Below are 144,179 nucleotides of genomic sequence, written 5' to 3' on the forward strand. Positions count from 1 at the left end.
CTGTGTGTGAGACTGAAAACTCCGTTACCATGCCACTGCACATTACAAAACGCTCCGGCCAACCTAAGACGTTCAGTAACCTCTAATGTAGCTCAGGTGCCTAGATCAATTCATGTCCCTAACTTTTCAATTATTTGGACCTGCCCCAGATTATGTGTAGCCCTTCGCTTAGCTCAGTGTGAGTGCTTAACTGATTCTGTAAGTAGAAATACATTTCATTTAAAAAATATTTTGGGATCCAGTAGATATGCAATAGCAAATGATTAGCAGGTCCCATTTGTTTCCCTGTTTTCCTGCTTGACTGCAACACCTTGTTTAGTTCCAAGCTCTGTCTTAACTGTCACACTATTATTGGTATTATGTGTCTGCCTGTAGCCTGTGAGTTTGTGGCAAAGGTTTGTCTCCTTGTGCATTTTTTGCCTTTTTCTTGACCCTATTGCTGCTGACTTATGGACTCTGTGCAATTTACCACTGTTCACGGTAATAAGTCCATGTGCTTCTCCTCAATTGCATGTGCTGTACAATGGCAGTCCCTATTTGGCCCATTTAACTTCCCTATCAGTCTAGTATAAATGATCCCTAAAGTGCACCAATATCATGGAAAGTTAAATGTAATATGTGGGCCGCAGGGTATATTTCAACCAACAGATGATTCAGTGCTTTTTCTCTTTTAAAAAAAAATCTTTTTATTGATATCATGAGGTCATTATAGCAAAACAGCAACATACAAATAAAAAAAAATAGTTTCATAACTCCATACTATCCAAAGTAGAAAAGTAGAGAAGTGAGGTTACGTGGTTTTTGACTCCGCTTCGTATCTAGTCGCCATTTTGTGTTTAACCACCATTTTGTGTTGCCAGGCAGCATGGCGGACGTGGTGAACGCGATGTTTTTGCCTTTTGCCTTTTCAGCTGCTACGTGTCTCTCCCGTTAAAGAGTAACTCTTGCCCATGTTTAAGAAACCGATGTCAGCGTTTGCTGAGTCTGTAAATCCATGTCTAGACTGATTAATCCATGTCTTACTCCACTGTTTGGGTCCCACCATTCTTCTTGACTTTATCTTGTTTAACTGACCTTCGCTATTCTCTTCGTGTGTTCTCTTGTTACATAAACTATCTTTTGAAGCATTCAAACATGTTCTACCACCTGCAAATTGAATTACGGGCACTAGTGTTGGTTAACTTGAGGGGAGGAGCGCACACAGGGTCTGAAAGAAGGGTGTGTTTTAGACATTCAATAGCTTGTTTTCAAACTATTCCTATTTGTCAGTTTTGTATGTTTTGAGAGTTGTCATTGTAAAACTGTGTACTATAATAGATTGTGCACCACGGAATGAAGTGGCAGTCTCCTGAGAACCTACTATTGGTGTACTTACAGGACAACTGTGCTTACCTGCAGCTAATAAATCTGCTTTTCTACGCCTAACAGAGTGTCCCGTGTCTCTGTCTGCCAAGGCAGGTGAACCCGGAGATCTTAGGCGTGCCCTCGCTGCCTGGCCCATAAGGTCAGGTTCCCCAATTGGCGGCCCAACGTGTGGGCGACTTCAGTGGTAGTAGTTTTTCCCAAGGGTCGTGAGGAGCTTCGCAAGAAAATCACGGAGGATTTTGCGAACCACGTGAGCGACCCCTGTATGTCGAAGTGGACGAAGTTCTTTTGAAGCGCGGCTACTCCTTCCCGACGGTTGCTGATGACTGCTGCCCTGACTGTCGCCCTGCCTTGGCCCCCTGGCGATGATTAGTATCGCGAGACGTTAGACGGACATCTGTTGGCGTGAGAAAACATTTAGTTAAGTATTCGTGGGTAGCGCCCACTTTTTGTTTTTGTTTTTTGTTATTCGATTAGTGCACTAACCGAAGCCGAGGGGTAAGTACGTTTGTGCTGTGACTATATTGTCTAAAATCCCTTGACGTTTGTAAGAAGTCCAGTTCGTTACAAAATGCCTGGATTTAGTAAGTTTAGGAAATTTTGTTGTTTTGGTTGTACTAAGGATTCCCGGCTAGAGGATTCTTGTCCGATTCCTCCAGTTGGAACTCCCACTTACGAGCTCTATTCAAAACATGGTCTTGGTCCTATTATTTTTAATGAAACATGGATTCGATATACTAGGAAAGATGGTGTCTTACGGTGGCCACAAAATGGCACCTTTGAGCCTGATATACTAGATAATTTGGAAGCGATTTTATTTAAGAGAAAAGCCCGGCCGGCAATGTTTGACTCTTTCCGCCTCTGGCGTAAAGAAGCCAAACAGAAAGAAATTAAGCAAATGAAGAAAGATAAGAAAGAGCAGAATATAACGATTTTGCAGGCTGCCCAACAGTTTAAAAATGATGAAGCTGATCAGATGGTTGAGGTTTCGGAAAGACAGCATCGTATGGCAATAGACAGATGTTATCCTGTGTTACCTACTGCCTCAAAGAGTAAGGGTTCTGATGAAGATCCTTTCATCTCCCATCTATTGATGTTACCTCCCCCTTATGTGTTAGGTGCTAATGCGCCTCCATTACAACCTGTTGCTAATCCAGCTGTTCTGGTTCCTGCACAATTGCCTCTTCCTGTGATTCCACCTCCGCCCCCTTTGCCACCGACTTCTGTACCCCAATCTTCAGTGCTTCAGTCTCCTTTACCTTTACCTACTTTTGCTACTGGTTCTTCTCCTGTTTTACAGAATACGTTGTCTCCTGTTCTAGTATCAGATTCCCCTACAGCTCGACAACGTTTAATTGAAACTGTTTCTGGTCTTCTGTCACCTTTTCTTGGACCTCTTTTCTTTTCTCCTGCTTCATCTCGAAGACAATCTCGTAGCCAGATTCCAGATTTGGAAGAACGGACTAAGTTAGATTCTCTTGCTCGTAATTTGATCATGAGTAGTCTACAGTATAGTGTGCGTGATATTTTAGACACCTTTCTGCAATGGAACGCGCCTACTCAGAGGTATGTCTTTGATACTATGTGCAACACTCTTATCAAAGGGTGGGAAGATATGGATTTGGATTCACCTCCTCAGGATTTATTCGAAGTACGAGATCAATTTGATAAGGGGCTTATTGTGGGTCCTGATGTAGAGTCTGCTGTTCAGAAGCTTGTTACTTTCCGATCTTCCTTTTTCTCTCAAAATCCTCTTGAGCCTGATCCTACGGTTTGTCGTAAAATGGCACAATATCCTATGCGAGAAGTTCCTCCGATATGGAGGGATGCGGTTCCACAGGCAGGTAATGTTCCAGGTGTTCCCGCTCATTTTCAGCGCATTGAGGTAATTGAAATTTTATGGTCAGGTATGTCCCCTAACGTGTACCCCATCGACTCCATGTACGAGTTTAAAGTGCATGTAACTTCCCTCCACAACCGAATCTGATGACGCAAATGCATTTGCGTTCAATGTTAACATGTCCTCTATCAGATCCACCATGAATGGATTGATAATTCAGTTCTTAAGTATGCCTTGCCAACGTCTTTACATGGTGCACTTTCACGTTTTTCCTGGCTCTGCCAAACTAGGCCCTGATTTCTGCCTTCGAGTCACTTTCTGTCCCTGCCTCTGAAAGCTGCAGCATGGAGATGCATCCCTGACCTCTGCCTTACTTCCTGCCAAGCGAAGCGGTGCCTGGCTCGGCCTGGCCTGCCTGCCAAAACAGTATTTTGCCTTCAAGTTATCAGCATAGCCAGTTCAGCCCCCTCGAAAACACATTCTTGTCTAGTGATATAGGTAAACATATCCCCGGCTGCAGAGCAAAGGGCCAAGCCTTTCTGTCTCCTTCATGTAATTCATTGCTCCCGTTACCATGGTAGGCCCATGGCCCTGTGCATTGCACGTAGACACATATGCATTCAGTATAGAATAGCCTCTGCCCGAGAGACCTTTTACTTCAGATTAAACATCCCCAAACACAAGATATCAGATAAGTTATAGGAACAGGTCGATCTGACATGCCAGACTTCTGTCTCCTCTACCAGTGCTAAAAGTCAAGCCCTCAGCTTTCTCCAGTTCCACGTCAATCACACGTCATACTGAATGCGCACGCACCCAAGTTATAGGTTTCAGCTGACTCTGCAGAATCCTCTACACACCCACCCACTTATGACACTTTTCTGTGACGTTTTCAGCACACGCCTCCGTGCACACCCCTGTACACGCCTTTTTGCTACACACATGTGTTCTTATCTTGCTCTTTTTCACTTGTCACGCCTACTGTATCCGTCGCCATTTGTACAGCTTTACTATATATGTCATGTACTGTTAATAAATCATTGACATCGTTTTGCCATCATTGCATATACCCCCGATCCCTTGTATTGATGGAATTGATTTCCATGGCTCGAGCCATCCTGAATTAAAGCCCGTATGACTCAGAAACCACGGACTCTGCCTCTCATTTGATTGAGCTATTTTCTTACTTGTAATAATTATACGGAAAAACGAACCGGTAAATTATATTTACCACATAATTTGGCGCCCGAACAGGGACCCCTCCCCCACCCCACGCGCCGGCGATGCGTCGCAGGCCTTGCCCCCTACCACAGCCGTGACGGACTTCTATGCGCATTTGCAGGTTTTCCTGTATCTCCCTCAGGCCTACGGTGGAGACGGAGACTGCGGCCGACATCCAGACGAGGCGGTGAGGAGTGCGGAGGATCCCGACCAGAGCCCAGCCGAGAGAGCAGTGTCCGAGGTATCGAGAGGCCCACCTGTCCGAAGCATCGAGGCGCATGCGTAGTGCGCAAGCAACAGTGACGTCGTAGCGGTCCAGTCCAGTCGAGTTTCCGAGGCCTTCCGTTCCGTGCTTCCCGGTGAGTACCGTTGCTGGGGACGCATCAAGATGGGTGCATTAATTTGTATCCGGTCAAGACGGGTTTGGGTACACAGATCCGGTCTGCACTGTTTTAGCAGTGTATCTGTACTGTTTAGCAGTACATCTAGTAATACAGTGATTCAGTATTCTCGTTATAAAACGTATTAGACAGTATATGTTCGACATGTTTTGATGTGTTTAATGTCGTGGTATGAGTGATTGTTTACATTTCTGTACTGTGTTTATCGTGTTTGCGTCTAGAGCAAGGCAAACATGCCGTTATTCTCAAAGTTACGACAAATAGGAACTAGGAAAGGGATACTCGAAGAAGCGGTTCCCGTCCCACCTAGGGACACTCCAGGTCAATTTATGTACCATAAGCATGGCTTAGATGCCATACTGTACTTAGACTTATGGGTGGATTATACAAAAAACTTGGAAGAGAACCAGAGATGGCCCATTACAGGGACATGGGATGCCGAGTGCATCATGAGAGTAGAGGAAGCGTTATGGAAAAAGAAAGCCAGACAATCACAGAAAGATGCCATAGAATTGTGGCGTAAAGAATCACATAGACGGACAGAGAAAGCACTCTGAAAAATAGAGAAAAGTAGAGAGGATTCCGAAAAAGCAAGAGAAAAAGAACTACTAGAAGAAGGACAGCGAGTCAGAATGGAACAACACGACAGACAGAGTAATACCCTTATAACAGGACTGTTTCCAGTTCTGGCCGAGGGCCCGCCCAAGGCGACCCCGGAAATACCGAACGATCTGCCACCTCCATTGATTCCGACTAAATTACGTCATAAAAAGACTGCAGCAGACATTTTTCTTTCTTCTATTTAGACAATGTAGCTCCCGCTTACACTAATGTACCCGTACCACCTGTTAACAATGCCCAGCAGCCTGTCCCGGTTACTCAAGTAACGACCCCTCCACGTCAGCATATTCCCGCACCCGTTGTCAGTTCCCCTACTGTCCCCCCTGCTAATCCTTTTTTGACAGATGCAACTCAGGGTACCGCCCCATTTCATATACCTGCCACACAGTCAGGTTATGCTCATGCTTTCGCCTCGGGAGGTGCGTCGTATCGCACTCCGCCACAAGTACATCGAGTGACAATGAGAGAATTAGCAATGCAGCGTACACCACAAGCGAGTACATCCGAGAAACTTAAGCAGTTACTTACAGATTGTAGATATGATCCAGTACCTGGCAAGACAGGACCCATGATGTTAGCCTCATTAAGTTTACGCCGTGTTACAGATTACTTGATGACATTACCAGAAATGCCAGAACATCTAGACAACATATACCATTTTATTAGAACAGGAGAGAGACCAGGTTGTGTTCGTGAAGCCATGGCACATCAGAAAGTCGAGACACAAGGTTTAATATTGCGATTTTTGATTAATTGTTTGATAAGGGAACAAGACCAGCCAGGCTTTTCGCAAGAAGAGATGGAGGGATTGTCAAAATGGAGTCAGAATATTGCGGATTGTAAGCATGACAAAGAGAAGTGTGTAGAGGCTATGATCAGAAAGATCCGTAAAGAAATAGTAGCAATACATGCCCGGCGGGAGGCCGAAAGGCCTCTCGAGTCAGACGACAAAGAATCCTCAGAGGAGGAAGAAACAGAAAATCCGACTGCGACACACGACATGATAGCGTATGTAGGTAGAGAAAAACTCCCTAGACAGTATCCTCTTAGCAGCCCCTTTGACAGACCAATTCGTTTAGGAAACAAGAAACGTTACCTTGCCCCGATACCAGAACAATGTTCCCTTGAACATATTTTCCAAGTCACTGATAAAATACTGAAAGAAAGAGTTGGTTATCATGAACTCAATACTTTACGTGATCAGGAACTAGCCCGGTCAGCAGTCCAATGGGCCGGGGATGACGGTATATATAAAGATGATTCAGTAGTGCAAACGTTTTTAAGTCTTACTCCAGAAGAGCAGCGACTAGCTGGTATATACATGACACAACATCTCATTATACAGTATGAAAACCAACAATCTGATCCAGGTCCGTTGTATAATCTATTGCAGGACTTACTCCTGAGAAGATGGAGAGGCCTAGGTACCGATTTAATTGACATCATTTTAGAACAACGACACAAACACAGAACGTTCCTGACTCCACATCATGTTTCCGTTCCACCCCCAGTCAGACAACCATATCACCTAGACCGACAGAACCCTTTACGAGAAGTACATCCAATCCGAAAACCAGATAATACACTTGAACGTGTATTTGTATACACGCCCATAACTAAAATGGAATTACTGGAAATGAAGAAAATAGTGCCAAGTCATGATAAAGATCCAGCAGGGTTTCACCGTGAAATAAAAGACATGTTACTTATGGGAGATTACACATACCCCGATATTATGAAAATATTGAAAGTATTATTGCCTGCCGGTATTTACGAGAAACTCAAGGAAAAAGAATGGGAGGTGGGAGACAAAAAGATCAATTGGACTGAATTAGAGAACGAAGAAACTGGTCGAACCCCAGGTTTAGGTCTTGGGGACAAAACAAAAGCATTACCAGGATTATTAGTACAGGTTTTGCCAAGATTATTGACAACTAAAAAGGAGGACTGGGATGCAATCTCAGCCTGCAAACAGAAACACGACGAAGACACTAGTGACTTTTATTCTAGATTCGAGAAATGTTTCATTATTAATAGCGGCCTGAAAACAAGTAGCGAGTCATACCCACATCTTTTTGTGACCAAGTTAGTCGAGAATTCCTTACCCCAGGTTAAGAACAGAGTATTGAAAGTCGAGAGCACATGGCAAGCAAATACGCCTTCCCAAATGTTACAAATGTTACAGTACCACCAGAACAGAATTAGGGAAGAACATGATCACGAACAAAGACGTATGAAAGATACCAAAATGAAAGTGCTAGTTGCTCTGTCAGTTCCAGCCAATGGTCAGAAAAGGGGTACGACACAGTCCAACAACACGACGGCTCCTGTTAAAGTGACATGCAACTATTGTAAACAGCCAGGTCACTATGTAAACGAGTGTGCAGTTTTGAAACACAATATAGCTACAGGTAAAACTAAAGAGAGACCGCGTCCACCTAGACAGGACCAGGTCCAACAACACACACCACAGAACGTGCAGCCTATGCAGATTCCACAACAGACCGTAGCGGTACCACAGCCTCAGCCCATTGCCGCCACACAACATGTCACACAGCAGATGTACCAGTATGCACAGTCCGATTACCCCGATTATCAACAGTACACATGAAACAGCCTAGAGAGGGAGGTTGGCTTGCCTCTTATTGAGGTTCCTGTAGATCAAGAGGGTCCTTATGTACATAGTCAGGTATTAGGGAAGGATAGAAAATTTTTGATTGACACAGGGGCAAGCAGAACTACCATCAGTCATGACGAGGTTCCAGGGGCACCCCTCTCAGGCTCACAGAATGTTTCCCTTGGATTTTCAGGAAAGCCTATTGTTAATGAAGTATCGAAACCAGTTCCCCTTGCAGTTGGTCCATTATCACGTACTACAGATTTATTGCTCATGAGATCATGTCCAGAAAACTTGCTTGGTATTAAAACTCTGAAAGCTCTAGGAGCTGTAATTTGTTGTTCTCCGGAAGGAGTAAGGTTGTTCCTTCGTGATTTCAAGGGACATTATGTGTTGAGAGATTTTGATCCCAGGTTACAGAACGTTCCTGCACATTTATGGGCACAAGGCCCCACTGATGTAGGTTGCATGCACATTACACCATACCGTGTTACACTCAAGCCAGGAGTTGTACTGCCACGAATCCGACAATACAAGTTACCACCTGATGCTGTAGTGGCTTTACTGAAAATCATTGACGAGCTGATTGCACAAGGAGTGGTTGTAGAAACCGACTCCAATGTTTGTAATTCCCCTATCATTCCGATTCTTAAACGCACTGATCCGAATGCACCTCCAGTCTATCGATTAGTGATCGATTTACGAGAGTTAAATAAATGCATTGTACCTCAGTATCCAGTGGTCCCAGACATTTCGTCACTATTGACAGCTATTGATTCAGAGGCGACGTTCTTTACTATAATCGATCTCAAGAACGCCTTCTTTAGTGTCCCCATTGATCCGGAAAGCCAATACCTTTTCGGATTCTGTCTAAATGGCCGTAGCTTCAAATTTGCACGCGCACCTCAAGGATTCACAGAAAGCCCCAGCATCTATAGCCAAGCATTAAAAAGACAACTTGACAGTATTCAAATGCCTGTCAACACTGCCCTACTCCAATACGTTGATGATCTCTTGATCACCGCCCGTAGTGAACTAGAATGTGAACAAGCTTCACTGACAGTCTTGTATTTCCTGGCAGACAAGGGACACAAGGTGTCTCCTTCGAAGCTACAATTCTGTGCCCAGCAAGTGGTGTACCTTGGGCACTTGCTGTCCAAGTGGGGTAGACAGCTGACACCTGATCGTATCCAGTTAATTGCACAATTACCGCAACCCAAGACACAGAAGGAAGTACGAGCCTTTATTGGACTCACTTCATACTGCAGACAATGGATTCCCCAATATGCAATTCTAGCTAAACCACTTATACAGTTGACAACACAGGAGGCAGCATCTTCGACTGTCCTCCCATGGACTCAGGAACGTACACAAGCTTTTGACGAATTAAAGAAAGCCTTATGTCAAGCACCAGTTTTAGCAACACCATGTTACAGCAAACCTTTTACACTTTTTGTCACAGAACGCGATGGCACAGCGTTGTCGGTTCTCACTCAGCTTCAAGCAGACAAACACAGACCGTGTGCTTATTTTTCGAGTACATTAGATCCAGTAGCACAGGCCTTGCCTGCGTGTTTGAAATCAGTTGCAGCAACAGCTCTAGCAATTAGACAAAGTGACTCCATTGTATTAGGACATCAATTGACAGTACAGGTTCCACACTCTGGGGAGGTTCTCCTAAACAGAACACAGACTCAGCACTTGACTATAGCACGACTGACAGGTTATGAATTGACATTGTTTCAACCACACATAGAAATCAGACGCTGCAATACACTAAATCCTGCTACACTTTTACCATCAAGCACAACAGATCCTACTCCACATGACTGCGTGGATGTCGTTAACACAATTACGAAGCCCAGACAAGACTTGACAGATGTTGCATTACTCAATCCAGACTTGACACTTTATGTGGATGGTTCATGTATGAGAACAAGTACAGGAGAATTAGTGGCCGCATATGCAGTGACCACTGAAACTGAAGTCATAGAAACACATCGCATTGACACCCTGTCAGCTCAAGCAGCAGAGCTCATTGCTCTGACTCAAGCCTGTATACGAGCCAAGAACCTTAAAGTAAACGTATACACAGATTCACGTTATGCATTTGGAGTCGTACACGACTTCGGTGTCCTCTGGCAAGAAAGAGGTTTCTTAACCTCTCACGGAGCCAAGATCCAGCATGGCCCCCTCATTCAAGCCCTGTTAGAAGCAATACATTTGCCTACAGCCATAGCCATCATGAAGTGCAAAGCACATACAAAGGTTACAGACACTATTTCCCAGGGTAACGACCTGGCAGATCGAACAGCGAAACATACAGCACTGACTCATACCCAGACGACTGACATGACAAAGGTTGACGTATCCTCACTGACACATTGTATGACAGTTAGGGATCCCACACAAGATGTCATTGACATACAGACACATGCTACTCCAGATGAAATAAAGAAGTGGACTGAACAAGGAGGGGTCCAGACAGACCAGGGATGGATGACGAAGGGAAAGACCACATGGTTTCTCCCCGACTCTATGGTTCAAGTTATTATCAATACAGCACATAGTCCAGCACATTTAGGAGAGAAAGCCATGTTAGACAGTTTACAGAACCTTTGGTTCAACAAGCATTTACGAGCAGCAGCAAAACAGAAAGTGCGTACCTGCATGATCTGTTGTCAGTTCAATCCAGGAAAAGGCATTCCCGTGGAACGAGGTGGATTTCATCCTCCCGACCATCCTTTTGAAGTCCTCCAGATGGATTATATCCAGATGGAACGATGCCGAGGATACAAGTATGTCCTCGTAGTTGTATGTGCCCTGTCCCGATGGACAGAAGCATATCCAGTCCCAGATTACACTGCCCCGACCACTGCCAAGCAGTTGGTACGTGAGTTCTTCCCACGGTACGGTTTGCCCCGTGTCGTGTATTCAGATAACGGTCAGCAATTCTCGTCTGAACTCATGAAGCAGGTTTCACTTCTATTAGGGTATCAGTGGAAGTTTCACTGTGTTCGACATCCCGAGGCAGCAGGTCTCGTGGAGAGACACAATCAGACTCTGAAAACTCGTCTTGCCAAAGTGTGTAAAGAGAAAGGAGTAGATTGGATAGTAGCTTTACCAGTTGCCCTTTTTTATATGCGAATGGTAGCCCATTCTAGGTCAGGGCTATCCCCGTATGAGGTGGTCTTCGGAAGACCTCCTAATATGTGGGGGACGCCTATGCCACGCAAAATAACCGATGTTGACTGTAATATGCTGACAGATTACCTTGCCTCCTTGATGTCTGCACTACTATCATGTCATTCACAGGTTGCGGCAGCCTTCCCAGACAACACCGAGGTGAAACCACATGAACTGGTCCCGGGGGATATCGTTGTGGTCCGGAATTTCGATCGGTCAAGCCCTCTGGAGCCCCGCTGGAAGGAGCCGAAGATCGTCTTGTTAACCACCAGGACTGCTGTGAAACTGGAGGGGAGGAAAGGCTGGGTCCACTCCAGCCACGTGAAACGTTTTCATGGACTTCCGCCAAAAACTGATTCCCAAGACTTTCGCATTCCAGAGACTGGGACTAAACTCCCCCTTTTAGAGAAAACTCCTCAACAGGAGTATTGAATGAAATTAAGGTCTAGTAAGTCAGACAGTTTAATTGTTTAAGTCCCCTCCTGGGTGAAGCGGTTAGGCAGTTTCTGACATGTTCAAGTTAGACCCAAATAGAGAGAGAGATAGACAGGAGACCAAGAAAAAGAAATATTGTAAAAATCTCCGAAGCAGATGCATCTGTACATTACTTATTATGTTTTTTCTGAGTCTTACGATTATTGTTATGAGTTGGATGTTATATATATACTTTCCTATTGCACATTCATTTTCTAATGACACTGCCGAGCACACGTTTAGTGCTCTACCCCCACACGAATTGTCTTATCGACTTGCGCTGCGCAACAATACATTCATTCGTATGTTACACCATTCTCACCAGATCAACAATGCTACTAATTGTTGGATATGTGGCCGACTCCCTCCCTATCAGAACTACAAGGGAGCTCTGCCCCTCTTTCCTTACCCGTTTACACATAATGGTTCCTGTGGTGCATGGTTTAGTTTAATATCCTCTCTAGACACTGAATCCAGAGTTTCCCAAGGCAATTGGATATGGGGAAATCTGAACACAGTCATGAACAAAGCATGTTTCCCAAACGAAGAGGGTCTACCACAAATGACAGGGACCGATCTAGAAAATGAAGTGTATGGATTAGGCAATTTTACACTTAACCTCATGATTCTAAATGTTCAGTCAGAGACCAGTCCAGACTTGCAATCTATATCAGTTTTACCAGCAAAGGGTGTATTGTGTGTCAGAAAGACTGGTTCAGTACATCTAGGTCACAGTGACTGCACTACTGTGGTCGAATTCAGTGATAAAGGCAAGTCTACATTCAAAGCTTCCCGACATTCCTATTTTATATGTGGTCAGACAGCTTATGTACGTTTACCTCTAGATTGGGATGGTACCTGTTTCATTGCATTTCTATTGCCACCAGTTTTTCTAGCCCCATCTGACTATCACAGGAATTCCCGCCTTGATCTTGTTAGACACAAGAGAGATCTCCCAATTGTTGATCAGACTGAAACTACATGGGAACAATACACAGATTTCAATAAAGGATTCTTTCCTTATTTAGGCACTGTCTCCAATAGTAAACTGATACGCAAATTAACCAGAATACTCGAAGCAGTAGTGAACGAGACTACTTCCGCTTTGGGCAACTTAACAGAGGAACAGTCTGCTATGAGACTTGTTGTTCTTCAGAACCGCCTTGTCCTTGACGTCATCCTGGCCGATAGGGGAGGAGCTTGTAGAGTCATCGGATCCAGTTGCTGCGTGTTTATTCCTAATAATGCGCCATCAGTCTATAAAGCTATCACCAGACTTCACGAAATTGCTCATCTGATACACCAGAATCCAGGCTCCTGGACTTGGTCCAGTTGGTTCTGGAGTGTAATATCAGCCTGGGGATGGAAGCTACTATCATTCCTAGGAATTATATTAGCTATAGTATTCAGTTGTTGTTTATGTCTACAATGTGGGCCAGCGATTTGCGGCTTGTGTGCCACAGCTTGTGTTCCCCATTCAAGTTCACGTTCCCATTCCCGAAGAAAGAAAGAAGAACAGATGATGTTATATGAACAGATAGATGGTCTCATGAAAATCGATATATCCTAATGGGTCCGTAGGGGACAAGGAGGGAATGAGGTAATTGAAATTTTATGGTCAGGTATGTCCCCTAACGTGTACCCCATCGACTCCATGTACGAGTTTAAAGTGCATGTAACTTCACTCCACAACCGAATCTGATGACGCAAATGCATTTGCGTTCAACGTTAACATGCCCTCTATCAGATCCACCATGAATGGATTGATAATTCAGTTTTTAAGTATGCCTTGCCAACGTCTTTACATGGTGCACTTTCACGTTTTTCCTGGCTCTGCCAAACTAGGCCCTGATTTCTGCCTTCGAGTCACTTTCTGTCCCTGCCTCTGAAAGCTGCAGCATGGAGATGCATCCCTGACCTCTGCCTTACTTCCTGCCAAGCGAAGCGGTGCCTGGCTCGGCCTGGCCTGCCTGCCAAAACAGTATTTTGCCTTCAAGTTATCAGCATAGCCAGTTCAGCCCCCTCGAAAACACATTCTTGTCTAGTGATATAGGTAAACATATCCCCGGCTGCAGAGCAAAGGGCCAAGCCTTTCTGTCTCCTTCATGTAATTCATTGCTCCCGTTACCATGGTAGGCCCATGGCCCTGTGCATTGCACGTAGACACATATGCATTCAGTATAGAATAGCCTCTGCCCGAGAGACCTTTTACTTCAGATTAAACATCCCCAAACACAAGATATCAGATAAGTTATAGGAACAGGTCGATCTGACATGCCAGACTTCTGTCTCCTCTACCAGTGCTAAAAGTCAAGCCCTCAGCTTTCTCCAGTTCCACGTCAATCACACGTCATACTGAATGCGCACGCACCCAAGTTATAGGTTTCAGCTGACTCTGCAGAATCCTCTACGCACCCACCCACTTATGACACTTTTCTGTGACGTTTTCAGCACACGCCTCCGTGCACACCCCTGTACACGCCTTTTTGCTACACACATGTGTTCTTATCTTGCTCTTTTTCACTTGTCACGCCTACTGTATCCGTCGCCATTTGTACAGCTTTACTATATATGTTTCCGTACTCTTCTAAAAACCCTGCTCTTTCAAGCTGCCTATGATTAATCCCTCACCCTGGATCATCGCTATATGTCATTGAGCGCCAAGAAACCGATGGTGATAGTGCGCGTAATAAATAATTTTAATAATAATAATAATAATAATAATATATATGTCATGTACTGTTAATAAATCATTGACATCGTTTTGCCATCATTGCATATACCCCCGATCCCTTGTATTGATGGAATTGATTTCCATGGCTCGAGCCATCCTGAATTAAAGCCCGTATGACTCAGAAACCACGGACTCTGCCTCTCATTTGATTGAGCTATTTTCTTACTTGTAATAATTATACGGAAAAACGAACCGGTAATTTATATTTACCACAGCATATGGGTATGATCCTTGGAAAAGATCAGAAGTGTTGGCACTTAAGCAGTCCTTACCGGACCCTCGTAAGAATGCTGCTGGGTATTATAAAGAATTGTCTCAGACTGTTAATGCATGTATTATGAATTTGGCAGATATTGATTTACTTATGGGAAATGTAGTCCCACAATCTTTATGGGCTAAAATTCGTAGACAAGACCATGATCAAGCTTTAGGTGGTAATTGGGCTGCTATCACTTCCGCAGATGCAGGACAAATAGGTGGTGCCAAACCTGATGATCTGATTACGGAGTTGCCCGGTAGAATAATAGATCTTATGAAAACAATGATGCCTGCTGTACGCGTTAACTGGGATAAGTTAGCAGCGTGCAAACAAAAGATTGATGAAAGCGTCTCCGATTTCTTTACTCGTTTCGAAGAGACTTTCATCGACCATAGTGGTCAAGATATGAGTACTGAAGGTGGACAGCGATTATTTGTAGATAAATTCGTTTTTAATTTACTTCCAGAATTATCGCATAAATTGAAGCAATCTGAGAGTTCATGGGCTGTTTCTTCAACTGCCCAGATATTAGCCACTGCTCAATATTATGAGAATAGGGATAAGGAAGATAAGGAAAAAGTGAAGAAGAAGACTAAAGAATTAAAAACGAAGGTTCTTCTGCAACAGGCTTATCCGCCTCGTTCTACTCAGCCCCAATTTCAACAGCCTCCACAGTTTCAGAAGCTGTTGCAAAAACCTGTATCTTCAGTTCCACGATTTCTGTTGGGTCCTAATCAATGTGCCTATTGTAAAGCGGAAGGTCATTTTAAGAATAGTTGTCCGGTTTTGTTGCAGCGTTATGGCGGATCATTAGCGCCACGGGGTCGTGGAGACTCTCGGTCAGTGTCCAGAGGTAGAGGGTGTGGTGCGTCGTCTCAGGAACGACGTCCCTCTCCCTCTCAGGACTCTACAAATTACTTTGACCAGCGGAATTCTCAGTCTGCACAATATTACAATGACGATTATTGCACAGATAGTGAGAATGCTGATTATCTCACTTGTAGGGAAAGCCATAGACAGAGTAAGGGAGTCGTATCAGTTCCAGTGAATCAGGATGGACCTTATGTTAATGTTGTAGCATTGGGTGTTACACAACCATTTCTTTTGGATACTGGTGCAATGAGAAGTTCTATTATGCATTCCAAACTCCCTGGGGCACCTTTGTCTGGCTTAACAAATTTGTTGTGAGATACTCTGGCGCCCCAGTTAGCAGCCCTGTTTCTTGTCCTTTGCCTATTTCCATTGGTCCGTACGATTTAGAAGCTCCACTTCTTTTGACGACGGGTTGCGGAGAGAACTTATTGGGTTTGGACTTATTGAAACGTCTGCATGCCACATTGAATTGCTCACCAAATGGTGTACATCTTACTTTGGGTGATAAATTGACTTCTCCGATGTACGTATCTAAAGACCAACTGCCACTCGAACTGCGTTCGCTTCCTGCTACACTTTGGGCTACGGGTCCGAATGATGTTGGTTTGCTTTAGATTCCACCTTATGTGATTACTGTGAAGCCTGATATTAAGTTACCACGTATTCCACAATACAAAATATCTAATGATGGTGAGAGAGCTTTGTTGGCTATTGTTCATGACTTGGTTAAGAAGGGTGTGGTCGAGGCGACCAGAGGAAATGTTTGTAATAGTCCTGTTCTGCCTGTTCTTAAGCGTACTGATCCTTCTCAGCCACCTGTGTATCGTTTTGTGATAGATCTCCGAGAAGTCACCAAAATTGTTGTCCCTCAGTTTCCCGTTGTTCCGGATATTACTGCTTTGCTTACTATGATTCCTGCTTCGGCAGCTTGGTTTTCGGTTATTGATCTCAAAAATGCTTTCTTTAGCATTCCCATTGCTGAGGAAAGTAGGGATCTCTTTGGTTTCTCTCTCGGAGGCCGAAGTTTCCGATTTAAACGTGCACCTCAAGGCTATTGTGAGAGTCCCTCTATCTATAGTCAAGCTCTGAAATCTCAGCTTGACACCTTTTCTTTGCCATCAGGTGCTACACTTATCCAATATGTGGATGATTTGTTAGTGGCTGCCGATTCAGAAGATGTCTGTAAGAATGCGACTGTGTCACTTTTGCGACATTTGTCTGATCTACACCACAAAGTGTCACTTTCTAAGTTGCAATATTGTCGCCAAGAAGTTACCTATTTAGGTCATCTCTTGTTGAAGGAGGGAAGGCGAATGACCCCAGAACGTATCCATGCAATTGCGCAAATGTCTGTACCATCCACACAAAGAGAGGTGCGTGCTTTCTTAGGCATTACCTCTTATTGTAGACAGTGGATTCCAAACTTTTCCTTACTAGCTAAACCTTTGTTGGCACTCACTCTGAAAGATACGCCCCAACCTCTTCCTTGAACTGATGAATGTCAAAAGAGTTTTTCTGACTTATGTACTGCTTTGTGTTCGGCTCCTGTGTTGGGTACTCCAGATTACAGTAAACCTTTTACACTCTATGTTCATGAAAGAGAAGGTTGTGCATTATCAGTTTTGACACAACAATTTGGAAACAAACAAAGGCCATGCGCCTATTTTTTGGCTACATTAGATCCAGTCACTAAGGCATTACCCAGTTGTCTTAGAGCAACAGCGGCAGCAGCGATTTCCATTCGTCAATCTGCTGGATTGTTGTTGGACCATACTCTTAATGTTATGGTGCCACACGCAGTAGATACTCTCTTGAACAGGACAAAAACCCAGCACTTAACGAATGCCCGTTTGTCTGGATATGAGTTGACACTTCTAGCTAGTCACATACATATCAGGAGATGTAATGTTCTGAATCCAGCAACATTGTTGCCTGTTTTGGATGAGAAAAATGTACAAGATCAGCATGATTGTTTTCTTCGTACGGAAGAAGAAACTAAAGGTTGAATTGATTTGAAAGATACACCACTTACGGATCCAGATGGGATCCTGTGGGTAGATGGGTCTTGTTTCAAGCTTCCTAATGGCGAGACGACAGCAGTTTATGCTGTTACAACTCTACATACAATAGTAGAAACTGCACGCATTTCACAGAATTCAGCGCAAGCTGCAGAGTTGATTGCGTTGACGAGAGCATGTGTGTTGGCGGAAGGGAAGAGAGTGACTGTTTATACAGATAGTCAATACGCTTTTGGCATCGCCCATAGCTTCTGCCGTTTGTGGAGAGAAAGAGGATTCTTTACCTCCCACGGCACTAAAATACAGCATGGCCAGTTGGTGACTGACCTTTTTGAATCACTTGCTTTACCTACTCAAATAGCGATTGTGAAGTGTAGTGCGCATCAAAAGATCACTGATGACGTGGGTCGAGGAAATGCATTTGCGAATGAAATAGCGAGGGAAACAGCACAAAATGTTGAAAGTCGCATGTATGTTGCAGGACCGGCAAGATGGGTCGCAGATGTTGGTATGTGTAAAGACACAGTAGAAAGCGTGAAAATGAATCAGAAGGAGGCTACTGAGAAAGAATTGAGTAAGTGGAGAGAGAGTACGGGAATGTTGGATACGATGGGATGTTGGACGGAATTCTCAGAGCATCAGCGATGGTTGTTACCAGATGCATATGTATTACCTGTAGTTACTATGGCTCATGGACCAGCCCATATTAATGCAAGGGGTATATGTAAACTCCTAGCGCCAGTATGGCAGAATGAAAGTATTCCTAAATGTGCAGAAAATGTAGTGAAACATTGCATTGTTTGCTTGATGCATAATCCAGGAAAGGGAACTCCAACTCCAGCAGGTCACTTTGCTCCCCCTACGTATCCTTTTGAGGTACTGCAAATAGATTACATCCATATGGAACGTTTCAACAATCTTAAGTATGTCCTGGCGGTGGTTTGTGCCTTTTCCAGATGGATAGAGGCTTACCCCTAAAGGACAATACTGCTTTGTCTACTGCCAAAGTCCTTCTGAAGGAATTCTTCCCGAGGTTTGGTTTGCCGCGCATCATCTTGAGTGACAATGGGAGTGAATTTGTAGGTCAAATTATGCAGAAGGTGTGTGTGGGTCTTGGTATTAGACAGAAATTTCATGCGGCAAACCACCCTCAGTCAGCGGGTTTGGTAGAGTGTTACAATGGCACTCTCAAACTTAAGTTAGCAAAGATTCAGACCAGCACAGGCCTTTCCTGGCCTGATGCCATGCCTTTGGCACTTCTCTCAACAAGAATGACTATCCATTCTCGTTTGGGGCTTAGCCCATACGAAATTGTTTTTGGATCCCAGCTAATGTCTGGGGAGTTCCTCGATCCAAGAAATATTCAGACATTCCGTATCCATTGTTGGTTGATTATTTGCATGACCTCACCACTAAATTGCGTATTATTCGTCAACAGGTCCAAAACGCTTTGCCGGAGGCCTCCTCAGATCCAGGACACTCCATCCATCCTGGGGACTGGGTTTGTCTGAAGAATTTCCAGAGGAAAAAGAATCTGGAACCTCGTTGGGGGCCGCCGAGACAAGTTCTACTAACCACCCGTACAGCAGTGAAGGTCGTCGGAAAGAAAAACTGGATCCATGGCGTGCACTGCAAAAGGGTACTATTACCTTTACCTTATGACCAGTGGGTCTGAAAAGGTGTTGGTGATAGTGACTGTGAGAAAGTACCCAGATTTGTACCATTCAGCAGTGCACGCCTGGATTGGACTAGTTCTGAGAAAGAGGACAACGACATTTTGCAGGAAGCTGTACCTTCGCACTTACGACTGAACACATCGGATCCAGAGACTTTGTTTAAGGACCAAACGATACCTGGCAAGACGCGGTACAACCTAAGAAAAAGGTTGCCTAAAGACAATTAAATTCTGTGTTTTATAATTTTGCCTGTATTAAAAAGAAAAAACATTCCTTTTCCATTATCCATCAAGTTGGAGGGTCACGGTAGGAGTCTTAGGCTGTGACCTGAATAGTGACTAGGTCAACAGGACTTGCAGTGTCATAGGACGGCTAACAATCACAGCCAAGTGATTAAGGAAGATTATCGTGAGCAACGCCTTTAGAGTAATGGATAGCGCAGGAAAAGAGGATGATATTAAGATAATGAAAAGAAATCATTATAAGAAATTATTATTCAGTCGTTGTGGCGTAGAATTATGTATTTTAGTATGTCTATGTAGTTTATTAGCATGTGTAGGATGGATCGTGCACAGTATACAGCTGGCACCTGTTCCTACTTCTACTTCTTTGATTTCCTCTACTACTGTTTCTCCGCACAAATTTTACTCACTCCCAGACCATGAGCAGATGAGAAGAATGAAATATCTCAACAATTCATTCATCCAATTGTTACATCAGCATCAATTGGTAGTAAATACTACTGGTTGTTGGGTTTGTGGGCACATACCACATAATACAGAGAGAGGGATGCCGTATTTAGTCCTTCCATTTTCGTATGAAGGTTCTGCTTGGGCTTATCTGGCTATGTTTTCTAATACATACCAGAACCAACTCCGATATCCTCCTGGTGGGTCCTATACTGGTGAAGTGGATTTCAGTCACAGTCCTTTGATAAAGGGAATAGTGACCATGGCAAAAATCGCTGATATTGGTAAAATTCCCAAGGATGAGAAGAGAGCATATGGATGGAACGTGACTCGTTATATCACTAGTCTTACTGACAAGGTTAAACAGAAGAGATTTGCACCAATTTGGGTTTTACCCCAAAGAGGTAATTTGTGTTTACAAATAAATGGCCAGAATACCAAAATTAAGCAAGAAAAGAGTAATTGTTCCCACACATACGTTTATACACCCTTGATTTCTTCATGTTAGTGCCATCTCAAAGTACATACTTTATCTGTCACGACAGAGCTTATACATGGCTTACCACATATTTCTCGGGAACATGTTATATAGCCTTTCTTCTTCCTCTGACATATACTGCTCCTGCAGATCACCATAGAAAAAGATTTGGTAGAGGGGTTAGTGATGCGGAAGACACAGCCGGGCAAGAGGGAGGAGATTTTCTGAAAGGGTTTCTTCCTTTTTGGGGTCCAATGGTTAATAGTAGAAACATCAGACGCCTAGTTCGTGTGGTCGATGCTACCATAAATATAACTTCTGGAGCATTGAGTAATTTGACAGCTGAACTTCAGGTGGATCGCCTTATGACCTTGCAGAACCGAATGGTTCTAGACATTGTCCTTGCAGATAGAGGAGGAGTCTTTAAATTGATTGGGTCTAGTTGCTGTGTTTACGTTCCTGATAATGCCCCTACAGTATACCAAGCCATTTCTAAGCTACATGTCATCTCCGAGTCCATTCATCAGGATACTGGAGATTGGTCTGTGATGGGATGGTTTTGGGGACTACTGTCTACATGGGGATGGAAAGTGTTAACTTTCCTTGGAGCGATTCTAGCGATCATCTTTTCTTGTTGTCTTTGTTTACAGTGTGGTCCAGCCATTTGCGGACTTTGTGCCACTGAGTGTGTTTCTAAGCCAGTAACACAGAAAACAGAGAATATTAGAATGATGTTGCAGCAACAACTCAATGACCTCATGACCATTGATATCGACTCAGACTAACATGAGTCTTTTTGTGCTTTGCCTGAGTATGGCAAAAGGAGGGTCTGAGGTTACGTGGTTTTCGACTCCGCTTCGTATCTAGCCACCATTTTGTGTTTAACCACCATTTTGTGTTGCCTCACTCAGGCAGCACGGCGGACGTGGTGAACGCGATGTTTTTGCCTTTTCAGCTGCTACGTGTCTCTCCCGTTAAAGAGTAACTCTTGCCCATGTTTACGAAACTGATGTCAGGGTTTGCCGAGTCTGTAAATCCATGTATAGACTGATTAATCCATGTCTTACTCCACTGTTTGGGTCCCACCATTCTTCTTGACTTTATCTTGTTTAACTGACCTTCGCTATTCTCGTTGTGTGTTCTCTTGTTACATAAACTATCTTTTGAAGCATTCAAACATGTTTTACCACCTGCACATTGAATTACAGGCACTAGTGTTGATTAACTTGAGGGGAGGAGAGCACACAGGGTCTGAAAGAAGGGTGTGTTTTAGACATTCGATAGCTTGTTTTCAAACTATTCCTATTTGTCAGTTTTGTATGTTTTGGGAGTTGTCATTGTAAAACTGTGTACTATAATAGATTGTGCGCCACGGAATGAAGTGGCAGTCTCCTGAGAACCTACCATTGGTGTACTTACAGGACAACTGTGCTTAGCTGCAGCTAATAAATCTGTGTTTCTACGCCTAACAGAGTGTCCGTGTCTCTGTCTGCCAAGGCAGGTGAACCTGGAGATCTTAAGCGTGCCCTGCGCTGCCTGGCCCATAAGGTCAGGTTCTCCAAAAGACAGGCAGGTATAAATACAATTTACCATCAAAGTAAGAAATGAAAAGAGTAGTCAGAAGGAATTAATAAAAGTATTTAAGAGAGTGAGATTTTATCTTTACATTTGCACAAATTCTCCCCAGATTTTTTCTAATTTATGCAACGACCTGGGCCCTCTGGTTTTAGCTAGTGTAAATTCCATGTTAACTGTATCTTTGACAATACCCCACCATTCTACCGTCACTGGTGGGGACCGTGCAATCCAAGCCCGAGCTATAGATAGCCTAGCACAAGCCAGTAGAATATTCATAAGGTCTCTCTGACTAGAGTCTCCTGTCTGTACACCCAGTAACACATCTGATACTGAAAATGGAAATAGATCTTCCAAGCTTATGAGACATAGTTGTTTCGACTCCTCGCCAGAACTTTGTTAATGACGGGCTTTGAAAAAAACATATGTAGCAGGTCAGCTGCAAATAGGTTGCATTTTGGACATTTAGTCCGATCACTAGTAAAGTTACCTAGTGACCATTTCGCTATCCGTTCAGGGGTGTAATACAGTAAGCAAATGGTTCTATATGACTGTAGCCTCAAGTTAGAGGAATGTACTGATTTACAGATACTACTGAGTGCAGATGAAATAGTGTTAGCATTAATAATAAACCCCATTTTCTGACTCCACCGTGCAGCTAATCTCCCACAGTCATCTTCTTTATGGGAGTTAAAAGAAAACCTTTGTATCCAACACTGATCAATGATCTATCCTTAGCTACATATACAGTCCCATATATGACAGTTTTACGAGCTTCATGCTGTTTATGAAATAGTCACGGTTTTGATAATATTTTAACCGCATGCTCTCTGTAACACTATAAAGGAGTTTCAGTCTATCAAATGTTGAAAACCCGGCACAATCATATATATCCCCTAAACTTTTAATTCCCAAATTAACCCACTGTCTCCCACCCCCCTCATGAAAAATACCTGGAAGAGCCGGATTATCCCATTAGGGAAATTTGGGATGATACATCAGTATTTTATATTTATTGATGATAGCCCTCCAGATAAATTCTATGTCCCGTGCAGTCTTAAATTTGACCCGCTTAAAGTAATTTGGGTCATTAATGTGATTCAAAAACATTCTAGAGTCTGCTCCCAGCATAAATACATAATAGAATAAAGGGTTATTGCTAGGGTTTATTAAACTGCGAATGGGTCCTAAAAAAGCTGACAAAAAATACCCTTAAAATCTTGGAAGTCAAGGCCCCCTTGGCTAAATGAAAGTTTCAATGTCTCAATTGCGCGGTACGCTTTTTTATAGCTCCAAACGAAGCTACTTAATACACCCTCTAAACGTTTAAAAAAGGTGTTATTAATACATAAGGGAATAGACCGGAATAAATAAAGAAATTTAGGGAGAATCTTCATTTAATAAAATGTATCCGCCCAATTATACTAAAAGGAACCTTGTGCCACTTTTTTAATGAAATAGCTGTCTCTTATAATAATAATTTGTAATTTAATGTAGCTATTTCTTCTAAATTAGCAGAAACTTTAATCCCCAGGTAGGTAGCGTCATTATATACTCCTTGTATCAGAGTTCGTGTTTTATAATTCATTACTACTTGAGTCTTATTTGTGTTTAGTCTGTAGCCAGAAACAGTCCCAAATCTCTCAGCCTCCTTTATAATCCCTTTCATTGCTTCTACTACATCAACTGAGTAAACTGCGATGTCGTCTGCATATACCGTTATTTTAAGAGTATTCAGACCTGAAGCAAATGGTATTATGCATGGCAGGGTTTGTAGTGCCACAAACCCAGCCATGGTATTTATTCATTTTAATGAGGCTTTTTTCCCTGAGTGTGTTCTTTAAAGCAGATTTAAGACCAACTAAAATATGGCCCAATTCTTCTATTTCAGTTGAGTGCTTCAGCCATCTGTCTTTCTGCTGAGAGTATTCTAGCAATAGTTTCATCTGTCCTTTTTTTACATTCATGATTTTGTCTGAATATATACTGTTGAGCGAAGCCACTAATGCTGGCTTTACAAGAATCCCAAGCCACAATATGTGAGGCTGAGCCAATATTAATTTCAAGAAATTATTTTAAGTGTACCTTAAGTTTTAATATAAAATCCTCATTTAACAAAAGATGCCTAGGGAATGAAAAAGGACGGGAGTTCTGCTTCCTTGTCTTCATTTAAAAATAAAAAAGAAGGATGGGGTTATGGTCAGAAGTGACCCATGGGCAGAGCTCCATATGGCTTGTCTCCAAAATTCTATCAGACACCCAGGCCATATCTATGCGAGAGCACAGTTTATGCACAGCTGAGTAATAGGTGTAACCAGCAATATCAGGGTGTAATACCCGCCAAGCATCTTTTATGTCATGTATTCTTCCTATTCCTCTAATTGCGGCCCGTGTTTTACGCATCCTCTTAAATGCCCCCGTCTAGTAGTGTCAATATCATAATTCATAATGCAATTAAAATCTCCCATTACCAACCGCTCACCCTCCCAACCAAGCAATTCCATATTAACCTTATCAATGACCATAGGATCATCTAAATTTGAACCATACACCACATAAAATGTATATTTACTGCCCTCAACAAAACACTGAGCTATAGCACATCTACCATTTTTATCTGAGTAGATCTTAATAATCTCTGCTTTGAATTATTATTTTTTTTTAATTTTCAAAAACCTTTATTAGTGGCATGCTTTTTTTAACACGGCATGATGCCTAAAACCTCTCACAGGCCAGCAGCGTAAGAATCAAACCAAAGAAAGCATTGTTGTCAGCGTAGAAATACTTAGCAAGCCGCCTACAACCACTCCGGCAGCTGGTAGTGTAAATTGAGTTGCACTGGTGGCATACACTAAACCAGCAAGTGATGCAAACATTGGCCGTCTCAATTACATGAACTGTGTAACTAAACCCCCTCCCACCCTCTCAGAACCCTCCCCCCTACCGGGCCCATCCAGTCAAAGGAACTCCTCACACTATCTCAAACAGTGGTGACCTCCCGTTCCTCCTCCCGCCAGGGGGATTCGGTCCTCTTGTGGCTAACTGAAGAGGACACTGTGGGCTGTCTAGCGACTTGAGTATGTGTTTATATGTGTTAATATTGTGTCAATATACATGTTATATGTGTATTTATATTATGTCCTTATGTGATTCCTCTAGCACAGCAGACCTGCCTGCTGGGATTTATCAGACTGCTGAGAGGGGGAAAAATGCCCCAGAACTTCCGTCAGCTAGCATTGGTACTGGCTAATAGGTGGGAGGCAACAGGTTGGTTGAGCACGAGAGCCACTTCATTTGCGTTGTGGCATAAGGATGCAACAGAGTGGGCACTTGCAGAGGAAGCACACATGAAAAATAATAAACAAGATGATAAATTACAAGATGACCTTGAGGCCTGGACCACATTGCTAACTGAGCTATAAGCCACGACTGTAGAAGGGTACTCACAGAACACATATATAACAAAAAACTGGGCACAGAGAGGTCACACAAGGGGGGCACAGGGGAGTGGTGGGGAGGAAGTCCAATAAACCTGCCCAACTCATAGTGGTGGCGGTGTGAATAGGGGACTCAGAGGTGAGCTAGTCTGCTTTGGACGGAGCACCTGATATATGCACAAAAATGGAACAATGTTGGAAAATGTGATGCACTGGGGGCACAACCTGTCATACTCATCATAGCTGATCTGACTGCAGTGGCGGCCCATGCAGGTAAGCACGGTGAGCTGTGGCTGGGGTGGGAAGTGGGAGATGAGAGTGACAAACAACAGGGCCGTGCCTCTCTCTCTTGATAGCGCTTAGAGACCTGTCGGTGATAATTGTGCTCTACAAATGTAAAATACAAATACAAATACAACTACAAATCCTGTCTTATCTGCCTTGTAACCTTGTAATAATGTGATTATCCCTTTTTTTTGTATTCTTACTCATTGTCGTCATTGCTTTTATGTCCTTCCTTCCATCATTTTTGTAAAGCGCTCTGATATCCTTCGGGATCTTGTTCGTGCTATATAAAACTTTATAAATAAATAAATAGGGAATGTAAAATAAATAAATAAAACCACTTACCTTTTGCTTTTAAGTTTAAAAAATCAACAGTATACCTATGGTAATATAAAGTTATGTAAATATTAAATGTTTTGGAAATTAGACATGATTTTTTATCTACAGTTTTTTATTTTTACTTTTTGATAGGGTGGGGGAGCTAAATTTGGTTGTTGAGAGGGGGGGTTGTTGTTGTTGTTCTTGCTAGTTCTAGATGGGGGAGTCGCTACAGTGTGTGAAAAGGAAGGCGAGTTGTTGACGCTTCTTTCAGCAGATCTAGGTTGCGTCAAGGGTTTTTTTTAAATAGTAGAATCGTTAATATATTTTTACATAATTAGAAAGATAAAAAAGTGATAATAAATTATGAGATCTTTTATGTCAAATGTGAAAATCAAGTAAATGTATATCAGACTACCTGGGCTAAAATCAAGAAATGCTTAAATATGTACAATATGTGTGAACGTACAACATTGATAAATTGCACTCCTATGTTACAGATCTGTCTATCCACTAGCTCAAGAATACATTCATGGAATGAAAGAGTGTACAAACCATGGGGTCGATTATGATGGCGGTGAATTCGCATCCTCCGGGCCGGTGGAAGCCACCGCCGGCCCGGAGGATGCGGATTCATCGCCGCGAACCTCGAAAACACCCCCGCCAGATCATGATGGCGGTGGGATCAGCGGCGGACAGCAGGTCCGTCCGCTGCTGATCCGCGGGGTGTTGACCGCAATTTGGTGGCGGTGTCTGTAAGACACCGCCAGCCAAATTACGATGTGTGTGCAAACATGCTTTTCCGCAGCGGCTTTTCCGCCGTGGAAAAGCATGTGGACATTTGCTTCTGGGGGGGCCATTGCAGGCCCCCAGTGTGTCGGGGGTGGGGGGTGCACATGGGGGGTACCTATGGTACCCCCCTGCTTTTGCATGCACAAAGCGGCAGGCACCGTGCGGTGCCTGCCGCTTTGTGCATGCAAATGCAAAGCATGCATATTTAACTTTGCGGCGGGTGCTGCTTAAAGCAGCACCCGCCGCAATGTTAAATATACGGGATGTGACTGCCAGGGTGGCGGTCACATCCTAATTCCGATGGAGGGAACGCCGCTGCCCCTGCAGACGGTCCCTCCACCTCGGTGTGGCGGACGGACGCAAGTCCGTCCGCCATCCTAATCGACGTCCTAGTCTCGATCTGGAAACCATGCAGGAATGGCACAGTGGTACCATTGATTCCTCACCACAATAACTTCAATCTGAAGTACTTCCAGACATAACAATTCAGACTGCCATCCCACATGTGAAGATTGTGACAGTACTACATTTCTGTGCTCCTGGCTCCTTCCAGAACATAGTTAGTTACTCCAATGGGATGTCTGGGTCAACTATTTCAGTTGTCCTCAGCCAGGTCTTGGATATAATGCTCAAAGGTATGTATGACTACATCTGATTTCCTATAGATAATGGTACCTCAAACAATAACAAGGCTGGGTTCTGTGGCTTGGGAGTCCATAACTTGTTGTTGGTGCCATAAATGGAACTCACAGTGCATTGGGGCACTTCTTGACCAGGAACAAGTGTACCGCAGTAGGAAGCATTCCCACTCCAATAATTTGCATATGGTTCACATAGAAGATCTCTACATCACCAGTGTATGTGTAAGCTTCCCAAACTCTACCAATGGCTCACTACTGCCTAAATTAGATATGAGCCCAACAACAGCTGTTTATTAATTTAATATACATTTACCAGGATTAGGTTCTGCATTAGCGCAGGTCGCGCTGCCAGTGCGCTGTGTTTTTAAAATTACCAGTCTTGTATTTTCGTTATTTTGCTTGGATTCTCCCTTGTTTTTACTACTATTCTGCCTGGGTACTCGTCCCCTTACCTGCACCTAATTTTTTGGAAAGCGCACCGCCGTTTGGAGGGTCCGGGTCCCGGGGTTGAGCTCTTGTGGGCGCCATCTTGGCTTGGGTTAGTGGAAATTTAGGCGGGCACCATCTTGGAGCGTCCCGACGCTCGAGCTCTTCATTGCGACGCCTACTTAAAGTCGTCCTCTCCCGCGCAGCGGGACCGCGCAGTGGGACGCCGTCGCTTAGCCGGAGTCGTGCCAGAGTCCTGCCCGTCTGCGCTCGTCCGCGTTGAGGAAGCGTGAGCGGGGCCTGGACTCTGGCATTTATTCATCATACCATCATGCAGAATACCTTGACGCTCAGGTACAATCGCGCCGCTCTGCTTTCTATTAGAGAGAGGCTCACGGTGTGTGTTCATGATCCTGTGCACCCGTTGTCGGGTCCTTATGACTGCGCCTGTGGCAGTTTGTCACTTGATACCCCGTCTTGGGTGCGCTCTGTGGAAAGGAATGCCCAAAATACACGTACTAATATCTCTGAGCGTGTACTTAGCATCTGGAGTCTGAACGTGAGATCGTTGGTCAAGCACCATCAGTCCTTACGTGACATGATCGAAAAGGACTCTCCTGACCTCATCTTCCTCACTGAGACTTGGCTTCAGGATGCGGACACTGCAATAATCAATCTGGCATTCCCTTCCAACTACACAGTGTTTACTCTTAACCGCAATTCTAGAGGGGGTGGCATAGCTATGGTGATAAAATCCTGCTTCCCGGCTGAATGGAAAGCTCTTGACTTACCAACGTGTGAGAGCGCTTCTTTTAAGGTAGCCTTCAGTCATCAGTTTACACTTAGCGGTATGCTTATCTACCGCCCGCCAGGGAACGACACTGTCTTCAAGGCCGCTCTTGCTGACGTGGTCAGCTCTTTAGCTCCGAGATGTGCTAATTTTAACATCGTAGGCGACCTCAATATCCATTTTGATCAGGGGTCATCAGCACCTATTAATACCTTGCTAGCGGACCTTGAAGCCATGCAAATGATCCAACTAGTTACCTCCCCTACCCACACAGCAGGTCATATCCTTGACCCCTTTTTTACCACACTGGAGCGGGCTAGGGTCTCTGACCCGATGGTGGTAGGCTGGACTGATCATCTGCTGGTTAAAGTTTCATGTCCTATAGATGACCCACAATTTAAACCTGTGGACAGACTGATCCTTAAAAGAAATTGGCATAAGCTCAAACTGGAGGAGTTTTATAAGATCTTGGAGGCGCAGCCCCTGGGCAATCTGCTGAATGTGGAACAAGGATACGAGCAGTTTCGTAACTGGGTCCTAGCCGCCCTTGACTTATACCGATGCGCTGGTCGAAATGTCATGCTAAAGTTCCCAGCCCATGGTATAATGATACTCTTGCCGAGCTTAAGAGAACATGCCGGCAAGCTGAGAGGGCGTGGAGGAAATCCGTTGATCCCACCTTGAAATCTTTGTATTTTGCCCAGCTTAAGATCTATCACAGGGCAATCTGTCAAACCCGGGCCGCAGACTATGCTTTCGAGTTTCAGAATAGCCCCAACCCGTCTAAATTAATCTTTAAGGTTCTCAAAGACCTTATGGGGAAACGGGCCACCTCGGTGGAAATCTGCACGGACTCTCACTGTGAAAGTCTGGCATCCTTTTTCGTGGAGAAAGTGCAGGCGATTTACCGAGGATTTACGTCATCTGTGCCCGATGCTGAGCAAACTGGTGTGATGGCTACGGTTCATGAAACTCTGTCCTCCCTGCCAGTAATGTCTGACGAGGTCTTTGATACTCTGAGCCTCAAAATTAAATCCGGTTCTCCATTAGATCCGCTGAAGCCAGAGTTATTCAGACTTCTTCCTCCCCTATGTCGTGAGCCTATACTGGATCTGATCAATCTATCGCTCACATCGGGTGTGGTCCCTTCTTCCTGGAAGCAGGCAGTGGTCAGCCCAATTTTAAAGAAGCCTAACCTTGACCGCCTACTACCAGAAAACTACCGTCCCATCTCCCTCCTGCCCTGGACCGCCAAGGTTACTGAGGCACACGTGAACTCCACCTTGTCCGCCCACCTTTCTCGAAATAACATTCTAGACCAGAGCCAGAATGGTTTTCGTGCACAACACAGCACCGAAACTGCACTGCTCTTTATGACCGAGCACTTGCGAACGGTGCTGGATGCTGGGCAGACAGCGGCGCTCCGCCTGTTAGATCTGAGCGCCGCGTTTGACACGGTGTCTCATGACATTCTGATCCGGCGCTTGGAGGGAGTGGGAATTGAGGGGACTGCTCTCCAATGGTTTCGTTCTTTCCTCTCGGACCGGTTTTTTAAAGTGGCTATTCCACCTTGTCAGTCCTCTTTCCATCCACCGGGGCTGGGGGTTCCGCAGGGCTCTGCGTTGAGCCCCACTTTGTTCAACCTATATGTGAAACCGCTGGCTGCAGTCGTCAGACAATGTGGCCTAACCATGACATCGTATGCCGACGACACGCAGCTGGCGGTGACACTCAGCGGTGATCCCGAGGTAAACGCTCCCAGATTCCGTGCAGGACTCATAGCCGTGGCAAATTGGATGCGAACTAACTGTCTGCAGTTAAATGCCAAAAAAAACGAGGTCCTGATCTTAGGAAAGCAGGCGGAGCTCTGGGGAGACCAGTGGTGGCCTCCAGAATTGGGGATGACTCCCATCCCAGCTGCCGAAGTTAAGAACTTGGGGGTCTGGCTGGATCCTACACTCTCCTTCACAAGCCACACGAAGAAGGTTGCAGCTACCTGTTATGGTATTCTGCGAGGGCTGAGACCGGTCCTCAAATTCTTCGACCCCCCTACTCGGCAACTGGTGGTCCAAGCCTCCATTCTTTCTCGACTGGACTATGGGAGTGCGCTGCTGCTCGGAGTGAATCAGGCGGAGGCCACTAGATTGCAAAGGGTGCAGAATGCCGCGGCGCGAGCCATCATTGGCCTTTCTAGACAGTGCTCTGTCTCTGCAGTTTTGACCTCTCTCCACTGGCTGCCAGTCAGACAGAGAATTTAATTTAAGGCTCTCTGCCTGACATTTAAAATCTTGAAGCTTTCCTCTCCTCCAGCCCTCGCTAAGCTTGTTTCCTCCTATGTTCCTACGCGGTCTCTTAGATCGGAATTTCTCCATCTGGCGGTCAATACACGGTTTAGACTGAGTAGGATGGGAGGTCGCTCCTTTCGAGTATTAGCGGCAGGATTATGGAATTCTCTCCCTGTCCATATTCGAGCCTTGAACAGCCTTACTTCCTTTAGGCGCGCCATAAAAACTTTTTTGTTCCCAATCGCTGACTGATTCCTTCCTCTCCTTCCCAGCATCGATTTGTTGTGTTGTGGTACCTGATCAGGCGCCGGGACGCCCCTTGGCTGGGGCAGCTGCGCGCCTTATAAAAACTACTAACATAACATAACATAACATAACATAACATAACATAACATAACATAACATAACATGACTGATACCTGTCACCCAAGAAATTCCTATAGCTTTGGGGACCTGGGATAATATGAATTATCACACATGTAAGAGTGTTATGGTTAATAATTGAGTTGGTACTGTCACTGGCAGAGCTAATGGATGCTGCAAGTTGCAGTGTCCTCAATTTAAGCACTGCTTATACAAGTATCTTAAAATATCTGACAGATTGGTTCTCTAAATATTTGCGCCAAATACTATACTATTAACGCATATACAATATGTTCAACCAGTCAAAATACTCGTACTTAAACTGACCCTGGGCAAAGTACTATGCTACGCGTAGTTTGCGAAGTTTGCGCTTCTTCGCACTACTCGAATTGCACGTAGCACAGTGCAAACACGCGTAGCGCAGCAGTAATTTTTTGCCTGCTCGTGGTCCTCAACATCAAGTTAGCGACCGCGAGCGAGCAAAATGATATCCCGGCGAGACTTTTTCCTTGTTCGCGATTAGCAACATCAAGTTGCCGATCGCGAGCGTGGAAAATAAACCTCCCAGCGAGATTAACAACGCGGGGAGGTCAGTTTTCTCATTGCGAGTGTTCGTGTATGCTCGCAATGAGAAACTACCAGTCCGCATTGAGAAAGCTGCCGCTCAAGTAGAAGTCTACTCAAGCAGCAGTAAATGACTGCTTGCACTGTGCAAGATGCGGTTTGCACTGATTGCACAGTGCAGACAAGCATCCGGCACTGTGCGATCAGTGCGGACATCATTTTGCACAGCGCACTACGCAGCTCGCGTAACTCACGTAGTGCAAAGTGCACTTCGCGTAGCTACTCTTAGCGCTACTACGCAAACTACACAGAGGGTCAACTTAAACCCCACATATTCTTGCAATACTTCGTATGGGACTCACATATGGAGCCAGTTACCCCACTATCAACTGAAGATGTATTTTCATCCAGGTAGAGTTTGGCCTTACGTATGTTGGGCCATATTTATGATGAGTACACAGCCACATCTAAATGCATATTTATGAGGCTGGTAATCATTTCTGAGAAACGGTGGCAGGGGCTCGTAAATTCCTAATTTGTTAACGCAACAGTTAAGAGGAAACCTTACCATGTTTCTACTTCTTTCGAAAAAAGACTGACTTGCATGTTACAAGAATGTAAGAGGAAGCAGGATTGGAAATGTGAGCTACAACTGTTGCAACAGGTGTGTTTTTAGGTCCAGCTTGATAGCATAGCTGTCTAGAAGACGAATTTCTGCCCATGCTTTAAAAATCTAAAGTGGGCTTTCGCTCCATCCAGAGGAGTATGACTCTGTTCCCCCATGTTATTGACTATGTGATGTATCATTCAGCCTTCTACAAAGCACTTCCAGTGGAATGTGTGATTGACGATTTAACATCAGGAAAGTACACTCAATCATCATACATTATGTCACATACAGCCTGGGGTGTAGCTTGGGGGGGGGGGGGGTAGGGGAGGGTGGCACCCCCCCCAATAAATGGATTCTCTAGTAAATAGTTGGGTTGGGGTGCTTTCAGTCTGGTAGGGTGAAGTGCCTGTCAGATTTCACTTAGGAGTTTTGCATGAACGCAGAAGCAAAAACATACACACAAGGGTCGCCTCTCTATTTTGAAGTCCTTAAAACTCTTGGTTATTTTACAACAATTTGTCTTTTAAGTAACCCTAATCCTCACTGCTCTCCCTTTCGACTGACCCTTAAGCCCCCTCATGCCATGCTTCTCAGATAATGTATTTTACCATTATATGCTAGCAGGATTGCTGGGAAATATGAAGCTCACCCTCACCCCCAAATTTACTGACAGCTGCGGTCCATGAAGGTAACAGCAGTGGGGCGGAGGGGTCTGGTGGGGGGTATTTCGAATGCAGATGCCTAGGGAAAAATGAAATAAATAATTAATTTTTCCTCTGCATTGGCCCTCGAAATACCCCACCCACGTGGCCCCACCGTTGTTACCTGCACACAACGCGGCTGCTTACTGACCGAGCTACACCCCTGCATATAATTATGTATCTCCTAAATGCATTGCATATGGAAAGCAATCCATTTTTGCAACTTGTTTGCCAGTACTGATGAAGCCAATTTTTCTAAGCCTTTATTGCATTAAGCTGAATTAGTGCATGCAATGTATGTAAACTTCCTGTGTGTATTACTGTGTTTTCATGCTTGTTAAACCAGTCCTATTGGCTTTGCTAATGCTTGTTATCCTCGCAGAGAAAATCTCAAGGAGATCTCGCACGGTGCATGGGGCCCATCCACTACTTTAAAATTATACTTTAGAGATGCGAATGAATCTACAAAAGGACGAAGTCCAGTAGCTGCACTGACAAAGACTGGTACTTTATTAGAGAGATCAGCGTCATGCACAGGTTAACAATGTTAGATATTGTGCAATTTTTATTCTTGAAGCACAGAGCTACCGCCTGATTTCCATTTACCTCGAAAGTATTATGGATTCCTTTGTCGTTTAGAACCTGTGCTAAGGGTGCAGCCAGGGCACGATCATTGCAATAGACAGATCTACCTTAGTAGCAGTGTTTAGTTCCAGTTTGTATTCAGTCTTTAAACACGTTTTAAGCATGGAGGCATGCTGTGATGCTCGGAGAATCAAAAGCGCCGCCTTCCTTTGTCAGTGCCATTTCCTGGATGGTGATGTTCTCTTCTGCTGGTGAGATGTTCTCTTCTGCTGGTGATGTTCGCATTTCTCTTTAGGCTGCTTTGGTTAAAGCTGTCACTCCCTGCCGCATACAGAGTTTTTTCTAAATGTAATATATTGTCCCTGTCAAATAGCAGCCCAAGGTTACTGCCAGCTGACTGGGAGCTCTTTGATTTCTGACAGTCGTGGCCAGGTCCTTTTAGTTACAGGCTAGCTTTCCAGCTTTGTTCAGTCGGAGCTCCATTCCACCACTAATTAGCTCTTTGGAGATTTCCCTTTTAAAACTCGCTATCACAGAGGACCGACGCCGTTCAAAAGTTCTCTCTTTTTTGCACTTCACAGAAATTCCATATTCATCCCCTTCCTATACAGCCATCTCTCAAAATTAATAGTGGCACGTCAGGCCAATTTAAGGTAAACAGGGACCGTAGCCTCGGCAAGATAACCCTTCAGGTTCACAGATGAGATATGCAGATGAGCGACAGAGGGAAATGCGTTCCCTTCAGAACAGCAACGCAGTACAAATTAAAATATCTATAATTCTGTAAACTGGCCTTGCTTTCACTTCGTCTTCTGGTTTGCAAATATTGTGCTAGCTGAATACAAAAGTAGCACAACTTTAGGGTACGGAAAAAAAACATACACCGTAAAAACATCAAGAGTGCACTCACATCAAGGCGGGCCCCGAGGATGTCTTTGTTGTCAACTTCAGAAGAAAAGAGAGTAACAGAAGAGGAAACTGGCAGAAGGAATTGATGCCAGAGAGAACTCAAAGCACTGGGTCCGGCTGAGGTGATCGGTATTCGAGAGCAGTCTGCCTTCTGGCTCTGATCTGAGGGAATAGGCTGGCAGCCAAGCCAGAGGGCATAACAGCGCCAGCACACCTTCCTGACACTGCTGGGGGCTTGCCCGAGTGCCTTAGATTCTGTGCTACCAATTAGGAATAAAGGGCAGACGAGAGCAGTAGTCAAAGAGGCTGTATTGATGAACAACTGCCGGCCTCTTTCAAAGTGCGCAATCTAGGTTTCTTGTGCGTCCGTCACCACGCACGCTCTGGGCTCGTGCGTGTCCACGTTGCTGTCATGGGGACCGCAACACTCACCTGCATGGTGACACGGCGTTAATGATCCGAAGATGAAAGTGGAAACCTGTGAATATATTAATAGGATAACACAGATGTCTTACTTTACATTCTATTTTAGCAGGGCTGTGTGGCTAATAATGATGCAGATTGGGTTTGGAGAGATGAATTGATGAGCCTGGGGAATACAGATTAAATGAAAATGTCTTGAAAGTTGGCGGCGGGCCCGAGATTCGCCTTCTGTACGTGTCGATGGGTAAACGGGACAGCAACTAAATTGAAAGAAAATATGTTTGGAGCGCAAGAAAGAAAACGCCCCTGTCTGTGCTAGTGAGTAAAAACAAGGCCAGAGGGACAGCCCCGTTGTGGCCCTTTCCATAAGATGTACATAAGTACATTCCTAACAGTAACATTATCCAAACTTAAACTTGTGAAATGTTATCATGTGAAAATAATTGGTATAATTTATGCTTTTGAAATTTGGCATTTTACTCGAAGGCATTATCCTGCAATGATGACAAGCTACTGTTGCAAATGTGACCATTTGAAATCTGATAAGATTTAAAGTTCCAAGTCAGAGGGCAACTCAAATAATTCTCAAACTCACCTCAATACCACTTTTTAGTGCTCTTGGGAGCATAAAGGGCTGCGCTCCCCCAACGAGAGTAAAACTTGTGACATGCAAGCTATAGCTTTGTTTTTAGTTACAACTATAACCATCACCTCTCTATCTTGCCAACCAGTCTAATCCTTCATAAATCACCAAATGACAACTTTCACACTTTCCTCTCTAACTGTATAAAAATCCAGATGACAGAATCAAATATGCATTGGCAAAGCAAATCAGACTCATCTCTTGGCTTTGCCAATAAAGATCTACTGCCTTTGCCAATGGTTTTTATCAATGCTGTTCAGGACTGGCAAAATAAAAAAAAAATGGTTATTGCTGATGCTGAACATCTTTGTTAAAAAAAAAAAGGCACAATGATGTTTATGCATGCTTCCATTGTGACACATTCTCCCATACGCATCATGGCAACCGTTTGATGATATATATCTGCACATTCATCACCACATGTATGTGCATGTGTCCTGTTGCAGCGTTATTTTGTTTTTTAAATTGTACAATTCTAAAATGGAGAGCGCCAATCCTGGAATGATGAATTACAAAAATATATACAAAAGCACTTGAAAAAGAAATTCGAGGTCCAATTGCAAATTGCAGGTTCTGGGTTCTCAAAAACAAGGTCAAAAAGATATATTTAAAAATTACATAGTAAAAGAACATGATGGGGAAAAGCAGGGGAGTAACAGACGAGCGAATGGGGTTTGAGAGGAGCAAGTCTGTCGCAGATCAGTGGGAACAGTGAGGAAGGGAATAGACGAGAAATGCAGGAGCCGGGGGTAGTAAAACATGTAAACGAAAACCAGCAGGTGAAGCAGTGGTATAGCTGTGGGCAGGCAATATGGAAAATGGTGGGAATTTCAGGGTGGAAGCAACAGACAAAGAAGAGAACAAGAAAACACATGCACTGCAATAGCATGCTAGAAGTAAAATACAAAGTAATTCCTTGAATGCAAAGAAGTAAATAAAAAATACTCCAGATTGATTGTAAGTAAGAAGAGAGAAGAGAGACTTCAAATAAACTGAAGGGAAATGAGATATACAAGCTATCCATCCAGTCAAGAGCAAGAGTCTGACTCAAAGCATATTATATATGTATATATTAATGTATTAAAGACATTAGGTCTTCAACAACACCATACCTAAACACATCATCAAAGCTCTGACATATAAATATGGAATACAATTTTTTCTGTGATTAGGTGTAATTTATTCTTGAATTTTCAGAAATAAGGCACAGTTACCAAAACATTCTTTGTTAATTTTGCTAGGAAGTACATTTTAACATTATCTATTTAGTCAAGAAGATGCAGGAGTTAGTAAGTTATTGTCTTATACTCGCTGGAGTTAAATCTAATCAGCATGGAGTAGGAAAGTGAGAAGTACAAGGGGTGGAAGTAAAAGCCACAGCGACCCTTCACCATGGATACTGTGTTATTTCCGTGCATACTATTCTATAATCGTCTTGAGGAATATTTGGACCTTTCCTGGCTATGTTCCTGAACGCACATTTCAAGTCCAATTTAAGCCTCACTTTGTCTCAGGTTCTTAATGGGGTAGCCCCTTTGCGCAGATTATAGCCTATCAAGATCCTGAGACAGGTAGCAAAAAGAGGGAGGGTTAAAACTAGGGATTCTCTATGTTTCACAAAACAAAGGTCCCTTGGAAGGAGAAAGGAAGGGGTAGATCAGGTGAGTTTCATCACATCTTTTAATTGTAAATCTACAAATGTAAATAGAATGACGAATGAGCATTGGAAAATCGTGAAGGGAGATCAGGTGATAGGTGAAAACGTGAGTTTTATTATTTCCATCACTTATAGGAAGTCAAGATCTCTTAGAGACATACTGGTGCACAGTGTTCTGAAACCTGTGGACAAGGAAAGTTGGATGGATTCCACCAAAGAATTAGCAAAATGTGGGAGAAAAAGGCGAATAGCAATGGATGAAAATACATTAATTTATTAGGTGGAGAATGAACCACGGTTAACAGCCTCACATGTACTTCTGATTTCTATATTTACACCCTGGTGTGCCCATGTTCCATGCAATATGTTGGGAGTACTACTTTCCAGCTCAAAAAGATGTTACACCACAACCACCTTAAACTGAACCCGGATAAAACCGAGCTGGTTCTCACTGGTGGTTCATCCAGCCCCTGGAACTCCTTATTTTGGCCCCCTTCTCTTGGTCCCGCACCTACCCCCTCCACCACGGTCAAAACACTCGGTGTTAAAATAAACAACCAGCTCACACTCCATTCACAAATTGGTTCTGTGGTATCCTCCTGTTTCCTCACTCTCCGCACTATCCGCACTGTTTCCCGTTTCTTTTCCCCCCAGGCACTTATGATCATCATGGCCGCACTTGTGATATCGCGACTGGACTACGCAAACGCTCTCTACCATGGTATCCCCGCGTACAGCCTGCGTAGACTCCAGATTATTCAGAACCAGGCAGCCCGGCTGGTGTTCGGCCTTCCTCGCTATCACCATTCCACCCCCCTTCTCAAGGAGCTTCACTGGCTCCCTGTAAAAGAACGTTCTCTTTTTAAGATCGGCTGCATGGCCTTCCAGGCCCGCCAGGGCACTGCCCCCGCTTTCATCTCTTCATTAATCAACCTTTATGTACCTGCAAGAGAACTCCGGTCTTCCTCTAAGTCCCTTCTCCAGATCCCCCGCTTCACACGCAAAAAGTGGGGTGGGGCCAACTTTTCTACCCTGGCTCCAACATTCTGGAACTCTCTCCCCGATCATCTCCGCTCTGCCACCCAGTACCTCCCCTTTCGTAGAGATCTGAAAACGTTCCTCTTCAGCCAGGCCTTCCCCTCTTAAAACTCTCTCAATGTCTCCTCTCATCCTTTCTTCCCGTCTCTCTTCCTCAGTTGCTGATCCCCCTAGCGCCAAGAAACCGCAAGGTGTACGCTGCGCTTTAGAAATATTTTAAATTAGAAATTAGAAATTATACAACATTGAGATCCTACGTATCCTACCGAAAGCCAGAAGGTCAGGGGGCAGGGCTTCTGGAGGGAGTTGGCTGCCTGCAGGAGATTACGCACAGGGCTTGACCAGAGGACTGGCTCTGGTCAACCTTCTGCTGTGCATGACCATAAGCTGTGGTTGGTAGGGTAGGTGCGAGAATGTGACCAAAAAGCCCCAGATTTTCAGTGAAAAAACAGTTTAAAGGGTAAACAGTCAAAATATCGAGTACAAAATATCGAATGGACATAATATCGAGTTTAAAATATAGAATGGACAAAATATCGAATGGACAGAATATAGACATCAAAAATATCGTTTATAAGGTAAGTAATGTAATATTGAGTGTTAAAAATATAAAAAGTTAAAATATCGAAGTATATAATATAGGTTATTAAAATTATCGACTTTTTAATAATATCGAATTTATTATAGTGTTTTTTATGTTATTATATGTGTGAAAAGTGTGTATTTATGTTATTAATTTTAATTAATGAATTTTGTTTTTTTAATTTTTGCGTAATTTAATTCTGTAGCGGGTTGTGGGTTTATCGGGGAATAGGGTGGAAAGTAATTTATTTATAAATAATTAAATATGTAAATGTATTTATTGGTATTAATTTTTGATTAATTGTTAATTAATTTATATTTTTAAATTATATTTTAAAAATATAAATTATTAATTATATTTTAATTGGCAATTAATTTTAAATAATTGATTAATTGCTAATTATGTTAATTTTACTAATTTATTTTCTGTAACGGGTTGTGGGTTTATAGGAGAATTGGGTGGGAAGTAATTTAATTATAAATATTTAAATATGTAAAATGATGTGTTGGTATTTATTTAGAATTATTAGTCAATTACGTTTTTATGGGTAATTAATTAAATTTTTATTGCCAATTAATTTAATTTAATTGATTAATTGCTAATTATGTTAATTTTACTAATTTATTTTCTGAGGCGGGTTGTGGGTTTATAGGGGAATAGGGTGAGAAGTAATTTATTCATAATTAATTAAATAATTAAATGTATTTAATTGTATTTAATTTGAATTAATTGTTAATTAATTTTTAATTGTTAAATAATTAATTGTTAATTTGTAATAATAGGTAACTAATTGTAATAATTAATGTTAATTAGAAGTTTTAATAGATTAAATATTATATTATATTAAATTAGTAATTACTTTAAAATAATTTTTTATAGATATTAATTTATATTTTTTAAATAATATATGAAGTATTTACTTTCCCTACTGTTGCACTCTCTGGAGTGGGAATAGTACTTTGCACCCCTACGCTATCCAATGCTTTCCCTACTGTTGCACTCTTTGGAGTGGGAATAGTAATTCTGACCTCTACGCTATCCAACGCTTTCCCTACTGTTGCACTATTTGGAGTGGGAATAGTAATTTCTACCCCTACGCTATCCAACGCTTTCCCTACTGTTGCACCCACTGGAGTGGGAATAGTAATTTTTACCTCTACGCTATCCAGCGCTTTCCCTACTGTTGCACTCACTGGAGTGGGAATAGTAATTTTTACCTCTACGCTATCCAACGCTTTCCCTACTGTTGCACTCACTGGAGTGGGAATAGTCATTTTTACTCCTACGCTATCCAACGCTTTCCCTACTGTTGCAGTCTTTGGAGTGGGAATAGTAATTTTAACCCCTACGCTATCCAACGTTTTCCCTACTGTTGCACTAGTTGGAGTGGGAATAGTAATTTCTACCCCTACGCTATCCAACGCTTTCCCTACTGTTGCACTCTTTGGAGTTGGAATAGTAATTTTTACCCCTACGCTATCCAACGCTTTCCCAACTGATGCACCCACTGGGGTGGGAATAGTAATTTTTACCCCTACTCTATCCAACGCTTTCCCTACTGTTGCACCCACTGGAGTGGGAATAGTAATTTTAACCCCTACGCTATCCAATGCTTTCCCTACTGTTGCACTCTTCGGAGTTGGAATAGTAATTTTTACCCCTACGCTATCCAACGCTTCCCTACTGTTGCACCCACTGGAGTGGGAATAGTAATTTTTACCCCTACGCTATCCAACGCTTTCCCTACTGTTGTACTCTCTGGAGTGGGAATAGTAATTTTTACACTACCGCTATTGTACGGTAATAATATTGGATATTATTTAATTATATTATGTTACTATATATATATATGTTTTAACAAATATGATTTAAATTTTTTTATAACTTTCATTAATTATTTAATTATTATAAGTTAATTTAAGTATTTTAAAGTATATTTTAGTAATTCATTTTTAATATTAATTTAATTTAACATTGGTTTTAATAAAGTCGATATTTTTATAAACTATATTTTTGTAAACGATATTTTTTACTCGATATTTTTGTGCTTACCTGTTTGTAGATACAAACTCGATATTCTGTCTGTCGATATTTTGTCAACGATATTTTTGATAGTCGATATTATGTCCCTCGATATTATGTCAGTGATCCAGTTTAAAGACATGTTATAGTTAGGTAAGGTAATAAAACTTTTGCTTATATTAGAAAAACCCTAAAAATTCACTGAAAAAAACAAAGGTAAAGTGACGTTTTAGTTAGACGTTGAAATAATGCAAAAACTAACATTTAAAATAAATGACATTCACCAATCATACTTTACCGAGCCAACTATAACTTGCTCCCCACTGTCAAGGGCACATGAACTCACATGTTACATCCCTCATGAAATGTTAGATAACATCAATAATGACATCATTGATGGCATCTCAAATGACATAATTGATGCCATTCCTGCTGACATCATCCAATCATAGAGATTCCAGTCTATAGGGTTTATGGACTTGAATTAATTGAACACACTACACATGTGGACCATTTTTTTATTCATCGTAATGAAATTGCCCTTTTATAGACTTTACATGACCCCAAAGTTTGAGGCAAACTGTTGACAGGTATATATTTGCCACTGTAAAGACACCTTCAGTAAGGCCTTAGGGACAAGGCTATGTATTTTAGTAAAATACCCTAGGCACATTCCTGAGATGGGCATAATGGCATACAACCTTACAGGCATGCTTACAATACCAATGTGAAATAAAGCACCTTTATGTGGGACACTCCTACATTCTACAATATTCAATAATCTGAAAAATCTTTAGTGAATTTCTGGAAATTCACAGCTTATAGAATTTGTGTTCAACATTGCATTACAAATTTTGAACACGGGCACATGCCTACAGAGCCACTGGCGGACAATGTGTTATCAACAACACCATTTCTCTTTCTCACAGATTTTTTAGAGAAGGCTTTGGCTTTATGCCCAACCTACTTTCGACCATACCTCTGCAACTCACATCAGGTACACTCAGCCTTTACCTTGTTCAACATGAAATGCTTCTTTCACCCCAAACTTCAGTGATTTGTAAACAGTGCACAATATAACTTTAAAATGTATAATTACACTTGTCTCCAGGGCTTACACTATTTCCATACCACCCATATGTGTAACCTCAGCAATGTTAAGATGAATATGACTATTGTATTATCAATGATGTCTTCAGTGATGTCATCAATGATGTAATTTGAGATGTCATCAGTAATGTCTTCAATAATATCATTTAACAAGCCATGAGTGATGTAATATGGGAGATCATAAGCACTTCACAGCTCACATTTTTTGGAACCAATTTTGAATTTAGTAGACAGTGTTTGCTCTCTCAGAATGTTGGAGTACATTACCTCCTCTTTTCTGGGAGACCTTCATACTCTAAATTTAGAGATGTCCTCTTACCATATGGATATGTCTCTATAGTGACAGGAACCATTGTCATGGCTATTTCTCTCACTGTAGGAAAAGTGTGATGCACACCATCAGGCAGGCCTTCAAACATCCGAAAAAAAATTGTTTTTCAAAAATAAACTCCTAAAGTCTGAGTTTTTTAAAAATACGTGTGAATAATAAACCATACACATTGGGAGTTTTCTGCCAGGGTTTGGGGGTCATTTTTCCCTGTTCCTGACCACCAAGTGTTTTTCTTGCTGGCATGTACAGAAAAGAAGGCATTACACTGTCCGCTCGAAATAGGGCAGATGATGTATTACTGTTCCTCTAACATCCCTTACTCTGTTGGGCCATTGGAAGAAGTATTCAATTGAAGGAGCAAATGGGCACTCCATCTACAGATTACTTAAGCTCTCTCCATCTCTGAAGAGACTTTGTGAACAGTGTTTCCAAGGGGTTCCATTTGGGTTGAGCTCCAGCTTATTTCTCATGATGTAGGAGAAATACAAGTAAAGATGTTTCAAATTTTGGAGCTGGATCACACCTGACTCAAAAGCATTCTGCATTCTATCATGGATTGTTTCCCACCTTAAAGCCTATGCTGGTGAGCTCTGTTTGATTTTCAATTTTCATATGCATATGTAAGGAAGCAAAGGCAAGATACTGTACTTTGAGTATCAGTTTTCCTTTGTCACCTAGTTCAGTCATCATGCAGACCACTCAAAGTTAAGGCTCAACAGATGTTCACAGTTTAAATAATTTTAAGTGCCTTTAGGCCTAATTTCAGCCTTCTATTTTCATGTTTTCATGAGTTACTAATATATTTCTCTGGATTAAAACGTTATTTATTTTTCTTGAGATGTACTACTTGTTTATTAGAGTCATGTTCAGTGGATGTGTAAATTCAGTGGTGTAACCAGCGTGTCATAGGTCCTGGTGCAAGAAAGGAACCTGCCCCCTGGCTATTGTTTGTATTGAAAAATGCATAATCACAGTTCAGAGGGCACCCCTAGCCTCTGCAACTGCTGCACAAATGGAAACTTTGTTTCTGTTTAAAGTGCGAAATGAGTTTTCAATCCACTTTCCAAAGACAAATCTCACAATTTCTGTAGGCCTAGCTGCAGTCTACTTTTCAGATTGTGAAGTTTGTGAGGGTTGTTTATTTAGAATTATTAGTTAATTAAGTTTTTATGGGTAATGAATTAAATTTTTATTGCCAATTAATTTAATTTAATTGATTAATTGCTAATTATGTTAATTTTACTAATTCATTTTCTGTAGTGGGTTGTGGGTTTTTAGGGGAATAGGGTGGGAAGTAATTTATTCATAATTAATTAAATAATTACATTTATTTAATTGTATTTAATTTGAATTAATTGTTAATTAATTTTTAATTGTTAAATAATTAATTGTTATTTTGTAATTAATTTTTATTAACAGGTAACTAATTGTAATAATTAATGGTAATTAGTAATTTTAATAGATTAAATATTATATTATATTAAATTAGTAATTACTTTTAAATAATTTTTTATAGATATTAATTTATATTTTTTAAATATTATATGAAGTATTTACTTTCCCTACTGTTGCACTCTCTGGAGTGGGAATAGTAATTTTAACCCCTACGCTATCCAATGCTTTCCCTACTGTTGCACTCTTTGGAGTGGGAATAGTAATTTTGACCCTTACGCTATCCAAGGCTTTCCCTACTGTTGCACTGTTTGGAGTGGGAATAGTAATTTTTACCCCTACGCTATCCAACACTTTCCCTACTGTTGCACTCTTTGGAGTGGGAATAGTAATTTTTACCCCTACGCTATCCAATGCTTTCCCTACTGTTGCACTCACTGGAGTGGGAATAGTAATTTTTACCCCTACGCTATCCAACGCTTTCCCTACTGTTGCACCCACTGGAGTGGGAATAGTAATTTTTACCTCTACGCTATCCAACGCTTTCCCTACTGTTGCACTCACTGGAGTGGGAATAGTAATTTTAACCTCTACGCTATCCAACGCTTTCCCTACTGTTGCACTCACTGAAGTGGGAATAGTAATTTTTACCCCTACGCTATCCAACGCTTTCCCTACTGTTGCAGTCTTTGGAGTGGGAATAGTAATTTTAACACCTACGCTGTCCAATGTTTTCCCTACTGTTGCACTATTTGGAGTGGGAATAGTAATTTCTACCCCTACGCTATTCAACGCTTTCCATACTGTTGCACTCTTTGGAGTTGGAATAGTAATGTTTACCCCTACGCTATCTAACGCTTTCCCTACTGTTGCACCCACTGGGGTGGGAATAGTAATTTTTACCCCTACTCTATCCAACACTTTCCCTACTGTTGCACCCACTGGAGTGGGAATAGTAATTTTAACCCCTACGCTATCCAACGCTTTCCCTACTGTTGCACTCTTTGGAGTGGGAATAGTAATTTTTACCCCTACGCTATCCAACGCTTTTCCTACTGTTTTACTCTGTGGAGTGGGAATAGTAATTTTTACACTTCCGCTATTGTACGGTAATAATATTGGATATTATTTAATTATATTATGTTACTATGTATATATATATTTTAACAAATATGATTTACATTTTTTTATAACTTGCATTAATTATTTAATTAATATAAGTTAATTTAAGTATTTTAAAGTATATTTTAGTAATTAATTTTTAATATTAATTTAATTTAACATTGTTTTTAATAAAGTCGATATTTTTACAAACTATATTTTTGTAAACAATATTTTTGACTCAATATTTTTGTACTTACCTGTTTGTAGATACAAACTCGATATTCTGTCTGTCGATATTTTGTCTACGATATTTTTGATAGTCGATATTATGTCCCTCAATATTATGTCAGTGATCCAGTATAAAGACATGTTATAGTTGGGTAAGGTAATAAAACTTTTGCTTATATTAGAAAAACTCTAGAAATTCACTGAATAAACAAAGGTAAAGTGACGTTTTAGTTAGATGTTGAAATAATGCAAAAAATAACATTTAAAATAAATGACATTCACCAATCATACTTTACCGAGCTAACTATAACTTGCTCCCCACTGTCAAGGGCACGTGAACTCACATGTTACATCCCTCATGAAATGTTAAATAACATCAATAATGACATCACTGATGGCATCTCAAATGACATAATTGATGCCATTCCTGCTGACATCATCCAATCATAGCGATTCCAGTCTATAGGGTTTATGGACTTGAATTAATTCAACACACTACACATGTGGACCATTTTTTTATTCATCGTAATAAAATTCCCCTTTTATAGACTTTACATGACCCCAAAGTTTGAGGCAAACGGTTGACAGGTATATATTTGCCACTGTAAAGACACCTTCCGTAATGCCCTAGGGACAAGGCAGTGTAGTTTAGTAAAATACCCTAGGCACATTCCTGAGATGGGCATAATGGCATACAACCTTACAGGCATGCTTACAATACCAATGTGAAATAAAGCACCTTTATGTGGGGCACTCCTACATTCTACAATATTCAATAATCTAAAAAATCTTTAGTGAATTTCTGGAAATTCACAGCTGATAGAATTTGTGTTCAACATTGCATTACAAATTTTGAACACGGGCACATGCCTACAGAGCCACTGGCGGACAATGTATTATCAACAACACCATTTCTCTTTCTCACAGATTTTTTAGAGAAGGCTTTGGCTTTATGCCACAACCTACTTTCGAACATACCTCTGCAACTCACATCAGGTACACTCAGCCTTTACCTTGTTCAACATGAAATGCTTCTTTCACCCCAAACTTCAGTGATTTGTAAACAGTGCACAATATAACTTTAAAATGTACAATTACACTTGTCTCCAGGGCTTACACTATTTCCATACCACCCATATGTGTAACCTCAGCAATGTTAAGATGCATATGACTATTGTATTATCAATGATGTCTTCAGTGATGTCATCAATGATGTAATTTGAGATGTCATCAGTAATGTCTTCAATAATATCATTTAACAAGTAATGAGTGATGTAATATGGGAGATCATAAGCACTTCACAGCTCACATATTTTGGATCCAATTTAGAATTTAGTAGACAGTGTTTACTCTCTCAGAATGTTGGAGTACATTACCTCCTCTTTCCTGAGAGACCTTCATACTCTAAATTTAGAGATGTCCTCTAACCTTATGGATATGTCTCTATAGTGACAGGAACCATTGTCATGGCTATTTCTCTCATTGTAGGAAAAGTGTGATGCACACGATCAGGCATGATGGCAGGCTTACAAACATCCGAAAAGTTTTTGTTTTTCAAAAACAAACTCCTAAAGTCTGAGTTTTTTAAAAATACGTGTGAATAATAAACCATACACATTGGGAGTTTTCTGCCAGGGTTTGGGGGTCATTTTTCCCTGTTCCTGACCACCAAGTGTTTTTCTTGCTGGCATGTACAGAAAAGAAGGCATTACACTGTCCGCTCGAAATAGGGCAGATGATGTATTACTGTTCCTCTAACATCCCTTACTCTGTTGGGCCATTGGAAGAAGTATTCAATTGAAGGAGCAAATGGGCACTCCATCTACAGATTACTTAAGCTCTCTCCATCTCTGAAGAGACTTTGTGAACAGTGTTTCCAAGGGGTTCCATTTGGGTTGAGCTCCAGCTTATTTCTCCTGATGTAGGAGAAATACAAGTAAAGATGTTTCAAATTTTGGAGCTGGATCACACCTGACTCAAAAGCATTCTGCATTCTATCATGGATTGTTTCCCACCTTAAAGCCTATGCTGGTGAGCTCTGTTTGATTTTCAATTTTCATATGCATATGTAAGGAAGCAAAGGCAAGATACTGTAGTTTGAGTATCAGTTTTCCTTTGTCACCTAGTTCATTTATCATGCAGACCACTCAAAGTTAAGGCTCAACAGATGTTCACAGTTTAAATAATTTTAAGTGCCTTTAGGCCTAATTTCAGCCTTCTATTTTCATGTTTTCATGAGTTACTAATATATTTCTCTGGATTAAAACGTTATTTATTTTTCTTGAGATGTACTACTTGTTTATTAGAGTCATGTTCAGTGGATGTGTAAATTCAGTGGTGTAACCAGTGTGTCATAGGTCCTGGTACAAGAAAGGAACCTGCCGCCTGGCTATTGTTTGTATTGAAAAATGCATCCATAATCACAGTTCAGAGGGCACCCCTAGCCTCTGCAACTGCTGCACAAATGGAAGCTTTGTTTCTGTTTACAGTGCGAAATGAGTTTTCAATCCACTTTCCAAAAACAAATCTCACAATTTCTGTAGGCCTAGCTGCAGTCTACTTTTCAGATTGTGAGGTTTGTGAGGGTTGTTTCTGAAGGGTTCACCATGGGTTGAGCTACAATTTCCCAGGATGTTAGACTGGAAAGTGACGTAAAGACTCTAAAGCCAGACTCAATTTTGAACAAGCCAAGACTTAATTTTCTGCCTGATCATCGGCATGCCTACTGTTGGCGTAGATATCATCTGTTCTTATCTTTCTAAGAACCTGTGAAGGTGTCAAGACATCCAGATAATGATTTAAAAAAGACACATATGGTGACCTGAATCTGACAAAAAGGGCCTAGTTGTCTGTTTTTCAAGGTCAGCTAATAACAACGAGAGCACTATAGTCTGAATTGACATATTTACCTTTTTTGTTTATACTAAGCTTCCACGATTAGTAAATTAATACATACAGGCTATTTCAGAAATCCTTCAAAAATTCCTCATTTAAGATAAGATTGGTGATCAACAATATAAAAGGATCATGAAATGGCCATTGGATTAGAGAGGTCCTTCACCCAGGTTAATGCACAAAATACTTCCAGAGATTCTGACAGATATTGCCAGATTGCTGTACTGCCACTGCATCCAGTCCTAAGATGAGAGCTGATACCAAGACAAGTCTGAGAAGAGAGGAGCTGAGCACAATTGATGTTTGTTTTCCTTTTCCTCTTGAGGGAACACTTTCTTCCAGCTACTGAGAACTACAGCTTCTTACTGTAAACAGATATACAGTGCACTGGATCCGAAGAAACTCAATATGCAAGTTAAACTACTCCATGCTTTCATTGTATAGTGAATAGAAGTAGTCTTTTGAGTGTTAGGTTGCCAAATGACTTTTCAACTATGAAGAAACATTCATAATATTCTTGTTAGTAACACGCATCAGTGGTGTTTTATTAATATTCTGTGGTGCTATTTTACATGTGTTATGCAACAGGAGGAGACTGCTGAAATCAAACACTTTTTAATATAACGTGTCTTTTCTCTTAGTGCATAACTTGTGTGTTATATTCTAAAGAACAACATTGTGTTTGAATTACCACTGCATCCCCGATCGCTTTCTTAGGGACTGTTATTAACGCAGGTAGCATGAACACCATATCAACAATATATTGACTGGGGTTGTGTGGGGCCACAACAATCTGTATTTTCAGATTCAAGCGTTGATATGCTGAACTAAATTCAGGCATCCATGGGTGGGAAATCAAGCCTTGCAAAGTCAAGCTAGAGTCTTAGTTTACGCAACATAGCACCCAACGTGGTGCGTTTGGATATTTTGGACTTTTGTGTAGTCTTTAAATATGCACACACAAGAAAACTATCATAACAGATACACAGAGACGCCTGTAGTAATCATGGTCAGTTCCTACATGGAATAAAGGAGCACCTATTGCTGTAGGTTTGTCAAGTTTGACTTCTCAAAAGGTTATTCCACATATGTGTTTTTTGTATTTTCACTGACTTTTGAATCCGTTGGGTTAAAATAGTGGCCCCTGTTGTGATATGAGCAAATTTCCAAGAGGCAGAAACACAACATCTCAATAATAGGGGTGTCCGGATGCAGTGTGGTGGGGGTGACTTACATTTGTAACAGTTGCACACTCAGTGTTTGCCTTTGAGACTTTTTACTCATGGGCAACGTTTGAGGCTATAGATTCTGCCTTAGGGTAGTTTCCAGCTTACAAACTGGCAGCACTGACTGCACACTATAGGGCATGAATTCCTCTGACTTTTCAAGAGCAACAAAATTGGTTTTCTCGTGAGCTACCCTACACACACAAGCATGTTAGATTGGGTCCCCTGAGTAAGGAAGATGCAAAATTATCTTTAAATGGCTTCAAATTAACACTAGAAATACTGTCACTCACGCCTTAGACACCAGCAAGTTGGACTATAAGAACACCCTCTACTGCAGGATCTTCAAGCAACTCACTAGATGACTACAAATCACCCAGAACTCGGCAGCCAGCCTCACAGAACACACATCACACCATGCCTTAGGATGCTCCACTGGCTCCAGATAGAGATTCAAGGCACTACACGACTTAGACCCTACCTAGCTGAACTGTTGCATCTCCTTCCGCAAGTCACTGAGATAACCTCTGCTCCACAAGACTCCTACACACATCCTATGCATACACAGCATTAGACCAGGAGGACAGGTGTTCTCTTAAATTGCACCTAAAGTGTACACCTGCCTTTCACTCCACATCATGGCCTCCTCCTCTCTTGTTGAATTCTGCAAGAAGATGAAGACTTGGCTTTTTAATTAACCAATGTACCATAGACAGGGAATATGTACGCACCTGCTGAGCACCAGGATACCCTCACAGGTGATAGTGTGCTTTAAAAATACACATGACATTACATAACATTAAAGATCACTACTAGCTGGGTATACACCCTTTCGACATCCTAAAAACCTATTCATCGCTGTTGTTGTAGGGTTTCTGAATTATATAACCTCCTTATACAGGAACTTATTCAGGATGTGCTCCAAACCATGAACACTAGACCAGTTGTAGCAGGACCAGAAGTACAGTGGCACATTGTCAAACAAGCAATCAGCCCACAGATGATAGATGCTATAATTTGGAAGATATCCATGAAATGTGGCTATTTTGCCTTCTGGATTGCTCGCAAAACCAACCAGTTGGAAGTGGTTTACCCTCACACAAAATGCCTAGAGAAATATAGAATACTGACTGTGTGTCTTCCCCTTGCTGCACTGGCTCTGAATGTAGGCATGAAGTTTAATGGGAGACTTTTTTACAGTCTCCACAATCCTCCTAAGAACGAAGAACTAAGGGAAAAGCATTGACTCTGGCCATATGACAGACGCTTGAAGCAGTTCTGGTTCAAGACTGTGAACGTGAACTACGGAGAATAATTTCTGAAGTTATTATCTCTGTAGGGTATGATTCAGTGGGTAAAGGATCTTAATCCACATTTAAAACCTAAAATTGGCATTGAATGGTCCATTAAGGAAAGTCTGTCACAACATATAAGGACAAGCAGTGGGAGAGAGATAAAAGACGTACCAGATCTCCTATCTCAAGAGTCTGGTCAAGGTGGTTATAATTTAAGGGACTGTGACAAAAATAAAAAAACATTATGGTATCAGTATTCTGTTAGTCACTCTTCACCATTCTTTTCAGGACTCCCGTGGTAAATGAGCAGATAGAGAGGGACAGACTCAGTGCCAAAGAAAAGAATATAGTAAACAAAAAGATGAAACAGAATGAGAGACTGAGATGAGCGTAAAGAGGGAAGAGGAACATTCAGACTCTAAAGCTCAATTTAAAAGGAATAAGGTTCCAGGACCTTTTAAGAAACATGCCATATCAGCTAGGGATACTTCTGCCGAACAGGACTTGGGTGAAGAGCACTCCTATTCAGCACAGCAGAAGTGAGAATTGTGCATCAGACTCTCCAAAGGTGTCTGGTGGCGAGTCCAAGTGATGAGTTGCTATAGAATGAGATTCCAGATAAATATTTCATACCCCAGTATGGTTTGAAATGTGGATTTAAAGATTGAAGGGGATATACCGTACACAATTAAAGCCGTTTTCTGGCTGCATTTATCTAAAGAATATGGCATTACACTAGCAGATGATGATTGGCCTCGTCATCATTAAGGAAGCACTCTAAGGGGAGGAAATAATACAAGTACCCTTTTTCCAATATTAACTGAAGATATTAGGGAAATTTACACCCGTAGGTGGGCTGTTAGACAGGCCCCAGCCTTATACAGAAATTAAGCTGGGTGGAATAAACACTCTATTCCATATGTCACTTCCTTGTGGAGTGAGCCCTTAGCACAGGCTCAATAGCCCTTGAAGCCGTGAGCAAAGCACACCATAAAATCAATACAATTGTAATCTTAGGGCATTAAAGTGCTTTTTCTTTATCCACTGAATTCTCCTCTTTTTCCCACCTCAAACCCAGATGGATCTTATAGAATAGTTTTAGACTACAGAAATCTAAACATTCACACATGAACATATGCAGTACAAAATACTCATAGCAAACCTAGTACTCAAAAAGTATAAAACGACCTTGGATATCCCCAATGGATTTTTCAGTATGAATATAGCTCCTGAAAGCGGGTATCTGTCAGCCTTTAGTTTCAATAGAGTGCAGTTCTCATTCAAACCATTGTGTATGGCATACAAGAACAGTCTGGCCTATTCTCAGCATGCATAATGGAGAGTTTATAACCAGCTCCTGAGGTTCGATAATGCATTGATGACATCTATCTCACCAATGATGATTTTCATGCACACCTACTAGGGTGGACAATATACTTACATTATTAACATCACACTAAACTCATATCTCAGGGCTCAACGTAAAAAGGACCCCCAACTATCACAACAAACTCTGAAAAAAATTGAATTCTTAAAAAAAGAGCTAAAACGTGAGACCAAATTGGCCAAGCAAGAGTATAAGGAAAAATTACAATGCATTATACTCCATGCTAGTAAACTACGAAATTCCAAAGATTTCTGGGCGAAAATTAATTTTATGCTCCACGGCAAACACTGACAGTTCAATTCGGAGTTGACCGATCAGCTTTGGGGCACTCACATTAATTTACTTTACAACTTCACGTATGATACATCTACAGACAACACATTCGCAACCGCCTGCGAGCCCTGCCCAACACCAAGCCTGAGATCAATGGTAGAAGCAAAAGTCTTCTCAATCCAAAGACACCTGCAGTCAACTGCCACAGGACTTAACTGGAGAAATTGATCAGATTACACCAACGCAGGTTTCAAAGACCATAAAACATTTGAGACCAGACGGGGCCCCCGGACCAAACGGCCTTCCCAACGCCCTATTCAGGCAAGACCCAATGTTTTGGGCAATTCAACTATCCCCTTTGTTCTGTCACAGCTTAAGGACCGGGAATATTCCTGATTCATGGAGGGGCAGCATTCTACACCCCATATTCAAATCAGGGTCCCGATCAGATCCCAACAATTATAGGCTAATAGCACTAATAGACGTGGAGGCCAAGATCTACGCATCAAACCTATTGGTAGAACTGGAGTCTTGGGTCAACAGCAAAGGGCTAATCCCACTGTCACAAACAGGCTTTAGGGCCGGAATGGGTACTCTAACAAATGTATCCGCGCTAACCCTTCTTGCTAAAAAGGCTATCAATAACTCCTCCACGCTATATACTTGTTTTTTGGACCTAAAAGCGGCCTTCGATAAAGTGCCTAGATCAAAAATTTGGGCCAAAATGAAAGCCTGGGGTGCGCCACCAAAGCTATTGGGAGCAATCATAGAACTATACTCACACACCTGGGTACAAATAAAAAAAGGAGATGGACGATGCCTAACAAAGAAATATCAAACTTCTAACGGACTAAAGCAAGGCTGCGTGTTGGCTCCCAGCCTTTTCAACATCTACACCGCAGACCTAGAAAGTGACCTACGCACAATTCAGTGGGACCCACCGAAATTGGGACAAACACCTATTGCGAGTCTACAATACGCAGACGACATTGTGCTCCTCTCACAAACGCCGCTTGGCTTACAACGCTTGAGTTACAAACTTGCGTTATACATCTCCAAAGCACAACTAACAATAAACCTCAAAAAATCAAACATCCTATGCTTCTCCAGTTCCCGAAAGAAACAACTTAAATATGTCTGGAGGTTAAATTCTTCTATATTAACACAGGTTGATAAATACAAATACTTGGGCATCATACTTGATTACCAACTAAAGTACAAACATCATTTAGAACAGGGGAAATCAAAAGCCAAACAACTGCATTTCGCTTTTAAAACCATACAAAAACATTTAAGTGGAAGTTCAACCGGCCATATGTTAAAGATCGTAGCTGCTAAATTCTTGCCATCGCTCACATATGGCTCGGAATTGATGGCATCTAGGGACTCTACAGCGCTGAATCTTGCTCAATCCAAACTGTTTAAACACCTTTTTTCGATCCCGCGACACATTTCACAGGCCCAAATACGTCTGGAATATGGATTAACAAACCAGACTCCGGCAAGACAAGGAGCATTGGCCAAATATTACTGACGTATGAGGGATGCCGAAGACAACTCACTTGCCCACCTCTGTTGGCTAGAGTTCGAAAAACAGGCTGGGTTCTCGAATTCAACATATAAGTCCCTTAGGCAAGCACTTCAGTCTTTAAAGCTGGAAGAAGCCTGGCTTTCACCCGTGTCTTATAACATTTTTAAACAGATCACTAACAAAGCTATCAAACAAGCATCGCTGATAATGGACAAAGGCGCAGTGGCTGGCAAAAGCCACGCCTGGATTGTGTTACCAGCATATAACCATCTGAAACATCAGCCATACTTGCAAGATTGTTTTAGGGATCACTACAAGAGGAAATTAAGTCTTCTGAGGCTGGGTTGGTTCTCGAGCAAAGACCTCACCCCCAAATGGCTGCGTACCTGGCCAACTTCAAACTGTCGCCTTTGTGGCAAGGGCGTAGAGTCATTATTGCATTTATTATGCATATGCCCGGCACTCCAAAATCTAAGGAAGACGCTCTTGTTACCACTCCTAAGAGAAGCACAAGTAAGAACCTGCAGGGCGGCTGTAATAAAATGCCTTAGCGGGTCTTGGATACAACTTTCCTGAAAAACTATAAAATTCTTGGCCCACGCTGCCCAAGAGCTGGAAAACAAGGAAACAATTAAAGACGACCCGTGCCAATTGCCCCCCCCCCAAGGCTGGGCCCAGACTCTCCCTCAATCTCTTAATGGATACCCTTCATTCCACTTTTCCGGCATAAAAAAAAAAAAAGAAAAACTTCATTCTGAGTTAACAACGTGTTACTTCCATCAAGTTACACTTAACCCCCAAGCACTGTACCCCCGTTTAGAACATCCATTTGCTGACTGGCAGCTGCAATGAGACAGTTATTCCCGTGCCCAGTTCCATCTGTGTTTCTCAACTTTACACAGTAACTGCACATTCGAGCAATTTGCTAATGCTTTGCGTTACTTTAATGTATTATCTTTTTATGTGATTTATGTTGTTTTTATGCTGTTTCAAAGATGTAAAGTTTTATCCCATGGTGGTAAGACCCACCCTTTTATGATTTTCACAAATCAAATAAAAGTATTACTTAATTACTTACTTACATGGTTGCAAGATTAACTTTAAGAAGTCGACAATTGACTACCGGACTGTGACTTTTCTTATGTAATAGTTAATCAATGCGGGCAAGGGTCTGCTGCCTGATTTCCTTCAGAAATTTACTACCCTGCAGCCTGTGAACACACTGAGGAAGTTACAGTCCTTGTTGGGATTCCTTAACTTCAGACAAACTTACTTGCCACACTATGTTGAGCGACCAAAGCCCTTGAATGACTTGATTTCTCCAACTTTTTCTGCAAAACAATGGACAAATAACCACATTGATATTTTGCATGCATTACAGTCATGCTAAAGACAAAATATTTATTAACCTGGGATAGCAAAACACACCTAGGATTAAGTTTTGGAGCAATCTACTCAGGTCACAAATATGTAATCTAGAATTAGGGACATACGCTTCCTAAAGCGTACAAGTCACATTTGCATTCACCAGCTAGCTCTGAATGTTTTGTGCACAAACCTAATATTGACAAGCCCACTTTGAAACTGAAGATCCTAACCGTCAGCTACATTTCTTGTTTCTTATAAATATTCTCCAGCTGAAGCATGTTTTGGTTCCATCACAAATATTCTAATAGCTCTGCAGACAACTATTTTAAAAGAATGTCTGTTGTTGCACGAAAAATGAATAATTGTGGCTTCTCCTTTATCAGCACTGGAGGCTGCCACTAAAGCAAGTATTCTTAATGCTCGAGCTCTATACTCGATATGGGTCCATTGGGCTTCTTCTTTAAGTCCAGTGAATGTGAAGTTTCAGTATGATCCAACTCTTCGGACACAAGCTTTCCTCCAATATAAATAGAATGTCACTTCAACTGTAAAAGCCCTACCCTTGAACTATATCACAGTGCGTTCTACATGGACAGATTTTTAATTTTTTTTAATTTAACAGAGTTTTATATAGCATGAACTTGACCCGAAGGTATCGGGTATCAGAGAGCTTTACACCAAGACCAGTTGCATTACAAGAGGACACACTATTTTTTTTTTGTTAGGCACGGGAAGTGTTGGACTTGGCCCTTTTTGGCAGGTTCACCCCTGAACTTTTTGCTTAAGCTCTGACATGGTAGTAGTGGTTTTAGGCCTCTGGGCACTTTAGCACTGTGGCCCAGTGTAAAGGGCGTGCGCACTCTGAGCATGTGTGGTGGGATTGGCCTGCCCTCCCATAGGAATGCATGGGGGATATGTGTGTCCATGGTTATTCCTGGTATGAGTGGAGCGCAGGGGTGAGTTTAGTATGTGTTGACTCATGAGAATAAATGCTGCGCAATGGTGTGTGCAGATTTATGGTGACTGGTGGAGAAATGCCACTTTAGAAGTTGGCATTTCTGTGTGCTGTGTGTCTGCCTGCCTGATGTGACTTGCATGTCTGGCTTGTGATTGACAGGAGCTGAGAGGTGTGAGTGGCTCCAGGAGACAGGGTGAGTCAGCCCAGCGGTGAATAGAGAGATCTGCATTTAGATGGGAGAGAGGAGTTTCACCTGGGACCTGAATAGGGCTGTGCCTTCCCTCCACAATGCTGGCTCTGCCCCCTGTGGTGCGTCTGATCACTGAGCCCCCACCTAACAATGAGGAAAGTGGAGCCTGGTAAACAGTGTGCACCAAAACCATTTGCATCTGGTTTCCCAAGCCCCGTGCTGTGACACAAAGAAAAAGGGTGTATAAAAGGGGCTGTGACCCCATGAAAATGTTCTTGTGCTGACTTTGAGGGGACACTCTGCCAGGAAGAACCTCAGCGGGACCCAGCTGCTGCTTCCTGGGGGTCCCTGCGTGCTGGCCTGTCTGGTTGCACCCTGCTGGGGTGTCCCCAGCCCCAAGGGCTTTTTCCTGCCCTTGCCCAGTTTTGCCTGGGTGATTTGGAGCCTGAGCCCCGGGCTGCGGAAGCTTTTCCCTTCTCCTGCATTTTACTGGGGCAGGAGAGCCCCTTTATGTACTTTATGAGAGTGCTTCACTTTTAATTCTTGGCAAACAGAGGAGCCTTCGTGATGGGCAGCGCGTTGCTGCAAGGTGCCTGCAGGGGGAATCCTGGTGTGGGGCCTCCCCGTGCCGCTGTGAAAGGGGCAGGAGCCCACCCCACTATAGTGCACCGGGTGCCATCCCCGCTTGTTGCACATCTAACCAGCGGGTGCACATCCCACATTGCTGTTCATCTGGCAGGAGCTGACCTGCCCTGGAATTTATGCTATTGGCGGGAGCCCACCCTGCATTGTAGTGCCCTCCTCAGCAGGTGAGTGGTATTGACTGCAGGTGCCCACCCCGCCTTTGCATGCTACCAAGGGCCGCTGCGCTGTGAGCAGTGACCCAGAAGGGAATCCAGCCAGCCAGGAAGTCAGGTGTCTGTTGCCTGACCAGGGAAGGACCGTCCAAGGAGCCAATTCATGCCCGGCGCCAGGAGGAGGAGCGGGACGCTGGAAACAGGTGCTCGCATCGAGTCGGGGATCCCAAGTGAGTGAGGGGAGCCCCTCACAGCCAAGACCACACGGAGCCTCGCAGCCTCCACAGAGAAGGCCTGTGCCCATGGAGAGGGACCGGGCGTAGCAAGAAGGAAGCAGAGTAGGGCTCTGACCTTCATTTCCACCGACGTGAAAGACCGGAGCCACCATGTCAAAGTCCCGGTAAGTAGGGCTACCAGTTGTGCAACATAGGTGCCGCCAGAGACCCCCTGAAGTTTCTCAACCTCTGTGAGTGGGGCTAAGATGTGAGTTGTCAGGGGGTGGTTTGAGGCACATTGTCAGTGCCTACCCCCTACATTGAGTCGTGTGGGGCTTGCCGAGAAGAAGTGGTGCTGGTGCTTGATCTCTGTACACAGCTGCACGCAGTTGCGGGCAGCTGCATCGTTGGGTCCATTTGTCTTGGAGTCTCAGTGGGGCTCCTGAGGCACAGTGAGGGCCAGTGCTGGTTTTGTGTCCTCAGCTGCGCCACAGTGGCGGGAAGCTGCAACCTGGGGGCAGATTTTGTTGAGAAGCCCCAGTGGGGGCCCAAGAGGCACCGGGAGTGCCAGACTTTATTTGAGCATTTTTGGCACAGCTGCCCTGCGAGACTGCAGGCAGCTGCAACCTTGGGGGATAGTTTCATTTAGAGTCCCAGAGAGGGGCTCAGGGGGCACTTTGGTGCCCGTGCTCCTTTTCACTGCTTCCCAGCAATTAGTGGGCAGCTGCCACGTTTGGGCTGTGCAACTGCACACTTTGCTCTTGCTGATTTTGCTGCCAGTCCTGACTTTGCTGGACAAAGGGCATTTAAGCCCCAGTGGAAGGTCAGTTGGCCTGGGGCCAGTCCAGTGTGGGGCACACTGTGTTTACCCTTAGGAGATTTATGTGCAATGTTCTGGCCTAATGGTGATACCTCATGTGTAATGTATTTATGCTTAGGAGGTTTGTGCACACTGTGGGTATGCTAATGATTGCCCTAATGTGATTTATGTGGTCTATGCTAATGTGATTAATGCTTGACATGATTTAGGTATCCTATGTTCTATGTAAAAGGATCTAGTTCTCAGTTCAATATTTCACCAGTAGTTACTGGTTGTGCTCTACATTTACTATTTGTGCTACATTTACAATTGGTGCTTTGTGATGGTTTTGACAGTTGCCCAATTGGCCCTGTCCTGTGTATATAGTACCCTGTAAATATTGCCTAGTGCCAGTTGGCACAGTGTATATTGTGTGATTACTACTATAATGTGTTTCTGCTAATACAAAGGCTATTTTTATATAACCTTGTGTGGAGCTCCTTCTTGTGGTGTGCCTAGTGGGTTGCTGCTGTGTGGGTGTTGAGCAAATGCTTTACACATTGCCTCCTAGATAAGCCTGACTGCTCGTGCCAAGCTACCAAGGGGGTGAGCAGGGGTTATCTTTGGCATCTAAATCCCTTGCCCTGACTAGAGTGGTGGTCTCTGCCTGGCTTTGGTGCAAGCCTTAGCCAACCAGAGATCCCATTTCTAACAGAAAGATTACGTGATTTGCCCAGAATCACAGGATGTTGTACGTTCTTGCCAAAACGTGAACCCGGTTCCCCAGATTTGAGGTCGTTCGCCGTAGTTGTTAGGCCACATCCTCTCCCAGGTCTGTATTACCTGTTGTAGAAACCAAATGTAAGTACTCCACAGCCTGCACAGCAGTGCAGGGTATAGTGAAAGATGGTGAGTTTCACCCACAGTGCACCCACACCAAAATCCTACATGACAGCACCGCACAACATGCAGAAATTCAAGCCTTGGTACTTGCACTGCAGAGGGCTGACCTGTTTGATCCCACGTTTACAGTGTCCAATTCATCCTTCTGCGTGTAGGGTTACAATGTAGATTTAAAACATTGGCGCCTAAACAGATTCACAGAGTCAAAAGCGGAACCTATTAAGAATAAACAGCTCTGGGGAAAGGTAGCTTTCTTATAAGATAAGCTTCCATTGGTCCATGTGACTCGCACTTTGTGCCATCAGCATGACAGGATTGAACCAAAGCGAACTGTGTGGCCAACCTAGCTGCAAAGGCTTCAATACAGACTGTCAAGGTAGAAGTCTTGACCAGATCTAAAACGAAGATCAAAGCAGATATACTAACAGTGATTCAGGCAACTACGAAGAGTGAAATGCCTCAAGATGGATTTTCTCTGAAATACTCCAACACACCTAATTCAAATAATACTTCAGCAGTTACTATACCTGGAGTAAGAGGCAGGATTAATCCAAATAAAAGCCCTTGCAAGGTTGGCTATTTCCCATGTTGGGATAAATGCAACTGTAGCAATGCCACAGCAACATTACAGAAAAGATTACAGAAAAGAAGGCATTACACTGTCCGCTCGAAATAGGGCAGATGATGTATTACTGTTCCTCTAACATCCCTTACTCTGTTGGGCCATTGGAAGAAGTATTCAATTGAAGGAGCAAATGGGCACTCCATCTACAGATTACTTAAGCTCTCTCCATCTCTGAAGAGACTTTGTGAACAGTGTTTCCAAGGGGTTCCATTTGGGTTGAGCTCCAGCTTATTTCTCCTGATGTAGGAGAAATACAAGTAAAGATGTTTCAAATTTTGGAGCTGGATCACACCTGACTCAAAAGCATTCTGCATTCTATCATGGATTGTTTCCCACCTTAAAGCCTATGCTGGTGAGCTCTGTTTGATTTTCAATTTTCATATGCATATGTAAGGAAGCAAAGGCAAGATACTGTAGTTTGAGTATCAGTTTTCCTTTGTCACCTAGTTCAGTCATCATGCAGACCACTCAAAGTTAAGGCTCAACAGATGTTCACAGTTTAAATAATTTTAAGTGCCTTTAGGCCTAATTTCAGCCTTCTATTTTCATGTTTTCATGAGTTACTAATATATTTCTCTGGATTAAAACGTTATTTATTTTTCTTGAGATGTACTACTTGTTTATTAGAGTCATGTTCAGTGGATGTGTAAATTCAGTGGTGTAACCAGCGTGTCATAGGTCCTGGTACAAGAAAGGAACCTGCCCCCTGGCTATTGTTTGTATTGAAAAATGCATCCATAATCACAGTTCAGAGGGCACCCCTAGCCTCTGCAACTGCTGCACAAATGGAAGCTTTGTTTCTGTTTACAGTGCGAAATGAGTTTTCAATCCACTTTCCAAAGACAAATCTCACAATTTCTGTAGGCCTAGCTGCAGTCTACTTTTCAGATTGTGAGGTTTGTGAGGGTTGTTTCTGAAGGGTTCACCATGGGTTGAGCTACAATTTCCCAGGATGTTAGACTGGAAAGTGACGTAAAGACTCTAAAGCCAGACTCAATTTTGAACAAGCCAAGACTTAATTTTCTGCCTGATCATCGGCATGCCTACTGTTGGCGTAGATATCATCTGTTCTTATCTTTCTAAGAACCTGTGAAGGTGTCAATACATCCAGATAATGATTTAAAAAAGACACATATGGTGACCTTAATCTGACAAAAAGGGCCTAGTTGTCTGTTTTTCAAGGTCAGCTAATAACAACGAGAGCACTATAGTCTGAATTGACATATTTACCTTTTTTGTTTATACTAAGCTTCCACGATTAGTAAATTAATACATACAGGCTATTTCAGAAATCCTTCAAAAATTCCTCATTTAAGATAAGATTGGTGATCAACAATATAAAAGGATCATGAAATGGCCATTGGATTAGAGAGGTCCTTCACCCAGGTTAATGCACAAAATACTTCCAGAGATTCTGACAGATATTGCCAGATTGCTGTACTGCCACTGCATCCAGTCCTAAAATAAGAGCTGATACCAAGACAAGTCTGAGAAGAGAGGAGCTGAGCACAATTGATGTTTGTTTTCCTTTTCCTCTTGAGGGAACACTTTCTTCCAGCTACTGAGAACTACAGCTTCTTACTGTAAACAGATATACAGTGCACTGGATCCGAAGAAACTCAATATGCAAGTTAAACTACTCCATGCTTTCATTGTATAGTGAATAGAAGTAGTCTTTAGAGTGTTAGGTTGCCAAATGACTTTTCAACTATGAAGAGACATTCATTTTATTCTTGTTAGTAACACGCATCAGTGGTGTTTTATTAATATTCTGTGGGGCTATTTTACATGTGTTATGCAACAGGAGGAGACTGCTGAAATCAAACACTTTTTAATATAACGTGTCTTTTCTCTTAGTGCATAACTTGTGTGTTATATTCTAAAGAACAACATTGTGTTTGAATTACCACTGCATCCCTGATCGCTTTCTTAGGGACTGTTATTAACGCAGGTAGCATGAACACCATATCAACCATATATTGACTGGGGTTGTGTGGGGCCACAACAATCTGTATTTTCAGATTCAAGCGTTGATATGCTGAACTAAATTCAGGCATCCATGGGTGGGAAATCAAGCCTTGCAAAGTCAAGCTAGAGTCTTAGTTTACGCAACAAAGCACCCAACGTGGTGCATTTGGATATTTTTGACTTTTGTGTAGTCTTTAAATATGCACACACAAGAAAACAATCATAACAGATACACAGAGACGCCTGTAGTAATCATGGTCAGTTCCTACATGGAATAAAGGAGCACCTATTGCTGTAGGTTTGTCAAGTTTGACTTCTCAAAAGGTTATTCCACATATGTGTTTTTTGTATTTTCACTGACTTTTGAATCAGTTGGGTTAAAATAGTGGCCCCTGTTGTGATATGAGCAAATTTCCAAGAGGCAGAAACACAACATCTCAATAATAGGGGTGTCCGGATGCAGTGTGGTGGGGGTGACTTACATTTGTAACAGTTGCACACTCAGTGTTTGCCTTTGAGACTTTTTACTCATGGGCAACGTTTGAGGCTATAGATTCTGCCTTAGGGTAGTTTCCAGCTTACAAACTGGCAGCACTGACTGCACACTATAGGGCATGAATTCCTCTGACTTTTCAAGAGCAACAAAATTGGTTTTCTCGTGAGCTACCCTACACACACAAGCATGTTAGATTGGGTCCCCTGAGTAAGGAAGATGCAAAATTATCTTAAAATGGCTTCAAATTAACACTAGAAATACTGTCACTCACGCCTTAGACACCAGCAAGTTGGACTATAAGAACACCCTCTACTGCAGGATCTTCAAGCAACTCACTAGATGACTACAAATCACCCAGAACTCGGCAGCCAGCCTCACAGAACACACATCACACCATGCCTTAGGATGCTCCACTGGCTCCAGATAGAGATTCAAGGCACTACACGACTTACAGCCACATGCATCAAACGTTTGCGAATTCGCAAAAATTGCGAATCGCAAAAATAAGGCCATTGCGATCGCAATTTGAAGAGTAGAAATGCATGAACCTTAATTTAGCGAAAATCGCTAAATTTTTGCTAAATTAAGGAATCGCTAATAAATTCTGCGAAACCCATTGCGATTTCCCATTTGCGATTCGCAATGAAAGATTCGCAAATAAGGAATCGCTATTCAAATGCATGAAAAATCGCAAATTGCGATTATGATGAAAATAGCAATTTTGCTATCGCAGTTTAAGAAGGAGCACAACCAGGTGTTAAAAATGAGTGCAAATCACAAACAGCTGAACACCAACAGAAACATATATAAACACACCCACAATGAGGCCCCAGTATCCAAAATGGCTGCCCTGCACCTGATGGCGAGGAGGATGAGGCTGCAAGCGGCTCAACAGAGAGGGAGGCAAATCAATGAGCGCATCTTCAGAATACGCGTCACTCTGCTTGGTCAGGAGGAGGATGAAATTTATGACAAGTATAGGCTGAATGGGCAAATGATACTTGATCTGATCCATGAACTGGACCCTATCCTGCAACGACAGACCCATCGGACCAATGCAATCCCAACGCATGTGCAGGTATTATGTTGCCTACATCTACTGGTGTCAGGCACTTTTCAGGGAGTCATAGCAGTAGCAGGAGGTGTGTCTCAAAGTGCAATGTCACGAATATTGGCTGATTTTCTTGATGCTATGATGGTACGGATACACAACCACATTACTTTTCCTACCACAGCCCTTGAAATAGCTAGGACCAAGCAGGAGTACTATCAAATAGCTGGATTTCCCCAAGTACTGGGTTGTATTGATTGCACCCATGTGGCGATATGTCCCCCAGCAGCTCAAGAATATATGTATCGCAATAGGAAAAGTTACCATTCCCTGAATATTCAGGTGGTGTGCAATGCAAAGACCATTATAACGGACATCGTGTCTCAATTTCCTGGCAGTGCACATGATTCTTATATCTTCAGGCAAAGTGGCATTCAGACCCGTCTAGAAAGGGGAGAGTTCGGAGAGGGACATTTGCTAGGTAATTATGTGCAACACATCTTTCCATACCTTGTAGACATGTAAAACTCAAATAACCACTGACAGCCTTTCTATTCCCTCATGTAGGTGACAGCGCATACGCCTTGCGAAACTACCTGCTGACACCATACCTAAATCCAGCCACAGCCGCACAAAGGAGATACAATGCAGCACATATATCTACCAGGAACGTGATTGAGCACATTTGGCCTACTCAAGAGCCGATTCAGACGCCTCCATAAGACCGGAGGTGCAATGAAATACAGTCCCGTCAAATGCTGCAAGATAGTGGCAGCATGTGCCATGCTGCACAACATAGCAACAAAGGGAGGTTTGGAAGTGGAGCTGTCTGACAGTGACTTGGAGGACGGAAACCAACAAGTACCACGCCACCCTGCCCAACAGGGCACTGGCGCAGCAGAAGGCCGCAGGCGCAGATTGGAGATTACACAGAATTACTTCTGAGGTCAGAAATGAAGACACAAACACAAGACACAAACAGATTCATTTAAATGCAAAGTATACTTTATATGAATGTATTGTGACCGGTGAACATTGGCAAACAGCCATAAGTGACTTATGTCACTGTACTCATTTGAATAGGAAAAGCAAGAGAAAAATTAAATGAAAAGTACTTGAAAGTCAGTGTTATGATCACAATGTGTCAATGGTTACCTCACCATTTCGCTATAAATGTCAGGTTTGGAGACTAGCGTTTTTTACCCCGTACACCCAGACGTCTGTCTTGCGTAGCATCTTCTTGCCTTTCGTTGGCAGTGGATGGGGTAGCGCTGCGAGTAGTGCGTCTCACAGCATTTGCTACAGGCACTGTCCTACTGCTCATGCTTGAGGCACACTCACTGCTGTCATCCTGTGCAGTCATGTGCACTTGCCTACCAGATGCATTCATCAGGTCTACTGCATTGGTCACTTGATGCAGTGCTTGGGCAACATCTCTACTACAGTGACACATTTCCCTCTGCCAAGTCACTGATCTACGCGCCAGCTGTGTGGTGGCTGCGACCATACTATTGCTGCTGCTCCCTTGTAGTTTGAGTTGCTGCATCAGTTGGCGGTGCTGTCTTTTGCGCGCTGCATCCCCCTCCTGTATGACCTTTATGAGTTCCTGTACACTACTGGCCAGTAGAGCAATGTTGCCTGACATCTGTGCAATTTCCTCCTTTACTAAACGAGTGTTCTTGCTTTGCAGGCGATGTGAGCGGAGCATCTGTCCCTCCAAGCCAGCCCAGACAGGATTTGTTGCCTCCACCTGCTGTGGTCTGCGTGCCCTGCGTCTTCTCCTTTGCAATCTACACGTGTGTCTCCGGATCTGTGTTGGTGTGGGTGTTGCGATGTCTGTTTGCCGTACACGGACTGCAAGTGCAGCATTGCCATCATCATCGCTAGCCATGGGACGCAGTGTTGGGACAGGTGCCCTACGGGAATGAGGCACAAATGATTGCGTAGTTACCAGTGCTTGTGTGTTCTCCTGTTCTGAAGCGCTGCTGTGTTGCATTTCCTGTGCATCAATGTCCTGGCCCTCATTGACTTCTGCATCTGTGAGGTAAAACAGTGCAAAACGGCATGAATGTATGCTTGTGAGGGCATGTCAAAGTTCTAATTTCATTAAAATGTACTTATTCTGAACCTCTGCTACAGCTTTTCTTGTAATTTTGGGCATTACTGTGTGTGTGTGTCATTGTCAGTACTTAGCCAGACTACAACTCCCATGATGCACTTCAGTAATCCAATAGCAAACAGGCTTTACAGTGTTTGCTCATGCTGTGCTCTCCAGACATCCTGACTTATGTACTTGGGGCTCTTGACACATGCATTTCTCTTACCTGCTGAGGTGTGTGCAGCACCGGAGGTGTCCAGCCGCGTGACTCCAACAACTGCTTCAGACTGGATGGTAGACTCCACCAAATCATCCATGGGAGTGTTCCCTGTGTGTGGCGGTGTACCCCCTCCTGTCTTATCTGCCGCCTTCAACCGGTCTGCAATGCTCGCCTTGGCACGACTGCGTAAGTCATACCATCTCTTTTTGAGTTCATCTGTAGAACGGTGAGTGACCCCAATGGCATTGACTTGGTTCTGAATCCGGATCCATATTTTGCGCTTTTCCTGCTCTGGAACCTTGAGTGAGGCTTTACCAAACAGCTTGTCATTGCTGTCCACTACTCCCTCTATTAGAGTCTCCAGTTCTTTTTCAGAGAATTTCATTTTTCTCTTCCTTGTACTTTGGCTGTCCTGTGGTTCTTTCTCAGCTTCCATTTTGAACTTCTTACAGGGTGTAACACAGTCTTTCTCTCTCTCTCTCTCAATCTCCTCTGCTCCCAGAGCCAGCTCCCTCCTCCTCCCTGTGCCTCAGCAGTGAAAATGAGGCTTGAACAGCAGTGAAAATGAGGCTTGGACAGCACATTTCCTGGTTGTGATGTCATCAACATGCATCAAAGCGCGACCTCGCTATTAGCGAACTCGCTAATTGCGAAATCGCAAGTTGCGATATCGCAAATTGCGATATCGCTAATTATTCGCAGATTTTTACCGATTCCTTAAAAAATCGCTATTTTTTTGATGCATTTCGTTTTGCGATTCCTTATTAGCGATTCCTTAAAAATCGCTAATAAGGATTCGCTATTTCTTTTAATGATGCATGTACCTGTTAGACCCTACCTAGCTGAACTGTTGCATCTCCTTCCGCAAGTCACTGAGATAACCTCTGCTCCACAAGACTCCTACACACATCCTATGCATACACAGCATTAGACCAGGAGGACAGGCGTTCTCTTAAATTGCACCTAAAGTGTACACCTGCCTTTCACTCCATATCATGGCCTCCTCCTCTCTTGTTGAATTCTGCAAGAAGATGAAGACTTGGCTTTTTAATTAACCAATGTACCATAGACAGGGAATATGTACGCACCTGCTGAGCACCAGGATACCCTCACAGGTGATAGTGTGCTTTAAAAATACACATGACATTACATAACATTAAAGATCACTACTAGCTGGGTATACACCCTTTCGACATCCTAAAAACCTATTCATCGCTGTTGTTGTAGGGTTTCTGAATTATATAACCTCCTTATACAGGAACTTATTCAGGATGTGCTACTAACCATGAACACTAGACCAGTTGTAGCAGGACCAGAAGTACAGTGGCACATTGTCAAACAAGCAATCAGCCCACAGATGATAGAAGCTATAATTTGGAAGATATCCATGAAATGTGGCTATTTTGCCTTCTGGATTGCTCGCAAAACCAACCAGTTGGAAGTGGTTTACCCTCACACAAAATGCCTAGAGAAATATAGAATACTGACTGTGTGTCTTCCCCTTGCTGCACTGGCTCTGAATGTAGTCATGAAGTTTAATGGGAGACTTTTTTACAGTCTCCACAATCCTCCTAAGAACGAAGAACTAAGGGAAAAGCATTGACTCTGGCCATATGACAGACGCTTGAAGCAGTTCTGGTTCAAGACTGTGAACGTGAACTACGGAGAATAATTTCTGAAGTTATTATCTCTGTAGGGTATGATTCAGTGGGTAAAGGATCTTAATCCACATTTAAAACCTAAAATTGGCATTGAATGGTCCATTAAGGAAAAGTCGGTCACAACATATAAGGACAAGCAGTGGGAGAGAGATAAAAGACGTACCAGATCTCCTATCTCAAGAGTCTGGTCAAGGTGGTTATAATTTAAGGGACTGTGACAAAAATAAAAAAACATTATGGTATCAGTATTCTGTTAGTCACTCTTCACCATTCTTTTCAGGACTCCCGTGGTAAATGAGCAGATAGAGAGGGACAGACTCAGTGCCAAAGAAAAGAATATAGTAAACAAAAAGATGAAACAGAATGAGAGACTGAGATGAGCGTAAAGAGGGAAGAGGAACATTCAGACTCTAAAGCTCAATTTAAAAGGAATAAGGTTCCAGGACCTTTTAAGAAACATGCCATATCAGCTAGGGATACTTCTGCCGAACAGGACTTGGGTGAAGAGCACTCCTATTCAGCACAGCAGAAGTGAGAATTGTGCATCAGACTCTCCAAAGGTGTCTGGTGGCGAGTCCAAGTGATGAGTTGCTATAGAATGAGATTCCAGATAAATATTTCATACCCCAGTATGGTTTGAAATGTGGATTTAAAGATTGAAGGGGATATACCGTACACAATTAAAGCCGTTTTCTGGCTGCATTTATCTAAAGAATATGGCATTACACTAGCAGATGATGATTGGCCTCGTCATCATTAAGGAAGCACTCTAAGGGGAGGAAATAATACAAGTACCCTTTTTCCAATATTAACTGAAGATATTAGGGAAATTTACACCCATAGGTGGGCTGTTAGACAGGCCCCAGCCTTATACAGAAATTAAGCTGGGTGGAATAAACACTCTATTCCATATGTCACTTCCTTGTGGAGTGAGCCCTTAGCACAGGCTCAATAGCCCTTGAAGCCGTGAGCAAAGCACACCATAAAATCAATACAATTGTAATCTTAGGGCATTAAAGTGCTTTTTCTTTATCCACTGAATTCTCCTCTTTTTCCCACCTCAAACCCAGATGGATCTTATAGAATAGTTTTAGACTACAGAAATCTAAACATTCACACATGAACATATGCAGTACAAAATACTCATAGCAAACCTAGTACTCAAAAAGTATAAAACGACCTTGGATATCCCCAATGGATTTTTCAGTATGAATATAGCTCCTGAAAGCGGGTATCTGTCAGCCTTTAGTTTCAATAGAGTGCAGTTCTCATTCAAACCATTGTGTATGGCATACAAGAACAGTCTGGCCTATTCTCAGCATGCATAATGGAGAGTTTATAACCAGCTCCTGAGGTTCGATAATGCATTGATGACATCTATCTCACCAATGATGATTTTCATGCACACCTACTAGGGTGGACAATATACTTACATTATTAACATCACACTAAACTCATATCTCAGGGCTCAACGTAAAAAGGACCCCCAACTATCACAACAAACTCTGAAAAAAATTGAACTCTTAAAAAAAGAGCTAAAACGTGAGACCAAATTGGCCAAGCAAGAGTATAAGGAAAAATTACAATGCATTATACTCCATGCTAGTAAACTACGAAATTCCAAAGATTTCTGGGCGAAAATTAATTTTATGCTCCACGGCAAACACCGACAGTTCAATTCGGAGTTGACCGATCAGCTTTGGGGCACTCACATTAATTTACTTTACAACTTCACGTATGATACATCTACAGACAACACATTCGCAACCGCCTGCGAGCCCTGCCCAACACCAAGCCTGAGATCAATGGTAGAAGCAAAAGTCTTCTCAATCCAAAGACACCTGCAGTCAACTGCCATAGGACTTAACTGGAGAAATTGATCAGATTACACCAACGCAGGTTTCAAAGACCATAAAACATTTGAGACCAGACGGGGCCCCGGACCAAACGGCCTTCCCAACGCCCTATTCAGGCAAGACCCAATGTTTTGGGCAATTCAACTATCCCCTTTGTTCTGTCACAGCTTAAGGACCGGGAATATTCCTGATTCATGGAGGGGCAGCATTCTACACTCCATATTCAAATCAGGGTCCCGATCAGATCCCAACAATTATAGGCTAATAGCACTAATAGACGTGGAGGTCAAGATCTACGCATCAAACCTATTGGTAGAACTGGAGTCTTGGGTCAACAGCAAAGGGCTAATCCCACTGACACAAACAGGCTTTAGGGCCGGAATGGGTACTCTAACAAATGTATCCGCGCTAACCCTTCTTGCTAAAAAGGCTATCAATAACTCCTCCACGCTATATACTTGTTTTTTGGACCTAAAAGCGGCCTTCGATAAAGTGCCTAGATCAAAAATTTGGGCCAAAATGAAAGCCTGGGGTGCGCCACCAAAGCTATTGGGAGCAATCATAGAACTATACTCACACACCTGGGTACAAATAAAAAAAGGAGATGGACGATGCCTAACAAAGAAATATCAAACTTCTAACGGACTAAAGCAAGGCTGCGTGTTGGCTCCCAGCCTTTTCAACATCTACACCGCAGACCTAGAAAGTGACCTACGCACAATTCAGTGGGACCCACCGAAATTGGGACAAACACCTATTGCGAGTCTACAATACGCAGACGACATTGTGCTCCTCTCACAAACGCCGCTTGGCTTACAACGCTTGATTTACAAACTTGCGTTATACATCTCCAAAGCACAACTAACAATAAACCTCACAAAATCAAACATCCTATGCTTCTCCAGTTCCCGAAAGAAACAACTTAAATATGTCTGGAGGTTAAATTCTTCTATATTAACACAGGTTGATAAATACAAATACTTGGGCATCATACTTGATTACCAACTAAAGTACAAACATCATTTAGAACAGGGGAAATCAAAAGCCAAACAACTGCATTTCGCTTTTAAAACCATACAAAAACATTTAAGTGGAAGTTCAACCGGCCATATGTTAAAGATCGTAGCTGCTAAATTCTTGTCATCGCTCACATATGGCTCGGAATTGATGGCATCTAGGGACTCTACAGCGCTGAATCTTGCTCAATCCAAACTGTTTAAACACCTTTTTTCGATCCCGCGACACATTTCACAGGCCCAAATACGTCTGGAATATGGATTAACAAACCAGACTCCGGCAAGACAAGGAGCATTGGCCAAATATTACTGACGTATGAGGGATGCCGAAGACAACTCACTTGCCCACCTCTGTTGGCTAGAGTTCGAAAAACAGGCTGGGTTCTCGAATTCAACATATAAGTCCCTTAGGCAAGCGCTTCAGTCTTTAAAGCTGGAAGAAGCCTGGCTTTCACCCGTGTCTCATAACATTTTTAAACAGATCACTAACAAAGCTATCAAACAAGCATCGCTGATAATGGACAAAGGCGCAGTGGCTGGCAAAAGCCACGCCTGGATTGTGTTACCAACATATAACCATCTGAAACATCAGCCATACTTGCAAGATTGTTTTAGGGATCACTACAAGAGGAAATTAAGTCTTCTGAGGCTGGGTTGGTTCTCGAGCAAAGACCTCACCCCCAAATGGCTGCGTACCTGGCCAACTTCAAACTGTCGCCTTTGTGGCAAGGGCGTAGAGTCATTATTGCATTTATTATGCATATGCCCGGCACTCCAAAATCTAAGGAAGACGCTCTTGTTACCACTCCTAAGAGAAGCACAAGTAAGAACCTGCAGGGCGGCTGTAATAAAATGCCTTAGCGGGTCTTGGATACAACTTTCCTGCAAAACTATAAAATTCTTGGCCCACGCTGCCCGAGAGCTGGAAAACAAGGAAACAATTAAAGACGACCCGTGCCAATTGGCCCCCCCAAGGCTGGGCCCAGACTCTCCCTCAATCTCCTAATGGATACCCTTCATTCCACTTTTCCGGCATAAAAAAAAAAAAAGAAAAACTTCATTCTGAGTTAACAACGTGTTACTTCCATCAAGTTACACTTAACCCCCAAGCACTGTACCCCCGTTTAGAACATCCATTTGCTGACTGGCAGCTGCAATGAGACAGTTATCCCCGTGCCCAGTTCCATCTGTGTTTCTCAACTTTACACAGTAACTGCACATTCGAGCAATTTGCTAATGCTTTGCGTTACTTTAATGTATTATCTTTTTATGTGATTTATGTTGTTTTTATGCTGTTTCAAAGATGTAAAGTTTTATCCCATGGTGGTAAGACCCACCCTTTTATGATTTTCACAAATCAAATAAAAGTATTACTTACTTACTTACTTACATGGTTGCAAGATTAACTTTAAGAAGTCGACAATTGACTACCGGACTGTGACTTTTCTTATGTAATAGTTAATCAATGCGGGCAAGGGTCTGCTGCCTGATTTCCTTCAGAAATGTACTACCCTGCAGCCTGTGAACACACTGAGGAAGTTACAGTCCTTGTTGGGATTCCTTAACTTCAGACAAACTTACTTGCCACACTATGTTGAGCGACCAAAGCCCTTGAATGACTTGATTTCTCCAACTTTTTCTGCAAAACAATGGACAAATAACCACATTGATATTTTGCATGCATTACAGTCATGCTAGAGACACAATATTTATTAACCTGGGATAGCAAAACACACCTAGGATTAAGATTTGGAGCAATCTACTCAGGTCACAAATATGTAATCTAGAATTAGGGACATACGCTTCCTAAAGCGTACAAGTCACATTTGCATTCACCAGCTAGCTCTGAATGTTTTGTGCACAAACCTAATATTGACAAGCCCACTTTGAAACTGAAGATCCTAACCGTCAGCCACATTTCTTGTTTCTTATAAATATTCTCCAGCTGAAGCATGTTTTGGTTCCATCACAAATATTCTAATAGCTCTGCAGACAACTATTTTAAAAGAATGTCTGTTGTTGCACGAAAAATGAATAATTGTGGCTTCTCCTTTATCAGCACTGGAGGCTGCCACTAAAGCAAGTATTCTTAATGCTCGAGCTCTATACTCGATATGGGTGCATTGGGCTTCTTCTTTAAGTCCAGTGAATGTGAAGTTTCAGTATGATCCAACTCTTCGGACACAAGCTTTCCTCCAATATAAATAGAATGTCACTTCAACTGTAAAAGCCCTACCCTTGAACTATATCACAGTGCGTTCTACATGGACAGATTTTTAATTTTTTTAAATTTAACAGAGTTTTATATAGCATGAACTTGACCCGAAGGTATCGGGTATCAGAGAGCTTTACACCAAGACCAGTTGCATTACAAGAGGACACACTATTTTATTTTTGTTAGGCACGGGAAGTGTTGGACTTGGCCCTTTTTGGCAGGTTCACCCCTGAACTTTTTGCTTAAGCTCTGACATGGTAGTAGTGGTTTTAGGCCTCTGGGCACTTTAGCACTGTGGCCCAGTGTAAAGGGCGTGCGCACTCTGAGCATGTGTGGTGGGATTGGCCTGCCCTCCCATAGGAATGCATGGGGGATATGTGTGTCCATGGTTATTCCTGGTATGAGTGGAGCGCAGGGGTGAGTTTAGTATGTGTTGACTCATGAGAATAAATGCTGCGCAATGGTGTGTGCAGATTTATGGTGACTGGTGGAGAAATGCCACTTTAGAAGTTGGCATTTCTGTGTGCTGTGTGTCTGCCTGCCTGATGTGACTTGCATGTCTGGCTTGTGATTGACAGGAGCTGAGAGGTGTGAGTGGCTCCAGGAGACAGGGTGAGTCAGCCCAGCGGTGAATAGAGAGATCTGCATTTAGATGGGAGAGAGGAGTTTCACCTGGGACCTGAATAGGGCTGTGCCTTCCCTCCACAATGCTGGCTCTGCCCCCTGTGGTGCGTCTGATCACTGAGCCCCCACCTAACAATGAGGAAAGTGGAGCCTGGTAAACAGTGTGCACCAAAACCATTTGCATCTGGTTTCCCAAACCCCGTGCTGTGACACAAAGAAAAAGGGTGTATAAAAGAAGGGGCTGTGACCCCATGAAAATGTTCTTGTGCTGACTTTGAGGGGACACTCTGCCAGGAAGAACCTCCGCGGGACCCAGCTGCTGCTTCCTGGGGGTCCCTGCGTGCTGGCCTGTCTGGCTGCGCCCTGCTGGGGTGTCCCCAGCCCCAAGGGCTTTTTCCTGCCCTTGCCCAGTTTTGCCTGGGTGATTTGGAGCCTGAGCCCTGGGCTGCGGAAGCTTTTCCCTTCTCCTGCATTTTACTGGGGCAGGAGAGCCCCTTTATGTACTTTATGAGAGTGCTTCACTTTTAATTCTTGGCAAACAGAGGAGCCTTCGTGATGGGCAGCGCGTTGCTGCAAGGTGCCTGCAGGGGGAATCCTGGTGTGGGGCCTCCCCGTGCCGCTGTGAAAGGGGCAGGAGCCCACCCCACTATAGTGCACCTCTGTGAGCGGGTGCCATCCCCGCTTGTTGCACATCTAACCAGCGGGTGCACATCCCACATTGCTGTTCATCTGGCGGGAGCTGACCTGCCCTGGAATTTATGCTATTGGCGGGAGCCCACCCTGCATTGTAGTGCCCTCCTCAGCAGGTGAGTGGTATTGACTGCAGGTGCCCACCCCGCCTTTGCATGCTACCAAGGGCCGCTGCGCTGTGAGCAGTGACCCAGAAGGGAATCCAGCCAGCCAGGAAGTCAGGTGTCTGTTGCCTGACCAGGGAAGGACCGTCCAAGGAGCCAATTCATGCCCGGCGCCAGGAGGAGGAGCGGGACGCTGGAAACTGCTCGCATCGAGTCGGGGATCCCAAGTGAGTGAGGGGAGCCCCTCACAGCCAAGACCGCACGGAGCCTCGCAGCCTCCACAGAGAAGGCCTGTGCCCATGGAGAGGGACCGGGCCTAGCAAGAAGGAAGCAGAGTAGGGCTCTGACCTTCATTTCCACCGACGTGAAAGACCGGAGCCACCATGTCAAAGTCCCGGTAAGTAGGGCTACCAGTTGTGCAACATAGGTGCCGCCAGAGACCCCCTGAAGTTTCTCAACCTCTGTGAGTGGGGCTAAGATGTGAGTTGTCAGGGGGTGGTTTGAGGCACATTGTCAGTGCCTACCCCCTACATTGAGTCGTGTGGGGCTTGCCGAGAAGAAGTGGTGCTGGTGCTTGATCTCTGTACACAGCTGCACCGCAGTTGCGGGCAGCTGCATCGTTGGGTCCATTTGTCTTGGAGTCTCAGTGGGGCTCCTGAGGCACAGTGAGGGCCAGTGCTGGTTTTGTGTCCTCAGCTGCGCCACAGTGGCGGGAAGCTGCAACCTGGGGGCAGATTTTGTTGAGAAGCCCCAGTGGGGGCCCAAGAGCCACCGGGAGTGCCAGACTTTATTTGAGCATTTTTGGCACAGCTGCCCTGCGAGACTGCAGGCAGCTGCAACCTTGGGGGATAGTTTCATTTAGAGTCCCAGAGAGGGGCTCAGGGGGCACTTTGGTGCCCGTGCTCATTTTCACTGCTTCCCAGCAATTAGTGGGCAGCTGCCACGTTTGGGCTGTGCAACTGCGCACTTTGCTCTTGCTGATTTTGCTGCCAGCCCTGACTTTGCTGGACAAAGGGCATTTAAGCCCCAGTGGAAGGTCAGTTGGCCTGGGGCCAGTCCAGTGTGGGGCACACTGTGTTTACCCTTAGGAGATTTATGTGCAATGTTCTGGCCTAATGGTGATACCTCATGTGTAATGTATTTATGCTTAGGAGGTTTGTGCACACTGTGGGTATGCTAATGATTGCCCTAATGTGATTCATGTGGTCTATGCTAATGTGATTAATGCTTGACATGATTTAGGTATCCTATGTTCTATGTAAAAGGATCTAGTTCTCAGTTCAATATTTCACCAGTAGTTACTGGTTGTGCTCTACATTTACTATTTGTGCTACATTTACAATTGGTGCTTTGTGATGTTTTTGACAGTTGCCCAATTGGCCCTGTCCTGTATATATAGTACCCTGTAAATATTGCCTAGTGCCAGTTGGCACAGTGTATATTGTGTGATTACTACTATAATGTGTTTCTGCTAATACAAAGGCTATTTTTATATAACCTTGTGTGGAGCTCCTTCTTGTGGTGTGCCTAGTGGGTTGCTGCTGTGTGGGTGTTGAGCAAATGCTTTACACATTGCCTCCTAGATAAGCCTGACTGCTCGTGCCAAGCTACCAAGGGGGTGAGCAGGGGTCATCTTTGGCGTCTAAATCCCTTGCCCTGACTAGAGTGGTGGTCTCTGCCTGGCTTTGGTGCAAGCCTTAGCCAACCAGAGATCCCATTTCTAACAGAAAGATTACGTGATTTGCCCAGAATCACAGGATGTTGTACGTTCTTGCCAAAACGTGAACCCGGTTCCCCAGATTTGAGGTCGTTCGCCGTAGTTGTTAGGCCACATCCTCTCCCAGATCTGTATTACCTGTTGTAGAAACCAAATGTAAGTACTCCACAGCCTGCACAGCAGTGCAGGGTATAGTGAAAGATGGTGAGTTTCACCCACAGTGCACCCACACCAAAATCCTACATGACAGCACCGCACAACATGCAGAAATTCAAGCCTTGGTACTTGCACTGCAGAGGGCTGACCTGTTTGATCCCACGTTTACAGTGTCCAATTCATCCTTCTGCGTGTAGGGTTACAATGTAGATTTAAAACATTGGCGCCTAAACAGATTCACAGAGTCAAAAGGGGAACCTATTAAGAATAAACAGCTCTGGGGAAAGGTAGCTTTCTTATAAGATAAGCTTCCATTGGTCCATGTGACTCGCACTTTGTGCCATCAGCATGACAGGATTGAACCAAAGCGAACTGTGTGGCCAACCTAGCTGCAAAGGCTTCAATACAGACTGTCAAGGTAGAAGTCTTGACCAGATCTAAAACGAAGATCAAAGCAGATATACTAACAGTGATTCAGGCAACTACGAAGAGTGAAATGCCTCAAGATGGATTTTCTCTGAAATACTCCAACACACCTAATTCAAATAATACTTCAGCAGTTACTATACCTGGAGTAAGAGGCAGGATTAATCCAAATAAAAGCCCTTGCAAGGTTGGCTATTTCCCATGTTGGGATAAATGCAACTGTAGCAATGCCACAGCAACATTACTGGTGGACCTGTTTATATAAACAGAAAAAGACTAGAGATTATGTTAGACAATGTGATGTTAGGTAACAAATCAAAGCTTCTACTGTTAGAAGACCCAAGCAGATTCCACTCACAGTCTCAAACATCCCTTTTAGGGTTATATATTTGGACCTAATAGGACCCATACATTCTGTTAACCAGTATAGGCATATATTAGTAGCAATAGATTCATGTGCCTGATTCCTATGGGTGTGCCTCAGAGAAATGCAGGTGCCTGAGCAATCGTAAAGCATTTGCAGTGTCTGATAGTCATGGAAGCATTTCAATCAGATAATGGTTGTATTTGCCTCCAAAGCTTAAAGGGATGCTATGTATGCTCTGGGAGTTTGTCTGCAATGCAGCAATCTATATCAAGCAGAAAAAATTGATTAGTTGAGCATGCCAATGGCAAGATTACACAAGCCTTGACTAGTAACTGTAACTGTAAAATGTTTATTGTATGTAGTTAATTAAAACCTTTACAATATAGTAACATAAAACACATATTTAAAAAAGTACAAATTCTCAAGTGATTAAAAGGAAAACTTTTTAAACGTCCGTATATTTGGTGTGATTGTGAGAGGTGTTTCAGTTGGTCTGTTCGTTGCACTTCATGCATCCGCTTTCAGTCCTTAAGTTTCCTGTTTCTCGATGTTTTGTATTAGATGCAGTGCCTTTTGACAGAATCTTGCGGCTCTACAAGCTGTCTGCAATTGTTGACTGTTCAGTGCTAGCATGACGGCCGGGTGGCATGATCTAATTTGGAAGCCTTGCCTAGTAGGGTACTGAGTTCAAGTACAAATTGGCACCATCATCTTTATGGCATTCTGAAAGCATTAAATAACTTGCCTAGACAAGTATTAGAAGGGCGTACTCCATACAATGTACTCTTCAGAGTACCCATGTATGAGACTGGCCTAGACAATCCTGGGAAAGTTGCGGGCAAAAAAAAAGTCTGACCTGGACCAATTCTTAAATGTCTTACAGAGTGTCTGAGAGGTCATAGACAAGCAGTCCAATGTGAATTTTCTGCAGCCATTACCAGCCAAAAGGTTTCTACAGCTGCTAACAAGTGGGTCCGTAAATTAGGTGATCTAATTTGAATCAAGATCCACAATAAGCAAGCTTTTGAACCTTCACACAGACCACCCATTCCAGGTCTTGAGGTAAAAGGTGAACTGTCATTCTGTCTCCTTTTTCTGGTTCAAAGAATAGCCAACAAGAGTCCATTGACTATCTCAAGAAGTACGATATGGCCAATTTTACAAAGCGGACCCTCCTGGACATCAAGAAGGATTGAGAGTAAAACCTTTCAACCTCTCCCTACTCTGAATGTGATGCCTTTAGAACAGAGTAATAACATCACTTGCTTGAGCCCCCAGCTGGGGATACTTCAGCATACTGCATGTCCAGCTTCGCAGCAATGGATTCCATGGATGATTCTGATGCTGCCATCTCTACAGTTGCAAATTTTCCAAGCAACACCATGGTTTATATGAACCTCCACAAGGCCCAACATCGATCAATATGATACCTTTTCAAGAAACAATTATTTATGAGAATGAATCTGAATTCAACACAGAAGACTTTTCATCATGTTTCAGAGTCTCTCTACGCCATCAATTGTTTCCTGCTTATTTTTGGTTTTGTGACAGGTACTTGATACAGCCATGGTTCTATGTGTGGAACACTACAGAAGTGCTTCTTTTCATCATGTGTCTGACAACGCTAACAGTCATTCTTCTGCTACTGATTGGACATTTCATCCCTAAAAGAACAGCTCCACAACCTGTGATTTGAGAACTTCAACCGCATTGCTCAACCCACAGAGCTCAATAGGCTCTCGACTCTGCAAACATCACTGTTTATACTGTACCCAAGGGCATAGTTTGGGTAAAGATTCCTTATCAGATTATGGGACCGACTGAGACATTACAATCACCTTATATGTTGAATGTTTCAATGAACAATGTTGTTATTTCTGTTTCTGTTTCAGATGACTGAGATACTTGAACTGTAAAATATGATGTCTGATTTACAGGCATATACCAATTTGAGTAATGAAGACCCTAATTTGAATGCATTGTACTATAAAGGATTTTTCTTTTCATCATTACGCACACTATTACATATATAGAACTGGTTATCCCAGAGAGATATATAATTATACACAATGGAAGCATTGTGCAACTCTGTCGCTTAATAGTCATCCACATTTCTTTAAAAAAAAATCTTTATTTCCAGGGTGAGGAGAGGTCGCATCCCTCAGTTTTCTATTTTTCACAATGCCTACAACTACGTCAGAAAAAAGTATCTACTACTAATAAACGATTTACTCAGAAGAAATTAATCCGAATTTAGCTAAACAGAGATATGAGTATTGGAAGTAAAATATAGATGAGAAAAGTAATGGGGAAACATAAATACGAGTATTGGAAGGAAAATATAGATTAGAAAAGTATTTGAGGAACCAAATATTGGCAGATTCAAGGTAAAGGAGCCCTGTTTGGAGCATGTATCATATTAAAAGAAATGCTTTTTCTGAATGAACCTATCCAACAGACTACCTATCTTGGATTAAGCACCATGAAAGATCGGAAAAAACCCTCAATACCAAATGTTAATTCTACACTATTCACCTATTGGTAATCAAAAATTAACATCTCTGACATAAATGATATGTTTCAAAATGGAACCTTTACTTGTTCCCAGTTCCCTTCTGAAGGGTTAGCCCAATGGCCTTATGATTCCAACACCTGCACATGTTGTTTCCTTTCCAATGCCCCTGGTTCTAAAGCCAATCTCCCTAATCTATAACATGACAGTTGCACACCAGTAGTCATTACTACATATAGTGTGGGCAAACTTTTCCAACATTTGTTAACATATTCCAATCGACCAGCTGTGAAGGAGCATTTGTCCCTAATTAAATAATGCTTGGATTTTTCTGATTTCCTCCTGGGGCTAGGGGTGGGTGGTAAACTCTGGTCTGCCGGTGAAGTTCACAGAGTTTTTCCCACACTGCACTCCACTTGTAGTGTGGCAAAAGGTCTGCCAATCACTGTGTCTCTGAGTTTTTCTCATGCTTGTCTTGTCAGCGTTAAGCTAGTGAGTGAGAAAAAACCAGCACTAGACAGCCTCCTGTGGAAATTTCTCAATGCTTGCAGTCATGCCAGGTCGCTTTCACTCGTGTTGAGAAAGTTGCCACTTGCATTGTTATTTTACAGCGTGGGATAAGCTCCCGGAGCTGAGCATCAGGGCAAGCACTGTAATGTTTTCATTTTGTGTAATCCTCTGAGGGGGAAGCCGGAGGACTTGCTTTTTAAAATTGATAAAACTTCTGTTGTGTGTTTTTTAACAACTCTCCACCCACTTCACGGGCACTCTGCACTTCGCCGAGCAGTCCCACGTAGACCCCCTGAAACAGCGGATATTATCGCTGAAACAGGGATTCCCCCCCTCGCAGTCAGTAGGCGGAGACACGCCCACACGGGAGGCCACGCCCACCCGACAGCCTACTTAAGCGCCGAGTGAACGCGCCATAGTAGATTCTGTAATCATCTTAGGCGGAAGCCGGAGGACTTGCTTTTTAAAATTGATAAAACTTCTGTTGTGTGTTTTTAAACAACTCTCCACTCACTTCACGGGCACTCTGCACTTCGCTGAGCAGTCCCACGCAGACCCCCTGAAACAGCGGATATTATCGCTGAAACAGGGATTCCCCCCTCGCAGTCAGTAGGCGGAGACACGCCCACACGGGAGGCCACGCCCACCCGACAGCCTACTTAAGCGCCGAGTGAACGCGCCATAGTAGATTGTGTAATCCTCTGAGGCGGAAGCCGGAGGACTTGCTTTTTAAAATTGATAAAACTTCTGTTGTGTGTTTTTTAACAACTCTCCACCCACTTCACGGGCACTCTGCACTTCGCCGAGCAGTCCCACGCAGACCCCCTGAAACAGCGGATATTATCGCTGAAACAGGGATTCCTCCCCTCGCAGTCAGTAGGCGGAGACACGCCCACACGGGAGGCCACGCCCACCCGACAGCCTACTTAAGCGCCGAGTGAACGCGCCATAGTAGATTGTGTAATCCTCTGAGGCGGAAGCCGGAGGACTTGCTTTTTAAAATTGATAAAATTTCTGTTGTGTGTTTTTTAACAACTCTCCACTCACTTCACGGGCACTCTGCACTTCGCCGAGCCGTCCCACGCAGACCCCCTGAAACAGCGGACATTATCGCTGAAACAGGGATTCCCCCCCTTTGCAGTCAGTAGGCGGAGACACGCCCACACGGGAAGCCACGCCCACCCGACAGCCTACTTAAGCACCGAGTGAACGCGCCATAGTAGATTGTGTAATCCTCTGAGGCGGAAGCCGGAGGACTTGCTTTTTAAAATTGATAAAACTTCTGTTGTGTGTTTTTTAACAACTCTCCACCCACTTCACGGGCACTCTACACTTCGCCGAGCAGTCCCACGCAGACCCCCTGAAACAGCGGATATTATCGCTGAAACAGGGATTCCCCCCGTCGCAGTCAGTAGGCGGAGACACGCCCACACGGGAGGCCACGCCCCAATCATCCCCTTAAAATGTGCCAGTTGAGCAAGCGCAGCGGACGAGCGCAGCGGGAGCGCCGTTTGCGCGCTGAAGGCAAGCCCGTCTGCGCCCGTCCGCGCCAGGCCGGGCACAGGGCCAGAACCCCTGCCGGACCAGGCTGACCCCATGGTAAGCTACTCACGCCGGGATCTTCTCAGCCTCAGACCCATCATCGACACTACATGCAACTATGTGCATGATCTTGAAGGTCCATATACTAGCTGCACTCGTTGCCGCCCGGCCCAGCTCAAACTCCCCAACCGACCTTCTTTGCCCACAGTTCTTAAACTAGCCACCTTGAACTGTCGCTCACTTCCTAGACACGCTCTACTAATCAACCACCTGATAGAAGATCATGAGCTTGACGTTCTGTTCCTCTCAGAAACATGGATTACGGACCACTCGGATTCAGACATTGCCCTAGCTACTCCCCCAGGCTTCCTCACTCAGTCCCAGCCCCGCCCTTCGGGTAGAGGAGGAGGCGTGGCGATCATTCACCGAGACAACCTCACCTGCAGAATCAACGATGATCATATCACTAATTCTGAAAGCCTTCAATTCACCCTCCATGTAGGACCGACCCACTCACTATCAGGACTCCAAATCTATCGGCCCCCTGGGCATCTGTGTACCTTCTCCAAAGCACTCCTGGATACTATTGCATCTCAGGCCCACTCCACTCCCAATTTCTCGATACTAGGGGACCTTAACATTCATTTCGACGACCCCCTAGATACAGGGGCGGCCGACCTGACTGGGGAACTGGCGGCATATGGTCTCCACCTCTCTAACTCTGGAGCAACGCACACCAAAGGTCACCTTCTTGACCCGGTGTTTACGAACATCCTCACCCTTCAAATTACAGACCCCCTTCCGCTTCCCTGAACTGACCACTTCATGGTCCCTTTCTGTCTTCCAGGAATCCTCAAAAAACTCCATAAACCCACCACCTATACTAAGGACAGAGCATGGGCCAGTTTAGCTATAGAAGAGTGGGCCAGAACCCTGAATTCGACTATCCCGACTCCCTCGGATGACACTACCACCGCAGACAGTAAATTCAGGGAGTGGATTTCCACGTCTCTGGACTCCATCCTCCCAAAAAAAACCCGCAAAAATAAGAACGGGAAACTAGGATCTGCCCCATGGTACACTCCGGAACTCCGGTCTCTCCGTAAAAACTGCAAGAAAGCAGAACGGATCTGGAGGAAGGACTGGCAGCACGCCAGCAAAGAAGCTTATCAGCGGTCGGTGAGAATATATAAATCTACCCTGAAACTGGCAAAAGCCTCTCATTATGATACAAGAATTAAAAACTCCAACAACTCGGCAAGGGAATCCTTTCTCATTTTAAAAGAGTTACTAAAAACTCCTGCTCCACCCGTATCCAACACGCCCCCAGCAGACAAAAGTAATGAGTTGGCCAACTATTTTAATGCCAAAATCGACCGCATCCTAACCTCTCTGCCCCCTCTCGACCTATCGAACTATATGGACAACGAGGCATCCACTGATCAAACAATAAGCAATGTGCGTCCCCAGCTCACCTCCTTTCAGGCAGTAACAAGGAACGAGGTAGACACTACCATGGCCAAAATGAAAAGCGGCTCCCCTTTAGATCCCGCCCCTATCAGATTTCTTAAAACGGTAGCCCCGGTTATCGCGCCCACAATCACGGAACTGATAAACCTTTCGCTCTCTCAAGGTTCGGTCCCCCCCAGCTGGAAAAGTGCAGTCGTTAAAGCACTCTTAAAGAAACCCCAGCTTGATCCAACCGACATGGCGAACTACCGGCCAATCTCACTCCTTCCCTGTGTCAGTAAAATGGCCGAGAAATTGGTTAATGGCCAACTGTCACAATACCTAGAAGCTAACAACATCTTACGACAATCCCAGACGGGGTTTCGCCCGGGCCATGGCACGGACTCCGCCCTCCTCGCTGTCATCGAGGAGGCAAATTGCATCCTGGATTCAGGAGGATCAGTGGCAGTGATCCTCCTGGATCTAAGCGCAGCCTTTGACACAGTCAACCATCGTGTCCTACTTCATCGACTGGCTGCCGCAGGGATTGCAGGTGCGGCGCTCAGATGGATTAAGTCCTTCCTATCAGGGCGCTCGTTCCAGGTGTGGGATGGCAACTTCCACTCTGCCACCCTCCCCCTTATGAGTGGGGTCCCCCAGGGGTCATCATTAAGCCCAACCCTATTTAACGCTTACATGGCCCCTCTCGAAGATGTGGTTACCCCATTCGGGATTAAAATAGTAAGCTAGGCAGACGATACCCAATTAGTCGTCTCACTTTCCCAACTGGACAAACACCCAGACATCCTGCAAAACTGCCTAAAAAATATCCACAAATGTATGTGTGAGTCATCCCTCAAATTAAATGGCTCAAAGACGGAAGTCATGCTTCTGGGTAAGCAATGGACCACCATCCCTCCATCGGTCTGGCCAGATGAATTCGGGGAAATCCCCTCCCCGAAACAAGAAATTAAAACTTTAGGAGTGTGGCTGGAACCCGAGTTGTCGATGAAAACTCAAGCTACCAAGACAGCAGGGACCTGCTTTGGCTTGATGCGCTCCATTCGGAAGATCCTTCCACTTCTTCCTCCCTTATCCAGGAAGCTCCTAGTCCAGGGACTGGTGCTTGCGCGGCTGGACTACAGCAACATGGTGTACCTCGGAGCTCCAGAAGCCACCATGGCTAAACTCCAACGCACGCAGAACGCAGCCGCCCGGTTACTCTGGAATCTCCCTTCCAGAGTATCAGCCAAACCTGCAATCCAGGCTCTCCACTGGCTCCCAATACGCCAAAGGGTCGAATTCAAGGCCCTGTGCACTGCACATAAACTGCTCAATGGCTCCGGCCCTGCCATTCTGAGAGACCTGGTTACTCCCTATAAAGCTCCCAGGGCCCTCCGATCGGAGACAGAGAACCTGGCCAACATCCCCAGACACCGGAAGACACGGACTGGCGGCCGCCGCTTCTCGGTTAAAGCTTCCACCAGATGGAATGCACTTCCCCGCTCCCTCCGGCTAGAACCTAATCATCTGATTTTTCGGAAAAAATTGAAAACGCTGTTGTTTCCTAAATAGAGTCCCTCCTTTTGCTGTCCTCAGGTCTTCCTAATCATTATAGCGCGGGGATGCCCTCGGGTCACCAGGCGCTTTATAAATCGCTAAAATAAAAAAAAATAAAAAAAAATTCCCGGAATTCCGCAGCTCATGGAACTCTGTGGAATCTTACAGAGTTTTTAGGTAAATCTGTGAAATTCCATGAAGTAAAACTGGGACCATGCCACTCTAAAAATAAACAATTTATAGCGACAGAGAAATATACCATCCATAATGAAGAAGTAAATACTTAGAAAAGAAGCTGCAGAAAGAATTTAACATATAGATAAAGAAAACCTGCAAGCAGTTTTTAATTGTTTACTATGGCATGCACACACTTTCCAAAAGAGTGTATTCCTTAAACAACATCATATCTTCAGCCTTAGATCTTATTAAAGGAGATGTAGGTATTTACAACTAGGCTAGGTTAAGCAAAGAACTATAATACAATTAAAATGGGATTTACAACCTCTTTGATCATATTAGGTGCCCTGGCAACTTCTGAGTGAAAAAGCCATTTTGAGGTCGAGCATCAGCGCACATGCGCTGTCTGCAAGACCTGTTGAGGTCACCAAATGGCGAGCAATTCCACCTGCTGCTTACCATAGGCCGACTCCAGTGTCACTCTTCTTTGCTGGCTCCTCATTGGTTGGTGCTCCCGATACATCACTTTCATTTTTCCCTCAGGAGCACTGGCCGACTACAGTTTCCTTACGCTATAGGTGTTAACATGTTCCTTTGTGGTCTACTTTTTTATTTTTATGCTCAGGACATCTGGCAAAAATTGAGTCAATATGTTTAGAGTGAGAAACTGCAGATTGCAGAATGAATGGGATTTATTAAAGCACTTCGACACTGCATCCGACCTGTCATTGCCCTACATCGGGAGAGACAGTAGCTCTGCTTTTTAACATAGACAACAGACAGATGCCTATTTACAGTATTTTTTCTGGTGAGCCCTTAGATTACTGCTTTAGAAATATCCTTCCTGGCTTATGCACCCTTCAAACACATTGCTTAAAATATTGGGGGTCAGGAAGAGTCGGTCTTTCATTTCCCTACATGAGTTTCAGGCAGCTTCATTTACGCTCTGTTTACACAGGTGGGGCTCCTCCTCTGCATAGGCTGTGACTCTCGCCTCCAGCACGTAATGTTTAAAGAGGTGTCCCCTGTTGGGCAATAAATCCATTAAGTTGGGTTATAAATCCTCCAATCCTTCTCAGAGCGATGCAAAGCAAACAGACCCCAGCTGCCACAAAACACAGGAAATGTTCTTGCACCTTTGTCCGTTTATTGGCATGCCAAGGCAGAAGGCAGACGCAGTGTCACGTCTTGGAACAAACTTCTTCTGCCCCTAATAGATATTCACGGGAGAATATATGGGGCAGAAAGTGCAGTCATCAGTAAAATCATAAGATGTGGACAAGGCCAAATACGGATGTACATTTACAAATAGAAGTGTCATGCAAGCCCAGGACATAGAGCAATATAAGGGCACAAGGGACCAGAACGCAAGTTTAAGCCAACCTGTAAGATTCAGAGGCTTTTCACAGCTGTTAACCCAGGACGTGTCAAGGAGGGTAATACAGGTCCTGGGGTCAAGCTTTAATAGATTTGTAAAGGGAGGGGTGTTTAGGAGCACAGAGTAAGCAGTTTGGTCAGAGCAGACCTAGTTAGCTCAGTGGGTCTGAGATAGTGTGGAGGAGAATATGGGATTGATTCACTTATTTGGCTGATGTAAACATATAGATGTATATGTTTCCTCTTTAAACTAGGCAGCCTTGATATTTGTAGGCCAGGCTTTAGGCAGCACCAGTGGCAGACTCCTAAGAAATACTTTTGGTCCCTTCGCTTGTTTTTCATCCAAACATTTTTTGTCCAGGCTTATATTTTACTTTTCATCGCTCCCTCTCCAGCTTTTCTTTACCTTACTCACTGTTAATGAAGGTTTCTATGGGGCAAACTCCACCTGAAGTGATTGGAGTGCTTTACGTGAGCACCAGTTACAATATGTATGGTCATACTAATTTGTTTGTAGTTTGTTAGGCATGAAGAGATGAAGTGATTTGCCCTCCCCTTCTTCCTCTATTTCTCACACTCTTTTTCTGCTGCACTGTCTGGAGTTCATTCACCACTCTTGTGCATAAACTACCTATCCCTCACTGTCTTCCTGTCTATCTATTCTCTGCACCTCTCACCCCTATCTATTCACAATGCCACATAATTCCACTCCGCAAATATACGACACACTACCAAAAACCACCCCACACAGTTCAACCCCTAACAATTTCATTCCAAACCACATAATTTCACTCTACACAACACACATCCACAACACTCCAAACAAAAGCACATGGGCTAAAAACATTATCATTTACAATGCCAATAGCTCTAACTCTCGTAAATGCAAGACTTATTGAATTGCAAATGCTTGTTAAGTTTTACAGTCTATCCCTGAGACAGTAAGCAATGGTTATAAAAGAAGAGTAGTTGGGGTAGTGAAGTTGGCCTAACGGCTAGGGCGGTTGACCTCTAATAATACTCGGTTCGAGTCTTGGCATTGACACTTAACATCCTGTGATTCTGGGCAAGTCACTTAATCTCCCCGTGCCTAACAAAAATTAATGTGTCCTCAAGTAACACAACTTGTGCTATGTAAAGTGCTTTGATACCCGATTTGGGTCAAGGTTGCGCTATATAAAACTCTATTAAAAAAAAAAATCCACATACACATTATTGAGTATTGAACAAATGGAAGCAACACCATTTTCACTTAGTGAAAATCCTCCTGTTATGAGGTTGATACAAGTAGTTATTTTCACACCTATTGCAAGTTTTTGTTTTCATGATTGTCAAAAGTACATTATTAGGCTAGTATGAACAAATGCACATAAACATCTATTTCATTTGTAGTATGACTCTGTATTTATCAGTATTTCCAGCTGCAAGAGCTCTCTAGGTCATTCACTACTGTGCGATCCAATTGGGTGATGCCACTGGGATGAGCTCCGGGTCAAGGGATCAATTTACTGTGTAAATCCTGACCGGAGCTACCCCACCGAACCCCCCCCCTACCATCGAAACGACGAGCAACGGACCCTGAACAACGGCGAAAGAACTTTAACCCGGTTGCCAGCCTGGAACTCGGGGTAAGCGCCATTGGGTTCGACATGCCCCACTAGGAGGTCTGGGTCCCAAATGCTCTGGAGACTACCACCCTCCCCCCTCGAGTCTACTAACGGAGTCTCTCCCCCCTCCCCTAACCGCACCAGCCACCATCCGGTAGGGAGCACTTACCTGGCTGTGATGAGAGGGCGAGTCATCCACGAGGCATCCACAAGCAGCTCCCCCAGGGCTCGCGGCTCTGAGAGAACAGGAGCAGCAGCGAGTCACTTTCCCGCCGCCCCTCGTATAAGGAGGGTTTGTCAGGACTGCAGCAGGGCGGCACTCAATCGGAGCAGAAGAGCAGAGGTGGAGACCAGTGCGGGAGCCCCACGACGGTCCCGATGAGACCCTCTTTACCGTAGGGTCTGCCTGCCCCCGCCCGCCATCCGAAACACAAGTCTGAAAAATGAGCCCTAAATCTCCAAAAGGGCCTCTACACCGCCAGCCCGGCGTAGCAGACTAAGGATCCAAATGCCGAGCCACAGGAGCGCATAACGCCATCCTACATGCAAGAACAATCCCATTCCTCGCGCAAAGGGCCGCTGTTTCTAGTATGGCCACCAGTTTGGACACCAAATGGTCATGGAAAGAGGACTGGTCTGTCCGATCTCAGGTAATAATGGCTTTAATCTCAGAGGAATAATTTCTCATAGCAAAGAGGCAGTGGAGATCTCATGATTATTAGTGATTTATACACAGAGTATGCAGCAGAGACCCCACCCCTGGAAATCGCTGGTCACTTCAGATCCTGTCTCAGTGCTCTCTCAAAGGGTCGCCTGTCCCAAAAATGGCCGCCACTTTGGACATGTTCTGCTCGATTTCTTGTTACAATGGGCTTTAATCTGAGGCAGATTCTCTCCCAGCACAGGTGCATTGGTGATCTCCGGCAAAGCTGCGTCCCCCTCTCTCACCTGATTTTGTAACAGAGCCCCCTTCAACTGTTATCTCTGGCAGGCTGACATTTTTAAATAAGAGTTCATACACAATTATAAGAGGTGCAGTACAGAAAATTGCAACTGCAATTGCACGAAGTTAATAAGCGTGAGCGCAAAATCCGTTCGCTCACGGATTTTGCGGATTTTCGGTAAATCCGCAATCCGCGAACTCCCGCGAATGTACCAAAAATCCGCAAGTCCGCGAGCGGCGGATCCGGGGGTCAAAAGTTCAAGCCTTCAAGCTTGAAGTTGTTGTAACTATTTTAGGATGGCGCCGGCAAGCTGCCAGCGCCATCCTAAAATAGTTACTAAGTTAGCTTCAACAGGAAGCACTAATAGATAAAATAAAGCAGGTGCTCGAGCACCTGCTTTATTTTATCTATTAGTGCTTCCTGATGAAGCTAATTTAGTAACTATTTTAGGATGGCGCTGGCAGCTTGCCGGCGCCATCCTAAAATAGTTACAGGATGATGGACAGCTCACTCAAGGGATCCCTGCGCAGATTAGCTGTGATGCTGGACAGAGGCACTTGCATCCTTGACTTTCACGAGCGATCGCCATGCAGTTCCTATGACCAGGAGCTTCTTTATCCTGATCTGCTGCTCTGATCGGCCTCTGACCATTTATACACACAAGAGGTACTTGAACTCGCACAGAAGACCCCCCTCATTTATAAAAGTCCGCAAAATCTGCAAATCCGCAAATTCACGGATTTTGCGAATACGCGAATACGCAAACCCACAAATTCGCAGATCACGAATCCTCAAAATCCGCCCATGCCTGGAACTTAATGATACAAAGGCTCGAGGAGACAGGAAAATACAGAATGACCGCCACGATGGACAATGAAGGTACAGTGGTGATCTCAGGCTGAGCTCCTCTCTCCTGATCTTGCAGCAAAGACCTCCCCCTACTAACATCGCCGGTCACTTCATTTACCTATTGGCCCCACTCTCCAAGGGCCACCGGTCCTTAAACCTAACTCACCGCCATACTTTTTACCGTCTTTAAGCTCCAGCCCGCCTCTAGGCAGGTAGGTCACCTGACTGATAAGAGTCGACCTGTTTAGACTCCAAGTGTCCGTCAAAGTGTCTGTCCAAGGAGCTCGAAGTCCCTTGCTATCCTCTTCTATCTCATGATCGTCATCCCTCACCTTCGACTTTCTTGAGAACTGGTCCACCCTCTGAGAGGCCCCCGGACCGCTCCGCCCACTCCCCCCACCTCCTAGTTATCCACCTTCCCTCCTCCCCTACCACCTCCAGACTAACCCTTCTGAGGTCCCACTCCTCCCCTATTCCAGCTAGGACGCCTCCAGCCACTCAAATGATCACACTTCCTTGACCGTCCCTTAACCTCTTGTCTCCACAAGGGCAGAACACCTTCGCCATAACATTACCTCATAAGATCTCTTTCAAAGCAAAAAAACGCTTCAAACAGAATTTAATCAGGCAACACCCCGAAACACTAGTTGTTGACACTTATCATTGCCCATCTAGAGGACAGAGAAAAATGGACTTCATTTTCCATACCCTCAGGCCTGACTTGTGGGTCACCATCTTTAACTCTCTCCTCCCCGTCTCCAAAACAACCTTTACAGAACACAACCGTAAACGAACAAACTCCCCCCTGAAACAACAGTCCCTATACGGAGACATCTCCATCACCATTTTTGTGAATGGCACCATTCTAATTCAAGCGAAAAACGAGAAACTAGAGTATTTTGACTCCCTCTTCCCCAGACTTAAGGCAGCGACAGCTCACTACCCACACAAGCCGGTCCCTTTCACCTATAATGACTCCTTACAAACTCCAAGTCCTCCAACCCTTTCACCCAACCTCCCAGAACCCTGCCCCCCCACCCCTAACTGACTCCCAATCCCCTCCCCACAGATCCCAAAGCACGCCTAGTTCTCAGTCCCATCAGACCCTTTTCACCCAACCTTCCAGGACTCCGCCCCCCTCCCCAACTGACACCCAACCCCCCTCCCCCCAGCTCCCAAAGCACTCCTAGCTCTCAGTCTCCCACCCTTAGAGACCCCAGACCAACTAGCAATTCCGAAGCACAGCCCCCCTGCCAACCCCCACTCCACTAGCTCACATCGTCCCCCTCAGTGAAGAAAACTATCACCTACAAAGGGACTGCAACCCCCCTCGTCTCTAGCCTTCGCACTCTCGAACTCTAAACCGGAACCAGATCCTCCCCCTCCTGTTATCCCCCCCATTAGTGACTCGCCTCACAGCCCCTCACACTCAGGGCTCAGTTCCACCCACCCTCCCCTACCCTCCCTGATGCAACGCCTTGACCTGCTAGAAGCGCAGATCGCCACCCTGATTTATGGCCTGAAGGAAACCTTATCCTCCCTTGAGAAACTCCAGCTGCCCTCCCCCCACTTCGCACCACCTCACATCCATACGCCTACCACTAGGAATGACTCTCTGCCCCCCAACGGTTCCCTGCCCCCCCCCCCCCCCAGGTGCCCGGCCTCCACTCACTAAACCCCGGACGGAGTCACGAGTAGACAGTCCCAGTAGAACTATTCCCACCCTTTCCCCCCAAGAAGTGAGCGTACTCGTCTCATCTTACGACCTCCCCTCCAATCAGCTAACCCAGGCCCAACCCCTTAACTCTACTCCCCTCTCCTCAACCCAAGTAATCACTGGAGTAAGTAGGGACCCGCCCCCCGAAAAAACCCCAGACCCCCTACATATCTATCCTCCATTCCCAGAGCCAAGCCTGATAATCCAAAATCAAAAGAAGACCCTCCCATTAACTGTTTGCTTATTAATAGCCGGTCCGCCGTCAAACATGCAACGGAAATAGCAGAAGCCATCCTCTCTCATGACCTGGATGTAGCTTTCATCACAGAAACGTGGCTTAATAACCTTTCCGTCCCCATTATAGACATGCTGGTGCCACCTGGTTTCTCAATTATCCGCAAAGATAGACCCTTACACAAAGGCGGCGGCATAGCAATTATTCACAAAAAGGAACTCTCCATCACTGAAACCAAGGCCTGCCTGTATATCTCCTTTGAATGCCTTTCGGTCAACTTCAAATCGCCCAATCATTGTTCACTTCACTGCCTTCTCCTATACCATCCTCCAAGCAACTCTATTGAATTTGGCGCTCAGCTCTCAGATCTGGTCACTCAAACCGCACTCAACAGCGACTACAGATTAATTCTGGGGGACCTCAACCTCAGATGGAACTAAACCAAAAACCCGATCATCCAATCTCTCAGCACCCTTCTGCAAGACACTGATATGATCCAGCACTGTTCAGAGGAAACTCACCATAGAGGAGCGATCCTGGATGCAATCATTGCGGACAAAAATGCAATCACGATTGACCATATCATCCCGGTGGACTGGTCAGACCATCACATCATTCTCTTTCATATCAACCATGCGGCCCTACCCCTCCCACCTACTCAAGCCTCCCCTAAGTGGGTCAGGAACACATTGAGAGTCCCCCCAGACAAGCTAGAAGAGGGACTGATCTCACTCCTCCCGAACTCGACGGAGCTCCTCTGAACCACGGAACTCACCTCGCTCTACCACTCCAATTTGGAGCTCATCCTGGATCAGCTGGCACCTCTGAAACTGAAAAAACCCAGAAGCATCCCCTCCAGATCCTGGTTCTCCACTGACATTAATGAGGAAAGGAGATACCTCAGATCCCTGGAAAGAACTTGGAGGAACAACCCCACCTCCCTCCACCGGGATCAACTTGAGACAGCACGCACAATCTACTATACTCATATCAAGAGCAAAAAGTCATCCTTCTTCTGTTCTGCTTTAGACAATGCCAAAAAACGCCCCAAAGAACTCTTCACCATCATCAGGAACCAAACCTCCAATCCAGCGATAGCCAGCAAGGCGGCGTCCAAAACCCACTGTGATGATTTTGCAAGATTTTTCAATGAAAAAATCGCTAAAATTGATCGATCATTCAGCGCTAAGCCCTCCGCCCGCACAGAGACCCGCCCTCCTGCAACAAACCACAACAGGACTTCAACCTCGCCTGGTCATCCTTCCGACCGGTTCAGGATGAAGTGATTAGCAATCTCATAGCCTCTGCTAATCCCTCGTCACACTCCCTAGATCTGCTACCCTTGAGACTGACCAAAGACCTGAAGCTTACTCTAGCCCCAATCTGGGACAAGATCATCAACAGTTCTCTGAGCGAGGGCTCCATTTCTGATTGCCTCAAACTAGGACCAGTCACGCCACTCCTAAAAAAACCCGGCCTAGATCCCAAGGACTTGAACAACTTCAGACCGGTTTCGATCCTCCCGCTCTTATCTAAAATTCTTGAAAGATGTGTGCTGTCACAGCTTACCCAACACCTAGAGAACACTAATCTACTCGACCCACACTAATCAGGGTTCAGAAAGGGCTGCAGCACGGAAACCGCAATCCTAAATGTCCTAGATGATTAGATGATCTGCACAGGTCACTCGACTCCAACCAATGTAGCCTCCTCATCCTCTTAGACCTCTCGGCTGCGTTCGACACAGTGGATCATACCCTGCTACTCAATGTCCTCCAGGAGAGAGCGGGTATTGAAAAGACGGTTCTAAAATGGTTCTCCTCCCTTCTCAACAACCGCACACAAAAAATTCAAATCAACAGCTCCGAATCGGACCCCCTTCCCCATTAATAGAGGAGTACCACAAGGGTCAGTACTCTCCCCGCAACTTTTCAACATCTACATGGAAACCCTCACCGCACTTCTAAGGAACTCCAACATCCCCTTCCACCTCTACGCAGACGACACACAACTCTACCTGGAAACCACATTAATCGCTGACATTAACAGACTAAATAGTACACTCACAGAGGTTCAACACTGGCTCTCAACCAATCACCTCAAACTCAACGAAGAAAAAACAGAAGTGCTCCTGATCTCGAATAAAGATGAAAACACCCAAATGACTGAAGGGCTCAAAGCCCTAAACGCCCTTAATGTTCCTCTTGTGCCGACAGACTCTGTAAAATCCCTCGGGATTACGCTCGACCCCAAACTGGACATGAAAAAACACATCTCAAAAACTGCCAAAAGTGTGTTCCTTAACCTGGAACTTCTCTACAAACTAAAACCCTTCCTCCCCCCCAAAAGATCTGAAACAGGCCACCCAGGCACTGGTGCTCTCCAGAATTTACTATGGCATTGCAGCTCTGACTGGTACAGCCAAATCTCACCTGGGACATCTGACCACTACCCTCAACGCCGCAGCAAGAATGGTCACAGGAACAAAGAAATACGAACGCATCTCACCGGCACTCAAAGACCTGAAGTGGCTCCCTATTGACCAAAGAGCTTGCTTTCGCACAGCTTGCCTCACGCACAAAGCCCTGCATACAGGCAAACCAGAATATCTTGCCGCCAAACTCAAAAGGGCCGGTCAGTCTAGGAACCTCAGAAGCTCCAACACGCTCCTTCTCATCTCTCTGAAAACACAGAAACATAAAACCGCAAATAAATCCTTTGCGGGCAATGCTCCTAGGATCTGGAACTCCATCCCCAAAATATCAGAATGACCGCCTCCTTCCTGAAATTCAAGATGCTACTCAAAGCCCTCTTCCTTGAGCACTCTGGAGCGCAACGAGAACCCCATGTCGGATTGTGAAAAACCTCTATCTCTATGATCCGTGCCTGATCTCCGTCCTGGAATGCGCCCCTGGTGTCATTGTTCAGACTTTTATTTCCCGCCTGGGCTCCTTACTCCTGCTTACCTCCCACTCTGTCTATCTGATGCATATCTGTATTTGTCTATTTGGTGCATATTTGTATTTGATGTGAAGCGCTCTGATACCCTTGGGTCCAGCTAGCGCTGTACAAAACTTCAATAAATAAATAAAATAAATATGATGCTTTGATTAAGTTGTGTCCTACTGGTTACTCCCACTTCATTCATCCCCATGCACCAAAATCTGTTAAATAATGTTGTTAACTAACATTAGTTGCTGCGGGTTGAAACCTGATCAAACTTATGTGATTATGATTTCTAAAATAATACAGTGTGTTGAAAAAACCTTGCACCCATTGTCTCAACATGTAATCAAGGGTATCCCTTGGCCTAGCATTGATATGGAGGACATGTGTTTTGAAAAACATAACAATTTAGTAACAGTGTTGATGCAAAAAGAGGTCACTTTGACTTCTGCAGCAGAAACCTATATCTTACAGGCAGCCAGAACTGCTGTGGAGATTCAGAGTCTGTTACAGACACAATACTCAAATCATTTTGCTGATATCGTTCATATGATTTTCAATACACTCTTCAACATTGTAATAAGTACTTTTTTAAGAACAGCGAATCTGGTTTGGTGACTATATTTAAAGCTGTGTTTGGACTGATACAATCGGGGAAACATCCATTACAACGCAGTCATTACATCGCACTGCTTTTACAACGCAACTGTTATAAAGCAACTGCCTTTACATCGAATGCCGTTGCAACGCATGCCATTACAATGCATGTCACTACAACACATGTCATTACAACTCATACCATTACAACGCATGTCATTACAGCGCATTATAAGGTAAGCAATCTAGATTTTTTTTATTTCAGTGTGGGTATGGGGTTTGGGGTAGATGGGAATAGTCATTTTTACCCCTACACTATCCAACACTTTCCCTACTTTTGCGCTCACTGGAGTGGGAATAGGTATTTTTACCCCTACTCTATCCAACACTTACCCTACTGTTGCCCTAAACCTATTATACGTTGTAATGCTATGCGTTGTAATGGTATGTGTTGTAATAGAATGTGTTGTGATGGTAGTTTTTTTAAATGTGGTGTAATGGCATGCGTTGTAAAATTATGCGTTGTAAAAGCATGCGTTCTAATTGTTTACGTTGTAACGTTATATAGGTGATACCATCATGCTTTAACTCTTTGTTCTCCAGTCTTTTTGGATGATTTCACACCATCTTTCTATGCATGGGCTGTAGTATTGTCATATCCATCCTTATTCAACAAGGAAGGCATCAACATGGAATAAATGTATCCAACCGCCCAAAAGTGACTAGAAACCTTAGCACTCTATCTGGAACATGAGTAGCTTTCTAAACTACGTGAAAATTGGATATTGTCTATTCCTAAAATAGATGCTCTGCATGTGAAACCCATCTTCTGGTGCATAAACTGAAATCATTTTGGATCATCATCTGGATTAGCCCATGGTGTTTCCTAGATGTGAATGTGCTCCTCCAACCATTGTAACCACACCAGAGGCAATGCCAAGCTATGAATATGCCACTACTGCAAGATGCTGGCTATGATGGATCAATATCACCATAGTTACTCTTTGAAGAGCTTTCTGAAGGTTGGCTCGAGTTACTGCAGTCATTCAAACCTCCAAACTAGGAACTTGAACTTTTACTAAGTGCTTTGAGCTACAAACAATTCCTGTACAACCGTGTCACGAGCCAACAACTACATGCAAGCCTTCACCATCTATTCCACGACCACACATATGCTGTGTGGGAACCTGTGGTCATCTAAATATCCCCAAATTATCACATGATTCGATAAAGAACATGCACAGGATCTTGTATCAACTACAAAGACTGTCATGAAGGAATATTGTGATGGAGAAATTATTTGTATGAACTATTTATCTTTAAGCCACAATATTCCTCCAATTTGGCTGCAGGGTGTTCCAACTTCTCCATCGTTGGGGATTTAAATCTGCACTTTGACAAATTAGCCAGCCCTACGGTGTCCAGTTTCATGGCAGATCTTGAGGCACTCCAGCTGATTCAGCTGGTGTCACAGCCTACCCATTCAGGGGACCATAACCTCGATCCGTTTTTCACCAATCTTACGGAAGCCTGCATCTCCAGCTACACACCTCTGGCATGGACTGATCATTATTTGATACAGATCCACTGCCCTACACCGGCTATACAACCTAAGCCAGTGGTGTGTTCTATTCCACGACGGCGCTGGAATAAACTAAAGCTGGACGAGTTTTTCCATCTCCTATCGACCGACTCATTTGACATAACTGGGTCGGCAGATCAGGTCTATGATAGGTTTTGTAACTGGGTAACCAGGGCTTTAGACACCCTCATCCCCATTGTATGCTGTAAAACGGGGACCGGTAAATCCAGCCCTTGGTACGATGACTCGCTGCGGGCACTAAAGGTTTCTTGTAGGCGTGCAGAGCGGGCTTGGCGCAAATCCTATAACAACGTGAAGAAAGGTTTGTACTTGTCCACGGTGAAACTGTATCACCGGGCAGTGTGCAGAACCCGCGCCGCCTTCTATGCCACACAATTTAGGACTAGCTCTAACCCATCTAAGGCTATTTTCAAGGTGTTGAAAGATCTCACTGCCAAAAAGGTAACTACGATCCACCAGAGCTCTGTTGAGCACTGTGAAAAATTGGCGGATTTCTTTTTGGAAAAGGTCAATGCCATTTATCGGGCTTTTCCGTTGGCCACTCCTTCGGCTAATCCAACTCTTAAGCCGTTAACATCAGAGGGGCTGCATTCTTTTCCTACTTTAATACCTGAAAGTCTCGACAAATTGGCTCATCAAGTGAAGTCGGGGTCCCCAGCGGATCCGCTTTGCCCAGCTGTGTTCAAAGACCTAGCGGTACATGACACCTCACCGCTATGTTCTTTGCTCAATACGTCGCTCACATCCGGCGTAGTCCCACTGAAGTGGAAACGAGCCATGGTTCGTCCTATCCTTAAGAAACCTAACTTGGATGGTAGCAAGCCCGAGAGTTATCGGCCAATCTCACTCCTACCGTGGCCTGCTAAGGTGACTGAGGCGCATGTCAACGCGGTCCTCTCGGAACATCTACTTCATGCTGACGTCCTCGATGTGACGCAGAATGGGTTCAGGGCTGGTCACAGCACGGAGACGGTTCTGCTGTATATGGTGGAGCATCTTCGCTCCGTGCTCGATGCGGGGCAAATGGCGGCGCTGGTGCTATTAGACCTGAGCGCCACCTTTGATACCGTATCGCACCCGATCCTTCTGCGTCGCATAGAGGAGGTTGGTGTCACCGGCATTGCTCTCCAATGGTTCCGGTCTTTTTTAGCCAATCGGGCCTATAGCGTGACCGTCCCGCCTTACCGGTCCAAATACCATCCGCTGGGCCTGGGGGTCCCCCAAGGCTGCTCGCTGAGTCCTACGTTGTTCAATCTATACGTAAGGCCGCTAGCTGAGGTTGTCAGGCAAAGGGGTATGACAATGGTGTCATACGCCGATGACACCCAGCTAGCGGTTACGATCAGCGGGGATGCCGATGTCGATGCCCCCAGGTTCCAACAAGGACTGCGGGCGGTCGCCGGCTGGATGACGTCCAACTGTCTCCAGCTGAACGCTAGTAAGACCGAGGTCATGATTTTTGGCAAACAACCGGAACTTTGGGGAGAGAGATGGTGGCCAGGGGATCTGGGTCCTACTCCCATCCCAGTTGCCGAGCTTAAAAACCTCGGGGTCTGGCTGGACCCTTCCCTTACGTTTGCTTGTCATACCAAACGTACGGCGGCTTGTTGCTTTGGCATCCTGCTCGGGCTCCGTCCAGTGCTCAAGTTTTTTGATGCCCCCACTAGGCAACTCATGATCCAAGCCACTGTCATCTCTAGGCTGGATTATGCGAGCTCCCTATTGGTAGGCCTGAACCAGGCAGAGATTGGGCGTCTACAACGGATCCAGAATGCCGCAGCAAGATCGGTGGTAGGATTACCTAGATTGTGCCCCACCTCTAGTACTCTGCGTTCATTGCACTGGCTCCCGGTGGCCCAGCGGATCCAGTTTAAGGTCCTCTGTGTCGCCTATAAGATTCTGAAGGGGTCCCCAGCTATGATTCTTGCTACTCTTCTGGCCCATTACATTCCAGCCCGAGCTTTAAGATCTGCTGATTTAGAACTGGCTGTTGTCCCGCGCTTCAAGCGGAGCAGGGCCGGCGGGCGCTCCTTTCAAGTGCGTGCGGCGGTTCTTTGGAACTCCCTTCCCCCAGCGATCCGTGCCCTTGGGGATCTGCTCTCCTTTCGCCGTGCGGTGAAAACTTTTTTATTCCCTTAGTTTAAATTTGTCTGATTTATTGTTTCGTTGTGTTGTGCAGCTGCCTTGTCGGGCGCCAGGACGCTCCTTGGCTGGAACATCTGTGCGCCTAATAAAAACGCATAACTTAACATAACATAACATTTTGAATATTTAGTATCATGCTTGGTCTGTTTAATTGCCAAATGAATTTCTTCTTGATATACATCAGGATATAATATGTGTTTTCACGATAATGTCTTTAGTGGACTGTTTTATATAATGTAACATTTCAAATATCTTTTCTTATCTCTTGAGACATGCAAGGCTTAGAAAAAGTATTCATGCAAAGCTTGTCGCATTATTTTATGCTGTTTATATTTTTTATGATATCTTACATGTATTTATTTTATGGTTTTGATGAATTTACCAATCTATTTTTAGATACAGAGATTCAGATCCTATTTCTGAGAGCATGGATTCCTGATTATATATATATATATATATATATATATATATATATATATATATATATATATATATATATATATATATATATATATATATATATATATATATATATATATATATATATATATATATATATATATATATATATATATATATATATATATATATATTTGACCCATCTATGCCAAGGGCCAAGACTCCTTTTTTGGGCTGATTGTTGACTTGTGTACCTTTGTTGTAGATGCCGTCTGTCCTTATCTTTCTAGGTCCCTGTGAAGGTGTCAAGTCATCCAGACAGTGACATTGATAAGACACCTAATACAACATCAGTCTGGGACAGGTGTCTTGTTATCTATATTTCAAGGCTATCTAATAACAACAACATGAGCAATGTTGTCTCAATTGAAATATTTTTACCATATATGTTTATACTAATGCGCATCAGACTAGTATATTGATGTGCACAGGTTATGTCAGAAATCCGTCAAAAATTCCCCATTGAAGATAAGATCGATAGTCAACAGTGTCAAAGGCTCATCAATGGCCATTGGATTAGAGAGGGGCTTTTGCTTATCAATACAGTCAGAAATTCTGACAGAGATCACCAGATTGTCATACTGCTGCAGCATCCAGTCGTACACTGAGAGCTGGTATGGAGCCAAGTCGGACAGAAGAAGAGAGGAGCTGATCCCAGCTGATGTTTGTTTTCCTCTCGAGTGAACACTCTATCCTGGCTACTGATAACTACAGTATGCAGTGTGATGAATCCCAACAAACTGTTGATGCAAGATAAGCTACTGCATGCTTTCACAGTATAGCGAATAGAAGTAGACTTTAGGGTGTTAGTTTGACAAATGACCTTTTGACTATAGTAGAAACATTCATGTTTTTCTAGTTCTTAGTAACATGCATCAGTGCTGTTTTGATAATGTTTTGTTTGGCTATTTTACATGTGCTAAGCAACAGGTTAAGACTGTTGAAATAAAACACGTTTTAATATAAAGTGACTTTTCTTTTAGTGCATAACTTGTGATATTCTATAGAACAAAATTGGTTTTGATTAACCTCTACATCCCAGACCCCTTTCTTAGGGGTTGTTAGTAACCATGACAGCACGAACACCACATCAACTATGAATTGAGTGGGGTTGTGTGGGGCTCCACCGACCTGTACTTTCACTTTCAAGGGTTGTGCACCGAACTAAGTTCAGTCATCCATGGGTGGAAAAGCAAACCTTTTAGAGCTAAGCCAGAGTCTTAGTATACGCAACAAAATTAAACATGTCTCTAGATGTGAAATTTTGGAGCTCCCTCACATCCAACTCCTAAACATGCTGCCTTTCCAGACTGCATAGTTTCCTAACTTAAAGCTTACATTCTTGTGTTCTGTTTGATTATGTATTTTCAGATGCATTTGTCAGGAAGCAGGGGTGAGCTACTTCAATTTCAGTTTGGATTTTACTTTTTCACATACTCCAATCATCACACACACTACAAAAGTTAGGATTTTGGAGCTGTGTACAGATTAAGGGCCTGATTCACAAAGGTACACTTACACTTTTATTCACATTTACTAGTTTATGGAATTCAAACAGTATTTGTAAAGCTCAACTCTCTCACCCCTAGGGGTATCTGGATACTGTGTATCCATCAAAGAGCCAGATAATGTCTTTTTCTGAAGTCTACCAGCGAGGGGGCTGTAGGTAGCTGGAGGGGAAGGTCGTTCCAGGTCTTGGTTGTGATGTAGGAGAAGGGGTGGCCCCTGTTGTGGCTGTGATGGATGTGGGGAGTATGTGCAAGGGCGAGTGAAGAGGAGTACAGGTATCTAGCGGGTTGGTGGAAGTTCAATCGATGTTCGAGGTAGGCAGGTCCTAGGTTGTGGAGGGCTTTGTAGGTGTGCATGAGGATCTTGAGCTGGCATCTTTTCTGGTTGGGAAGCCATTGGAGGTTTCTCAGGTGGGGGGTCAATATGGGTTCTTTGGGGGAGGTCCGGGATGAGTCTGTCTACACTGTTCTGTATGATATGGAGTCTGCTGAGGAGCTGGGTGGAGATTCCAGCATAGAGTGTGTTGCCGTAGTCGAGGTGACTGGTGATGAGGAACTGGTTGACAATCTTTCTGGTGTTGATTGGAATTCATCTGAAAATTCTGCGGAGTACGCAAAGTAGGTGGAAGCAGGAGGAGGCAACTGTGTTAACTTGTTATTTCATAGTCAGTTGGCAATCGAGGATGATGTTGAGGTTGCCTGCATGGTCAGTCGGTGTTAATGTGGGTCCAAGTTCTGCAGGCCACATGCTGTGTCCCATGCAGAGGTGTTCTTCCCAAACATCGGTACTTCAATTTTGTTGGAATTGAATTGGAGGCAGTTATCTCTCATCCATTTAGCTACTTTGGTCATGGCATTGCAGAAGTTGGTCTTGGCATTGGAGGGGTCCTCGGTGAGTGAGAGGATCAGTTGAAGGTCATCTGCGTAGGAGATTATGTTGAGTCTGTGGGATCTGACGACGTCTGAGAGGGGGGTCATGTAGATGTTGAGTTGTTGGGCTCATATTAGGCGGACCCCAGAGCTCCTACCTTATGAGGAAGCCCTATCTGAGGTTATCAGGTTAGACATAAGTATTAAAGTAGGTTGGATCTCCAAGCTTAGGAAAATATGTCAGCACTAGGGCTTCAAGCACACTGGGACAAGCAGAACCCACCTAGGAGAGAAGAGCTTAAACGTCTATACTGGGAATGGGTGAAACAACTAGAATCCAGCAAACCAAATTTGGGGAGCCTAACAGCAGAATTTTACCTTCATAAACAGACCAGACACTTAGCGCCCTTTTTAGACATAATTCAGGTCCCTTTGGACAGGATGTTATACATCCATTTTAGGTTTGGCACACTTCCTGTCTGTGAGACAACAGCTAATTGGGATCCATGCAACCCAACACCAAAGGACTGTCCATGTTGCAGGGCCCAGTAGAAAGTATTGCCCATGTCATGTTTGTCTGCCAGGCATACACCACTCCGAGGATGAAATGGTTAAAACCGATCTGCCAGCAGCTGGGCACACAGGACTATCGGGTCACCCTGCGCATCCTCAAATCAGATCCTAGACCACACTTGGCCTGCAGCATGGCCAAATTCCTAAGTCATGCATGGCTCATCAGACAAAAGATCCAGACAGGAACACAGCAGCACTTAGTAGTATGAGGATTGCGTCCAGATGCGATAGGGCATGTAGGCAGGCAATTATGTTTGATATAAATGCTATGCATGTGACCTTATTTTGCTTTTAGTCTGTCAATAATGTTGCCACGAGGAGGGCTGAAAAGTTTAATAAGGCTTGCTAGAGATTGAAAATTGGGTCCATTGGAAGAGGCACCACACTATGAAGTATTGTAACGCTTCCTTCTACTCATTTATAAGGTGGTTAATGTATGTTCTTATTGTAATATGTTGTATTAATTGCTTTATCGCTGATCTGTCGAACACCATATTGTACTCTAGTTGCAGTCACGTACTAGGTTGGATTGTGAATACATGTTTATCTGCAATATGCTGTTATATGAATTGTTAATTTTTATATCTTTTTTATATATTAAAGTGTGTGTTTTTTTAGCTTTTATGACATGAGCTGTCAAAATAAAGCTTATACAACAACAGATGTTGAATAGGGTGGGGCTGAATGATGATCCTTGTGGTACTACACTGACATGCATCTCATATGATGTATTAGGGTGCGGAGGTGAAGGGAGGCAGTCAGATGCTCTGCATGTGTCCTATAAGGAAGGAGGTGATCCACTTGAGGGGGTTTTGCTGTATGCTTATGTTGTGAAGTCTGTTGATGAGGGTGTAGTAAGAGAATGCGTCAAACACTGCGGAGCAGTCAAGGAAGATCAGGGCACAGTTTCTCCTCAGCTGAGGAGTGATCTGATGTCATCTGTGGTGGCGATCAGCACAGTCTTGATGCTGTTGTTGGCACAGGATCCTGATTGAGAGGCCTCCAATAGGTGGTTTAGTTCCTGGAATTTGCTGAGCTGCTGGTTGATGGCTTTCTCGAGAGGCGCAGGGAGATAGGACCATAATGTTTGAGATTGTGGAATCAGCGGAGGCTTTCTTTAGGAGGGGTCAGACGTCTGTGTGTTACCATCTGCCTGGGAAGGTTGCTGTGGAGATGGAGGTGTTAAGGATGCTGATGAGGTGCCTGCTGATTGGGGTTTAATGCGAGGTTGTAGAGGTGGTGGGAGCAGATGGCAGTGGGCACCCCAGAGTGAATGGAAGACATGATGGCTTAGATGGTGAGGACGGTGAGCAGTGACCAGGTGGTGATGGTTTGGCTGGTATTCACTGGTTGGTTGAGGTTGTCGGGGAGGAGGGTGGCAGGTTGGATGTTGAAATTGTTGTAGATGCTGATGATTTTGCTGTCTAAGTCATCTGGGAGGGCTGGATGGTGTTCTCCATGGCTGTGGGGTTGGAGAATTCTTTGACTATTTTGAAGAGTTCCTTTGTGTGGTTGGCTGCGTAGTCAATGGGGGTAGTGATGGCTGATTTCTTGGCTTCTTTGATGTGCCGGTGATAGTTGCTGAGGTACTCTATTGGCGGGGTTCATGCTGGTGCGCCATCCTTTCTCCAATTGGTGGCAGTTGTGCTTGGTGGTCTTGAGTTGTGAGATGTACCAACTGACATGTTTGTGGCTCTTGTTGGATTTTGTAGGTTTCAGTGGAGCAACTCTGTCAGCGATGTGGGTGATCCAGGCAGCAAAGTTCTGGACTGCCTGGTTGAGATCTGTTTGGGCCGCAGGTTGGGAGATGGCGAGGGCCACTTTCCATTGAGTTTTGGTGACCTTGCTCTAGCTGCGGTGGAAGGAGATTTGATGTTTGGTGATGGTGTGTTGGACATCTGTGATGGTGAAGTATACAATGGTGTGGTCAGTCCAGGTGAGTTCTGTGGAATGGCTGAATTTGATTCTGTTGCAGGAGGTGAAAATGGGGTTGAGTGTGTGTCTGGCATTGTGAGGGGGTTCGATGACCAGTTGGGTGAGGCCAATGTTGTTTAAGTTTTCCAGAGGTGCGGTGGAATTGGCGTTGTTCGGGTCATCAAAAAGGTAGTTGAGGTCACCGAGTACGACGTAGTGGTGGTAATTGATTGCCAGGGGGCAATGAGGTTGGGTGGGCCTCACATAATGTTGCTCAGGGTCCTGGGGGCTGTAGGGGAGGGTGCCCTTTAATGTGGTCTTTGCTTTAGTTTATAGTAGGAAGTTGAGGTGTGGGGTCGTTGATGGTAATGGTGCATCTGATAGTTTCCTTGAAGTTGATGGTGATGCCTCTGCCTCCTTTCTTGGCACGGTCATAGTGTATTATCCTGTAGCCTTCACAATGGCATTTACGAGTAGTAGTTTTATGACTATAGACACTTAGCACAGAAAAAGATGAACAGACGGAGGTGCAAGACTGCACATAGGCCTGAATCAGAAACCAGTTCATGTAGGAACCAGCAAAGTTTGGCAACATGTAACTATACATTGGAGTACTCAATGAGTGAGTGACACACATAACTCAGGTGACAAAAGCCAACAATTGTGGATGAAATGTGAGGGGAATAGGGAGGAGCAATGAGCTATGTTGGGAGTGTCTTGGAAGGGTTTAGAGATGGTTCTCAATCACCCACAAACGAGTGTTGAAAGATTCAGTAAAATAACTTTCCTGTAACATAATCGTGATAATGCACATGTGGCAACAATATTAATAATTGTTATTTTATAACACCATTTGAACTTTCAGTGAAAGTATCATTATGACTTATATGCTATAGGAAAGTGCCCCTTTTGAGGTGGAACTGGAAGTGAACTGGGCCCCTACCATCAAGGACCAGATCTCTTTCTTGAAACTGTGAAATTGTTTCTCCAATTGGCAATACCTTTAGTACCAACTGTAAATCCCTAGTAATGATACCCCTGGCATCCAGGGTCTAAAGGGAACTAAAGAGGTACCCCAAGGGCATCAGCAAAAATTGTGCCACCTTTAGTGGACCCCTCACAAAGCTCATGCAAACTGTCACCGCAGGGTGTGTTTCTTGATGCAAACAAAAATGAAAACATGACATGGCACGCAGCCTGTGTTTCATGCCTACCAACACTGCATGCAGTATGAGTTAATCACCCCTACAAGAGGCCTTTTAGCCATAAGGCAGGGTGCACTATACTATATGAGCAGAGATGCCCCAGTGCTGGTCCTTTCCATTACTGTCAGAGCTAGTGACCAGGAAGCTATTTTTAAAGCATGTTTTGGGCATAGGTGAAAAAGATTTCCCCTGTTACATGATGACTTCACTGAAAATAGGGATGTTTTGTATTAAATATCTTATATTAATAAACCCACACTAATGCCAGTGTTGGATTTATCAATACATGAACGCAGAGGGCACCTTAGAGGTGCCCCCAGAAATCCTACACAATACTGGTGTGCTGACTGGCTTTTTTTCACCAGCCTGCCAACAGAGACGAGTTTCTGTTTTGTCCCCCCCCCCCCCCACACCCCTTTTTGCCTCCATTACTTTTCAATTAAATGCATGGCTCCTACCAACTGCACTAACAATCATCCAGCATACTTTCTTACCCTTGCTCTGTGCAAGGTTCAGGCAGTTGCAGGAGACAGGCACATGCACTTACAGTGCATGCACCATATCGCAGGTTTTTCAGAGGTGGAGTGACTTCAGCCCTAGTGTGAATCCCCAGCCAGAATGTAGTGCCACTCCTCCTGCATCATATATCCCACCCTTGCTGACTGACAGCATCTTGGGGGCTTCAGACTGCGGAATGTGATTCCCAAGAGTGTGCATCGATCAGCGAAGGTTCACCTTTCCCATCCTGTCACAGCATTGGGTGGATCAGAAATTCTCCCTGACCCCACCCTACTGTGATGAGTTGGGAACGGCAGCCAGTAGTGGATGCAGAAGTTTGTAATGGTGCTGGAAACAAGGGTGAGCATTTAGGATGGGGAGCAAACGAGGTTTGCTGAACGAGACACACAGAGTCAACTAACTCTACTGCAAGTTCTGCTTGGGTCCATGCTGTAAGTTTGTCTCCAGTCCTCTGTGCAACGTGAGCAGTCTCCAAAAACAGAGGATTTTAGTCATTCTGGGTGTCGGGTTGGGTCCAGCGCAGCCTCTATTGTATTTATTTCGCCTGCAGCATTTGGGAGGTGGGAGGATAGAGGTGACCTATTTCTGTTTGGCGACTCGGTGAGAACAGAACAGAGTTGGAAGTGGGAAAATTCATCTGAAATGCTTTGAGTTATTCATGTTTTTAAAGCAGCAGCCCAAAGTGGAATGCAGAATTGCTTCTGTACTACCATTTAATTTTTCAAGTGCACCATGGCAGCTCAGCATTCAAGTGTCTTGAAAAGTGCATTGGTTTTCAGTACATGACCTTTGTATTCCACAGGTACGAATTAGGAATAGAGAGCTTGGGAGCGGTATTCTATTTTGCTGTGGATTCTGAACCATTCATATTCCAAACCAACAGACACTGACCACTGACTGACTTTCTTTGTTTAAGTGTTTGTCTTCAAAGGTGTAAAAGTCAGGCAGATCGGGAGGACCTTAGATGTATTGAATGTGCCGCCTGTGGCAGTTGCCTGGAAAAAATATTTAGACCCGGGTTAGTAATATAAAAGTCTACTAAATACCGCTTTTTTTTCTGTCCTCACAAGCGTTTATTTAAAAACGTTGGACATTACCCTCATGATTATTTTATTTAAGAGATATTGTTCCCCACATTTCTGTGTTTTAGTTCAAGGTAAATATTGTTTGCATTATTAGAACATTGGAATGTGGAGCACTCCATTGAATAAGCTCCGAGCTTTTGTGAGCCGGTAAAAGCCCGCAAAGCAACATTCCAATGTTGTTTTACAAAGGCCTCTTGGAGCCCGAGGGATTTAAAGCACCTCGCGCTCCAAGAGGACTTTGTTTTCTTTGTTAGAACATTCTGCCCTCTAGTGGCAGAATGTTCTAAAAGCCTTATAGCCCTTTGTAGCTGGGCTATACCGGCTATTAAAGTTCAACTCGCTTCTTAAACACTGGAACGGGCCTTTAATGGCTGGTATAGCCCGGCTATAAGGCTATATTAAACCTGATTTCTTTGGTGACCAGAAATATTCGCAAAACAGTACGAAATCCTAGGGTCTATTCAAAAAGATAATCAAAGTGTGTGGCAAGCCACTACTGGATCATTATAGAGATATCAGCACAGAACCAATGTCTATACACCACAGCCCTAACTGTGGGCACTTCCCTTTTTAGGACGAAATCCCTCACTCACCAGAGGTGACATGCTTCATCATATGGGATTCTCCTCTCAAAGGAAACCCCTAGTTCCTTTGAGGGCTACAACCCAACCCCCTCTCTGAGAGGGGGGAGCTCAGGGATGTTTTGAATGTAAATAGGATATTCTAAATCCACATATGAAGAGAAAGCAGTGTGAGTGAGGGCGCAGCGTAAAGAAAAAAACAATGAGAGGACGGTGTGACTAAAACTAGCTAGGGAGCGTTAAATAGTGTTATTTTATTCAGATACACCCACTGCCAGGATTAAAAAACTGTGCATCAACAGTATGAATTTAAACCGCATTTACAAATTGTAAAAGTGCTTTAATCTAAGTACGGCTGAGACTGCGCATGATAACTTTCGACAACTATGAATAAACAAATGTCTCTAAGAGTTCTGTTTTCGACTACTGACTGAGTTTAACACTGTGATGCTCTGGGTGTGTGGAGGGGGGTGTTGGGTGGGGTTTATCTTTGTGCATTTTTATGGATCAAACTGCACCAGATGCCTTGCTTTCACACTTATGTATTCATCACACTGCTAAACGCTGCATCCCATAACAAGATAACACCCCAACTCGATGGCACCCAAGCATGAAAAAAACAATTCCTAGACAGGATCAAAACAAACATAACACACTTTCAACCACATGCCTTACATGGTGTAGCATGCTACCCATGTAGGAAAGCAATTCAATGCCCCACATAGGGGTAGTAAGCATAATATAGATGTTGTAATAGAATACTATCCTTCTGCCTGTGGCAGGTGTCATTCTTAACGCAAGGTCAAATTCTGTACACAGATGCAGCGAGCATGTTTCATTTTCACAGAACCATGTACACTGTATCAGTGGCATCTACTTTTAATTCCATACCCCCTTACTGGTGTTTAGCCTGACGGGCTAGCCTGGAATGGCAGGTGGCGGGCAGAGGCTACACACAGAGTGTCTCCTTTAGAGCAGTGGGATTGTTCCCATTCACAAATTCAGCTAAAGAATTAGCAGCACACTGTCTGCTGCCCTTGACCTGCAGCTGGCATGCCCTTGAGGATGAATTAATGCCATCTTTTAAGCTCAGATTAGGCAGAGGTATGGGTGTTATTAAATAAAGTAGATCATTGTTGCCATTATTTCATGGATAACAGAATTTGAATTTGAATTTAAATTATTTTTAAAGCGCACATACACCAGCGGTTTCTTGGCGCTACAACTAACAAAGGACCGGAGCAGGAAAACAAGAACAAGCTGCAGGAGGGTTAATTGAAGGACTTCGTGAACAGATGGGTCTTGAGGGATAACAGCGCAACAAACATTTTATTTGCATGAATGATAATTCTGTTGTCAATCATATCAGGCATAACCGTTTTGGATTACATTACAAAAAGTACAATTTTAACTTTAAAATTAAGTGTAAACTGTATCTGATATGCGCAGCTTGTACATGAAATGTTTGCATAGATCCAAGTCACAGACCAGAGATAACTACAGTGAATGTCTGTTCTTTACATCATTGCTAAATTCAACTCATCCTGGTCCTATTAGGCCAGGCACATGTGTGATTTTTTCATTTAGTAGCCATTGCAAGGTAATGTTTTCAGCTGTAGTCCAGGTCTGAGAACTCATCATGGCGAAGGAGCATCATGGTAAGAGAAGTGCGAGGATTAAGGTAAGGAGTGGAAAGAGAGACTGATGGAGGCATAAGACATACCTTGACAAAAAAAAACAAGTGGACAGCGAAAGATGGGGAAGGAGAGAAAGAAGTGAAAATAAGGGTGAGAATCGAGCTAGGAAAAATAACTATAAGGAACTTTAGGACATCTGACGAAAACATAGGTGAATTTGTAGCTAGTCATTGCTTCAAGTCATTTTTTGGTTTTGCTTTGAATTTCGGTACTTGCGTTTTGCATTTATATTTCAATTATTAGAATGCAAAGAAAACAGCACTAGATGAGCGACCTACACCTTACATAGTGCAATTTTAAAATCTTCAGAGAGAAACGGTGGGAAGGAGAGTGAGAAGGTTAGAGAGAGAAAGGGAAGGAATTTGAAGGAAGAGGCAGCAAGGTGAAGATTGGGAGAGTGATGGAGATAATTAAAGCAGGACAAGGAGAGTAAAGGAGGAATAACGTGAGATGTAGAATAAGGAGAGATTAATACATTGAGGGACAAGAGACAAAAGGTGACTAGATAGAGGAAATGTACAGAAGAATAAAAGGATTACAGCTGACATGGAATAACGTGAAATCCCTTAGGAAAGATGAAGGAAGGGATGAGATAGGACATGTATATGGCAACCATGAGGAATGGATTGGAAATGATACAGATTGGGAAAACAAACTTGAGCTATTTCTTCATACAGTGTTCTGATACCCATGGGTCTGCTTTATGAAACTCTCCAAATAAAATAAAGGAAAAGAAGTGAAGTCAAGGCCAGAGTGAGGGTAAAGGATATGGAGGATGAGGAGATGGAATTAGCTAAATGGGTGTGGAGGGTTAGAGTCATGAAGGGAAGAAAGGAAGGGGGGGCGTGGCTTGGACGCCGGAGGGAATGGCGGCGTGAGCTCGGAGCTCCGCGCCCGATCCCCACAAATATCCTGAAAATCGGTGCAGAAAAACCCACGACGACCCCGAAAAAACGGGGGCTCTGACAGGTGAACTCAAGGGGCACACGGAGAACCGCCAACGGAGCCGATTGCCAGAGATTTGATGCCGGAGCGCCGATCCAACTCAAAACGGAGCGAAACAAAGACGCTCCCAAAATGGCGGCTGAGGTGGGATAAAAGTTGACCAGTAGCGGATCCACCTTTCCCCTTGAAGGAGCTAGAGCCCCGGATCCGGATAACATCGCCAAACATGATTCGGTGACCCAGGGACGGACTCGGGTGACAAATACCGAAAGAGTAGCCTGCCCACCGAGCCGTCTAGCCCGAGAACAGAGACTAGACCAGATGGCAGTGTGACCCGAGCTGCTGAGTTATGTAGAATGACGAAGGCCAACGACGCGCAGACCTACGGCCAGCGAAGAGTCGAGGAGTGGTGTGGATCAGTAAGGCCGAGACGCCCAGGATGGGGACTGATTTATCGGTCTTGGCCCGAGTGGCCTACGGAGATCTACAGAAGAACGCAAACCCGAAGCGGACATACGAGCTGGGTGATGATCCAGAGACGATCCGGAGAAGGGAGGGGCTGAGAACACGACGGTCCCATACTAGGCTCCAACGCCCGTAAAACGGTCCGGAGATCGGCAGAAGATCTGATTAATGATCGGGTGCTGAGGACGCACTTGGAGGAGGTGGCTGAGCAATATAGTGAAGCCGAAGGGGAAAACTGAGGGAGCGAAGGCCTCCGATATGGCGGAAGGTGACCCTGCAGGACCCTCTGAGCTGCAGCAGTTGCAGAACCGTATCCTGGAAGCAATAGCAGCCACACAAGACACTTTGCAGCAAGACATTGCACAAGTGGTCTCGGGACTGGGCCTCCTACGAGCGGACCATGACAAACTCAAAGATAGGGTCAAAGAGGTTGAAGATACCCTACAGGACCTGGCTCCTGCTCATAAGACTCTAGAAAGCAGAGTAACGGATGCCCTCGACCGGATCCAGGTCCTTGAAAGGCGAGCGGAGGATGCCAAAAATAGGAGTCGGCGAAGCAATGTCCGTATCGTAGGAGTGCCGGAAAAGGAGGAAGGGGAGGACATGGTGGAGTTCCTTGATACCTGGCTCAAGACTGTGGTGGCGCCAGAGGGCCTGTCACCCATCTTCACCCTAGAGCGTGCACACCGGGTCCCATCCGGACCGCCTAAACCAGGCCTACCCCCGAGACCGATCATCGCTAAATTACTGCATTATAAGGACAGGGACCTCCTACTTCAGAGGGCCCGGGACACTGGTCCGTTTCAAATGGCGAACAGCAGAGTACCCTTGTACCCTGACTTCACCTTCGAGACACAGTGATTGCGGGCCTCCTTTCTATCGCTTAAACAGGAGCTCCGGACAGAGGGCATCCCATACTCCTTGTTCTTCCGGGCGAAGCTCAGGGTGGTGGTTGACGAGAAGACACACTTCTTTGGCACGGCAGCAGACTCATGGGAGTGGTGGGACACATATAAGGTGGGCACTGACGGAGCCAAGGCCCGAGAGGAAAGAGAACGAGAACGAGAACGGGCACCAATGGGCTTACGGAAATCGCAACGATTGCGCAGGAGTCGACATGGAACAAGGAAACCATCGGCATCACAAACGGAAGCGGAGCGAAAGGCCGCGCTTCAAGCCGTGGAAACGTTGGCGAGATCCAGAGGCTCCCAATCCAAACAGGGCACGGACACTGAAACACACGCCTCAGCCTCAGGCTCGGAATCGGATTTATCGGGAATACACAGTACCAAGGGCCCGCTGGTGACGCCACAGACATCGGAGACGATCCTGAACATTTGACTCGGAGCTGGCAGGTAGTGGGCAGGATTGCCAATGAGAACTTCACGAACTAAAGAGTGGAATGACCGGGGATTGCGAACTGGGTTTCAAGCCTGCTGCTAATCATGGGGAACCTAAGGGAGGGTGCGGGGACAGAGCTTGCGTGGCTCCCTTCTGGCCTTGGCCGCGCTCCACTAGCCCTTAAGGCAACAACGGTTACGACCGTGTTGTAGCAACACTGTTTGAGGAAGTTGCATTAGTTTGGATGGGATCTGATAGTTCAATATTGGGGCCTGTTCTGAGGGGAGGAGGGGGCACACTGTTGGGGACTTTTTCCACTTTTGGCGATTGTTGTTCCAGGGAAATCTGGGATATGGAAAGTTCGGAATACCCAGTGGAGTTTGGGCGGAAGACACCATCCGTGAGGGGCTGAAATTTGATATGCGACAGCAATTTGACTTACGGGACAATGGCTAATGTTAATGTATTGAAGTGCATGACCTGGAATGTGCGGGGGCTTCACACGATGCAACAAAGGCATAAGGTACACGCCTACTTAATTCAAAGGGGGTCTATATCGCGCTGCTGCAAGAAACTCATCTCACGAAGCAGGAGGGGATGGCACTTCAGAGGAGATGGAGGGGTCAGGTCTTTCACACTTCTTACTCAGCGTATGCTAGGGGAGCACTGATATGCATTAGGGCGGGCACGCCTTTTCAACCAACACGACATTTAGCGGATCCAGAGGGGAGGTACGTGGTGGTGGAAGGCAGGCTGAGAGGTAGGGACATAGTCCTGTGTAGCGTATACGCCCCGAATACAGAGCAGCTGGCCTTCCTAACAGGATTGTCGGGGACACTGGCACACTTCCTGGCAGGCCCGATCCTAATGGGAGGGGACTTCAACTCCATAGTGGACACAACACTGGATAGGTCCCCCCCACCACTGAGGGACTCCCCTGTTCACCGACTCACAAAGGGTAGATTGGAATGGCAGGAGGGATGGGGGCTGACTGATGTATGGAGGGCGCACCACCCAACGACCCACGATTATTCTCACTTCTCCAGCCTACATGACCTACACGTCCGGCTTGATGCGATATTGTGCTCGCAAGGCGTGTTGCCAGCTGTAACTTGGTCGGAGTACCTAACAAGGACGATCTCGGACCACAACCCACTAATCATTAACTTGGCCTGGGGGACCAAGGTGCCTCGAGTGCTGACCTGGAAATTAAGACCAGAGACCCTTGAAGACCCGTTGTTCCATGCAGCACTGGAGGAGGGTATAACCCAATACTTTACCGATAATGAGGGGATGACGGCCACTAGGGCGATGGAATGGGATGCTTTTAAAGTGGTGGTGAGGGGCCAATGTATAACAAAATACGTGGGCGCACGGAAGGTGTTGCTATAAAATATCAGTAAGGCAGACTCCAAGTTGCGGGAAGTAGAGAAAATACGGCCTGGCCGCCCCGACCTCCAAGAGGAGGTTAGTTCGGCTAGAGAGGCGGTGGCGGTGGAGGTGGAGCGATTTCACGCCTTTGACCATCGAACGTACATGCTTAGAACCCACGTAGAGGGGGACAAGGCTGGCACACTGTTGGCGTGGCTGGCGAACCCCACAAAGCGATGCTCCCCTATACTAGCTATAGAAGATGAAGTGGGCCGCACCTGTTACTCCCAAACAGAGATATTAGATGGCTTCCAAAAGTATTATGAGGCCCTCTACAAAAGCGAACCGGGGGACCGAGAGAATGAGACCGAGGTTTTTCTAGATGGCCTCCAATTGCCCCAGCTAGACGAGGAACAGGCGAAAGATCTGGGGAGAGACATCAACCTGGGAGAGATCAGGGGAGCGGTCAAAAAAATGGCCCGCAACATAAACACCAGGGTTAGACGGGCTTCCCATTGAATTTTACAGCAAGTATCTAGACATTTTAGCGCCGCGACTCCAGACAATCTATAGGGCGGCCAGAGCAACGGACCGCCTGCCCCAATCAATGCGGGAGGCATTAGTGATACCGCTCCTGAAGCCGGGTAGGGAAAGTAGTAGCCCTGCGTCCTACAGGCCACTCTCCATGCTAACCGCTGACTATAAGATATTGAGCTCCATACTAGCATCTAGACTCCTACAGCATATGCCCGGCTTGGTCCACGCAGACCAAAATGGATTCATCCCCGCCCGGAACACGACGATTAACATCAGGAGGCTTACACGTCTGCTGGAGTGTTCACAGTGACTCAAGCGCCCCTTGTCCTATCCATAGATATCGAAAAGGCCTTCGATAGTCCAGAATGGGACTATTTGTACAAGGTCATGGACCGATTCGGACTAGGAGAAGGATATATTAAGTGGACGCGTGTCCTGTACTCGGCGGCAGTGGCGAGGGTGAGGATAAGGCCCCTAGTCTTGCAACAATACCCGGTGGAGAGGGTCACCCGCCAGGGTTGCTCCTTGTCCCCCCTATTGTTCGCACTAGCGATTGAACCATTAGCGGCCGAGGCCCGGACGGGAAGACATTTTGAGGGCATAGGTAGCAGAGACCGGCAACAGTTTATATCGCTATATGCTGACGACTTGCTGTTATTTCTCGAAAATGACACAACAGCGCTGGAAGGAGCAGAGGGATTGCTAGGGCGATTTGGCAAAATATCGGGCCTAAAGGTCAACTGGGCGAAAACATGTGTATTTCCGCTACGGAGGGACACCGGTCGTCCTGACCACTGGCCCACACTAAACTGGGAACCGACTTGTCTTAAATATTTAGGGGTATATATATATCACACGGCCGCGGACATGTTGGAGGGTAACGTTGGCCGATGCATGCGAGCCCTGAAGGGCAACATGGCCTTTTGGGCAACGCTCCCCCTCTCTGTAGCTGGCCGCATATCCTTGTTAAAAATGGTTGCTCTACCTGCAATTGTTATGTTACTTTCAGACACTCCCGGTCTGGATCCCCAGTTCCTTTTTCCGCCAACTTAAATCCCAGCTGACTTCGTTCCTGTGGGGGGCGGGCAGGTGCAGATTAGTGCTGGCGATGCTCACCCGCCCCAAGGATGAGGGTGGGTTAGCGGTACCAGACTTGAACTTTATTATCTTGCCGCCCAACTGCAGACATTCACGCAGGAGGTGGCGCGAGTGTACCGAGGCCCGGAAGGTGAGGAGATTAGAGGCACGCCAAGGCATGTCTTGGCATATATAGCCTTACAGCAGAAGATCGCTACCCGAGACCTGACACCTGAGCAGCAGACGTTACGGATTTGCTGGAACCGCTCTCAACGGCAGGCGGGGATAAGGCATCCGTATGCCCCGGAAATTCCCCTGGGCATGCTGACGGCGCTACCCCACGGGGGCAATGGGAAGAAGCGGGTGTACAGATTGTAGGAGACCTCTATGAGAACAGGGCACTCCTCCCATATCAGGACCTTCTAGAACGCTTTGACCTACCACGAGGAGGATTCCTCCTGCACTCGGCTGTGGTCAGAGCGATGCAGGCGCATTGGGGTGGGGGCCTAACGGAGCCCGAGACGTCCATGGTTTGCCAGTATGCTATGATGGCGGCTGGGACGGTTAAGGCGGTGACGTGCCTGTACTCAAGAATGCTCCGCGAAAACCTTTTGCCCCTCACGGAGCTGAAGACCAAATGGGAAACTGACCTGGGAAAAGATATTCCTGACACGACTTGGGCCCGACTTGTGCGCCGAGCCCGTTATAGTATGAGAAATGCGAGATTTCAGCTTATCCATTACTACAGGCTACACAGGGCCTACATGACCCCTGGCAGAATTAAGAAATATTTTGGGGTGGCTGAGTCGGCGTGCCCTCGCTGTACAACGGACGAGGCGGAGCTGGAACATATGCTATGGTCTTGCCCGGCCCTCCGCGAGTACTGGCAGGCCATAGGAGAGACTCTGAATGAAGTAACGAAAAGAGCCATTGACTTCGACTCGGCGGTATGCCTTCTGCATTGGTTCCCTCACACGCCCAAAAATAAAACCTCCAGTAAGTTCGTGGATATGGGACTGATGATAGCCAAAAGAGAAATAACGAGACAGTGGAAGGCGAGAACAGGCCCAACACACAGGAGATGGTACAACGAATTCCTCAAATGGGCAGCTTGCGACAGAACGCACAGGTATCAGCTAGCGCGTAGAAACCCTGACCCTAGAGCGTTGGAGATGGCGACAGCCTGGGAGGCGTTAGTACAGGCCCTTAGGGATAGCATGCTAACGGAAGAAGAGGAGACCCTCAGTTCAGACGGGAATAGCACCCAAGAGTTATACCGAGCATAGCACACACTTAGACATTGACAGATTTAAAATCACACCCTAGATTGTTCTAACACGAGACCCTATGAGCGAATGGTGGAGGGGGAGGGGAGGGTGGGGGCATGGCATTATTTAGGGACGGGGCAAGGGGGGGTTACATAGTTTAGTTAAGTTAGGAAAGAAAAGTGGACATGCACACTTTAATGCGAAAACAAATGATCCTAAACGTCGCAACCAGACAAAACTAAGATCGACCATTTGTTGCCGTCCGACCTCCGGGTTGTGGGTCTGCAGGCTGTGTACACCATGACAAAGAATGATTGTTGGTGATAAGTCAAAGCAACAATATAACTGTATGTATCCTGGTCTGTGTGCTGTATGCCTACAATAAAAATTACTTTAAAAAAAAATGAAGGGACAAAGGAAATAACAGGGCATAGAGTGCACAAAAGAAGGGTTTTTATTTCTCAAAACCATTCACAAAAATATTGTGCTACAGAAATATCATGTGTCAAAGGATCTGGGTTAAATCCATCGTTCTTTTACCCACTACGCCACCCCAGTTTTGACCCAGCCATATGCAAATCAGTCTTGACCCTGTGCCCCATGGGAACAGTCCAGACGGAACTGCCAGGCCAGGTCCTCCCTGGACCGGAAACAAGCATACTGGGATTGGTTTCAGGGTATGTCACCCTTCTTCAGCCAGACTAGCTTGAATATAGTGGCACAGTGAGCAAGGGACCCAGGTCTAGGCATACCCTTCCCACTTAGAGCGAAAAGTGTTACAGCAAACAAATTATGGACGGAATGCTAACAATGCAAACATTCTCCCCCAGTCAAAGGATCTGGATTAAATCCATCATTCTTTTGCCTACTACACCACCCCAGTTTGGACACAGCCATATGCAATTCAGTCTTGACCCAGGGCTCCATGGGAACACTCAAGACCGAACTGCCAGGCCTGGTCCTCCCTGGACCGGAAACAAGCATCCTGGAACCGGTTTCAGGGTATGTCACCCTTCTTCAGCCAAGCTAGCTTGAATCCAGTGGCAGAAATATCATAGCCAGGATATACAAGTATGTATAGTTAAGTATAAATTTATACTATCCTTCATTCTAAATCTACATGCGTTGAGACACCCACACGTAAAGTCCTATAGTGACGGTTGCACTTGCATGCTACACTTATGCACACAGTCTAATTTCAGACCTGCTGTTAGCCCCACCACTTTCAAAATTCACCTGCAACACTGCTCCCAAGGGCGAGGTCCTTTGCTGTAAGGAGGCCAGAAACCAAGCCTGCTTGTGATGAGGGTGTTTTCACCCCCTCCCACAGGAAGAATTTCAGAGTAGTATTCTAAAGCAGGGGAGCTTAAAAGATTTCACCGCCCTTGGAATGCGAATCTGGCTTCTCTCAAGGTAGAGGATGCCGACTCCTTTCTCCAGAGCCATTTGGTACCTGGACAGGTGGAAAAATTAGCTGGTCAGATAGACTAGTGCCACCCTTGAGCTGGACTACCTGATGTGGGGGGACTTTTCAAAGTTAGCCATCTTGGTGATTCTGGGACAGGAAAATGCCCACTTCTCCAAGGAAGTGGTTGTATAGGGGGCATAGTGACCCCAAGTGTCAGTAGCCCATTAGCTGCTACTCTACACTCCTCTAACATTTCTAAATCAAGTATTTAGGTGAGCCCCTTGCACAAAAGATCCGGATCCTGCCAATCAAAAGAGGAAGAAGGGCCAAAAGCAGCAAAAGTAAGAACTACAGAAGAAGCCACGGACTTGGCACCATCCCTGCTGGCCTGTTTGCCTGTTCTTGATAATTGCACCAATGTTGTCTCACCCTGCAAGCTGCTGATCCTTCAAAGCCTGGGAGGACTGGCACTTCATCTCCAAAGACACATGAACTCCAGTGGAGTAATGGAGCTGCTCTCCTGCAACCTGCAGGCACCCGAAGAAAAACTATGAGGACTCCCGACCCGCCAAAACCCAATGCCACTGTGCACTACTGCACTCAAGCCCGCCAGCCCTAGTCAAAGTAATCCAATGGTGTTGGCATGGTCCCCAAGCCCTCAACAGGCATAGCCCACTTTGGTCTCACACATTGTGAACTCTCTGAAGCCACGTGCAGCCTCTGGGCACAGGCCCTTTAACTGCAAGTGCTCCCAGATGAAGAAAGCCGACACCTCAAAGACCCTCTGCACCTGGACACCCAGGCCCAAGGACAAGATGACCATTTGTGTCCCCATGTTCCCTAGCATCCAAAGACTTAAACCCTCTTGTTGGTTCAACCTGATTGGCCTCCCAGTCCGACCTTGCAACCTCTGTTCAGGAAGACCGATCCCGGTTGACTTGCATTTGGCACCGACTCTGTTTTGCACCACAGCACCTAGCGCCACTGGATGTGACCTGCTGGTGCTGCCTTGGACCTTGCTCCATACTTCCCTCAAGTTCAGGAGGTTGGTTCTTTTAAGTCACTGCAAAGAACTTGTATGCCATATTTGTTTTTCTTCCCAAAAGATAGAATTGCAGCACTGATGAATGCACTGTCAAATTTTTAAATGTGTACTTACTTGATTGATTCTGCTGCCTAAACATATATAAAGATATGTGCGATTCTTTTCAATAAATTGGTGTGGATCTTCTTATTGAGTTGTGGTAATCATTTATTGACTACTGCGTGTATTTGCAGATGTCTCACACTCCTCTCTGATATGCCTAAGGCTGTTGATAGCTCTACTCCCTGGAAGAGCACCTTGGGATTGCTAGAGCAAGCCCTTGTCCACTCATAAGGGAATCTCTGGACTTGTCCGATTTTGATATACCATATAAAGAGCTGGCTTCCTACATTAGTGGCAGCGGTAGGATATAAGATTTGACATCCTCTGTACCACTTTGTTAATAAGTGATTCCACTAAGTAATCCATAATCGTCATTAGTTATAACCATTTTTTCCTGATTTTGTTTTTTTTCTAAATTGTTTAAAACCTAGTTGTTAAGGCCTCGTGTTAAATCCCACAGTAAAACTGTTTAGAAGTTAAAAAGTATTTGAGTAGATTAGGCCCTTTAGAAAATATTTAGAATTTTTTGTAAGTTTTTTTTAAAAGGTTCCAACTACTTCAATACCATGTCTGAGGTAGGTCCTTCCCATGAGCCCATCCTGGGACCCTACAGGAAACTTAATTTGGCCAAACTTAAATTCCCCTGCCAAGCATGGAACCTCACCATGGGACCTAAACCCACGAAGGCCCACCCCCAAAGACCGCTTGCAGAAATTACTATGTCCCTGGCAGAGGAAGAAACGCCTTCGGGAGAAGGGGAAGAGGACCCTGAAGTGGATGAAGTAGAGGATGATTCCAGCAGTAGTCCTACTCATAGCAACACCACTGGAGGAACTACGGGCAGTTCCCCAGAAGATATGAACAGTGAACATGCAGATCTACAAAAATTAGCCAAGAGGATAACCTTAGAGGCCAAACACTCTTAGCTATAGAAAAGGAAAGAGCTGAGATGGGCCTAGGACCCATCTCTGGTGGCAGCAAATTTTTAAATAGGGCAAAGGATCAATCAATCAATCATTTGTAAAGTGCACTACATACCCGCGAGGGTCTCAAGGCGCTGGGGGGGAGGGGCCGCTACTGATTCAACCACCAGGTCTTGAGAATCCTCCTAAAGGTCAGCAGGTCTTGGGTCTGTCGTAGGCTCAGTGGGAGGGTGTTCCATGTCTTATCGGCGAGGTGGGAGAAGGATCTCCCACCGGTGGTTGTTCTTCGGATGCGCAGGACGGTGGCGAGTGAGAGGTCAGAGGAGCGTAGCTGATGGTTGGGGATGTAGAAAGAGAACCGTCTGTTGAGGTAGGCTAGGCCTGTCTTGTGGAGTGCCTTGTGTGGGTGCATGAGGAGCTTTAAGGAAATCCTCTTGTTGACGGGGAACCAGTGCAGGTTTCTCAGGTGGGGGTGATGTGGCCGTGGTGTGGTACATCGCGGATCAGTCGTGCTGAGGCATTTTGGATGAGTTGTAGTCGTTTGATGAGCTTGGTCAGGGCTCCCACATAAAGGGCGTTTCCGTAGTTGAGTCTGCTGCTGAGGAGGGCCAGGGTGACTGTCTTTCTTGTGTCTGTCGGGATCCATCTGTAGATCTTGAGGAGCATGCAGAGGGTGTTGAAGCAGGAGGAGGAGACGGCGTTGACTTTTGACTTGTCGCAGATACGTTCCCAGGTTGCGTGCGTGGTCAATGGGTATCGGGGCTGCCCCCATTGCCATCGGCCACCAGGAGTCATCCCAGGCTGAAGGGTTGGAGCCGAGAATGAGGACCTCCGGCTTGTCCAAGTTTAGCTTCAGACAGCTGCTCTTCATCCAGTCGGCGAGTTGAAGGATGAAGCCTTCAACTCTGAAATCCCCAAAGGGATTGTCCCCAAATACACAGTGGGTGATGACATCACCAAATGTTTTGCACCCTTTGAGATGGCTTGTAAAATGAGGCAACTCAACCAGAGGTATTGTGGCTGTCTTCTCTGGGAGCTGTTCTTAGGAAAGTGTAGAGATAGGCTCCTGACACTAAATGAGGCATAAGCTGAGTCTTATGACCTCATGAAGGATACCCTAATTGAGGGCTTCAGACTCACCACTGAGTACAGGTTCAGGTTGACTCAAAAAACAGTGAAAACACTAGGTGACTGGTTGAAAGGTAACACTGTGTAAGACTATGATGGGCTTTATAATCCTATTATGAAAGAGCATCTGTTGATTGATTGTATTCCTGAGAAATTACATCAGTACCTGGTAGACCTAGGTTCACTTTCTCCTCAAGAGTTGAGGAAGAAGGCAGGCCACTGGGTAAAGACAAGAGTTACCAAGACAACTCATGGCAGGGTTGACCAAAAGAAAGGGGTGCTAAGCCCCCCAAGGCAAATATGGTGGCCAGTCCAAAGACCAAAACAAAGAATCTTCTCAAGGTCACCAAAAATCTGTTCAGGAGGCTGTGCTTTACTTGCAGGGGCAATGAGCACCACACTAAATACCCTAGCTGATCCAACAAAAAGAATACTCCGTGTGCACCATCAATAAATGCAGTGGTAAGTCTCTAGATGGATCCCAGGTGAGCCCTGTTCATGTCAGAGGGCTCACTGAAGCAACTTTAGTCTCTGAGGGTGGGTTGGATGTACCTGCTCTGGCTGTCTGGCCCAGTAACCTGGAGAAATACAGACAAAAGCCACATATCAATGGAGTTAGAGTTGAAGCACTGAGGGATACAGGTGCCAGTACCATAATGGTGACAAAAAAATTGATATTTCCAGGACAATACCAGACTGGCAAGATATTCACAGTCCTCAATGCTAATAATCAGGCTAAGGTCCATCCCCTGGCGATTGTGTTCTTAGAACGGGGAGGGGTTACTGGCCAAAAGAAGGGGTGTGGCATCCTCTGCAATCCATGTAGAATGACTGCTAGGTAATGATCTGGATTTCTCACCATGGACTGAGGTCAAAAGAATGACCCACACAGCTATGCATCCTTTTGGTCATACCAGAGCTTCTGGGGCTCGTGGCTTACTGCAAGGTTTTCAGATGCTTTTTCCATGTACTTGGCCGTTCTTGAAGGAAGTATGAGTACATAGTCCACAATGACTTGCTTAGGCTCTTTGAAAGGTCTATTCCAGCCTTCCTTCTCTAGACACAATGGTTCCCTTACAGGATGACCAAACAGAAATTCAAAGGGAGAAAACCCTATTCCCTTTTGTGGTACTTCTCTGTAGGCCAAAAGCAGGCATGGCAGTAAGACATCCCATCTCCTTCTGAGTTTTTCAGGGAGTCCACCAATCATGCATTTCATGAGTTTGTTGGACCTTTTAACCAAACATTTGTTTGTGGGTGTAATGGGGTGGTAAACCTGTATGTCACCCACATGTGTTTTAGGTATCCAGACATGAAATTTGCACTTCTGTCTGAACCCGCCTCCTTTGGGAAATCCTCTATGGTAAAGATTCCAACGAGGGCTCTAACCACTGTACGAGCATGAGCGGTAGTAGTCCTAAGGGGAATTGCTTCAGGTTACCCGGTGGTACATGCAAGATATCATAAAAGATATAAATAGCAGAAAATAATGTGACAAGCTTGGCATGAATACTTTTTTTCTAAGCCTTGCATGTTGCAAGCATAAAGAAAAAATATTTGAAATGTTACATTATATAAAAGCTACCATAAAAGACATTATTATAAAAACATATTATATAATGATGTCTATCAAGAAAAAGTGTGTTTGGTGATTAAACAGAAAAAGCATACTATACAATATTCCAAATTGGAAAGAAAATGTGGCTTAAAGATAAATAGTTTGTAAAAACTAAGCATCACCTCTACTGGATGGAGAACTCCAGCATATCGTCTTTGGAACCACCGCATTACCACTGTTGTGTGGAGAAAATTGACTCATCACCCCAACGGCGTGGGGAACAATGACGCATCGCTCAGCTGCATCCTGCATCTTTTCCGAAGCAACCCGGATTAAGGTACTTTTGTTCAGCGGACCTCAGTGGGTCCCTGTATCCGGCCTGTGCTCCATTTCGGTTGGCCTGAACTTTTGACTTTGCCCTGGTTCGGTGCAACCAGATATCCCAAATAGGCATTTATTGCTTCTAAGCTCTATTTTACACTTTATTCTTAAAAAAATTATTTCTCAAGCTCTGATTCTTGGATGTTTGTTATTTTGGTCTTGTTTTGTTCATTAAATTAAGCTGTATTTTTTCTAACTAGTTGTGTTATCTTTTTGTGTGGTGTTTTCACTTTTTTACTGTTTGAAGTGTTGCACAAATACTTTACACATTGCCTCTTAAGTTAAGCCTGACTGCTCTGTGCCAAGCTACATGAGGTTGAGCACAGGTTACTTTAGGGTTTGTTTGTGACCAAATCCTGATTAGGATTGTGGTTCCTTCTGGGACAGGGTGCATACCTCTGCCAACCATAAACCAAGTTTCTAACACACAGTCTGCTGTCAATGATGACTGGTGGACATTTAAAACTCTGTTTATATATTATATCCTGAGACAACTCTGTAAGCCTTTCATAATGTATGCAATTAAAAGCTGTGCTCAAGAGATAAAAAATAGGGCAAGATAAAAATTGGTTGAATGTGTTTGTACTCTGTCAGGTCATTCCCCTTGAGGAATTAATGTTCCTCTAATTGTGAGATGTCTAGCATTGTCTGCCACAGCCAGCACTATGGTTCATGGCTCTGCATTGAGTGAATGAGGATTGGCTTTGTGAACAAGATGGAACCTTAAAGGATTATACATTATGTTGTATTTTGTCATTCTAATGAAAACGTGTTATTGGATTTAGTGGGTTAAAGAAACAACAGACAGTTATGCATCTCCATGTGTTTATGGTGCCATGCTGTGTGGCTCATTTTATCATTTTCACTGGGCCTTACAAACAGAAATTGCATGGGGGTGACAGGCAGTGAGCACTTCATATTGGTCCACTCAATACATTGTAGGGCCTACACGTGGCAAAAAGTCACACCGGACTGGTTTATCCATTTGAGTGTTCGTTCAGCAGTGATGTTCTATTCGTTTGAGTAGTAGTAGGGACCAGTGAGGGCAAAGTTTCCTAATTCAATAGACAAAACGCAATAGAAGCCCTCTGGTCTAGAAGGAGAAACTGATGGAGGTGTCCCTTGAAAGAACAGTTTCCCTCACCCACTAGAGGTGGCATGCTTCATGATTGGGAAACCTCCTCGCACCATAAAGACTAGTCATGGTGCGGCTACAACCCCCTCACTGAGAGGGAAAAACTCAGGGATGTTTTGAATGTCAGAGGGGTTATTACTAGAACCGAACGTGAGCTCACAAGATGTGGTGAGGGACGCAGTGCAAGTGATTGAGTGAATTAAAACTAGCTACTGGGTTTATCATATGTCTTTAGTCAGGCTATCATGTGCTAGGATTAAAAAACAGAGAGCACAATGGGAACCATTAGCCCAGTCATACTACTTTAGGGTCAAAATGTTTCAGCCAGTGACCTAATGAGTGCCGTGGCTTTCTTCAGGCTCCAAAGTGAGCTACTGCTGTGAAAGTGATATATTCAAAAGCAAGTGCGAAAATACAGTATATTAACTAAATACAAAACCAGTGATCCAAGGTTTTTCAATGTGTTGGGTTCACTGGTGGTGCCTGCAATAGTCAAGTCAAGTGCTTCAGCCGTTCTTGGCATGGTTGCTCAAGGTGTAGGCGCATTTCCAACCTTTCTCAGTACATTAATTGGAAAAACTTCTGGCTAAGTTGAACAATGGTTCCTGTGCCTCAGCTTGGAATAATAGACATGTGGTAAACCTTGTACTAGTTTTAATTCACTCAATCACGTGCACTGCATCCCTCCCCACATCTTGTAAGCACACGCTGGGTTCTAGTAATAACCCTCTCTGAAATGCAAAACATCCCTGAGCTCCTCACTCTAAGTGAGTGGGTTGTAGCCCGCACCATGACTAGGCTTCATGGTGCAAGGAGGTTCCCCAATCATGAAGCCTGCCACCTCTGGTCGGTGAGAGAAACTGTCCTTTCAAGGGACACCTCCGCCAGCCGACATGTTTCTCCTTCTAGACCAGAGGGCTCCTACTGTGTTTTGTCTATTGAATTAGAAGAGTTTGCCCTCACTGGTCTTTGAACCTCCTCTGCCACCCCTTTTGTGTTTCCGAAAGAGATATCTTGTCATGTGTTGTTTCGTACCTTTAACTTAACCTAAGTCATGGCTGCAAAATATATAAGGTTCCTGCATCAGTAGTTCTGTCGAAGCTCAGTATTTAACTGCAAGAATAAAAAGATCAATGACAACAGTAAAATGAACAATTTGCTCTCAGCATGTTTGAGTATGCAAGGTTTATTGGGAACCCAATTAGAAAGTAATCACAATGCAATATACGTGCACACGGAGACCTCAGCAAAGCTCACTGAGTGCCCAATTGGTATGACAGTGCAGAGACATTTTATAGGTTTAAGCCCTCACAGGATGGGCATCATAGCATACGTAATCTGGATCAGGCTATGACCTGCTAGACCAATCAGTGAAGTGCACATATGGTGTGATACCTTTTAAGGCTCGAAGTGTGCCTACACCCTAATATTGTTACCCACGTGTCATCTACAAGAGCAGATTTGGGTTTTTCCCAAAAGGTGAAATCTGCGTTTCTAGTGTACGTGGATTTTGGCACGTTCTTGACCGGCTAGGGCAGGTCATGTCGACATCTTTTACTGGAGATATGAGGTTTAGCAATAGCAAGCTAAAAGCTGAAAGCTGACATGTCATTTCTCGGAAGCCTTGCGTTTGCTCTGCACTTTGCAGCTGACTGAGACTGGCTTGACACACAGAATGGAGCGTGCGACCATTCTGTGGATTTCTGCTGGTGTCTTTCTTTAGTAGTTCAAAGAAGACTATAGGCCTGAAAACATATGTATTTGGTATCATATAAATGTCTGCTTCGTCATCCCCAAATCTGATACTAAATCATATGTTAATCAGAAGTCATTCATCTTTATCATCTCCTGTTCCTCATCCTCATCCTTATGAGTGTGGTGTGGTGAACCACCTTTCCTGAATATGCAGTTGGCACAGGACCCGAAAATTGCTGCACAACAAGATGGGCATATTCTTATCAGGAGGCACAGTGTCAAAAGAGCTGCTACCGCTATTATAACTGCCTCAAGTATCCATGAGCCCCAGCCTGTGAACCATTTCATCACATCTTCCCATAGACTACCTGTGTGTATCCCGTGGGCCTCATCACTTATGAAATGAAATGAAATGAAATGAAAAGGGGTTTTATAGAGCGCAAATCTACCCGAAGGCCTCGTAGCGCTAAAGTTGCTTACTTCTGGGGAGACTTACTGAATTATGTGGAAAAAAGAAAAGTTTTAAGAGATTTACGGAATTTTAGCAGATTGGGCTCATTACGGAGGGCAGGAGGTAAGGAGTTCCAGGTAGTGGCAGCGTTAAGGGAGAAGGAGCGTCCGCCCCACCTGGCTCGTTTAATTTTCCGCGCTGTTGCCAGAAAAGCAGTGCTTGACCGCAAAGATCTATGGGGGTGGTAGGGAGTGGCCAAGGCACAGATCATGGCGGGAGCATTTTTCCTCATGGCCTTATGCATGATGCACATTGCTTTGAACTTAACTCTGGCTTGAATGGGCAGCCAGTGTAAGTTTCTCAGAGCCATGGTGCCTGAGTGGCTACAGGACAGGCCCAGCAGCAGACGCGCGGCAGCGTTCTGGGTGACCTGTAGTGTTTTTAGTGTGCTACTTGGTGCACCCAGATAAAGGGCGTTCCCGTAGTCCAGGCGAGACAGGATAATGGCCTGGACCAGTATCCTGCGAGCCTGGAAGGGGAGAAGAGGCAGGACTTTCCGCAGCATGCGCATCAGTCCGAAGCAGGTGGCGGAAAGTGTGGTGGCTTGATGAGTAAAGGTAAGGGTGTTATCTAGCCACATGCCCAAGCTTTTGATTTGCTTTTTTGGTTCAGGGGGAGAACCCATGCAAGGTGGCCAAGGTAGGATGGGGCTGGGGATGGCTGAGCTTCCCAGAAACATAAGTTCTGTTTTATCCCCATTTAATTTGAGATGGGAGGAAGCCATCCAGTTTGTGACCGCTATCAGACAGCTACTCAAGTTCGAAAAAGTGTGGTCTGGCTGATTCAAAGCTAGCACCAGCTGAGTGTCGTCAGCGTAGGTCACAATGTCAAAGCCAAATGGTCGGACGATTTCTGCCAAAGGTTGCATGTAAACATTAAAAAGCGTTGGGCTCAGGGAGGAGCCCTGAGGCACGCCTTGGTTGAGAGGCCAGGTTTTTGAGTGGACTTCACCCTCTACCACCTGGAATGTGCGATTTTCCAGGAAGGATTGAAGCCATAGAATGGCGTTGCCCGTTACTCCAAGGAGCTTTAAACGGGAGAGAAGGATGTTGCTATTCACGGTATCAAAGGCGGCACTTAAGTCTAGCAACATTATTGCTGTAGTGCCGCCTTGATCCATGTGCCTGCGTGCTAATTCAGTCACTTATATCTTTAATTTTTTTAATGGCTTTTATTATATTCCCACTGTTATCCGGAATGAATACACAGCATCGGCTCTGAGCCAGGGAAGATGCTGGGGAAGATGCCTCATGGAGGACGGAACAGACTCCTCCCTCCTTGGCCAGAATCATATCGAGAGCAATCCGGTTTTGAATTACGACAGCCCTCATCAAGGTGAGCTCTTCTGTTATATTTCCTAAGGCATCAGTAGTAGAGTCCGCTAGATCTTCAATCATCCTGGACAACTGGTGTATCCGTTCTGAAGTAAAGATATTGCCTAGTATTGAAACCATTGCCCCAACACCTGTTAGCACGTGGTCTACCCAAGCGGCCGTTCTCTTGGCCCTCACCAGTGTCATCTTTGTTTTTTCTGCTGGCACTAATTTTGTGAAGTGGGTCATCTGTGGGATGATGGATGCTAAGTAGAAACTTCCATACCATCCTGGGGGCAGGTAGAAGTATGCCCATGGACCACAAACAAAGAAAAGGCCTTTGTGACCTACCAGACCTGGTGACGGCTCGTCACGACTCCTAACTCGAGTTAGTCTGGTTGTGTGGTTACAGCTGCTCATTCCCATATAAATCTGGGGAACTGCCTTTATGGGTGGTATGCCTTTTATCTTGTTTATTCTGTCCTCGCAATCAAATAGGCCCTGCACTCCTTGAGCGACCTCCTCGAAGATGAGATGCACTCCTTCCAGTTGTCTTTGGACAGCAGTTCTGAAAGAGTGCATGTTCTGGTAGCTCCCTTTGGAAGAACCGGCACTCTTTTGGGTGTTACTACTTCTTCCTTGAGGATGCAGGAGGGGGCTGGAACTTCCCCTACCCTGAACCTTGGTATTTTCAAGTGGCCTGTTTCTATGTCATCCCAACCTGCCCTGCCCCTCCATTCCTTATTTCTAGAAGCCTTGTCAAATCCTTTCAGCATCTCTAAGTCTCCTTAGTTGGCTGCATATTCATACAAGGGATCCTCTTAGGTCTGGGAGGGGGGTCTGTTGTCCTTCTGCTGTAGCTATAGCCATTGCTACCGCTGGGATCAACAGTCAGTATTTCAGATGAGGGTGTACCTATCGATACCGACACAGACATGCCGTTTTGACTTTGTAACATGTCTTGCAAAAGGACACAGCCTACATATTTGGATAATGGCAGGATGTTGTACTTTAAACTATGTGTGGTGTCTCTGGGCAGGTGTGTGCATACATAGCAGTCAGATATATTCAAAATTGTCACATACAGTTTCAACATTTCCACATATTGGTTCCCTTTGTATGTATCCCACAATCCTTCTTGGTCCCCTTTATTCACATCCACCCCCACACCAGTAATGTTCATTGTTATATTTTTTCATAGTCTCTTGGTGTTTTTGTTGGCTCAGTTCCATCACTACCATCCCCCACCCTTCCATTGAGGTGTGGTATTTCAAGCTCAGCAGAATATGCTATTATAATTGCTGTTACTATAACCGCTGGAACTGGTAACAATATTGCAAGAATCACTGCTCTCCAATTACATGTGTGTCTCTCAGTGGACTGCATGACTCTGTACAAATCTTTCCCTTCCCTATGCTATGCAATCTTGTGAATAGGCCATAAATTTATTCTTGGTCCACTCGGGCTTGTGAATAGGCCCTAAATTTATTCTCGGTCCACTTGGCGCTATACTAGCTGACCCTTAGAGTCAAGCATTTAACCACTGCTCTTCTCTCAATTTTCAGTGTCTCGAACAGGTCTAGGACCAGTGACTTCTGTTGCAAAAGCGGCACAATGGATGGTGTTCAAGGTTTTGAATAATGCTAGAACCAGTACTCTGTATCGCAAAAATAGAACTATTGAGAATGTCAAAACGTAGATCTGTTAACTCTTGCTCAGGAATTTGCTCTTGGCCCGCCGGAAAGGAAATGCCATTGAAAATCAAACGTATTAGCTCACTGAGCAATAGCGGCCTCGGTACCAGCAGGGTCAGAGTTGCAGTTATGTCTTTTCCCAGGCATAAAATGGTTAATTGTATCCTGGACCGTTGTCCGCAGGCTTGTATTGACACAGATCGAAGTCTATTTGTCAGGAGCATTGCATTTAGCCAGCAGTCCGTTGATCATTAACTTCCTTGGTCATGTTTCTGTTTGCTGTGGGAGCGAAGGTGGTATCCTTTGCTGGGCTCCGCGGCAGATATCTGAATCAGTGGCGTCTTTTCTCCGTTCGTTACTTTTTTTGTGTGAGACGCGTGAATCCACGAAGCTACGCCTTCACACTTCACAGCTGTGGCCGTCGTGAGGAAGACCTGTCTTGGCCCCTTCCATCTCGGCTGCAAGCAATTCCTCCGTGTGTGGGTTTTGACCCAAATCCAGTCACCAGCTTTTAGGTCGTGGGCTGGTGGTGTTGTGGCCTCTGAAAGGGACGTCAGCACCTGGCAGTGAAGGTAACGTAAGACATGGGTTAACTCTTTACAGTAACACAACAATAAGTCGTTCGTTACTGACAGGGGGGCTGTTGACATATGGCCTGGTATTTGCATTGGTCGGCCAAATACTATTTCGTGGGGACTTAACTTTGTTACTCTGTCTGGGGTACATCTCATTGCTAGAAGCGCTAGAGGCAGCGCATCTACCCATGAGAGGTCAGTTGACGCACAGATCTTTGCGATTTTATTTTTCAGAATTCCATTTCTCCGTTCGACAGCCCCTGCTGCCGGCGGGTGATAGGCGCAATGTAGCCTTTGTTTTATGGCCAATCCCTTGCACAGTCCCTTTATGACATTGGAAATGAATGCAGGCCCTTTGTCGGATGCCAGGAGGGAAGGTACCCCAAATCTTGGCAATAGCTCTTTAAGTAGACACTTGGTCACGCTCTGTGCATCACAATGTTTGGTGGGGTAGGCCTCTATCCATTTGCTAACCATACAAACGATGACCAAAACAAATCTATATGACTTGGTGGGGGGCATGTCTATAAAATCAAGCTGAAGGCTTTCAAATGGTTCATGGGGGGGTGGGAAGTGGCCAGGCGAAGTTCGGATACCTTTTCCAGTGTTGTACTGCGCACAGACAGCACACTGCTTGCACAGCCTTTCTGCTGTCTGGCGGAATTTCATGTTGTACCAACACTGGGAGAATAACCTGACCATACCATCACGCCCCACGTGTGAGGGTCCATGGAACAACCTACTCATTGAAGGGAGCCTGGTTGAAGGCAAGCATATCCTGCCATTAGGTCCTACCCATAGACCCTCTTCAGTTTGTTTGCATCCCTGTTGCTTCCACTCCTCTCTTTCATTGTCAGCGGCCTCCCTCTGAATACGTATTGGATCAAAATGCAGTGAACCCTTACCCTCTTCTGTGTCTGTCTTGTTGCCTACTAGTTGTACCATAGCTCGCTCGCAGCCTGTAAGCGCTATTCTCTTTGCTTCTTGTTCAATGAAAGCATTGCTTCTGGAGATGGGGTCTTTTGATGAAGTGTGGGCAGCACATTTTATTATGGCCACCTTGAGAGGTAATAGCAGTGCTTGGAGGAGGTCACAAAGCAATTGTGCATGCTGTATTTGCTGGCCTGCTGATGTAAGGAACCCCCTCATTGACCATAACTGGCCAAAATCGTGGACCACCCCAAAGGCGTACTAACTGTCCGTGTATATATTTACTTTCTTCTCTTCAGCCCATGCACATGCTCTGGTAAGTGCCACAAGTTTGGCTGCTTGTGTACTTTTTGCTGCTGTCAGTCTCCCTCCTTCCAACAATTTAGTTGCTGTGCCCACCGCATAGGATGCTTGTAATACTCCTGTGCCATCCCTTAAACATGACCCATCTACAAATAGATCTCCTTGAGCATCTGGGAGCGGTGTGTCTTTAAGGTCTGGTAATATCTTAATATGCCTGTCTATGGCCAATGCGCAATCATGAAAGGAATCATCTGAATCAAAATCCTCCAGCTCATGCTCCGTGGGTAGCAAGCATGCAGGGTTCAAAGTGGTACACCTCTTGATGATAATGTGTGGTGTCAGGAGTACCAACTCATACCTGGTGAGGAGTGCATTGGTGAGGTGCTGTGTCTTAGTGGATGTCAGAAGTGTGTCCACGGCGTGGGGCACATGTAGCACTAGTGTGTGTCCTAACACTAAGTTGTCTGACTGTTCCACGGCGAGCGCTGCAGCAGCTACTGCTTTCAGACACGGCGGGAGCCCTGCAGTCACTGGGTCTAGCGTGGCAGAATAGTATGCCACGGGGCAGTAGAAAGCTCCATGTTTCTGAGCCAAGACCCCCATTGAGCACCCCCCCTTCTCGTGGCAGAACAAATGAAAATCTTTTCCATAGTCTGGTATGCCTAATGCTGGTGCTCCTTCTAATTCTCTTTTTAGCGCATTGAAGGATGCCTCGCATTCTTGTGACCAGGGTACAGTGTCAGGTATGCCTTTGTGTGTCAGTGCCTGCAGGGGTTTTGCAATGAGAGAGAAGTTTGGTATCCAGTGGCGACAATATCCTGCAATTCCTAAGAAAGCTCTAACTTCCTTCTGAGTGCGGGGTCTGGGAAAATGTGTTATTGTCGAGATTCTGTCTGGCAACAGTTTTCTTGTTCCTTCTGTTAACTCATGGCCTAAGTATTTCACAGAGGTGAGGCAAAACTGTAACTTCTTTGGGGAGACTTTGTATCCCTTTAATGCTAAGTGGCATAGGATAGCGATAGTGTCCTTTACACAAGCCTCCTTTGAAGGTGAGGCCAATAGCAAATCGTCAATGTACTGGATAAGTGTGGACCCCTCCTTTAGTACCAGGGAGTCTAAATCTGTTTTTAAGGCATGTGTGAAAATGGATGGTGACTCTGTATAGCCCTGTACCAGCCTTGTCCAACAAAATCTTTTTTGTCTAAAACTGAAGGAGAAGAAATGTTCGCTGTCAGGGTGCAAGGGGATGGTGAAGAAGGCGGAGCTAAGATCCATCACGGTGAAAGTGGTAGCCGACACAGGTATATTAGATAATATTGTTGCTGAGTTTGGGACCACTGGGAAAGATGGCAAGACTATTTTGTTCAATTCTCTGAGGTCCTGAGTGAATCTATAGACAGGAGCCCCGTTCGGGCCCTTGGATCCCTTTTTCACAGGAAGTATAGGGGTGTTGCATTGACTGTATTGAATCTATCTTAAAATTCCTTGCTTCAGAAGGTCTTTTATTACTGGTGCGATGCCCTCCTCCCCTTCTTTTGAGATCTTGTATTGTGGCACTCTTGGGAGAACTGCCCCTGGTTTAAGTTTTATCTGTACCAGTGGGTAATTCAATCCCCGCCCTACGTCATTGGCACTTGTTGCCCAGACCTCCGGCGGCACACAATTGCGTAATTCTAGTGGTATTTGGAGGTCGGTGCTGGAAGGAGTGCATTTCATAAAGGCTTGTATCATTAAACCGTTTGCCTTGCTCTCTAAAAGACCCCTGTTGGTGAGCAGTGTATGGTGCATTGTAATTTGCATAACAGATCTCTCCCCAGCAAATTCACGGGGCAAAACCTGCTAAGAATAAATTGGGGGTGCACTGTTATCGTGCCTACTACAAACTGTAGTGGCTCAGTAAGGTATTCTGTAATAGGTTGGCCAGTCATGCCTACTGCGGTTATCGTAGTCCTAGAAAGTGGAGCTTCAGGCGTTGTTAGTGCCTTCAGCATTGATCTTTGAGCCCCTGTGTCAATTAGAAATGGAACAACCCTGCCCAATACCTCTCCCTCTACATATGGTCCGGATTGATCCACTAATATTGCTGGTGCTATTATCACGCAGTTTCCCACTTTCAGGCATCCCTAGAATGATGCTTGGGGTGAGGGCCAGTCATTCATTACTGGAGTCCATCCCCCCCCCCTGCCCATTGTTGCTGGGACTCATTTTCATGTGGCGTGTTGTCTCTGTACTCTGTGTGCCGAGTGTAGTTGGCGTGCTGGTGTCTGCCCTCTTGCCCGCTGTTCTGTTTGTACCTACTGTCCTCATTTCTTTTCTTTAATATTGGACAATCTGCTTTCCAATGATTAGGATCCTTGCAATAGAAGCATGCTGTTACTTGGGGTGGCAGGGAGGTTGATCTGTGGGGTAAGGAAGGTGTCCTACCGGTCTGCTGTCTTCCTACGCCTCGCCCCCCCCCCTCTGCTCCTTTCCCTACCTCTGTTATTGCTATAAAAACGTTCTTGTGCTACCATTAACCTCACTTTTTCTTTCTTTAATTTTTCTGTCTCCATCGCCTGCGCGCTAGCCTGGAAATCTGCGCAGTATTTAGCCGCTGATACCACTTTTTCAATTTTCTCCTGCTGCCAACAGACAAAAGAAGTTTGCAGGTGTGTCCTGATGGGTGGTGCAAGGCCTTGTACAAATGTAGTTACCAGGGCGGACATTGCATCTCCCATGGGGTCTTTCAATCCACTGTTCTGCCTATATACTTGCAGGAGGCGGTCAAAGTATGCATTCCCACTTTCATCTTTCTCCTGTTTGGTACTTGTAATTTTGCTCCAATCAACCCTATCTTCAGGTACCTTCTCCTTCAAGTGTTCCACTACTTTTTTGTATAACTCCTCTACTTCTGGGCCTGGCGTCCCTCCTTTCCCCCGCTTTGGTTCAACATCTGGCCACTCAATCTTTCTTTTACAATCTTCCCACAGATCTTTTGGGATGATGATGTTAAATAGCGTGTCGAGGTCGCGCCACAGTAGACCTCCCAATGCTGTCATTCTGCTAAGCTCTTCGTACCATCTTCTGGGTTCTTCTCTTAAAAGGGGAAAGTCTCTGCTGAAGGTGCTAATGTCTTGCCTTGACCATGGGACATAAACGTATGCTAAATCATTTGGCACGCTGCCAAGTGGTGGCGGTATCTCCCGTAGGGGCATGATAAGTGATGGGACCTCTGTTGTCGTGGTGTTGCCTGTTGTGTTGGCTGTGGAGATGGAGTGGGCCAGAGAGTGAGCTACGTCAATTACTGCACATGTGTGTATTAACTGCTTCCATTCTTGTAATTTATCTATAGCATATTCAAGCGTGTCCTGCAACTTAGACTCCTCCCATGTTATTAAATCTGGGTCTGTGAATCCGAACTTCCCTACCTCCCAATCATATTTTTCTGGAAGTTGGGCACGACTACCTGCGGTCGTCTGGGCGTCAGCTTGCTTTGCATATGCTAAGTGGGCCTGGGGTGCTTTGTTCATTAACTCTGCTCGTGCCAAGGACAGTGTTTTCTCTAAATACCTCCTATGCTTATGCTATGTTTGTATATCGGAGTCCACAGTTAGTGAGCCCTCCACGAGCCGCTGTAGAAGCGCTTGACAATTTAAAGAATCACTTTTTAACATCAGTTTTGGTGAATTTGGATTTGACGCTGAAGCTCCTCCCACCATTCCCCCAAAACTGCCTCTTCTTTTGTTCTCTGGAGCTGACTCTGTTTCTGTTAAACACTGCTCTAGTGTGGAAATATCGTGTTCTGTGTGATGGACATATGTAAACGCATCCCATATTAGCGAGTGCTATTGTTGTTTGCTGAATGAGTCATCCTGTGATTCATCCTCAAATAATTGCTGCCACGGTCTGTCTATTAGCTTAGGTATTTTAACCTGTTTTTTAACACATTCTTTGAGAAAACTGCGTTTTTTCTCGTTGTAGTCTGAAGCGGCTTTAACCGCTATCCCTCTCATTAGCTTCAGCGTACCCAGGTCTTGGATAGACTCCAATTCCGGTCTCGCAACCTTATCTTTCAATGCTCTGTGTACAAAGGTTATGGCTGCCTTTCGTTCCCCGGGAGCTAGCTCAGTGTGTTCTGACTCGGGTGCCTGCAGCGGTGAATCACCACCCAGGCATCCCAAGAGAATATCTTCTAAGACTTGGTCTTCTGCTCCTTCCCCACCTTCCAGCTCCTCTTCTTCTTTAATTTGTACACATGGGAATGCGCCTATTGTATCTAATTGCTCTTTTCTCCATCTGGCCTCCAATTTTGCCTGTAATAATTGTTTTTTAATTTCCATAAGTTCGCTGTGGACCTTAGATTTGACTGCGCTTGTTGACCGCATATCGCTTAACACAGAGTCCCAATTATGGTACGCCTCCCATTCTAAACTTCTAATCTTCTTTCCCTTTATATTTAACATCTGGCGCAAGTATGATAGTTTGGCCATGTCATATGTGCCATTATATGGGAATTGGAGATCCTTGTTTTTAGCTGTCAGATCATGCCACTTATGTGTGTACATTATTGAGCTTAAGCCTCTCTTTATAGCTACATTATATGCAGGTGAGTTCTTGGGTGGGGCTGGCTGAGCCGTATTTAAATTCTTTTTACTATTGAGGTTTCCCATGGTTGAGTCGTGTGTAGCAGCTAGTCCTAAACGCTTTACAAATAACTGTTCAAGTATACCAGACAGATGGGTTGCAGGGTGGACTTCAATAGAGTAACATGTGACACAATAGGTTGACAGAAATACTTCACTTATATTTCAGCCGCCCAGTATTTGCAAGAGGGCAACAAGAAAGCCATACATCAATCACCCCAACAGGTCATGTATGCCAATTCACCAAAGCATTTTCACAAGGAAGAAAAGAAGCCAGATCCTAGTTTGTTTATTTGGGCCTTGACGGCCTGTGAAAACAGGTAAGGTAGGAAAACAGACCCTGTCTGAGGCTGTGCCACAGGGTGCTGGCATTTGAGACTAGAGCGATAGTGGTGAATTGTTTTGTTCAGTTCAGTCAATCACATAAAACATGTAGGACAAATACGGGGATCCTACGCAGCAGCGCTGCAGAGAAAACTTTCTGTGCAGAGAATGTGTGTGGGTCTGCTGTACTTAGTCCCAAAGAAGTGAGGGGAATATTAGAAATTCTATCAAATTTTTCAATTTTTAGAGAGGTGCACTTTAATCGGTCTTTCCAGCCAGTCCCTTCCAGAGGCCAGGGGGTATTGTGGGCGGGAGTACTTATTTGGCAACGTTGGTAACTGGGTGTGTGAGATGGAGGTTTTCTACCAGATCTCCTTCAGTAATGTTCTAGTATACAGCTTGAATGAATAAGCCGGCAAAGGTAACCTAGAACCTAGCCCTAGGCAAAAATACTCCACCTTCCTAGCAATATTTTGCCACTACATAGGCCAAGCACATCACAAGTACACAATAAAAAAATGCAATGAAACCTATAATTATTGAGAAAAGAAACACTGTTGTCCCAGGCGTCACACCCCACTCTTCGTGCCGAGGATATCCCCTAGGCACAACCCTAGAACCACTCTGGCCCCTAGGTGGACGTCTCCAGGGGGAGGGTGGAGGCGGAACCCAGGCAGGGCGACGGGCGTCAGCCAAAGAGCCAGGAGCGCCCGGGGCGTTCCTCATAAATGCCAAAATAATAGGCCAGCTGCGCGCGGGCGATGGTGCTGGACCCAGGCCAGAGCTCATGAGAACAAATAAAATCACGATCAACAAATACACAGTAGAAACTAAATCTAGTAGCCAACCTGGCCACTCGTATCGCGATACTTAACAGGCACAAACACTATGTGCCAATCTGGGGAGCGAAACTGCCACGCGTTAAAAAGGCGAGCTACCTGCTACCACCCACAGGGGAGCACAAACTGCCACAGCTCACAATGAGGGGCCAACTGCTACAACCCAATACCGGAGAGTTAAAATCCCCTCCCAAGTGTACTCACCAGGCTTCGTCCAGTCTGTTAGAGCATACTGACGTCCACTGCACCCGATGGGAATGGTCTGGCGATGGTATCCCGCATCCCAGCTGCCGGTGACTCTCTGCGGCGGGGTGGGGGTTGCAGACCTTCGCCCTCAATTGCTGGCCAAGGGCCCACTGACACGAAATCACCAAAGAGTTACTGCCGGCCAGGAATCCTGCAGAAGCTTGCCGTCACCAGCCAGCCAGGGAACGCAGGGGACCAAGGCCAGACCCTATAAGATAAAAAAATGTATGTGAGAAAAAGCAGTGGACTTCAGGCAGCAATGACAGATGTGAACACACGCCCGTGGCACAGAACGTAAGAAAGGTCAACAGCACCGAGGGCTGGAGAAAAGGAGAGAGAGCTAGACGGGAGCTACCTCCCGGGCCGTGTGGTGACAAAAACACACGTAAACCATCAGAGCCAGAAACAGCAGAATGAAGAAAGTAATCAGAAAAGGAACCACGAAAGACATGGAGTCTGAACAAGCCTTGTAAATATCCCCAGGACACAGGCACACCTTGTCAGACATAGAGAGCCAAGAATAAGAAGAGTCAGGAGCAGAAACACAACACAAGCGTGCCAAGAGCGAAAAGAGCAGGACAACACCAAAGACAGCAGAGAGGCCACACACAGATCATCCACCGGATCCGACCCCCTCCAGCAACCAACCAGGCCGGGGAGAGATAAACAAACAGAACGTTATCACCTCAAATCCCCGCCCTCAGATGGGTGCCAAAGGGTCCGATCACCAGTGCTCTGTCAGTGTAGCCAGTCAGCTGTAATGGGTCCGCATTCTCTCCACCAAATGTCGAAGCTCAGTATTTAACTGCAAGAATAAAAAGATCAATGACAACAGTAACATGAACAATTCGCTCTCAGCATGTTTGAGTATGCAAGATTTATTGGGAACCCAATTAGAAAGTAATCACAATGCAATATACGTGCACACGGAGACCTCAGCAAAGCTCACTGAGTGCCCAATTGGTATGACAGTGCAGAGACATTTTATAGGTATAAGCCCTCACAGGATGGGCATCATAGCGTACGTAATCTGGATCAGGCTATGACCTGCTAGACCAATCAGTGAAGTGCACATATGGTGTGATACCCTTTTAAGGCTCGAAGTGTGCCTACACCCTAATATTGTTACCCACGTGTCATCTACAAGAGCAGATTTGGGTTTTTCCCTAAAGGTGAAATCTGCGTTTCTAGTCTACGTGGATTTTGGCACGTACTTGACCGGCTAGGGTAGGTCATGTCGACATCTTTTACTGGAGATATGAGGTTTAGCAATAGCAAGCTAAAAGCTGAAAGCTGGCATGTCATTTTTCTGAAGCCTTGCGTTTGCTCTGCACGTTGCAGCTGACTGAGACTGGCTTGACACACAGAATGGAGCGTGTGACCATTCTGTGGATTTCTGCTGGTGTCTTTCTTTAGTAGTTCAAAGAAGACTATAGGCCTGAAAACATATGTATTTGGTATCATGTAAATGTCTGCTTCGTCAGTTCATTAGGCTTGACTTACTTACAAGGAATTCGGGACTTGAAGTTTTTATTTCACAAATGGATAGAGTTGCATCACAAACGCATTTCTGTGTAAAAAAAACTGGGAATGGCATAACTAGTGAACCAAGGACCTTATAAAAGTTTAATGCAATGGTGAGTTTATGCTCTTTCCACTGTTTATTGCTAGAAATGACATGCTTGCGTTTGTGTTGTTTTTCATAACTACAATTTGTTGTTTGAAATAACGTCAAGGCTGGCATTGTATACATTTTCTAATTTCATATCACACATGCATATTCAATGTGTTCTAAATGCACACATTTTCTTAACAAGGGCATATAAATGAATGGTCTAAATAAATGTAACAGAACTAAGTAAGCACATAGAATTTGCAATATGCTGCAAAAATCAAAGCAATATTGGGATGGAAAAGTTGCTTTCATTCATGTAGAGATTCTGATGTTCCCTTACGTACAATCATCATGACAAAAAATCCTATTTTTGGATTAGCGCCTGATTCACAAATGTGAAATTACACTTTAGTGTACAGTGAGTCTTTTTTTTAGTATTCAACAAGTATGAGTTAAATGTACATTTATGACTGTGGAGACTCTGCATTCAGGTCTCCTGAGGAGCTCTCCGCCTGGGCTGAAAGTGTAAGTTCACATTTGTGAATCAGGTACAAGCTACTGAACATACGTGACAAATGATTTTTTGGGTGAGTTAGGGATTTACAATAAAGCCAAATCACAGCTAATATTGTTTTTCCAGAAAATACTATCCATTAGTTAGATCAAGGTCAATATATATACATATATATATGTGGTTCCTGAAGTGTCAGGAACCAAGAGGACTGAGAGACCAACATTGTGGTGTGATCAAAAAAGCAGCAAAACCATTGACTTTCCTCCTTAAGTAACCCACTTGGGCTCAACAATTGACGGATTTTAATGTAATGTTTCCTCGCCAACACCCACTGGGGTAAAACTTTAAGGGACTTCAAGGACCAGGAAGCATTGCGATTCCACGCTCACTGGGGGGGGGGTCTTCAAGTGTAAAAGGGAGCCCTCATTGTTGTCGGGAATGCAGTTTAAGCCAGTGAACAACGGCAGAATGCTGCCCGAAACGCATTTGATTCAGAAAAGGGGGTGGTGATGAACAGAGTGTCTGAATTAAGCAGACCACTCTTACCCAGTCCAAAGATCAGGGCTTGATCCATCACCGTTTTTTAGCTCACTGCACCATCCCAGCTCAGAACCTGGCTACATGCAAATTAGTCTGACCCTGGCCCAGTGCATCATAGGAACAGGGCAGACCAAACTACCAAGCCAATTCTTATACTGGGAAGGAAACAAGCTTCCGGGGACCGGTTTCTGGCATTTCAGCCGTCTTCGGCCCGGCTTGCTTGAATCCTGATGATGCAATGAGCAAGGGACTCACATCTGAGTATACCCTTCCACGCTTATGGTGGACAAAAACGAGTCAGAAAAGGGGGTGGTGATGTTTGTGGATTATGTTAGCGGCATCCCAGTCGCGGAAACGTTCCTCCGCATGAAAGTGGACCTGTGGTTCCTGAAGCGTTTGGAACCAAAAGGACTGAGAGACCTATGTTGTTTGGTGATAAAATAAGCAGTAAAACCATCGAATTTCCTCCCCAAGTAGCCCACTTGGACTCAACAATTGACTGATTTTAATGTACTGATTCCTCGCCAATACCCACTGGGGTAATACTTTGAGGTACTTTAAGGACCAGGAAGCATTACGATACCACGCCCACTGGGCGGGTCTTCAAGTTTAAAAGGGAGCCCTCATTGTTATCATGAATGCAGTTTAAGCCAGTGAACGAGGGTAGAATGCTGCCTGAAACGCGTTTGCCCACTGATACACACGGAAGAAGTGAACGTGTGTTTGTTGTCTGCCCCCAATAAAGAAAGGTGACAACTCTTGGGCGCGCAGGTGTTTCCATCGAAGGTAACCTTTTTTGTGGATTATGTTAGCGGCAGCCTAGCCGCCGAAACGCCCCTCTGCTTGAAAGCGGACCTGTGGTTCCTGAAGCTTTTGGAACCAAGAGGACTGAGAGACCTACGTTGTTTGGTGATAAATAAGTAGCAAAACCAGTGATTTTCCTCCCTAAGTAACCCACTTGGGCTCAAAAATTGACAGATTTTAATGTACTGTTTTCTCGCCAACATCCACTGGGGTAAAACTTTGAGGGACATCAAGGACCAGGAAGCATTGCGTTTTCACGCCCACTGGGGCGGGTCTTCAAATTTAAAAGGGAGTCTTCATTGCTGTCGGGAATGAAGTTTAAGCCAGTGAATAATGGCAGAATGCTGCCCGAAACGCGTTTGGCCACAGACACACACTGAAGGAGTGAACGTGTGTTTGCTGTCTGCCCGCAATAAAGAAAGGTGACAACTCTTGGGTGTGCAGGCGTTTCCATCAAGGGTAACCTTTTTTGTGGATTATGTTAGCGGCAGCCCAGCCGCGGATACTTTTGATTGCAAGAGGTTTGAAGCAAATCAATGCTGGCAATGGGGAGTTAGGGCCTAGCAGCAGAGCGCGCACGGAGTGATTTTGGAAATTTGCATGAAAATGTCAAGGTCCCCATTTTTGTAGTTTTGCTTTTTGGCTGTTTAGGGGTCTTCTACTTGTTTCCGCCTGGGTTGGCGGCTCTGGGGCCGTTGCTGGGAAGGTCTTATACCAGATAAAAGTGGTTTGGACAAAATCGGAGCAGAAAAAGATTTTGCCCTTTTGATCACTTGCCTGTCTTTGGGGTGCTGTTTGGCAGGCTTTTAGGTTGTTGTGGGTGGGTTTTGGGGTCTAGGAGCACTGCTGGCACAGTCTAATGTGGATTGCATTTGTGTTTCAGGAAATCCATGGTGGAAAAGGGGAGTTAGGGCCTAGCTGCACAGCGCGTTTGGACAGAATTGAAAGAAGGCCGAAAATATTCTAAGTATGAGATTTTCCATTTTTTCTTTTTGCCTGTATGGGGGTGTTCTGCTTTTTTGTGGGTGGGTTGGCAGGTCTTGGGGCATTGCTGGGAATGTCTAATACCGGATAAAAGTGGTTTGGAGAAAATCCATGCTGAAAAGCGTTTTGGCACATTAACTTAGGGCTCAATAGGGTTAGCACTAGCAGCAGGACTGCATGTGTTTCGGGGTGTTCTAGATTTTTGCAACTGAGTTCTGGGGTCTTAGAGCACTCGTGGGAATGTGTAATTTTGGTTGCAGTGGTTTGAAGAAAATCCTTGGTGGGAAAGGGGGGATTTGGCCTAGTTAAAGAAAGCGTTTGCCACTATTCTTAACTTAGGGCTCGTTAGGGTTAGCAGTATTGTATTGCATGTGTTTGGGCGGGGGGCTGTTTGTGGGGTGGTTTGCGAGTCTTGGAGCGATGCTGGGTATGGATACTTTTGCTTGCTTGCAAGTGGTTTGAATACAATCCACGGTGGGTAGAAGGGGATTTGGGCCTACTTTACTTTCAAAGTACGTTTTGTCACCATTTTCTACTAGGCCTCGTTTTTTGAGATCTGATTGGGGGTCGTCAACATTTTTGCGACTGGGTTTAGTAAGGGTCTGGGAGCACTGCTGGGAAGGGCTTATTTTGTTCTAAAACACAGTTTACAGTACACCTAGCTTGAGGGGAAAGATCTGCTAAATTAATTAGCCCATACTTATTTATCCTTCAAAAGGAGACTCAGACAGAATACGCACTTTCAAAAATATTGTACTGTCTATTAGGAAACTCAAAGTGTGACTTTTTGCACTACACAGCGTACATACCTTATATTTATTTGTCAGTGGTGTTCTAATATCACTTCCTGTTTTTCCATCAATAATTACAGGCCGGGTTTTAGCCTGTGCAATGGGAAAAGAATGAAGTCAGGCTTCACATTAGCGAGTCGCAATTCAGCATCCGCCAGGCAGGCAGTGGACAGGGTGTCTTCTGGTCACCAACATTGATGGACGGAGCGTCAGATGGAATGGAGGAGTCACGCTAATAAGAGGAAGGGTTGGATGTATCTTACAACTTCCCAAATTCAACAGGACAACTACAACAACATACAGATTCAGTATCCATTCTTTTCTAATTATCTCTTAAGTAATGTTATTGCTGTGAACTTCTATGAGTGTGACTCTGCATTTCTTTGATCTCTGCTTCTAAATTCATCGCTACAGCCATTGTATAGGTTTTACTTCTGCTATTTTTCAAACCTAATTTAACGTACGAAGTGTTTCTCTGAGTGCAGAGATAGGCTAGTGAAAACGCATAATTATTACTGCAGCCCTGTACAGTCCCATTCTTTCATTCACGGTTGTCGAAAGTACTACTTACTTTTCAGTAACAATGCATGCAGTAGTGCATGCACTTCCTTTATGTCACTTAAAAGATTTATGGTTTGCTTTGTACCCAAAGATTTCTTTATCTTCAATTATTGTTTGTCCATGCTGTGCTTTTTTTTTACTTCTCTCAACAAAACTTTCCCAAAAACCCCCATTCCCATCCATTTTCCAAACCCCAACCCTCTTCCCCCGGGCTGTGTGGTTTTGATTGATGTGTGACTAAATGACAGCAATAATTCCACACACTTGCTGGGGAGGATAAGGTCATAGCAACAGGCTGGTGAAGAAATCCGAGGATATATTCTATTCTTACTCAGCTTGACACTCAGTCACTATTGGTAAATGAAAGCAGATTTTCATGTGCGCCATCAACTTGATTGGTCATCAAGAACATCCTTCTTCTAGACGTGGCAAATTATTACGCTGCTGTGTCCTTCACCTTCAGTACTATTTCTTGTAGTAGTAGCCAATGTCAAAGAAATTCAACGCAAGTGCTAGTTATACTTTCAATACTTTACCATTTGTTAGGCTACATTGTGGCCCTGTTCTAGTGTACTGTCACCTGCTATATTCTCTATCGTACCCTTCTAATGCTACATTAAGGAAAAACAAGGTTTCATTTTTTTTTTTTTAGATGCTGCAACTGCCACTGTGTAACACCACAAGTACCACCGCAATGATGATATTTCATCCGCCCAGGTTTGCCAACCTTAATCGCCATTTCGCGTGCAGCCAGCCCTGTGCCTAGCCCTATTTCTAAACACAAATTACAGGTAAGATAAGCGTTTGGGGGGAGGTAGTATAATGGAGTATTAGGAGAGACGAGAGACTGACGGTCCTAGGACTATTGAATTCACTTACTCTGTGAGAGGCACTTAGTTTTGAAAACATTTGGGCCATTGGTACTTACACAACTTGAATCAAGATGCCACTTAAGTTTCTGGACTGTTAAACCCCCACCCACTAGCCTCAAAAGCAGTAAAAAACACGTATGCTAAGATAACGTTTAAAGTATATTTATATATCCCTAACATAAATAATCTCCCGCAATACCCAACCCATCCCCCCTCCCGAAACCCAATGAATGTCCCTGAAAACTAAGTCCAAAAAAGTAGAAAACCCAATTCCCACTCCCCAGAAGTCTTTAAAAAAGGGGCAAGGGACAGTCTCCTCCTACTGCTGGCTGCTGTTGACTTTTCGGGCCAGGTCGGTATGCTCCTTGCGGAGGGTCTCGAGCAGGGTTTTGGTGTTGAGGAGCTCCTGCCCGAGGTAGGAAACCCTCAGGGAAAGGCGGTGCATCCTTTTTTTGCAATTGCTGTGGGGGGCAGCTGATTTCTTTGCTGCTCGGTGGTGGTGGGTGGCTGCAGTACCCCGGCTCCGTACCGCTGGATACCTGCTGCGCTGACTGGCTGACCCAGGGAGCGCAGAGGAGGATGCAGGTGTCGCCGTGGATGTTGTTGACGTACTAGTCTGCATGTCATCCTCCTTCTGGGCCACCAGCCGCCGATATTCGGCGACAGTGGCCTCCAGCCTCCATTGCCGGGCCCTTTTAGCCAGCTCCTTCCATGTTGGTTTGGAAGGAGCATCCATATGAAGAAAGAAAGACATAGTCTGTAACCAATGCTCTTTAAGATTAACACAAAATGATTCAGCACAAAGTTGTGTCACAGTAGAACTAGCAACTTGCAAGCGCAGTACATAACTATTGTGGCCAGTATCTATCTAACCTCCCACTTCTTCATCCTTGCTTTAACATTAGTGGGAGTTTAAGGAATCAATTCTACTAGCACTATGGACTCACTCCATTAGAGTCGACTATGACAGTACACCAGTCTTATTCTTCTTCTTCAGCAAAATTAGTACGTTAACTTCTGCAAGCCGGCATAATGCCAGCGCAGTCAACTTGCACCCGAGAAAAACAGCCGCCCGCCATGATGAGTGAGACAGACTTGCGTTACTGTACCAGTCCAGTACATGCAGGTGGTGATGCTCTTACTTTTCTATTATGGGTGGCACTGAGAATACTCTGTTACAAGGGCTACTG

At 44.6% G+C, this 144,179-nt stretch overlaps 1 pseudogene; it reads left to right on the top strand.

The window, feature by feature from the left end:
• The first annotated feature begins 28,257 nt into the window (after positions 1 to 28,257).
• Positions 28,258 to 106,022, top strand: LOC147728497 (uncharacterized; annotated as a pseudogene).
• The last annotated feature ends 38,157 nt before the right edge of the window (positions 106,023 to 144,179 follow it).

This window comes from Lissotriton vulgaris, chromosome 3_1, assembly GCF_964263255.1.
Source record: "Lissotriton vulgaris chromosome 3_1, aLisVul1.2, whole genome shotgun sequence".
NCBI lineage: Eukaryota > Metazoa > Chordata > Amphibia > Caudata > Salamandridae > Lissotriton > Lissotriton vulgaris.